Source organism: Piliocolobus tephrosceles, chromosome 6, assembly GCF_002776525.5.
Source record: "Piliocolobus tephrosceles isolate RC106 chromosome 6, ASM277652v3, whole genome shotgun sequence".
In the NCBI taxonomy this organism is placed as follows: Eukaryota; Metazoa; Chordata; class Mammalia; order Primates; family Cercopithecidae; genus Piliocolobus; species Piliocolobus tephrosceles.
This window is the reverse complement of record NC_045439.1, coordinates 9502279-9632764: the sequence shown is the minus strand read 5'-3', so window position 1 is coordinate 9632764 and position 130486 is coordinate 9502279. Positions and strand designations below refer to the sequence as shown.

The window sequence follows — 130486 nt, the reverse complement described above, 5'->3', positions numbered from 1 at the left end:
TCTCTCTCTCTCTCTCTCTCTCTCTCTCTCTCTCTCTCTCTCTCTCTCGGTTCACGCTCTGGCCTCTTAGAAGTTTCCCTCTAATCTGAGTGACAGAAGAAGAAAGGACTCCTGATGGGGCTCACACATAGGTGCTGCAAGATGCTGGTGCAAGATGGAAACGGAGCACTGAGCCCGGAGCCACAGCCCAGACTTCAGGAGGGGCAGGGGGAGCCAACCTCTGGGGTGTGGGGATTGGCCCAGATCAGAGCCGCGCAGCTCTGCAGCTCTATGGTCATGTGTTAGTATACTAGGGCAGTCATAGCAAAATACCAGACAATGAGTGACTTGAACAAGAGAAGCTTATTTTCTCACAGTTTACTCCTGTTCTCACAGTCCAACATCAAGGTGTTAGTAGAATTGGTTTCTCCTGAGGCCTCTCACAGAGTGTGGATGGCCGTCTTCTCCTTGCATCTTCAGAGTCTTCCCTCTGCATGTCTCTGGGTCTGAATTTCCTCTTTGTGTAAGGACACCAGTGAGACTGGATGAAGGCCCACCCCTATGACCTCATTTTTAAGTGATCACCTCTTTATAGGCCCTGTCTCCAAATACAGTCACATTCTGATGTTTTAGGGGTTAGGACTTCAGCACAGGAATGAGAGGGGATGGAGTTTAGCCTGTAACACCACCAAACCAGTGCCTGAGGGAGACAGTCCAGGACACAGGTGAGACCTGATGCTCTGAGACCCATCAAATGCATCCCATGTGAGATTCTATCTCCTCCACTGTCTGGGATTTGGTCTTGGGGCAAGCTACAGAGAGGGCCCTTCTCAAAGACACCTTGGCAATGACACCCTTTCTCCCTTCCTTCTTCTCTCTGTTCCTCATTTTAGGAAACATATCCACTGTTGCACTGGAAAAAGGTTTTCTGAAACTTCTGCTGTGCTCTGGCCTTTCCTCCAAGGCCTTGACATTTGATACTCCAAAGCACACATTTCTGAAACTCTGAAAATCTTCTCTGAAATACACTGCTTCTACCATGAGTTTCAAGATTGTATTTTAAAATTCGGAAGCCAAGAATTGCCATCATCTTTGTTCCCTTTCTTGTGGCATTCCTTGAGGCATGGGGCTGGAAAGCCCTTGTTGCCTGAGCAAGGAGGAAACCATGAGGTCAGAGAAATTGGTCGGGGAGCAGAGAAGGGGACATGGTAATTCATATAAATAGACTATAGCCTCTGAATTTTGTCTTCTCGAAGAACCCTGGCTCACTAAGGTTTCTGTGACACCTCAACTGATGGGACAGCTGCTAGTGTGCCAGTCACTTGACATTTATCTTGATAATCAGATTACAGATTTCTGAGGATCAGGGACATGCACCCATCTTTGCTGTGCAATCCCATATTCCCTTTGACATAGAGGAGGAACATAATCATTGACATCATACAGCTGCATTCAAATCCTGACTCTACCTCTTTTTAGCTATGTGACTTTGAGCAAGTTGCCTAAGTTCTCCGAGGCTTAATTTCCTCACCTGTCAAATGTGCTAATAATGATACCTATTTCTGGGAAGAGCTGCTGAGAAGACTGAATGAGATATGAGATATAAAATGCTTAGGACCATGGTTGGCACATGGTAACTGCCAAAATATGTTAGTCATTATTATTTAAAATATTTGTAGATAGATGAATGGATAGGGTGTGGGTTTAGCTGCAGCACAGTGGTGGCAATGGTGATGATGTGGGGAAAAAGGGGAAAAATGCATTTTCCATGCAGTAACTATATTTGGCAACAAGTCTTTCCAATTCTCTGTAATAAAAGGATTTTGTTTTGCTCAGAGCCCCCTTTGAGTCTCATAATAATGCTTATATATAGTGCCTTTTGTCCCAGAATCTTGGAGCAGCCCTGAAATCAAAACACGACAGGAGTTGGATGGTTGCAAAAATAAAAGCAACAATTTGCTTTTGTTTTTGACAAAACTCTCCTTCCTTTCCCAGTTTGCAAGTTGGCGACTGGATATGAACATGTATGTATATTTGACTTGAGTCTATGTCTAGCCACGGACAATAAATGATAACAGCTGCTTGTAGCTTGGCTCTGGCACATGGAGTGATATGAGAGGCAGACCTCATGATGTTCAGAAGGAGAGCAATAAGAGAAGGATGAGCAGAAGGAGGAGGGAAAGCCCTTACTAAGTGCCTACTAGGGCCAAGAATTGTATAGAGGCTATCTCATTTAATCCCAACAGCCACTGTCATTCATAGATGAAAAGGAGGCTCAGCAAGATTAATAATTTATACAAGGTCACACAGCAATTAAGTGGTAGAGGAAAGTTTCAGATTCAGGCCTCTCTCAATCACGAAACCCACGTCCTATTGCATTAACACATTGCTTCTCTTTCTCCAACGGTATTTGTCTTCACTTTCAAAGAGTGTGAAGTGAAAGAAAGGAGGAAACCCTCACCCTTGGGTTTGGGGGCATTGGATGCAGTGTGCAATGTGAGAAGTAAAATGAAGAGGAGAAATGATCTGGAGAGACTTTCTGATGAAGCAAACACCAAGTATCCTAGAATTTCAACAAATCTAAGACTCCGTCAAGTGTTAGATACCCCATTATTTTATGTATTATTAATGAGGAAAAAAACACTGCCAATTATAATTGGCATTGATTGAAACATACATCCAGATTTCAGAGGTATTCAAATAGGAAAAGCATTCATCATAGAATTGATGATAGATTGCACTTATTGGTGTCTCTTTTCTCTCCTGTATTAGTCAATGTTTAACATGGGACATAGTTAACTGTATCCTGTTAACCTGTTAACCTGCTAGATGTTTAAAGCACAAAGGGACTTAATATAGGGATTAAAATATTGAAGGGCCAGGCTGGTAGGCACTAGCTCAAGCACTGCAGAACTGCCTTGTCAGGGGAGCCACCAGCTCTGCAACAATCTAAAGGGGAAGAATGAGGAGGCTGCCACTGGCGCTAGAGAGTTTTAAGAACTCTGCAGGAGTTTTAGCCAACTGTACTGTTGGAGCTAATATAACCCATAAGACTTTCCTCACTTCTGAAATTAATTGCAAAATTTGAGGGGCTCCCTAAACCTTCTTCAGTTTGGATAATTTGCTAGAAAGATTCCTAGAACTCATTAAAAGCTGTTATACTCATGGGTATGGTTTATTACAGGGAAAGGTTACAGGTTAAAATCAGCCAGGAGAAGCAGCAGAGGCTAGAGAGGGTTCCAAATTCACAGTTGTGTGGTCTTCTTTTCACGGAGTTAGGATGGCGTTTCTTCCCAGTATCACTTTGTGAAAATACACATGGAGTGCTGTGGACCAGGGAGGCACATCCAAGTCTTGGTGTCCAGAGTTTTTACTGGGGCTCTGTCACGAAGGTATGGTTGTCCATATGACTGATCTCAGTCTCTGGTCCCTGTTGACCACACTGACACAGTGTGACCCAAAGCACTCACCCTAAATTGCCTTGCTGGTGTTTCTGGCATGAGCAAGCAGCATCCTAAGACCATCTGGTGTGACCAGCCTCCACCCTAAATTATATTCAGACTATTTGATGACCCAAGGCCCCCAGGCAAACTAAGACACTTCTATCTAGCATGATATTCTAAGGGCTTTCAATTGCGGAGAATGAAGGCCAGACCTCTCTTTGGGCAAGGTCCATATCTTTACTACATAAACTCACAACTATATCGGGAGGCTGATACTGCTTCCAACCCAACATGTGAGCGTCTTCTGAGTCATTACATTAGGGACAAGGCAGTGGAACACGGCTGTGGAAAAATCCCAAGACAACACCATGACCATGTTGCCACCTCACCCTGCCCTCCAAATCTTTGAGGACTTTAACTGATGGAACTTTTTGCATCCAGAGCCCTAAGTACTAGGGTTTCTGGGAATTGCAATTTTAGTTTTGCAGCCTGTACAGTAGGAAAGTACAGAAGAAGGCAGTAGAAATGGATGCTGAGTGTTGACAGATCATATCGAGCACACCTCCAAACAAGGCGGCAGAAACCAACCCACCTGCAGGCAGCTTACATCATCCTCAGCTCAGAGAATTTCACCAGGGTACTGTGAAACAATTCAGTCATTCTTGGAGGCCCATACATTATATTTCCCTCTATTATTAATTGCTCAAGATTTCAGGGAGATAAAATAGCCGTGGCATTTTGAAAACCATCTCAGAAGATATAAGCATATCAAATGGTGAGTGTTTGGTGAACCCCACGGTAGAATGGTTAAGCATTTGGTCTTCTGAGTCAGTAGAAACTTTGGCTTAAAGCCCAACTGCATCATTTACTAACTGTGTGAACTTCAGCAAGTGACTTGCCTTCTCTGAGCTCCGATATCCTTATCTCTACACTGGGAGTAAAGTTACCAACCTCCTAAAATATTGTAAAGATTTCTGGAAATGGTGTTTATAAAGTATTAGTGCGGTTCCTAGCGAATGCTTCAAACTCAATAAATGGAAGCTGCCATCGTCAGTGTCATCATCATTATCGTTACCATCATCACCACCACTGATGTCATTATCAGGAGGAAGAAAAGAAGAAGGAAACATTTTGTAGGCTTTTAAAACTTCTTTCATCCACTTCTGACCTCAGAATAATTACTATAATCTATTATTTTGTCATACTATCTAAAAGAACCTATCTGTACCATTGTGGGAGGAACCATATTAATTCAGCAGAGTAACTGGGTTCATGCTGCCTTCTCTACCTTCTCAGGCTTCTCTGTGAGGCCTAGGAGAACACTTCGCTCTTCTTGCTGCATTCTCACTGTGTGGAGTCTGTGTACCTCCAGTTAGCTCTTTCCTCATTACCCTTTCCTGTGTCAACAGCTGTGATTGATATCAGGATGGATTCAAAGTCAGGCGGCTTTATTGGCCACCAGCAGTGTGACCTTGAGCAAATCAGTTAATTTCACTGGGGCTTTGTCTCTTCATCTGGACACTGGAGTCATATTACCCACCTCACAAGGTTACATGAGATGGTTTTCCCAGCATGTAATAGGTTCGCATAAACATCATAGTTACTAGAATTCATGGACATGTCTGGTTCTCCCACTGTATTATAAATGTGTTAAGGACTATATTAGTCTGTTCTTACGCTGCTAATAAAGACGTACCTGAGACTGGGTAATTTATAAAGGAAGGAAGTTTAATTGACTCACAATTCAGAATGGCTGGGGAGGCCTCAGGAAACGTACAGTCATGGCAGAAGGGGAAGCAAACATGTCCTTCTTCACAGGGCGACAACAAGGAGAAGTATGAGTGAGAGGGGGAAAAGCCCCTTATAAAACCATCAGATCTCATGAGAACTCACTCCTCCCCATGACTATGGGAACTATAATTCAAGATGAGATTTGGGTGGGGACACAGCCAATCCATATCAGACACGCTGCCTGACACATGGTAGATCCTCAAAAGTCCTTGCTCAAAGGGAAATAAGGGTTCTGGGCACTTGTGATGAGATAAAGCATCAAGAGCGGGTGGGGGAGTACAAACCAGGGTCAGGGTACTCAGCAGACCCTGATCACATTCTGCCCCTCACTCCTCTCTCCTTCCCTTTCTCCCAGGAAGTGATATTTCCTTGGGCTTTTCCTAGGCCATTTACACTGAGTAAGGACACCCTAGTGACTTTGTTCTGGATAGATCAAAGCCCTTTTCAAACATTACCTCATCTGCCTCCCATCAGCCTGGGGTGGCAGAGAGCTGGTTGGCCCAGAATGATTGTTCCCATTCTACAGGTGAAAACAACAAGGACAAGGATGCATAAACTGACTCACAAGTTGAATCAGTGCCTGCTGGGCAGCCCGCCAGGACAGTGTTGCTTCCTAATGACTATGGCGTTTGTTTGAAGTTTATAGATTGAGTTTCTGCCACGGTGGAGCCAAGACCAACCTCCTCACATTTTCCCAAAGTGCCTGGATTATTTTTATTTCTCTATTCCTTTGTGTTAGGGCTCCCGTAGATGAAAAAAAAAAAAAAAAAAAGGAACTCTGGGGTCTGACTATGCAGCAAATCAATACAGATCCCATGTATAAATTTTTAGTTGGTTTGCCTTTACTGGGAAGCTGGAAAATTTTTATTAATGAAGTCACCCTGCTTCATCCATGATGACCCCTTAACCAGGAATCTCAGTACTAGCCTATGACAGCATTCTGTACAAGGCTCCACCACTGTGCTAAAATTATTTCTTTATAAGAATTGTCCTCATGTATTGATGCTGGGCATAAAGGGGGCGGTAAAAAGAACATTTGGAAGTAGATTCAGGGGACCAAGAATCATCATCTAAATTCTTTGAGAAAAAAAAAAAATAAATAAATAAATAAATAAATTCTTTGAGATCTTTTCCCCTCTAAGAATTGGGGAAGTAATGTGTGTGAAAAATCACAGTGCCTGACAAATAGTAGGGACTCCTTAAACATTAGTTAAACCAGAATCCCTGGAATTTGGTTCAATCCCTGGCTCACAGTAAGTGCTCTGTAAACATTTGTTTGGACTGTATAGGTATTTTGAATATATGGCAGGATTATTTTTATGAGCATTTTCTGCCTAGTTTAATTCTTAATTTTTTTTTTTTTTTTTATTTGAGACAGAGTCTCACTCTGTCACCAGGCTGGAGTGCAGTGGCACGATCGTGGCTCACTGCAACCTCTGCCTTCTGGGTTCAAGCGATTCTCCTGCCTCAGTCTCCTAAGTAGCTGGGATTACAGGTGCCACCACGCCTAGCTAATTTTTTGTGTCTTTAGTAGAGACAGGGTTTCACTATGTTGGCCAGGTTGATCTCAAACTCCTGATCTCATGATCTGCCAGCCTTGGCCTCCCCAAATGCTGGGATTACAGGCATGAGCCATCAATTCTTAATTTCTAAAGCCCACCAACGGCAAGTCCTCACTGGTCAATCTTATGTATGACCCTGATCTTGATACCAAGCTATCAACTCATAAAAACGTATCGAGGGTCTCCTAGCTTCGAGAGTTGTATCCCCATCTACAGCATTTCAGATGTGTTGTTTCTGTGACAGCAGCTTGGACTGGTGTCCTGCCATGCTCTGCACTGGGAAGACATCTCAGCATGTGTGGATGATGTTGTAGGTGCTGGCAACTGCCTTGGAACATGGTTGCACGTAAGGAGTGTTTAACAGTGAGCCATCAGATGAAGGGTGCCAGGGCCAAGAGCTCCAGAATAAATACATTCCATTCTCACCTTGCACTGTTGCTGATTTAACTGTGCTTTAAGGCCAGCCAATTGTCAACCCAGCATGGAAGCAGGGACATTTCTTCACATGTCTATTGTGAGGTTAGGGGAATACGGTCACACTGTGACAAATAAGTCCTGTTTCAAGTTTTCTTAGCATGTGTGTGTTTGTATGTGTGTGGGTGTGAGTATGTGTGTCTTTCTCTCAGTGGATCCTGGCCACAGAGTCTTGCTGGGGGATTCCACACCCATGAGATGTGCAAATCTTGAGACTTTTTTGCTGACAAATTTTATCAAGTGTTCACCTTGCCCATGTGTTTCTGTTAGGGTCTCAACAGGAAGCGGATGACATAATTCAAAATAGGATAATTTGAGGAAGGTTATTTGCAATGAGACTATTTACAGTGGTGTTGGGGGTAGGAACCACGACAGAGGGAGCAGTAACTTGTGGGTCAGCAGCAGCCGTGATGTTATCACTTCCAGACCTGAGGCACAAAGGAAGGGCTATTACCGCAAACTGGAGGGAGGGCCAGGGAGCAGTGACCTTCAGCTGAGGGATCTGCCAACTGGAGGTGACCTTGCCAGTAAGGATCCAGGGGCCTAATCTACTCTAACCGACCTTTCTTTTTCCTCCAATCATCTGTGGGGTTCTCCACTGAGCACACCCTAAAGCCAGGGAGCCCAGGGAGTGCGAAGCAATTTGTAGAGGTCAGCCTCCTGGGGCAGAGGGCAGGCAGGAGAAGTATTTGGAGCATACGCAGACGAGGGTATCTGGAGGGGAAAATGTAAGACATCAGGCACTATACTGAACTGTCTAATGGACAGAGTGATTCCAGGTTTTGTGGGGACTGAAGTTCACATAATTTTGGAGGATCTACTTTAAGAAAAATCAGCTGGGTGTGGCGGCTCACGCCTGTAATTATAGCACTTCGGGAGGCCGAGGCGGGGTGGATTGCTTGAGCTCAGGAGGGCAAGACCAGCCTGGGCAACATGGTCAAACCCTGTGTCTACAAAGAATACAAAAATTAGCCAGGAGTGGTGGCCTGTGCCTGTAATCCCAGCTACTTGGGGGGTTGAGGTGGGAGGATTGCTTGAGCCCAGGGGGTCGAGGCTGCAGTGAACCGAGATTGCGCCAAAGCACTGCAGCCTGGGTGACAAAGTGAGATTCTATCTTAAAAAAAAAAAAAAAAGAAAAGAAAAGTAAAATTGACAAATAAAAAACCAAAAAGCTATGTAAACTCATTGAGGGACTTGCGCAAGTGAGGTCCTGAAGCTTATGCCTCATTGGCTTCATTGTTAATTTCCCTCTGCCTGTGACTTCAGTGATTTTGACCTAGAACAGTGACCCAGTGCCCAATAAGCTTTCAGTCTCATGGGTGATGGAGACTTAGCTGATTATAATAAGCACAACGCAAACTGTGGCATATGTTGATTACAGATGAAACACTGCAGATGGTTAGGTAGACATTGAGATAGGCTTTGCAATAGGCTTCGAAAAACAGTAGGATTTAGACACATGTCAATGATTGGGCAGAATAATACTAATACTATCTGCTATTTATTGAGCACCAACTAAGTTTAAAGTACTGTCTATAGATTATTTCATTTAATCCTAACAGAAACAGGAAACTTATTTTGCATCCAACTCTCTGCCAACACAATAAATCAAGCTACTAAGAACAAGGCTGTAAACCGTATTTCCTAGAAGGCTAGGGAGCAGAAGGACGGGGATCTCCCTTTGCAGCGAAGAGACTCCAACTCCCAGGATGCCTTGGGAGCGCTGGACCACAGCTCCCGGCATTCCCGGGGAGGCGCGGGGCTAGCGTAGCCTCCGTCCCGCCCCGCCGCATTCCCGCTCGTCCCGCCCCTCCCCGTCGCCTCCGAGCCAATGGGAAGGCTCCATACTGCAGGGTGCGAAGGGGCCGGTGCCGCTGCTGGGTTGCGAGTCGGCGAAAGCGGCGGGAAGTTCGTACTGGGCAGAAGGTGACGGATCTGCGGCTTAGGGTAGGGAGGCCGCAGGCGACACTGCTCGAGGACTCGCGCGCCGAGCTGGGGGCGCGGAGGAGGGCGGCCGGGGGCTGGGCCGGCACTGGGCCTTCCTGGCAGTCTGTGGGTCCGCCGGGGTGCGGGAGGCGCCGTCAGCCCCGGCCGCCCCGCCGGACCGCGCTCCGCCGAGTGGCTTCCGCCTGCGCGGGCGTTCACTCTTTGCTTGTCTCGCTCGGGCCCCGCCGGCGGTCCCGGGGATGCCTGGCTGGCCAGGCCGGCCCCCATCTGAGCTCCACGTTCTGGACGCGCGTGGTGTCGCGGCCGAGCTCGCAAACGCCGCCTCGGGCCTCGCCGGGAAGCCGGGTCTGTCAGGCGGGGCTCCGGGTGAACACCGCAGGCGAGGCCCCTGCCCCGCGGAGCTCTCTGTCTAGAAGGGAAACAACACACGTAGCTGCGATGCTTTGCGGATACGGACATGCTTTCTTAGAAACGGGACAGGCAATTGCGGGCTAGAGGAATGGGCGCGAGGCTCTTTAGGTTAGGTGATCCGGGAGGGCATCTCAGAGGATGTGACCTTTGACTTGAGATCTGAGAGGGAAGAGGGAGGCTGACCCCTGAGGATAGCAGCCAGGCCTGGGGACCGCGAGGCCGCCCGTTATTTCCCTGTCACGTCGCGGGGAGGCCCCGTGGTCTTGTACTTGAGGGTCTGTCTGGTGCAAGGCAGTTAGAGCCGCTTGTGGGTTTTGCAAAGGAGTTTCGTATCCTGTTCGACAGTTCCTCCTCTGTTCTGCCCCTACCTGGCAGGGTGACATCCTTTACTGATGCAGCTCCATTCAAGGGCAACGCATAGTTTTTCCTACCACTGAAATCGTATTTTGGTTCTCGTGTCGAAACTCTTAGGTGATTGAATTAAAATTCGACAGACAGCAGCAGAGTCAGACACTGTAGGTTCCTGTTAAGGCCACCCATTTTTCTGATGTCCTTTCTTTCAAGTCACCCGTTTTTGTTTTCCTTTGTATAGGCTCTTGCCTTCCCTCTCCTGTGTCCCTTTCTTGGAACAACTTGGAAACACCAGTTTTGCTATTGGGAGGATGTTTTAGGGAAGTGTTGAAGAACCTCATTAATTATTGTGTGTGTGTTTTTCTTTTCTTTTCTTTCTTTTTTTTTTTTTTACACTGGAATTGCCCATCTGTTGAATCTGAAATTCAAAAGAGTAAAAAAAATGTAGGGCAGCATTTGTTTTCAAGAGTTCGCAATAAAGGAACCTTTCTTTATGACATGCTGAGCATGATACTTTGGGGGAGAATTTAATCTAGAATTTTGAAGAGTTTTCAGAAGGAAGCAAGGGTTCTTTATATAGTCATTTTATGTAGGTTACGTTTATGTTCTTCAAAATGGCATGTAGTGATTGGAATTAAATTTCTGGGTGGATATTATTATGTTCATCTGTTACCTATAGAAGGGAATGTAACTTAGTCACTTAATAATAGCTTTCTCTGTTGATGCTACCACAGATGGTATTCTCTACATCTCAACATTGCTGATCAGATTCTGTGTTAATACAGTAACACAACTTGAATTTAATAACAATAAACTTGTGTTAGGCGTTACTGTCAACTTAGTTCTGGTATGTAGTACAAATACCAGCTTTATAGTGCAGTGGCTTCTTGTTATGCTCAGTGCTGCAAAAATTATGAGAGGATATTTGTTAAACAAATGAGATAATGGAGTAATGTGTTAAGCATAGAGCCTGGCATATAGTAAGTTAGTAAGTGCCCAGGAAATGGTTATATGGAAAGCTTATGCTAAGTTTTATTCCAGTATGCAAGTGTATATTTTAAAAATAACAGTAATGCATTCAAAATGTTGACAGACCCTAAAATTAAATTTCTTAAAGGAAATAGGCCAGCTTTTTTTTTTAACCTTGAGAACTAATGTGAAATAATAATAAATATATAAGTGAAATGTCCCAGATGTCTAGAGATGAAAAAAACAAGATTTTAATTTTGACAGCTATAGTTTTTTTCTTAAAAGCATCCCTAATAAGATATAATGTACTATGATTAGGATTGTGATTTGAAAAATAAAACTTTAAAAATATTTTTGATTTGGAAAATAAAACTTATTTGGAAATGAAGCGAAGCTTTAAGATTTACCTTATATCAAATGAAGGATGTCTCCTGAATTTATGCAAATGTGCAAATGCTTATATCTCCATAGATCAGGCAGTGAGCCTAATGGGAATTAAATGCTGCCTCTTTGTGCGTGTGAGTGAGGCTTTCATGAAAATTGCTCTTGATGGGTTCTGAGAATGGATTGGTAACTGAATAGGACTGGAGAATATTTTTCAGACTGGTTGGATATTTTACATGCTTGCCAGGGTTATTTTTCGGAGAAGAAATGGACTCATTTATTCACCAGAGATCACATGCCCCCTATTTGCAAGGAATTGTGCTAGGTGCAAAGTCTATTCTTGCTATTGTAGTGTTTTGCTGAAGCAAGTTTTCTTTATTTTAAATTAATGTGCGTCTGTTTTGTTTTTTTTTTAAACGTTATCTAGCATCCAGCACAGAATAATCCAATGAATGTGTAGGGCACATTTGAAAAACTGTACTATTAATGTTAAAATGTAGAAAATGTTTAATAAAGGTGCAAGATTAATTTAAAAGGGTGATAGAACCCTAATAAAACATTTAGGTAGGTGTTGTAACCAAGATGTAATTTTACCCTAGGATAAGTTTGGCTCCTTTGATCAAAATTCCTGTGAATCTATTTCTCATTGCCATTATAAAGATGCAGAGGGCTGTGTCCTTTCAATTTTTTTCCCTTTGGTGCTTGAATGATATTTAAGCACCCAGCATTCCAAAGTTGCTATTTTGAAGTAATTTCATGCACTTTCCCAATTACTCCTGCTCCATCTCTCCCAATGTTGTCTTAAATCTTTGCACTCAAATTCAAGCACATCCTACTACTCTTGTTCTGAGTGACATATGGGCAACACTTTGAAAAAGAAAAGCTCTCTAGAAAATCTAGAGAGGTATGAGCGATGGCCCTTCTCCCATATTAGGAGTTACATTTTTAGTATTCATCAATAAATACTAATGAGAAGAAACTGCTCTACTTTTACCAACATTCTTCAGGAAATTTATTAAGAATTTTATTAGCCACAGCATCTTTGTCAGCTTGGAAAAATATATGTTTGTGAATCATATTTATTTAGTCTTTAGGTAAGTACATGGATTTTGATGATTCTTTGCAGTTACTCCTATCTCTCTATGGGTCTCTTGCCCATAGGATGGGAACCAGTGCTCTAGGATTTGAAAATTAAGGTAGATATTGTTCACACTGACAAATATTGAAGATGAATATTAAACGTGTATACTAAAATGTTTATTGGTAAGTCTTATTCATTAAATGGGAAGATACACTAGATGAAGTAATAATTAAATTGCAAGGTAATTTGAGATTTGGGAATGTTCTGTCATACACTTTTAAAGCAAATATTATACTGATAATGGAAGGACACGTGTCTTGTGGAGCTCAGTATCAGGAACAATATAGTTGGTCCTCTAGGGGACTAAACATGAGAACTGAAAGTCATTAGGAACACCAGCAGCCCCATTCTACTGTTTCGAGGACCTTATAATTTCTTTCTGTGTATTTTCTTTTCTTTTTGAGGACTGTCTGTCTGGGTGTTTGTATGTTGGCAGATATGTCTGCTCTAGACTTAGATACTTGCTTTAAGAATCCAAAAGAGATTGCCTTATCTAATTGTCATTTATATCTAAAATTAAACCATGACTTTAGACATAGGTAAGATAACCATAGCTTTATTTCAGGTTAATTGCTTTTCTTAAACTCTGTTTATCAAGTAACAGCTAAAGAAAAGTCATCATTTGATGACACTAAGTATTAATGCATTGTGATTGCATTTCACAGTATTAAGTGTTAGAACTGTTAGACCTTAAGTCTTTATAGATTGTGTCTAGAAAACATAGGGAAAGAAACGTTTACCGTTTCTACTGTAGTCTTTAGAGTTGCTTTTTTCACACTTTATTGCAGTTTACTATATAATTTGGCAACAGCTATCAACATAGAGATTATATGTAATTACAGTGTACCCTGGAACAACTCAGGGGTTGGGAGTGCTGACCCCCACGCAGTTGAAAATCCATGTATAAGCTTTGACTCCTCAAAAGCATAACCACTCAGCCTTTTGACCAGAAGCTCTACCAATAGCATAAACAATTAACGCATATTTGTATGTTATATGTACTATATGCTATATTCTTACAGTACAATAAGCTAGAGAAAATAAAATGTTATTAAGAAAACCCTAAGAAAGAGAAAATATATTTCTTGTTCATGAAGCGAAAGTGGGCCATCTTAAAGGTCTTCATCGTCATTGTCTTGGTGCTGAGTAGGTTCAGGAGGAAGAACAAGAGGAGAGGTTGGTTTTGCTGTCTTGGAGTGGCAGAGGCAGAAGAAAATCTGTGTATAAGTGGACCTGCACAGTTCACACTCAAGTTGTTCAAGGGTCAGCTGTATACATTTTTTTCTTAGAGGTAGTAAAACAAATCTGTTATTTGGGAATCAGGACAAAAGTTCTAAGATTCATTTTTTAATAATAAGTTCAGATTATAACATTTAAGAAGTTTAATCTTGTTTTTTCAGACTTGCAGAAAATACTTTAGAAATACTGATTGTAAAATTTATCTTTCATATGTTGCTGGTAGGAATCTAAAATGATTGCTGGAAATTAGTTTGGCAATTTCTCGAAAAGTTAAACATACACTTGACACACAATCCAGCAGTTGCACTCCTGAGCCTTTATCCTAGAGAAATGAAAACTTACGTTCACAAAAAAACCTGTACATGAATGCTCGTAGCAGCCTTGTTTATAGTAGCTAAAAATCAGAAACAACTCACATGTCCTTCAATGGGTGAATGGTTAAGTAAAATGTGATAGTCTTGCAGTAGAACACCACCATCAAAAAAAGAAACAAACTTGGTACATGCAACAACTTGGATGGAGTTTAAGGGCATTGTATTGAGTGAAAAAAGCCAGTCTCAGTCAGAGGTTGTATGATTCCGTTTATATAGCATACTCAAAATGACAGAATTATAGAAATGGAGAACAGACCGGTTTTGCTGGGGTTAGGGCTGACTTTCTTTGAGATGATACAACAGTTCAGTGTCTTGTCTGTGGTGATGGTTACATGAATCTGTACACATGACACAATGTCCTAGAATTAGACACACAAAAGAATGTAAAAGCTGACATTTCAGTAAGTAGTTCAATGATGAATATTGTATTAGTGTCACTTTCCTGCTTTTGATAATTGTACAGTGCTTGTCCATTTTTTGACTGTATCACGTTTAACCATTTACCCATGGAAGGCCATGTGGGTTGTTTCTGGTTTTTGGTGATTGCAGATAAAGCTGCTATGAACATTAATGTACAGGTTGGTGTGTGACTGTAAGTTTTAATTGTTCTAGAATAAATGCCGAGAAGTGCAACTGTTGGGTCATATAATGATGAAATCTTGAGCCCTCTTATTCTTTCCCAGGTGGGATGTGAATCATCCCTTTGTCCACCGTATCCACACTGTATACACCACCCACCAGCTAGTTAGTCACTCTTGGTTATCAGATTGACTGTCTGGTATCTTGGTGCTTATGTTCAAGAATCCCTTATTTTACTTAGTAATGACCCGAAGTGCAAGACTAGTGATGCTGGCATTTTTTTTTTTTTTTTGAGATAAGTCTCGATCTTGTCCCCCAGGCTGGAGTGCAATGGTGTGATCTCAGCTCACTGCAGCCTCCACCTCCCAGGCTCAAGCGATTCTCTTGCCTCAGCCTTCCTAGTAACTGGGATCACAGGCGCCTGCCGCCATACCTGGCTAATTTTTGTGTTTTTAGGAGAGACAGGGTTTCACCATGTTGGCCATGCTAGTCTCGAACTCCTGACCTCAGGTGATCTGCCTGCCTCAGCCTCCCAAAGTGCTAGGATTGCAGGAGTGAGCCACCGTGCCCAGCTGCTGGCCTATTGTTATAATTAAGTATTGTTGTTAATCTCTTAACTGCCTCTAATTTATAAATTAAGCTTTATCGTATGTATATCTAATGTATATATAGGAAAAAGCATATTTATGTAGGGTTTGATACTCTCCATACTCTCCATCATTTAAGGTATCCACTGAGGGCTTTGGAATGTATCCCTCACAGATGAAGCGGGGGCTACTGTATTTGAGAGAGAGTTTCTCCACATCCTTACTACCATTTGGTATCAGTGATATTTTTTTGTGTGTACTAGTATCTCCTCATGGCTTTAATTTTCATCCTAATGGCTGATGATTTCATGTGCTTATTTACCATTCATGTTTTTTTTTTTTTTGGTGATTTGTCTGTTCAAACCTTTCACCTGTTTTGTGATTGGTTTGTTTTCTTATTGATTTTAGAGCATTCTTTACATGTTGTGTATACAAATCCTTTGCCAAATATATGATTTGTAAATATATTCTCTCGGTCTCTGGCTTCTCTTTTCATTCTCTTCTAGTGTCTTTAGCATCTAAAAAGTTTTAAATTTTGATAAAGTCCAACTTCTCAATATATGGATCGTGTTTTTAGTGCCTTTCTTAGAACTCTCTGCCTAACTCTAGGTCAGGAGGATGTTTTCATTTTTTCTTCTAAGTGTTTTACCCGTATATGTCTTACATTTAGATCCTTTTTGGTTTCATTTTTGCACAGGATGTGAGATTTAGATCTTGGTACATTTTTCTTTTCCTTTTGTCTATGGATGTCCAGTTGTTCCAAAACCATTTGTTGAAAAGCCTACCCTTTCTCCATTGAATAAGTTTTAAAAATCAAAAATCACTTGACCATATACTGTAAATTAGATATCAAAACAAAGACTGGAAGAAGTGAATGAGCAATTAAGTATGAATAAATACAGGTTTATTGAAGGTATAACATGGCTGGAGTCTGGAAAAAGTGGGCAAACATTTTAGAGAATAACATGGGCAAAGATCTGTTCTAGAGAAAATAAGTAAGAACTGGCCGTTTTGGGGAGTTATGCAAGTGAAGGGAAGTAGAGAAGTAAAGGAAGAATCATTGGTTCATGAAAAAGAAAGAGTATATAAACTTCTGGCTAGATTGAAGCATTTGTAGTCAGTTTCATTGGCCCTTAGGAAGGTGCTGTATATTCTTAAGCAGGAAAATGGTATGATAGAAACGGTATTAAAGAGAAGTTGTTTTAGGACAATTTTTGGCAGTGATACGTTGGTAGGAAGAATGGGATATAATCATGACCCTTGACTTACTACTTTGTATTACAAATATCTGCCAGAAAGCTAAAAAAGTGGTGTTATTTCAGAATGTTATAAATTCCTAGTATTTTCTAGAAGGCAGTGGTAGATTTCAAAGTTTGCTACTGTCCTCAGTGATGGATATTGAGAAGTCTGCAGGACTTCCAAACTGTTTCATATTTATGCTACTGTTATTAAGTTATACATGTAGGAAAAAGAGTAGTTTCCATTGGCTTATTGTTGATGTGGGTGACATTTCTTACCAGGCCTGAAAAGAGTCCAAGAGTTGAGCAACTGAAATGATAAAAACATAAAGAGTTCATAAATCGGTCCAATGAGGAAAAGTTAATGGGATCAGATTTATTTATCATGGCAAAGAGGAGACTCAGGGGTTTTTAGATCAGTATGTCCTGATACTTGTATGTGAAGAACTATACAGAAAATGATGATGACCAGCTGTTCTTCAAAATCCTGAGGACTGCATAAGAACAAATGGCTCAAATTGCACCTTTAAGGTTTTGGTCTTAGGGAAGAATTTCCAGACAGTAAGGACATTATGTATTTCATGTGAGATATCAAAGGATACACTAGAAACCTAGATGTAGTATAGGAACATTTTGCTTGTAGTCAGGGGGATGTGAAAAGATAACAGATCTGTGTTTTTGCCCTTGAGTCCTGTTAAATTCATGAGCGAAAGTACTCACTTTCCATTTTGTTAGTGCCCACTTCACTTGGTTTCTTTCTCCCGGCAAATTATACCCTTCCCCTCCCCCACCATTTATCTGTGGGGATCTCATTTGGTTTCTGCTTTCTTTTGTGCATTTAAAAGATTATCATGGCTGTAGATTGGACTTAAGTCATTTTAAAAATAATCAGTCAACAAATAGAACCTGTATAGTGTCGAACTACTAGAAATCAATGCATTTCTGTTCCTATTTAGAACATGGAAAAATGTATCATCCCATTAAGAAAAAAATCATTGCTGACTTGTTGGGCCAAGGATTTTACAGTGTAAGAGGTTACCGTTGACACGTGTTAATGAAAGAAGGGCAGTGTTAAAAGCTTTCATGCAACAACTCAGATGTTTTTAAAGTACCTTTTCTGTTTGATTTAACTTCCTTAGTCTGATTCTTTTCTGCTTGTCTAGATCTTTTTTCCACTGAAATGTTGAGATTGACCAAGAATATTTCACTTGTGATTGCAGCCCTTCAGTATTATCACAGAGATTTTTTTTTTTTTTCTGCAGAAGAGCAAGCTCTTATAGTGCTGTGCAAGCTGCCCATTTAAAACTATCATTGCTTGGCACCTATGCCCTAGTGACAGTTTGACCAACATGTGAGCAGGCATACTGCCATCCTGACAGATGGGCGTGAGTATAGGCAGCCAAGAAACCATGTATCTGCATCTAGTGTATTTGTTAAGGGCAGGATTCCCAGTCGGGGATGTTCAAACGTCTGTCCATCCTGAGCTTTCACGCCTATGGATAAAGGGATGTCATCATTAATCCCAGCTTCCATGGGTATATAAGAGCTTCTTGGCTCTTACAGAAGCAGGCAATTGGGGACAATCAGGATAATTGTTCTCTTCTTCATCACAGGACTACTTCAAATAATCCTTTCCTCTTTTTCCTAGCCAGCTAGGTTTACAGTGAGTACAAACCTGTTCAGACATTGTCCTGATACTTGTGGAATATGTGCTTCCTCATTTCTTTTCCAGAGTTTGAAAGCTTTGAAAGTCATTTGATGTTTATGCTTTGGACAGTGACATATAAAATTGGATCAGGTAGATCTAGTTCAAATATTGACTGCTGTGTGACATTAGAACAATTCAATTTAGCATCAAATCAAGGTAAAGTAATACCTATCTTAGAGTTGTTGAGAGAATTAACTGCAAAATGTATACATGAGTCATTTGGTGTAATGTCTGGCCCACAGTAAGTGTTCAGTAAATGTTTGTCGTCATCATCATTTTCACTTTGGTATACCTGAAGATATTTTTCTCTGGAGAGGTATCTGAAACAGAAAACTTTTTTCAATTCACTCTCACTTCCCATCATTCTCCTTCCTTCCCTCCCTCCCTCCCTCCCTCCCTTCCTTCCTTCCTTCCTTCCGTCCTTCCTTCCTTCCTTCTCGCTCTGTCAACCAGGCTGGAGTGCAGTGGTGTGATCATAGCTCACTGCCACCTTGATTTCCTGGGCGCAAATGATCCTTCTCCTGAGTAGCTGGAATGACAAGCCACCATTCCTGGCCCACCATTCTTGTGACATCATCACATGGTCTGGTCTATAATGAAATGCCTCCAATGACAGAGAACTCACTACCTCTAGGGCAGAATTTCTCAACCATGGGATTATTGACATTTTACATGGGTCATTGTTTGTTCTCTGCACTGTGGGATGTTTAGTAGCATCTCTGGCTACAGAGACAAAATCATCTCTGGTTGAGAACCATTGCTCTAGAGACAGCATATCCTATTTTTATTAAAGTTTTGACCGTTAGAAGGTTCTTTCTTACACTGAGTGGAAGTCTACTTGTTTCTTCTACTCACTTCTGCCTTTTGGAGAAATGTAGAACAGGCTGAATCCCTCTTCCACGTAACATCCTTTCAAATATGTGAAAATAGTCATCAAGTATTCTCAGTCTTTTTGGTTTGAAACATCTCCAGTTCATTAGCTGTTCCTTACATGGCATGGTTTCATGTCAGTTTACCACATTGGTGGCTTTCCTCTTTTTAAAGAAATTTCATTTTAAACTGTAGTGCTTTGAATTGAATTCTGTGCTCCAGACATGGCTTGATACGTGAGAAACAGAGTTGTATCTCTTGTTCTAGATACAACACTTTTCTTCTGTGAGTTAAGGGAAGATATCACCTTCCTTCTTCTACATACTATATTTTTATTAATATTGGCTATATCATTTTGTGACCACATCATACATTGAACATAAAGCTGAATAAAATCCCTGCATCTATCTAAGCTATGTCTTTTCATCCTGTTTGTATGCATTAGTTTTGGGGTCCAACCATGGGAGCTTATGTTTGTCTTGTTAATTTTCTTTTTATTGAATTTAGCTAACTGCAACTTTTAAAGATATTTTGCAATCCTAATTATTGGTTTAATTGGAAGCTTCTAGCCTAAAAGAACATGTATGTGATGATGCTATACACTAAGACTGGAAATACAAGAGAAAGAAGTCATTCTGTCTCTCTCTCTCTCTCTCTCTCCCCCTCCCCCTCCTTCCCCCTTCCCTCCCTCCCGCTGTCTCTCTCCCCCTCCATCCATCTCTCTCTCTCTCTCTCTCTCTCTCTGTGTGTGTGTGTGAGATTAAAAAGATTGAGTATGGAAGCCTGGGTAATACCAATATTAAGAGGCAGCTGGGCAGAAAGGAAGTAAGAAAGGAGACCAAGAAGTGGTGGTCAAAAAGTTAGGATGAAAATAATAGGAGTGTCTTGTAATGCTGGAGTGACTGTGTGTTAGGTACTGTGGTAGATACTTGAATAAAAAATGAATAAGACATGGTCCCTGCTTTCTGCCCCGTTTTTGTTTAATTGTTCAGTTTGTGTAACTGCCTGGTCAGTCATTCCTCGAGACTTGGAAGTCATCCTTTATTTCTCCCTCATACCCTTGCCTCTTTGGGTTACTAAGTTCCACTGATTAAAAAAATTGTTTTGAAGTGTAACAAAAAGGTGCACAAGCATCAAGCTCAATGATTTTTAAAGTTTTACAAAGTGAACACCCTGTAATCACCACTACCCAGATCAAGGTATTCATTTTCTAGCACCCCAGAAGCCCAGATTATGTGGGGATATCTTGCAGACAGTAGTTACTCCCACCCAAGGTAACCATGATTCTGACTTACATAACTATAGTTTTACCTGGTTTTGAACTCATATGTAAATGGAATAATGCCCTCTGTACTTTTTTTTTTTTTTTTGCCTGACTTCTTTTACTCAATGTTGTATCTGAGATTCATTCATGTTGTTGCATGTAGTTTGTTATATTTAAAAATAGCTCTATAGTTGTGGTTATCTATCCCTACATAATACACTAGTTTTGATTATTGGTTATTACATAACACACCACTCCAAACTTAGTGGTATAAAATAACAGCCATTTTATTATGCTCATGGATTCTGTGGATTGGGAATTTGGTGGTTATGGCTTATCACTGCCCTACAATGGTTGGAGTCTAGAATCATTTAGAGGCTTCTCCACTCACGTGTATGGTACCTTGATTGGAAAGTCTAGAAGGCTAGGATCATCTGATACTATTGACCAAACCTACATGTGGGGTCAGGAGGTTTTGGATTTTCACAGCATGTTGGCTGCGTGTCCAGAGGAAGCTTCCTGAGAGTAGCTTATCTTCAGAAGTCATATAATCTCACCTCCACCATATTCTTTTGCTTGACAAAGACACAGCCTGCCTGGATTGAAGGGGAGGGGACATAGACCTCATATCTTTATGAGAGGTGTGTCAAAGAATTTGTGGTCATTTTTTAAAACTACCACAAATTACATAGCAAAATTCATTTATTCATTCTATTTTAGGTATTTGAATAGTTTCTGTTTTGAGGCAATTATGAACAATGTTGCTATAATCATATACATATGTATATTGATGTATCCTTTGGCATACTTATATATTCATTTTGGTTGGGTATATATGTAGGAGTAGAATTCCTGGTCAAAATGTATATACATCTAGCTTTATTTCTTTTTCTTTTTCTGAAACGAAGTCTCACGTTGTCACCCAGGCTGGAGTGCAGTGGTGTGATCTTAGCTCACTGCAGCCTCTGCCTCCCAGGTTCCAGTGGTTCTCCTGCCTCAGTCTCACGAATAGCTGGGATTACAGGTGCCTGCCACCAGGCCTGGCTCATTTTTGTACTTTTAGTAGAGATGGGGTTTCTCCATGTTGCCCAGACTGGTCTCCAACTCCTGACCTCAAGTGATCCACTTACTTTGGCCTCCCTAAGTGCTGGGGTTACAGGCGTAAACCACTGCACCCGGCCACGTGTCTGATTTTAATAGACACTGCCAAACTGTTTTTCATCCTTGTTGTACCTATTTATACTTTTACCAACATATGAAAGTTCCAGTTACTCTGCAGCCTTGCTTCCCTTGATATTGTCAGTTAAATACTACAAAAAATTAATCACTAGTGGCTGCATAGAACTCAGTGTGGTTTTCATGGGCATTTCTCTAATGACTGATAATTTGAGTACTTCTTTATATGCTTGTTGGCCATTTGGATACCCTCTGTTATAAAGTTCCTCTTCAAGTCTTTTGTCCATTTTAAACAGATTGGATTGTCTTTTTTCTTATTGAAATGTGGAGTTTATAAGGTATCTGGATTTGAGTCCTTTGTTGAATATGTGAACTATAAAAATATCTTCCTGTCTTACGGCTTGTCATTTCACTCGTAATGTGTTTTTGATGAACTGGAATTCTAAATTTTAATCAATTCCAATGTATCCATCTTTTCCTTTATGGGTAGTGTTTTTTTGTGTTTAAGAAGTTTTTGCTACTCCAGGGCGATGAAGCTATTTTCTTATGTTATCTTCTGGAAGCTTTAGTATTTTGCCTTTCAGATTTAGGTCAAAGTCCCCAGGAATTTGTGTGTTGTGAGGTAGGGATCAAGGCTTCTTTTTCTTTTTTCATATGGTAATCTATACAAGTAGTAGCAGGTGGCATTGGGTCTGGTGCGCACAAGCCTGGGAGTTAGGATTCCAGTATTCTCCTCCTTAGGTTATCTTTAATGAGCCTTCTGCACTTGGGCATATTCTTAAATCCCTCTTGACTCAGCTTCATTTGTGAAATGAAGGATTTGAATGGAATGTTTTCTGATTTTCATTCTGACTGTGGTTTGCTAGATCTCTACCTACTTTTGTAGTTGTATTGAGGCTTGTTAGAATCTTTTTATATCTGGATTCTGTTATCTAAAATATTCATAACATCTCCCAGCTTTATGTTGTCCCCAGTTCGAATATGCCGTCTAGAACTTAGCTGCTGAGGAAAGATAGTTTTGTGGATCACGTAGGCAAGTCCAAGATCACCTGTTCTTCTGATTTTTATTTTTTATTTTTTATTTTTTTTGAGATGGAGTCTCACTCTGTTGCCCGGGCTGGAGTGCAGTGGCGCTATCTCAGCTCACTGCAACCTCTGCCTCCTGGGTTCAAGCAGTTCTCCCACCTCAGCCTCCCAAGTAGCTGGGATTACAGGTGCATGCCACCATGCCCAGCTAATTTTTTGTATTTTTAGTAGAGACGGGGTCTCACTGTGTTGGCCAGGCTGGTCTTGAACTCCTGACCTCAAGTGATCCACCCACCTTGGCCTCCCAAAGTGCTGGGATTACAGGCGTGAGCCACTGCGCCCAGCCTCTGATCTTACTAGTATAGTATACTCTGTCCCTTGCCAGGAGTTCATCATGCTTTCTTTAGTAAGTCATGGTACAGGACACCAATTCCATTTAAAAAAAAAATTAGCTATCTCCTACAGAAAGGAGCAAATTCCATTTTTGAAAGTCATCTGCACATACTATTCATCTTACTTGTCCCTTCAGTTTCGTACTTGAACTTTTAAGAATCACATACACAGCGTAGAGTTTCATGAATCAGCAGAAGTCATTCAAGATCAGTGAGTTGTAGTCTCAGCAAATTCTGTCTTCCATCTTGGAAAGTGGCATACATTCCAAATTACTGTATCAGGTTTGTGTAATATGTTTGTGTCTCTAAGAAGAGTGAGTCAGGAACAACCCTGGATGACAGAACAGAAAAACTATCATTTGCTGGTTTCTTTGTGTTCTTAGTGGCCTGCTTTGAGGTGCTTTTAACCCTTCTTTGGAAAGATCTAGTTTGGTTTCCACAGAATGCTATAATCAATTGTAGCTATTCTTTGTTATCGTTATTATCACATTGTTCCTCTCATTAACCCCCCTTTTTAAAATCAAACAGCTTTAGTGAGAGATAATTTACGTACCATACAATTCATTCATTAAAAGGTATAATTCAGTAGTTTTTAGTGTATGCACAGGACTGTAACCATCACCATAATCTAATTTTAGAATGCTTTCATCAGTGCTAAAAGAAACCCCCTACTCATTAACAGTCATTCTCCATTCCCTACCCGATCCCTTAGAAACCACAAATTGTTTTGTCTATAAATTTATCAATTCTGGAAAATTTACATAATTGGAATCATATAATATATAGTCTTTTGTGACTGGTTTCTTAACATATATTCAGGGTTCATCCCTGTTGTACATGTGTTAATACTTTATTTCTTTTTATTGCTGAATAATATTCCATTGTGTAGATGTACCATATTTGATTTATCCATTCATCAGTTGAAGGACTTTGGGGTTGCTTTTATTCTTTGACTATTATGAATAGTGCTGCTATGGACATTTATGTACAAGTTGTGTGGATATGTGTTTTCATTTCTCTTGAGTTTGCCTAGGTAATTCTTTAAGTTTTTTAGGGACTACCAAACTTTCCCAAAGTGGCCATACTGTTTTATGTTCTTACTAACAATATGTAAGGATTCATATCTCTCTAGATCCTACCAAAACTTGTTACTGTCTTTTTGTTTATATACGTCCTAGTGGGTAGGAAGTGGTATCTTGTTGTGGTCTTGACTTTCATTTCCCTAACAGCTAATGGTGTTGCACATCTTTTTGTTTGCTTGTTGGCCATTTGTTTATCTGTCTTGGAGAAATGTCTGACCAAATCCTTTACCCATTTTTAAATTGGCATAGTTGTCTTTTTGAGTTCATTAACCTTTTAATGTTCACTCTGATTTATTTTTAACTCAGAATGTTTTTTCTTTTTCTTCCATTTTGTTCAGAGACTCTTCCTTCTGTATTAAGCAGGATGCTTAAGAGGGTTTTCAAGCCCTTTTACATTTTCTTTTCTTTCTTTTTTTTTTTTTGAGACGGAGTCTCGCTCTGTCGCCCAGGCTGGAGTGCAGTGGCCGGATCTCAGCTCGCTGCAAGCTCCGCCTCCCGGGTTTAAGCCATTCTCCTGCCTCAGCCTCCCAAGTAGCTGGGACTACAGGCGCCCGCCACCTCGCCCGGCTCGTTTTTTGTATTTTTTAGTAGAGACGGGATTTCACCGTGTTAGCCAGGATGGTCTCGATCTGCTGACGTCGTGATCCGCCCGTCTCGGCCTCCCACCCTTTTACATTTTCTTGGCAACAGGTTCCATTAGCAGCATACATACATGTGAATTACCTTAGACTGGAAAATGTATATCTACTGGTTATTGGAATAGATCATTTGTGGTTCATACTGGTTATATTAATAAACTGAACTCTGCTCCTTTCCCTACAAACCAGGGGGTAAAATGCCTGGCTTTGACTTTAATCCAAGCCTTTCATTTTACAGGTAAGGAAAAAAAAAACCTGGAGAAGTTGGGTCTCAAGGTCTTAAGTTCCCAACAGGTAGACCTGGACCATGACTTTAATTCAGCCCATTCTTAAGAACTATCAGTTGGTTTCACATCATGTGGCAGATACGTCAGAATGAAGGGATACCATGGTAAGACAGGGTCCCTGATTTGGAGATCCTCACAAACTGTGTCACAAGAGATTGACATATACACAACTAATGGTTATACAGTATCACAATTGCTGTGAGTTATGTACAAGGATGTGTAGTCAGTCCAGTGCTCTTAACACTGCTCAGTGCTGACTGGGATTTTTGCCTTACTTTCTTTTGCATATAGGCAGAATTAGATTCTTGAGTAGTTGATTTTGTTTGGGTCAATTAGTAAGAAATGATAACACAAATGCCATCATTCAAGCCCTGAGATTACAGAAGAAACAGACTTTAGAATCTTCAGGGTTTTGGACTAGAATCTAGAAGATAGTCTCATTAAGTGCACCATTATTATATATGTATTATTTTCTTAGCTTTTTTCATATATTCTTCAGTGGCTTATACATCAAGTTTTTTCCAACTGAATTTGTGTTAGTATATTAAAAAAAACTAAAAACTTTTCTGAAGACGTTTTATTTACATCAGTGATTTATTTCATTACTTTTGTCCTTTGGGTTTTTGGAAGTCATGTTTCTTTTCACTTGACAGAGTTAGGCCATGGGATATGTATTTATAGTAAGATGTAAGTATGTTTCGGTTTGATCTTTTATACTATTTTTATGGCATTTATATTTATGGCTATGTTATTAGTCACTAAAGCAAATGTTTTTCCACCTTAAGACTTCTTGTTTTGCACATGATTTATTCTGCAGTATGTGCTCTCTTTTAATTAGCAAAAGGCATTTTTACAAAAATTACACTTTCCTTGCAACTTACTGGTTGTAAGGCCATGGACAGATTATTTAATTTCCCTTATCCTTGGTTTCCTTATATAATGATACAGTCAGTATCATTACACCTTTGTTTTATGGTTATCGTAAGAATTAGAGATGATGTGTTTAAATTACCCAGCAGATAGCTTGCCACATAGATGCTTGAATATTGATGGTATTAATTGTAATATATTAGTTCATTTATACATAAGAGCTATAAATTCTAGTTAATGGTTAATTGATTCTTCGTGGTATGGATTACTCATTTAGGATTAATTGAGCAAAAATAAGTGATCATATTAATGTAAGAACTTGATGTCAATATTCATTTTCAGTTACTTGTCTTTTAGAGACTGTAGTACGTTAAAGACTAGAGACTATTGCTGTTTAAAGACTGACCTCATCTTTATCTTTAAAACTTGAAGGTATGATCCTGTCTGCAGATTGAGGTATTGAGAGTTATTTTTCTATGTAGTCAATTGCAGTGTTTTATCTTGTGGCAGTTAATAGGGCTGACTGTGTTGATTCTGATGCTTTAGAAGCACTGGTAAATTCCAGACTAATATTGGAAAGAATTACTTGGCATTTTATTTACTAAAGTTCTTTTTGTTATTCATGAAGAATTCTTAAAAAGTACTTCAATTGAAAAATTAATACATGCACACAACAATAAATTTAAACAGTATAAAAGAGCCAAGAATGAAAATTAAGCTTCACACCCTTAAGGCATCCTCTGCTACTAATTGATTATATAGCCTCCTAGTAATGTGCCGTATGTACATGCTTGGGGATACATTGTTGCACAGCTCCCAAGGGCGTGGTCATACATATTCAAGCATATATGCAGCGTATATATAATGGTCCTTTTATATAAATAGGAATGTTCTAATACAAGGTTCTTTCCTTGTATTTTTCACTTAATGATATGTCTTGGTGAATATTCCATGCCAATGTATGTAGATCTACCTTATTTTTAAAACTGCATAATATTCTATTCTGTGGATATGCCATGCTTCATTTAATATTATGTTGGTGCAAAAGTAATTGCGGTCCAACCTAAAAGTCCCCTCTTGATGGTAATTAAGGATCTTTCTAGTCTTTTATTGTATATAATGCTGCAGTAACTGTCCATGTATATTTGACAGTATGTGAGTATACCTACATGATAAATTACTGAAAGTGCACTTTGTGAGCAAAAGGGAGTATGCATTTAAAATTTTGATAATGCCAAATTGTTATGCCTTTTTCCTCGTACTCTTACCAACCCAGTGCATTTTCTTATTTTTTGAATTTGACTAATGTGATAACTAAACAATGTCATTTTAGTTGTAGATTAAGTCTCATTGTAATTTTAATTTGCATTTTATTAATGAATGAAGCTGAGTCTGTTTGTTATTGATTTCCAGGATATATTGTTAGTGAAAGAAATCATGGTGAAGAACAAGCTGTATAATATTCTATCTCTCATCTAAGAAATGAGGGATACAGATAAATATATTTTATTTGTTATTTAAAAGGAGAAAACAGGAAGGATAACCCCAAAACGAATGAAACCAGTTATTTGAGGGGAAAAATAATAAAGAGGGAGGGATAGAATCTAGGATTCTCTGAAAATACCTTATATTGTTTGGGCTTTGGAAATGTAAATGTTTTATACATTTAAAAAAAAAGAGGAAAATATATCAGTTAAATATTGAAGTTGACATTGTTAGGAACCAAGGTTTTTAACAAGTGAGAAAAAAAGCCGGGTGCCGTGGTTCGTGCCTGTAATCCCAACACTTTGGGAGGCTGAGGTGGGAGGATCACTTGAGCTCAGGAGTTTGAGACCAACCTGGGCAACATAGCCAGACCTCGCTGTACTAAAAAAAGGAACAGAATAAAACAAATTAGTGGGCATGGTGGCACTGGTCTGTAGTCCCAGCTGCTTGGAAGGTTGAGGTGGGAGGATCGCTTAGGGCCGAGGCTGCAGTGAGCGGTGATTCTGCTATTGCACTCAGCCTGGGTGACAGAGTGAGACCCTGTCTGAAAAGAAAGAAAAAAAAAATCTTGTTGCTCTGTCCGCTCAAAAAACCTAGAAATAATATCTTAGAGCCCAGATTTTGGTCTCTGAATACCATTTTCAACTAAAAGGGAATAATAGGGCCCCTTGTAGAAGTGGCTGATTCTAGGCTTGGGACAGGAAAATGTACAGAAGGAACCTGGAACATTTTGTACTAGGAAAGCAAGGAAAAGCTCCACGACTAGTAGGGTTGTATCAGGAAACAGTGGCCAAATTGAAGGGGCGCCCATTGTCCAGTGGGAAAGAAAAAAATGAGCAGCCCCTGACATTCAGAAGCCTCACGGCTAGGCCATGTTGTCCTACTAAACATGAGCAGTCTCACAGAATACTTTCAACAAAGTTTCTCCGAGATTATGGTAAAATGAGGCAAAGCATAGACAAAAACCAAGGCCACTGTGCCACCTGTAAAATACTTAGCCAAAATGAATGACTGCTGCTTCTTTACCCATTACAGTTTTATCTTCATTCTCAGCTCCCCTCCCTTAGGTAAGATTTATTGAGATATATAACCACAGAATTACCTACTTCCTCACAGCATCCAATGTAGAGAAACCCCTCCTTTCTCTACATTGGATGTAGAGGGGAATTTGGGGGAAGACTCTCCCCCAAATTACCAAACTGAGGGCCAAAGTGTGTAATAGATTTTAACATCTTCTAACTGAGATGCCCCATGGTGCCCTGTGGTATGTGTTCTCACTCACTGCAATGAGTAATACGCCTGTCTTGTTTAATTATAGGTATATTCCTGGTGGTCTTGGCTGAAGGGCATTGATAATAGGTAGAGTAATTTGAACAACAATATCAGTAACAAAAAATACAAGGGAACAGATTAAGTGACAGTATAGGGTCACAATCAGCAAAATTCAAAATGGGAAATTTTACAGGACAGATGACAAGAGGAAGGACAAAAAAGAGGACAGTGGCACTCAAAGAGACTCAAAGACACATCAGCCAGATGCATTGACTAGTATTTGGGTCCTGAGTCAAAGTCAACTGTAAGAAGACATCCTTTGAGACTATTGGATAAATTTGAACACTTCTTATTAGATGACATTAAGGAATTACTGTTAATTTTGTTAGGTGTGGAAATAATGTATGGTGGCTTTATTTTTAAAAAGTACCTGTTAAAAGTATTTACATATGAAATGATGTGTTGTCTGAGGCTTGCTTTAAAATAATCTTGAAACGGGTTAGTAGAAACAAACAAATTGGCCATGTGTTGTTGATAGTTGTTGAAAATAGCTGATGTTTCGGTGGGTACTCATTATATCGCTTCTCTACTTTGTATGTATTTGAAAATTCTTCTAAGGAGAAGTTTTTTTCTTTAAAGTCATATTTATTTCTTTTTCTGTGAGTGTGCCTCTTCCTTTTCTTCCATTTTTCTGTTGGGCTTCAGTCTTATAATTTAAAGGGTTCTTTAAAGACTAAGAAGATTTGCCTTTAGTCATATGTTTTGCAGATAATTTTAATTTGTCTTTTGAACTTGTGTTTGGTATTTTTTTAGCCTGTGGAGTATATCTATTTTTATTTTGTTAAATTTATCGGTTTTCTTTATGGCTTGAGTGTTTTGTGTGTTGTTTAGAAAAATCTTCTTGCCTCTGAGTTTCTGAAAAGTTCTTTCGTGTTTTCATGAATTTTTTAAATGACCACAGTACATTTCTGTTATACTTTATTTAGTCACCTTAATTTCCTCTTAGAGTATTTGGAAATGTTCTTCCATAGAGCCCTGCCCTAAGACTTTATAGGGAAAAATGTTGTTCAGTAGCTGTTCTATCAGATCTATTGATAGATTATTTATATAGTGAACATCCAGAGAATTAATTGTAAAAGTTTGCTCATTAATTTTGTTCCCTAAATAGAATGAATGAGAAATCTATTTACCAAATTTTGAAAATATGCTAAGTGTTATGTAAAAGTATTAGCTATATAGTTCACAGTTTCTAATTTTAGAAAAGTTTCAGTGTTTGCTTTATATAAAGAAGCATTCCTTTGAGCTCTTCTCATAGGCCATAGGGTCAAGAAGCCAGGTGTCACCCCTCTTTGAAGTTGACATCTTTTGGCTTTCTCCTCTCCTAGGTCTGACTGTTGGATAGGCAGAACAGTGATTCTGTTTTCTAATCTCTGTAGGAATGGATGTTACTGTAGTGTCTTCATCACTTTTGGTTCTGGGAGACCTGTTGAGACCCAGGAATGGATCCTTCTACCTACTGTCTCAAAAGTCAGAAACAGAAATACAGCTAAGGCTTCATGGAATCCTTCCCTGGTAGGGGAAAGTGGTAGCAGTGAGGTGTCTTGGGCTTGTGTTTGCAAATGTACCACACTGTGCATTCTCAGTTGAAAACTAACTCTGCAGTTAGTGTTTCTCTTTTTTTAAGGAATAAAAGTTGAGAAAGTGCATTTGATACTATATTTTAAGCATTTTACTCACTATACCAAAACGTTTTATAACCTAACATTAATCACTTTTCTAATACAAGTAAAAAAATTTCTGACTAGGAAGAAATTTTTTCTTCTCTGAAGATAGCCACTTTCTTTTTCAGAGTTAGAAACGTGAGTCTTCACCTAGTTCTTTCCAGCTTAGGTGTGAAAACATGACTAGTGTGACAATTGCTGCTAAAGATTGTATCACAGTTTGAGTTTAGCTTAACGTTTTTCAGGGATAAATCTATGAATTTATGGGATCATTATCTCTGGAGGTTCACTTCTATATTCTCATGGTTTGTTGTGTTATATTTTGACACTTTTTTTTTTTAATGTTATAAAGGCAACATATAGCCATGAATTTTTTTTTATACTTTTATTGATATGCATAATTCTCCTCTGAGTGAAACCTGGAGACTGATTGGGTGTTCCTAACAGGAACCCAGGGACAGTTTCCTTAGGTTTTTTATGTTTAGTGGTTTTGGTCATAAGTGAATTTTAATATCTAATGAATATCCTTACAGTTCTGTCTCAATCATAGGATTTGTGGGATCAGAATGAAGAAAATGTATGAGGACCCTCCGTGTCACTGGGAAGCGGCTTTATAAACTCAAGATTCTGTATTTTATTTTTCAGATGATTTCTTAGCACTAATCAAATGCATTAATCAACTTCTGATTAGCTGGCTCATTTATAAGAGGATTGTCTTTAGATGTATTGCTTTCAAATTGTTCCTGATGTAATTTAGCAAAGGAGGTGATGGAGTTCTTTGTTGACCGATTATCTTTCGTTTGATTTTACTCTGACTTACTGTAGTTTGGCAGGAGGCCAGTTACACCAAAATATATAATTACTTCTTAATTCCAAATAAGTTTGAAATATAAATGAGTCATTTTGTCTTAGGGATATGATGGGATGGGAAAAAAGTGGTGTTTTTGGCTCCTCCTGAGTCACTCATGAATTTATTTTTTACCCAACTTCTAAAATGAACTGGAAAGGTCTTTTATGAAAATCCTCAAATATAATAGACTTGTATGTAATAGAGCAATTAAAGTGAAAATGAATGACTTAATGAAGAAGGTAAGATGCACCAGAATATCTAGGTCAGTGGGTCAGTCTGTGCATCACAGTACCCCGTGTAGCATGAAAATATAAAGATGCTGGGGCTGTTGCGGAGTAGGGCCTTTATTGTTCCAAAGTTCCACTGATAATTAGGTTGGTGCAGAAATAATTGCAGTTTTGGACTATGAATTTTAAATCATTATACCTAGGCTGAAACACATCTTTATTTATCAAAAATAGGAACCATTACAATCAACACATTTTGCCAGTGAGAAATAAGTTAGTTTATTCCTGTAGTGTAAAAATCTGTGTTTTGGGATTTGATGAACTCTTGGAAAGCATTTTCTGCATCCTGCTGGTTGTGCAAGTGTTTTCCCTGCAAAAAGTTGTTGATATGCTTGAAGAAGTGGTAGCTGGCTGGTGAGAGGTCAGGTAAATATAGTGGATGAGACAAAACTTTGTAGCCCAATTCATTCAACTTTTGGAGTGTTGGTTGTGTGACGTGCAGTCAGGTGTTGTCCTGGAGAAGAATTGGGCCCTTTCTGTTGACAGATGCTGGCTGTAGGTGTTGCAGTGTTTGGTGCATCTCATTGATTTGCTGAGCATACTTCTCCGATGTAATGGTTTCACCAGCATTCACAAAGCTGTACCAGATTAGACTGGCAGCAGACCATCAAACAGTGACCATGACCTTTTTTTGGTGCAAGTTTGGCTTTGGGAAGTGCTTTGGAGCATCTTCTCAGTCCATCCACTAAGCTTGTTGTCACTGATTGTTGTATAAAATTCAGTCTTCATCACCTTCTGATCGAGAAATGGTTCATTGTTTGTAGAATAAGACAGCATGGCACTTCAAAATGATGATTTTTTTTTTTGATTTTTGCTCAGCTCATGAGGCATCTACTTTTGGAGCTTTTTCATCTTTCCAATTTGCTTCAAATGCTGAATGACTGTGCAATGGTCAACGTTGAGTTCTTCGGCAACTTCTCATGTAGTTGTAAGAGGATCAGCTTCGATGACTGCTCTCAATTGATCATTGTCAACTTCCAATGGCCAGCCACTACACTCCTCATCTTCATGCCTCTCATTTCCTTTGAAAAACTTCTTGAACCACACTGCATTGTATGTTCATTAAAATGGCGTTGTTGATGTTGTGAGTTGCCTCAGCTGCTTTACAACCCATTTTGGACTCGAATAAGAAAATCGCTTAAATTTGCTTTTTGTCTAACATCATTTCCATAGTCTAAAATAAACAAAATAAACAGCAAGCAATAAGTCATTAGCCAAAAAACATAAAGCGAGAAATGCCCATTAAAAGGATGTATAACATAACCACGTTTGTGTAAGAATGTATTCCAATATCAAACAGCAAATTCCAACAATGCAAAAACCACAATTATTTTTTGCACTAACCTAATAATTTTAATGTATAGTTAAGATAGATGTTACTGCCTTAGATGATGGATCGTTACGCATTTGGCTTTATAATTTTGTTCTGAACTTCCTGGCATTCATTGCAAAAGAGGTAACGGGAGTTTCATAGCTCTTGATATCTTAAACACTTGCATCGTTGGAAGAGACTTTTTTCCATACCATGAACCTGAGAGGGTTTGATTTTGTAGATGTCTACAACTGTTCACTATCTTTAATAAATACTTTTATTAAAGGCTTCAGAAACATTCTTTCTCTGGGAAGTTTTTTATTGATCCTTGTTTGAAGCTGATACATCATGACTGTGTGATGCTGTTTCTGCATATAGGTGAATGCAGCTTTTTGAGACTAAAGGTTGCGTTTCATTCATCTTTGAATTTCCAGCCCCTAGCACAGTTCCTGGCACATATTTTGGAGGTATTTTACAAATGTCTTTGGAAAAAAGGAGTTCAAGTGTTTAATTTCCTAGCGAGCTAAATTGCTATAAAGAGAAAGCTTAGAAAGTCTAGAGTAAGAGATGATTAGCATGCTTCCTAGACCATCTGTCACTAATACCAATTGTTTCTACTTGGCACTGCAGACGTGTTTTTTGAGGGGGAGGGCAGCTTGTGTAAAGTTAAAAAAAAAAAACAAAACAAAGTACCAGTACCCTTAGGTTATTCTGTACCCCTCTGTTTAGTGGCTAAAAAGTCATTGCTGTCTTCTAAAACACATTGACATTCTTATTATTCAGTAAAGATAAATGCAATTATTGCTTTTTCCAATAACAATACAATTGTAGTAACTGGTAGCTGTTTCTGCCTTGCCCCCTTACAATCTATTCTTGATGCATCAACCGGAGTGATCCATTCAAAGTGCAAGTCAGAATATGTCACTCCTCTGCTCAAGACCTTCCAAGATTTCCCCACTCAGAGTTCAAGTCGAAGTCCTTACAGTAGCCTGAGTGTTGGACATGTCCTTCACCTCTGTGCTCCTGTACATCTGACCCCAGCCATTGCTCTCCCCTGGCTAATTCTTCCTTAGCTGCACCAGTCCCCTTGCTGTTTCTAGAACAAGCTGGGCATGTTCTTGCCTTAACACCTTTGTAGTCGCTCCTCCCTCTGTGTGGGATGCTCTTCCTCTAGAGGATGTGTGTGTCTAGATTCTCTCACTTTTTTTTTTTTTTTTAACAAGTTTTTGCTTAAATGTCACTTTCTTGTGAGGCTTTACCAGACCATCTTTTTAAATTTCATTCCCTCTGCCCCCAACTCCCTGTCCCTGCTTTTTTTTTTGGTCCTTAGCCCTTATACCATTGGGCATATGACATGTTTTAATTATTTAAAAATCATTTTTCTCTACTGAATAAAATATAAGCTCCATGAAGGCAGGGATTTTTGTCTGCTTTGTTCATTCTTTATTCTTGTCTTGTAGAACAGTTCCTGCACAGAGTATGCTGTCAATAAATATTTGTTGAGTAAACAAATTAAGCAGGCAGTATATGTTGTAATAATGTAGAATTCCAATGGGACTCAGTATTGTTTTTATTTTAAACTTTAAGAAGGATGTAGCATGGTAAAAGTTTTTATATTTCTTGTCAAAAAGTTGCAAACCATTCACTCTAATAGCACTACTAAATTACTGATATTTACATTAAAGGGAGAGTAGGGTCTAGTCCTCTTCTCTACTTTTTAGAAACAGAATTTGATTCATTGCAAAACCATTCCTATCTTGAGGTGACTTGTGACAGAGGCACTGTAGAAGCACTTAACATTTTGGGTTTGTATCAAACTTACATAGTTTATAGATGGACTGTATTTTAAGAATGGACTTAGCAAAAGTATATTAGCCAAAAATATAACAAATGTAAAATCTTTGGTGAGAATTAAGTCAGCAGGAGAATTTTTCTTGACTCAGGTGTTCAGCGTATGATTTTTAATTTGATTGAAGTGTTGTGAATTACAATGCAAATATACAGCAAGTTCCAAACGTTGTAGAAATACATTTACCCTGTGGTGAAATTCAGAGTCCTGACAGTGGCCTTCAGGACCCTACTTGATCTCTTGCTCCTGTACTAACCTTTGGGACTTGATCTCCTGCTTCCCCCTTGCTCACGCCACACCAGCCACACTGGCATTCTTACTCTTTGGTTGCCAGGTATGCTGCTACCTTAGGGTCTTTGCACAACTCATCCCTCTGCTTATACTCTCTGCCCAGATACTCACATGGTCCTCTCCCTCAACTCCTTCAAGTCCTTGTTCCGATGAGCAAAGTCCTTTCAGAGGAGGCTGAACGTGACCACTCTGTTTAACACTGCAAGCTTTCCCCTTTCACCTTCTACTCGCTATCCTCTGTCTCCCTTTACCTGCTTTATGTTTTTAAAACATGACTGCATTTTCTGAAATATTAGGTAACATGCATTATTTGTTCTTTTTATCTGTCTCTTCCTGAAATAATGTGTCAAAAGAGCAGGACTTTTGTTCCTTAAGGTATAGCAAGTGCCTAGAACAGTGCTTGGCACATTGTAGATTATCAGTGACTATTTGTAGAGTGAGTGAATGAACAGACTATGTCATTACCCTTCTTCATGAATTTACATGATCCACAGTTAACATTTATTGCTGTGATAACTAGTAGATTTATGTAATAAGCATCTATAAGAATAACCTCTGGAAAAAATACCAATTGTAATGCTTTTCCAATTGTGTATGTATGGGAGGAGGAATGACTCTGTAGTCACTAGGAACATGTTGGTATTATCTTGATTCAACTTAATTTCTGCCTTTTTTATCTGCTGCATCTAGAAACTTTTTTAAAAAATTGTGATAAGAAACAGAAGATTTCCCATCTTAACCATTTTTGAGTAAGTGTATACAGTTCAGTAGCGTTAAGTGTATTCATATTGTTGTGAAGCAGATCTCCAGAACTTAATTTTGCAAATTCGAAACTCTATATACCACTAAAGAACAACTCTCATTTCTCCCTCCCTCCAGCCTCTGGCACCCATTCTACCTTCTGTTTTTTATGAATTACACTACTTTAGCTACCTCGTATAAATGGAATCATACAGTATTTCTCTTTTTGTGACTGGCTTATTTCACTTAGCGTAACTGTCCACAAGATTCATCTGTGGTGTAGTGTGTGTCAGAATTTACTTCTGTTTTTCAAGGCTGAATAATGTTCCATTGTATATACATGTCACATTAATTCCTTCATCTGTTAATGGACACTCAGGTTGCTTCCACCTCTTGCTATTATTGTGAATAGTGCTGCTGTGCACATGGGTGTACAGATACCTCTTTGAGACTACAGACATTTTCCTAGAGATCTGTTAACTTAAAGGAATAAACGTCAATTATTTTTTCAAATAAATGTCCTGAATTTCCAGAGATCTTAATTTTATTTAGTAGCACATTTTTAAATATATAATTTATTTTCACATAATAAAATTTGTATTTTGGTGTAACCTGTGGAAATGTAGGTGGTCTGCTTTTTTAACACGATAAAACCCTGGAAAACTGTGTATGATAAAGTGGAACAAGCTGCCTGAACGAAAAAGCTCATTTCATCTTGAAAGAAGAATTTAATATATTCCTCAAATTGCCTAGGACTGTGAGTAGCCTAAATGGTAGGCTGGAATCCAGGATACTACTGTATTTTGAAAGCAAAGGGAAGAGAATGTTTCAAGAAAGAAAGAATGAACAGTGTTGAGTACTTCTGGGCAGGCAAATGAGATGATTCAGTGTCAGCTAGATTTCATAACATGGAGGTCACTGGTGACCTTAGCAAGGGTTAGAGAGGAATCATGAAGGCGGATCTCAGATGGAGTGAGTTGGATGAGTGGGAGAAGGGAGGTATTGGCACATACAGACGATTATTGAAACATTTGGCATTGAAAGGGAAAAGAAAGGATGATAGCAGAGGGGGATTAAAAACATTAATTTTTTAAAATGACAGAGCCATAAGCATTTTTAAAAGCTGATGGGAAGGATCTAGTTGATGGAGACATTGAATATATGAGAGAAGGGTTAATGAATAGCGTAAGTCTTGACAAGGTTTTAGGGGATGGGATCCAAAGCAAAGGTGAAGGACTTGATGTTTGATGGGAGGAGGATAATTTCTTTCAATGTGATAGGAGATAAGGAAGCTAGGATTGGCTTGAAGTGGGTGCAGGTGGTTTGTAGGAGTGACTCTTAGAAAGATAGGGAATTCCCATATTGAAGTTTCTGTTTTCTGTCTAAACTGGAGTAGGTCATCTGTTGATAATTATGGCTGAGGAAGGGGAATTAGAGTTTTGAGGAAGAATGGAGTTCGACACAGTCATTGTAGAGGGTGGTTGCTGGACTTTTGAGGAATGACATTGTCCTTTGCAGTTGGGTGATACGTATTAAGCATAAAGTTAGACATCCGGTAGTAGGGGAAAAATACTAACTTAACTTTTTTGCTGTTTAATTTTATGAATTTAGTGAATTTCTACTAACTACGGTGTATTGTGACTAAGACATTTCTCATATACCAGGAGCTTATAAGCTTATAGGGAACAGTTATTTATCACATTCAATAAGAGGTACAAACAGTACTGAAACTTCAGAGGTCATATTTGACTTCAGAAGAGATAGGTCTTTAGGTATGGGAAAAATGTCAATCAATGTATAAGGAGAGGTTATATGAGAGAAGAGGCTTTGTGCTGGGAAGAATGGAGATAAAAATATGTTGGTTCCATATTAATGGAATGGTGGGGTCCAGTTTGTCCAGAATTATCCTTGAATCAGAGTGTCTCTATATAATATAAAACATATCAAAGAAGTTTATGACTTTAAAGAAAATTTTCATAAAAACATATGACCCCTTAAAGGAGTTTATATGCATAACTATTTTAGGGAAAATTTATGAGTAGTCATTCAGTGTATAACGAGCTTTATTCAGCATTGTAATTTTCCAGTTTGGGTATGATAAATTCATAGAGCTCATTAAGTGTAAGTGTCATTGTTGTGATTCATTCAAGCCTTTTTCCTCTCTTCAGCAGAAGGTTAAAAAAAAATTCCAAATTTGAATCCAGGACTTGAAGAATGCCAGTTGTCTAAATACAGTACCATATTGTGATAAATATAGCTATTGAAATTTTAAAAAATCTATTCACAAAACTTTGTTTTAATATTCATAGCAGAACTTTTTTTGGAATGTTATCTGAAAAACAGAGGACCATTTTATCATCAGAGCTGACTATTAATTAGGGTATTGTTGCAGATATAAAAGTTGATCTGCCACTGAAATTCTATTTGAATATGTATAGTTCCAAGCTTGCTTTGTGTATTTAATAACTTTAGTACCATAATTACTCTGTTTACAATTAAATTTTGGTGAATATGCTAATATGGAATATACCAATGAGTGATTTCAGCAAAGGGCAGTATTGATTTGCATCTTGATGTGCTTTTCAGTTGCATCTGCATTTCATTTAATATCAGAGGAAAAGAAGTGGTCAGATTATGTAATGCTAAACTTTTTTTTTTCTTTGAAACCTCTCTGTCGCATTGGCTACTATAAAAGTAGATTTGCATAGAGTCAGAGGGGCTGAAATTATGTGGAAAGATTTAATTTTGTTAAAGTTTGTGCCTTTCAGTGTATTGATTAATAGAAACGTTAATGCAAGCATTGATTTCATTATTAGAAGAAACCTATAATGTACTAAAGCAATTGTTTAATTCGAATTAGTATTTTAAATTCTTCAGAAAACTCACTAACTTACTGAAGCAAATACTTGTGATTATGTTATTTCTTTGAGCAGGGACTTCTGGTTTTAAATAATTCCTCTTCTTTTAAGAAATTGCCCGAAAGCAACAAGGAGATTGGAACACAGTGATTTCATATTCTCAGAAACTGAGAAGCTTCTGTAGCCCTGAACCAGAAAATAAGGAGCTGCCAAATGCAGTGAAGGTCAAATAGGGTATAGGAGGATGCTGAAAGGGGACCTGAGACACAGATGTCAGAAAAGCTGGCAGAATTGTATTCTCGAAAGAAAGTGGCACACCCTGAGAGGCACGTTAATAAGCCTTTGTCTGGGAGAACAGGAATAGGTGTTGGCAGGCAGGGGCACTAGGGAACTTTATGGTGTGATGAAAATGTTCTCTGTCTGGTGGTCGCATATGTGTATGTACATTTGTAAAATTTTATCGTTTTACACTTGTGCAAGTTAGTAATTTATTGCCTCTCACCTCCAAATTCACCCCTTTTTTTCTCTCTTTATATACTTGAGCTAGATCTTTTAAATATTTTTTCTTTTCCTGGACAGTGTTAGATTTTGTCAGTAGAAGGTGAGGAAGGGATACTGCAACACTTAGCAGAGGAAGGGCTTCTCTTGTTGAAGTGTGCTTGTTTTTTTGTTCATTTGTTTGTTTTTCTTACTCTCTCAAGGTGTGGCTGTCAGCTCTGCTTACTCTCCTGTAAGCTTCATTAGCACCCTGGTAGGCAGCTTGTTGCTCCTACCAGTATCTCGTGGGCAGCAGATTCCTGTGGATCAGCTCGAGCCCACTGGCCCTGCACTACCCTACCACCCAGTGGGTCACTGCCACGGTGTGTCCGGTGAAGTTTTCCTTTCTTGGGCACTCTCCCTTAACCTTGGAGACAGTAACTGCTCCCTGCATTTGCTAATTCCATATTCCTTCAAGTTTTCTTTTACATCTGTTAGCACTTGACAACTTTTTACAGATTAATAATTTTTTATGTTACATTTTCTTGTTTTAATTGATGGTGTGTTTTCTAGCTCCTGAATGGACACTGTTATAAGACACTTGTGATTTGTGTACCTTACTTACTATGTTAATTTTACATAAATAAACAGGATGAAATAATAAGTATACTTGATTACTTTCTGTAACATGAACCATTTGTTTAAAACACCAAGATTGGGATACAGAATGCTACCAGATCCCTAGGAACCTTCCACCTCTAGCCATTTCTTCCGACTCTTAGTCCCCAAAGTGATATCTGCTGTTTGACTTGTATCACTATTTATTTGTTTTATTATTGAAATTCATATAAATGGAATATAATATGTACTATTCTGTCTGGTGCTGCTTTTTCTTAACACAGTGTTTGGTATGTTCATCCGTCTTACTATATTCATTTTTCTGTTGATGGACATACAGGTTTCCAGTTTGTGGCTGTTGTGAATAAAGCTGTTACTATCATTCTTGTACCTGTCTTTGGGTGGACATGTACATACATAGAAGTTGAATTGCTGGGTCAGTTAGCAGGTACTGCCAAACGAATTTTCAAAATGATTGAAACAGTATACAGTGTAGAATTCTGCTTATTCCGCCTCCTTACCAACACTTTGTAGTGTCAGACTTTCACAGTTGAAGTCTTCAAAACCTTAAGGAATAGATCAAATGCTGGTTAAACTCCTTAGATTGTGGTAAAGGAAGAAAAGCTTCCAAAATCTTGTTATGAAGTGAGCATAATATTGATACTAAAACAGATAAATGTAGCAGAAAAAGTAACCTACAGACCAGTCTTACGAAGATCAGTCTTGTCTACAGCTATACCACCCTGAATGCGCCCGATCTCATCTGAATATCAGTCTTGTTCTTAAATAAAATATCAAATAGAATTCAGCAGCACACTAAAAAAATTATAACTGCCACCAAGTACAATTTTTTTTTTTCTAGGAAGGTTGTGTTAAATAGCTCTATATGAGTATGTGGTATACCAGCTGTATTTAAGTCTTTTGTGTTTCTCAAGATGTTAAAAGATAAGTATTGAACAAATATTTGTTAATACACTACCATTGGCCCTGCTTATACCTGACTGAAGCAGCCTCCGAGGACTGACAGGGCCATTGGTTGCCTGAGGCCACCTGAGATTATAGGTGCCAGCAAGAGCAAGAGGGAATCCTTCACATCTTTTTCCATTGGAAGCCACGGGAGGGAGTTTCATTTAGATACATTTTGAAGAAGTATTTCTGTCATAGTGGCCTCGTGCAGAGCAACTGAATATATTTCAGTGACTTCTTAACGTTTATGCGGAGATTTAGATGTGAGGGAAGTTTTAACCTAAGCACAAAGTTAGTTTCAAATGCTAGTTCATAAATCTGATTTTTTTTCTATTTTTCTTTTTTGCAAAGAAACTGGTAATCTAGAATGTACGTGTAAACAACTTTATATGAATATTTTTTGTACTTGGTTTAGTTGGGTTGGTATGATGTGTTATATTTAAGTTCTTTAAACACTGGATTTCTTTAATGTATATTGACTGAGGAAAAGAAAGAGAAAACAAAGCTGGATATCCCATTTGGAAAAAGCTGGACTTCTCCTTCATATCTTATACCAAAATAGGTGTAAACAGATCAAAATGTTAACCAGCAAAATATGAACCATAAAATAACCCAAAGAAAACATGGGATATTAAAAAAATATAATTTGACTGGAGGAGGCCTTTGTAAGGGTAACATGAAATCCAAAGCAAAAAATAAACAGTGCCCCAAAATAAATAGTTACTAATATATATATTGGGAAGACTCTTTGCAAGACACAGAGGTACTCTATTTAATATGCAACATATAAGATGTGCCTGGAAATAAAAAGCAAGACTAATAATTCGAAAGAAAAATGGGCAGAGGTTACTAATAGTTTACAGGAGATGAAATACAGATTTTACTTAGGAGTGTTTTCTTTTAATATTTTTTGAGAGGGAGGTGGGAATGCACTAGGCAGGCTCGTTGAGTATGAGAAAATTTCCAGTCTTGATCCCTTGGTGATTATTAATTATAGGAGCAATAATCATTTTGTTAAGGTACCTGGTTTCTTTTCATGGGAAGTGGTATTTCAAGAATACAGTATGTGTGCTAGGGATGCTCTTTGCTGCTGGGTTGATTATTGTTTCTAAGCTTTTTAGTGAATGGGGCTAGGAAATACAAAGATGTGTTTCTGTGTATGTGATTATTTTAAAGATACTTTCTGAACTAAAAATATTTCCAAGTACAGCATTTTGAACTTTACCTCTCCTGTCTTGTCTCTGTCTTTTTCTTCCATATCTGAATCCTGATTTTTAGGTACACAAGGGAATGATAGAATAATAATATCACATACTTACTCATTTGCATCATTCCACTTGTATGCACACAGCAGTCTTAGTTAACAAAACCAAGTATCACAATATGAGTTCTGTAAAGTTGCCTTTTTTGCATATGTTATCCCATTTTTTGATAGTTGTACTATATCTACAGTGTCAGTACATTTGCCCATTATATACTCTTTTCTCTCTTTTATAACCCTCGTTGAGTTTCAGTTCTACAAGTATATATTTTCTGCTCACTGTTACTGACATTTCTTTAGTCATTTTGGATATTGCTGTGGGAGTGGCCGACCTCTTCTACTGGACTTCTTCTCTAGTAGATTCTTATTGCTGTTTTCTGTATTGATAACACTTAGCAGTCTTTATACTTGAAACTTAGCTGGGTATAAAATCTTTGGTTCATGTTTTCTTTCCTTGAGTCTTAAATATGTTATTTTTTCCCCCCCGGTATAAAATGTTGCTGTTAAAGTGATGACAGTTTGATTTTATTTTCCTTATAAAATATCTGTGGATGCTCAAAAAATATTTTCATTTGCTGTTAACTAAATTGTATCTTGGTGATGGTCATTCTGGGTCGATTTTTCAAATGTATGTGATATGACCTTTCAAAGTGTAGCTTTACGTTTTTTTAAATTAAATTCAGGAAAGTTTTCTTGAATTAAAGGATTTTTAATATTCTGTTCCCTTGCTTTGATTTTCTTTGTTGTATGTATGTTGGTTTTTTTGTGTATGTTTTCTTACATTTTTTTTTGTCCTTCTTGATTTTTTGTTTCTTTCCTTTTCACTATTTCTCTTGTCGTTATAAAGTTTTATATACTCTTTTGTTCCTTCTAATTTAGTTTTTATTTCTGATTTTTGTCTTTCATTTTCAATTGTTCTGTCATCTGATTTCTGAATTTTTCTGATTCTGATTGATGTTAGTCTGTATGTAAAGTGTTTTTTAGCTTGTTTTGAAATACTAATTTATAGCTATCCACCTTTTGGGAGGCATGTTTTCTTATGTACTTTTCTAAAGGGATTTTTTTTCTCTTTAAAAATACGAACTCGGTGTGGGACTAGGCTTTGATCCCTTTTTGTTGCTGAGTTTTGTATGCAGCCAGTTTTCCGTTATTTGCAATTAGTTTTAGATGGTATGGTTCAGGGAGAGTGTATGTCATTCTCTAGATCCCACTCTTCACTTGTTTTTGTGTAGTATTCCAAAATACTGAGGCTAACTTATAGATCCACTTTCATTTGAGCTTTCTTTTTCCTTTCTTTGTGTTATCCTTGTGATGCTCACTTTGGCTTCATCCCTAGCAGCTTCTCCTTAGCCTGAGGCTCTGACCTAGAAGGGGCCTTGACTGGTTAGTTTTGAGAGTTTGTAGAGGCAACAGGCTTCAGCCTCTTGAGACCTCACCAAGGACCACTTGCACTTCCTGGCTGTGGGAGTGGCAGAGCCCTTCTTGTTTCAGTTGCTTTTCTCACAGGGTCTTGTGTGCTTCTAAAACAAGTGGCTCCTGATAGATAATTTTGGAATTCTCAGATTTATCAGAGGCACCACACTTTCTTCTGCTTCCTTCTTTACAGTTGCTGATACCACACACAACTTGTTGCTGTTTGTCATGGTCTGTCTTCACCTGCTCAAATTTTGGGATTTGTAGAGATAAGGGGATACTGTTCCCTGGTTGGTTGGAGAGGTTATCCATGGGTTTTGAGTTTCGCTCTCCAGTTGTCCTGTCCAGGTTTATGGGGGAATTCAGGGAGATGAAACAGCTGTGCTGCTGCCTCCACCATGTGCAGCATTAACCTTCAGGAGCTGTGATTTAGAAGCGTATTGAAGAGACTGACAGTGATGACGCTGTTCTGTGGGACTATTTTTAGGAAAGAAAGTCATTCCAAGCCTTAATTAATTATTACAATTAGTTTCAATTAGTTGGCCACAGAAATAAAACTAAAAATAAAAGCAAACAGCTTTATTTGCAGGAAAATCACTTTTTATTGACCACAATTTACATTGAGTAGATGCTGAGCCAGAATATTTCATTTAAAATATGATATTTTTGTCACTTCTGGAAAGGAATTTCAGAAAAACACAAAAGATTGTGCAGTCACTATTTTGAGATATATAAAGATAAAAAACATATTGTCCACTCATTTTAAACTATTTTGATTACTATAGGGAACCAGTCAAATAAGAGATTACTCTGATGATTTGATAAAGTTGGTTAAAATTCAGAAGGGCATCTGTTTTAATATTTGGAAGTACTATGTGTTTTAGTTGTTTCTCTTATTTGGTTTACTACCATAGGTGTAAAAATAACCTTTTTTTGTGTTTGAGTCTAGGCTAGCTTGGTTGGCACTGAAATTCCATTTTGTAAGATTTTACCATGACTGAAAACATTCATTGAGAGAACTAATTGATACGAAGAAATAACAGAGATACATTTATTTATTTTGAAGATGTTTTTGTTAACTTAGAGAAGATTTAGACAGCAAAGATGCATTAGTATTCTATAGGAAAAATTCAATTTAAAAATCCCCAGTAAATTAATAAGGAACATTTGCAGATAAGGAGTTTGTATATTTGAAGAGATACTGGGTGAGTTGCTGAAAAATTCCAGTTGAATGTAGTGTGTATGTCTGTAGCATATCTAGGCTCAAAACTGAGCTACAGACTTCTTTCATGTGAATAGCCATTTCAAGTATTGCATACTGTCTTAATGATTCTTATTAACCTTCTTTCTTTTCTGTATCTCCAGTATGTTTTTAGGGAACTATGGAACCTAACAAATACTTGTCTTAAATCTTTTTTGATTAATATTTGTAGAACCAAGAGTTTGAAATCACACAACACGCACATGTACACATGCATACTAGTACAAATTGAGTTCCTTCAATCAACGAAGTGAGTTACACCTGAGGGCACTTGAAGCCCAGCGTGAAGTGACTTGATCAAGATTACCCAACCAGCCGGTGTCTTACCTGCAATCCAGGCCTTTTGATTTCAGTCAGTGCTCTTTTCACAATAAAACACTGCTTTCTCTGAATGTTATGATAAGCTTACGTGTTACTGAGAAAAGTGAGTCAAGATCCATCTCCTAAAGAACGGTTAATGAGAAAGGAAACTTAGGAATGCTGGGTGTCACCAGCTTTGCCCAGATGACTAAGCCACAGTTTCTCCTGTCAGTCTTGAAAGTTGTGCTCCTTCGTTACAGTGACTTCCATAATTGTGGAGCATGTTGGTGAGGTCTTGGAGCCAGGTAGTCATCAGTGCAAATTTCTGTTATTCCACCACTTACCAGCTTGCTGAGCCTTAATTTCCTCGAAATGGGGATGATGATGTAATCTTCACAGAGTCATGAGGATGGATGGGAACCTGTGTAAAGCATTTACTAGCATGTTTCAGGAACCTTTGCCCTTTCCCCTTGTGCTCAGTTGCCTTATGTTTTCAATCTCTGAACTGTGTTCTGTCATATCGGTATTGACCTTAATAAACTCTTCATTTTGTTCCTATAAAATGTGCATTCTGATTGGATGCACCTTTCCCTCTCAACTTCATAGAGCAATTCTTTGTTGTTAAATAGCATTAAAGTTGTAGTTGATCATTATGCCATTGGAACTTAAACCTAATTATTTCCTTGAAAATAATTGCATATATGATTTTATTGTCTCTTCTCCAAAGTTAAGAGATAATCAAATAGGATTTGAGCCATTATAAGTCAGAATTAACAGATATCCTTTAAGTTTTGGAGTAAGTAGGAATTTGAACAGCATCTCCGTATAGAAGTTTTCCTTAGGGAAAAATGTTTTGAACACTTCTAAGATTATAATTCCGACCGTGTCCTTGTTTTATGTTATAGTGAAAATGCCTCGTGTAAAAGCAGCTCAAGCTGGAAGACAGGGCCCTGCAAAGAGACATCTTGCAGAACAATTTGCAGTCGGGGAGATAATAACTGACATGGCAAAAAAGGAATGGAAAGTAGGATTACCCATTGGCCAAGGAGGCTTTGGCTGTATATATCTTGGTAAGTGTGAGAGTGCTTCTAATGGTCAATCCAAAGATGTATATGCTTTCTTATGAAAATGGTTTCTCAATTATGAGCTGTTATAGGATGTTCTTAATAATCTGCAGTCAACTTAATAGTTTCTGATTAAGCAAAAATGCATCTCTGAACTAGGAGTGGAAATTGCTAATGCAGTCACAACAGAAAAAGAGGGTAAAATAGCTGTAGTACTGTCGTTAGTGAGCACTAGGACTTTAGATTTTTAAGATACTTTATGTAATCTTAATCTCTTTTGAGACCCAAAGAAACCGATGTACATATCTTTCCCCTCCCACCTCCACCTATGTGGGATTTATTCCCTCTGTGTTTGTCTAATTTGGAGATTTGCAGATCTTTTACAAGCGTGGGTTTCTTGTTTCTTTCTGTGCAACCCTCTTAGCCATCATACTGGAACTAGGAGAATTACCTAGAAACTGCGTATTAGGCCTGATTAAATGTGCAGATAACTAACATACTTATTCTGAAATTTTTGGGGACCCCTTGTGGAATCCTGAAATTCTGTTATATTAACTAAATTATGGACTTAAAAATATTTTACCTGATTGCTTCTACAGCCGTTTCACCAATAAATGTTAGTAGTGATGCAATGCAATTCATATTTGCTTCTGATTTTTCTAATTTTTCCATTCTGTATTCTCACTCTACTTCTAATCTCAGATTAATTAATTTCTGCCATGGAGGTTTATAAAATTTTATTTTTAGCAATATCTTACTCAGAATACTAATAATATGACAGATTAGTGTCACCTGGGAACTTGTTAGCCCTGCAGATTTTTGAGCCTTACCTCAGACTACCAATCAGAAACCGCAGGGGGAGGGCCCAGCAGTGTTTGATCAAGGTGATTCTGATGCGTGCTAAAGTGTGAGAACCACTGAGGCAGGTGAAAGACCACTGCCCTTACTCAAGAGGAGTAAACACTTCACCTGCTCCAGGACCAGTGGGCTGCCATTGGTCAGTTGCAGTTTCTGTAGCTATCTTTATGAAACACAGCTTGAAATCTAGTGCTTTATCATATTTTATACATATGATTCCTGTCGGTCAGTGGCACCCTTTTTGTGAAATATGTGTTGATTCTCTGGTTTTGTTGAGAGCCAAACCCATTCCAGTGAACTAGGCTGTATCTCTGATTTATGGCAAAAATCCTTATAAATCATGAAAGAGTAGTGGCTATATTAGCCAGGTATTTATTTTTGATCTTGTGATTTAGGGGAGATGGTAGATTATATAAGCTGTCTTTGCTACAGGATATGTGGACTTATGCCATCATGTAATAATAGAAACCTGTCTCTAAAAAAATAGGTTCTTCATTTTATATTAATTTACTTTTATAACCTTTTGCAAATTTAAAACTTACCTTGTGTGTGTCTCTGTTTTATCTGTATTTATCATCAAAAGATGCCATCCAATAGTATTTTTAATAGGTAATGATTTGATCTCTGTAATAAAACTTAACTTTTATACGTTTGGGATGACTAATCGGTAAAAAGAGGCACTTGCTTGAGTATTGTCGCCTCCAGTCTGTCTCTCTGTGATACACTGAAACAGCCAGATTCAAGATCATCAGCAGTTTCTGTTAATGAATTAAAAAGATTGCTTTTGAATTTTCTTTGCATTTTTTTCTGTAGCATTTGATACTGTTTATCTTTGTTTCTCATAACAGTTGCTTCCATTATCGTTTATGATAACATACCTTTCCCCTAGTTTTCTTTCTGCTTTTCTGGCTGTGCTTCATCATCTTTATAGGCACTTCTGTGTGTTCCAGCTTTTCTTCTTCTGTTCACTTTTTATTCTGTATATTCTGTCTGAGTGATGTCAAGCTTCTCCTACTCTCTTTACTGTTGATTTCCCTATGTTTTTTCTGTAGCCTAGGACATGATTTCCTGAGTCCAGGTCCGTAGCCACTGGCCTGTAAGGAATCTCTACTTAGATGTTCCACAGGCATTTCTAAAACTTGTATCATCATCTTTTATCTCCTGATCCTGTCATGAGGATTGTCTCAATGAATGACAGCCTTGAAGCCAGAAACTGGGAAGGCATTCTTGAGCATTCCTTCACTAATATCCTAGTTCCTTTTCTAGTCTTATTGCTTTACCTGGGTGACTTCTCAGATCCATTCATTTCTCTTCACCTTTGCAGCCACCGTCCTGGTCAGGTCATTAGCATGTCTTGTCTGGACTCTGACTGTAGCGCCGAATCTTCTCTGTCCCAGTCTTGCTGCCTTGCACACCATTGTTATCAGTATGGCTTTTATGACCAAGTACACTGATCAGATAATGTGGTCATCTTGTTTAAACCTCTCTGATGGCTCCCCAGTGCCCTTCAAATAAGGTGCCAGACTTTTAAAGAGTGACCTACAAGACCCTTCATATACAACATTTATCTTCATCCCTTTTATCTCCTCAAAGTCTGTGCTTCAGCCGTCTTGCTGCCCTTTGACTCTTAATCTTTATATGTGATGCTTTAAAATTTTTAAAATATATTTTATTTTACATTGTTTTTGTACCAAACCTTTGAAAAATTTCTAGTAGCTTTCCTGAGGTATAATCCATATACTTAGACTATTGGGTTAGCCTCTTCACTGATCTACCTGCTTCTGCCCCTTGCCCCTATACTCCATTCTCCACAAAGCAGCCCAAAGAAGTCTTTGTTACCACAGTCTGATTTTGCTGATCCTCTGCCAGTGGCTCCCCATCTCATTCATAGTGACAGCCAAAACCTGTATGTTACCTGTTAACCCATCGTGTTTGTTCCCTGCTGCTTTCGCTTTCTGATCTCTCTTCTTCTGCCTCACTTAGTTTTCCCCAGCTACTTTTGTCTGCTTGTTTTCCAAACATGTCAAACATACTCCTGTATCAGGGTCCTATTTATTTATTTGTTTATTTAGAGATGGAGTCTCACTCTTTTGCCCAGACTGGAGTGCAGTGGCATGATCTTGGCTCACTGTAACCTCTGCCTTTCAGGTTCAAGTGATTCTCCCACCTTACCCTCCCAAGTAGCTGGGATTACAGGTGCGTGCCACCACCATGCCCAGCTAAGTTTTGTATTTTTAGTAGAGACAGGGTTTTGCCATGTTGGCCAGGCTGCTCTCGAACTCTTTACCTTGGTAATCCACCTACCTTGGCCTCCCAAAGTGCTGGGATTACAGGTGTGAGCCACTACGCCCGGCCCACATCAGGGTCTTGGTGCTGCTTTCCCTGGGGTGCTCTTCACTCAGATGCGTACATGGCTTATTCCCTCCCTGCTCTCAGGCCACTGCTCAGGTAACACCAGGTCAGTGTTACTTGTGGCCACACTGCTTACCTTTCTTTCCTGCTTAATTTGTTCTCTACAGCACTTCACACTGTCAGATGTACTTCATATTGTATTTCTGGTCTGCATCCTACCACTGAAATGATGGCTTTGTAAGAGTAAGGATTTTCTTTTTTTTTTTGTAAGTGAGGATTTTTTCCTGTTCATTGCTAAATCTCTATTTCCTAGAAACTGACATTTAGTATGTACTTGGTAAATATTTGTTTAATGAATATGGGCAACCTTATTTTTCTAACTCAGTATTCTGGGGCAACTGTACTTCTTTATTTGCTTGAAATAAAATGACAGCCACATTAAAATTATTCTGATGGCAGTTGAAAGTTCTAGTGCCAACATCCTGAACTATTGGTCCAGATAAGTTTTTCCTAAACTAGTGCTTTTTAGAAACTTTAGCTTCCTCATTTTTTACTCTTCAGATGCTCCTCTTAAAAGAATTTCATAGTTTATTAAATTTAAGAAATGTATCACTTATCCTCTGAGGAATTCACAATATCCATTAGCATATCAAAGGCCATTAGTACTTTTGAATTAAAGAAATCTTTATTTAACTCAGTTTCCCATACGTAATTGATAATCATATGGAAGAAACCAGAAATTGTAAGATGTATTCTAAATTCACATATGTTAAAACATGAACAAAAGTCTTAAAATATATGAAATGTACTGTAATATTCTGAGAAACATACTGTAATATTCTGAGAAACATATATGGGAACTGAAGTGTATTCTATCAAGGGTTACAGATACACAAACCTAAATATTAATATATTTATAACATTACTTGTTCTGATGTTAAATATTTTACTTTTTTAAACAGCTGATAAGAATTCTTCAGAGTCAGTTGGCAGTGATGCACCTTGTGTTGTAAAAGTGGTAAGAAATATTTTAGCTAATTTGTTTCTTTTCTGTTGATTTGGTGTCGTATTTGTTTTGTAAAATGCCTTTTTTGATGAACTAGAATTAATTAAACCATAAGATACCAAATTTTTAATAATTTTAAAAATATGTAATAAGACACAAAAGTAGCTTTATAGTTTTAAATCACTTGAGTGTGAAAATTTCCTCTCTTGAAATAAAGTGGTTCTGGTATTTGGGGGTAAATGAATGAAAGCATAGAGGCATGCAGATGTGGAATAAAAATATTCAGCTCATTTAAGAAATTTCAGCTACTTTTACAGATACTTTTTATATTTATATCCTATAAGACTATACTAATGTAACATAATTTTATTGTATTTTAGTTTGCATTTGCTTCTGGACTTCCACTTCGTCAGTTTTTTTCTGTTTATTCCCAGTTTTCTTCCCCTTCCATTTTTGTAAATTAAATTATTTATTTAATTGTGATTGTTGGGCCTTTTTTGCTATAATAATGTTGAAATTAGTTTGTTATGAGTAAAGATTGGCGACATCCTGTCTGACATAAGCATACTTCTAACAGCCAGATCAATTTATATGTTGGCAAACTAGAAGACATTTTTAACTATTTTTTAAGTCAATTATGTACCTTTTTGCTTACCAACATTTGTTACTCCCCTTCTTCAAAGTTATTTGATACGTATGAAGAATATGTTTCGGTTAAATAGAAGAACCAATAGGATGTATTATCTGGGCAAATTAACATATAACTCTTCCCTTACTTTTTCTCCTACAGGATACATGTATTAGGGTTCTCTGGGGGACAGAACTAATGGAATAGATGTACATATGAAGGGGACACCCCCACGATTTAATTACCTCCCACCAGGTCCCTCCCACAACCTCGTGGGGATTATGGGAGCTACAATCCAAGATGAGATTTGGGTGGGGACACAGCCAAACCGTATCAGCCAGAACTCAGGAATTAGGATTACTCTGAAGGTTTTCATTTTGTTTCCTTTTACTCCCTTTTATATTTTATCTCTTAGGAGTTAGGAGTCAGCTTTTTTGGACCTTTTTAGAGATTTTAAAACTTTTTTAAAAAAATTGAGGCGTAATTTTTACAGGGAAGTACGTAGATATAAAATGAACAATTTGAAGACTTTTGACAAGCACATATACCTGTGTATCCCTCACCTCTTAAAATGTAGAACGTTTCCATCACACTAAAAAGATTCCTTATGTTCTTTATCAGTCAAAACCCTACTCCCTTGCACCGTTGGAGGCAACCACATGTCTTGAGTTTTTCTTTTTTTTTCTTTTTTTGCCATGAATGAGTTATTCCTGTTCCAGAAGATTATGTAAATGGTATTAAACAGTATATATTGTTTTGTAACTTCTTATGCTCAGCATAATGTTTTAATGGTTCATCCATATTGTTGGTGTATCAATCATTTGTTTCATTTTATTGCTGTCTTGATAGACATTGGGGTTGTTTCCAGTTTTTGGTATTATGAGTAAAGCTTCTATAAACATTCTTGTACAAGTGTTTTTATGGACACATGTTTTTATTTTTCTTGGATAAATACTTAGAGTTGCTGGTTAATAGGGAAGATGTCTATTTAAACTTATAAGAAAGTACTAGGCAGATTTCCAAAATGGTTGTGCTCTTTTACACATTGGCCAATAATATATGACAGTTCTGTTTGTTTCCTCTTCAACATTTGGCATTGTCAGGTGTGTGTATTTGTTTTTTAGCCATTACAGTTGGCGTGTAGATGTGAGTTATAGTTTCAGTTTGCATTTACTGGATGTCTAATGATTTTGGGCAATTTTTTGTTGTGCTTATTGGCCATTCGTGTATTTTCCTTTGTGGAGTGCCTCTTCCATCGTTTTTGCCCCTTTCCTCTGATTTTTATCTTTTAAAAATAACTGGGTTGTTTCGCTTTTTATAATTGAGTAGTAAGAGAGTTTTTTTCTGGATGCAGTTCCTTTTTCAGATATGTGTTTTAAACATTTTCTACTGTGGTTTGCCTATTCATTTTTTGAATGCTTTTTCTACATCCGAGATGAATCACAGGATTTTTCTCCTTTATTCTGTTAATGTGGCAATTACATTGATTGATATTTGAGTATTAACCAAACTTTGTATTCTTAACATACACCCCACTTAGTCATGGTGTATTACACTTTTTACATAACTACTAGAACTGATTGGTAAATACTTCGTTAAGGATTCTTCTGTCTTTGTTCATGAAGGATATTGGTCTTTCATTTTTTTCCCAACTGTTTCTTAATTTGAAGTTTCCAATCTCATTGTTGATTTTGGTAGCAGAGTTCCCTACCTGGCACTCTGTTTGGTCTTCCCCTTTTTGCCCTGTAGGTCTCTTAAGTCTCCTCCTTTTTACTCCTAGGGCCTCTAGGGGAAAAAACCAGAGCTGCCGTGGACTCACTTTGTTTTCTGTCTTTTAGGGGTCACAGTCCTCCTGTCCTGCCCATTATCTAATTTCTGAAAACAGAAATTTTCTTTTTTTTAAGTCCGTTTTTATCTTTGTTTGCAGCGGAAGGGGTGGGTCCCAGTTATTCCCTCGTGCAGGGAAGCGGAAGCAAAGTGATGCCTTTCAAGTTGTGTCAGTGCTTTTTTCTCCTGCCCCTTTTCATGATGGCCTTTCATTGTGGATTTTTCTTCTTTTTCATTTATGAAATAACATTCTTTTTGGAATATTCAGCCTGCTGCTAAATCAGAGGAACTAAGTTCTTACTGTTAAATTGGGTCATTTGTATTTAATTGCAGAATATTGTGTGCATTTGTTTTTGATAATACAAATTAAAATATTAAAATCTATGGGTAAGATGAGTTTCTTCTTAGGTTCATTAATAGTTCTGTTGTGAGAAGAAAGCAAGTCTCCTTATGACGTCTCATAATGTTGAGGTTCAAATGATGTGGTTCCCTCTGACCCCTTGCAGTTAGTTGGCATAGCCGTTTCTGTGTCTTGGAAGGAAAGTGTGCCAGTGTCATATCTTGTAGGTGGAATGGTGTATAATCATGTCTTTTTTGTTCTGTATAGCCTGAACCTTTTTTTTTTTTGTTTTTTGAGAAAGGGTCTCACCCTGTTGCCTGCGCTGAAGTGCATTGGTGCAATTATAGCTCATTGCAGCCTTGATCTCTTGGTTTCAAGTGATCCTCTTGCCTCAGCCTGTCTAGTAGCTGGGACTACCGGCATTCACCACCATGCCTGGCTAATCTTTTTGATTTTTTAGTGGAGATGAGATCTTGCTTTGTTGCCCAGGCTGGTGTCAAACTCAAGCTCCAGTGATCCTTCCCTCTCAGCCTCCTAGAGTGCTGGGGTTACAGGCGTGAGCTATGGCACATGGCCTCTGAACTTAAGTTGTATTTTATCTTAGAATGATGTGCTTTCTTATTGTACTTAGAAATATTTCTGTTGTTCTTTATTGTGAGTAATTAGAAGTATTTCTGTTGTTAGTCAGTGTAACTTGACTTTTACTGCTTTTTTAACTTACACGGTTAAGAAAAAACATGGCCAGGAACAGGTATTTTCTATATGCTTAAGGTAATAAATTATATATTTAAGTTTAAGACCAAGTACCTAGTTTAGGACTGTGTATCTCCTGTCTCCTAATTTAGTTCTGTTTCCATTATCCTTTATTATTTATTATTTCTTCTCTTTATAATTAGGACAGTGATAAATACAGTTGATTTTTCTTTTGCATTTAATATTTTAGTAACTTTTTCGATATTGTAGTTATCCTAGAAGAATGTCATACACAAAACAATATTACAGACCAGGCGCAGTGGCTCACGCTTGTAAACCCAACACTTTGAGAGGCTGAGGCAGGTGAATCACTTGAGGTCAGGAGTTCAAGACCAGCCTGGCCAACACGGTGAAACCCCATCTCTACTAAAAATACAAAAATTAGCCGGATGTGATGGTGCATGCCTGTAATCCCAACTACTCGGGAGGCTGAGGCAGGAGAATTACTGGAAACTTGGGAGGTGGAGGTTGCAGTCAGCTGAGATGGCACTGCTGCACTCCAGCCTGGGCAACAGAGTGAGACTCTTATCTCAAAAACAAAACAAAACAAACAAACAAACAAAAAAAAAAAACCCAAAACTAAAACAAAAAATAATATTATTGACTTTCCTTCCTTTGAAGGGGAAATTTGTAACTTCTATTTGCTTCTTTTCCCCTAGCACTCTCTCCTGAATAAACACCTACAGCACTCATTGTATTAACATTTATTTTAGAATTTTATTCTTCTTATGCCACTAATTGTTTTTAGTTTTTTTGAATGTGTTTATTCTGTCTCTCTAACTAAATTTTAAATTATCTGATAAGGACCTTGTCAATGAAGTTTGTTTTCCCTATGCAGTCTTCAGATGCTTGTTTTATTTATTCTTTTGAATACTTTTTAGCCATTAATTGCCCATTGCCTTTTTACTACTCTCTTCATTTACTCTCAACTTCCTGATGTCATTCACTTTCCTGTCTTATCTTTGCCGTAGAGAGTAGGCCCACTCATAATTTGCCTTCTCACAACTTTATAATATTAATAGTTGAAATGTTTCACCAAATAACAAACATGTAAAATGAGTATCAGTTCTTCCTGGTATTAAAATCAGAACTGTTTATGAACATTTGTCATTTAAAACATTATGGGCTATTAAAGATCATGTTTTCAAAGAACATGTACTACTGTTTGGGGAAGTTTTACAGTTATTTCTAAAAAAGCAGGATACAAAGTTCTGTATGTAGTATGAAGGTTGTTTTATAAAATGGCTATTTATGAAGAAAATATATCAGAATTTCCATATTTTCTAAAATGAGCATGTATTTTATCATTATAAAAAAAACTTGCAAATGTTACTTAAGAAATAAAGGCAAATTGATTTTCTAATGTGAAATTTTACTTAATAATGGACTAGCATATCAAACAGTGATTCTCAATCCTGGTTGTAGAGTATAATCAGAATCTCTGGGTGCAGGGCCTGGTTATTGGTATTTTTAGTAAAGCTTCCCAGGTGATTCGTTTGTGCATCAAGATTGAGAGCCACTGGTAGAATGTGGCACACAGAGCACCTTAATTATTTTAAATGGAATCATGTGTGCAGGCACATTTTTATCCTTGTTTTCAGTAGGGGTTTGCAGGTACCCTGTGCTGCTGGTAAGGGTTTCTAACTTAATGTGGACACTTTGTCAAGGAATTGGTTATTGCTGATAATACATGTATCTGCCTTAGAAACAGCTCCAGATAGTTAACCCACATATTTCTTATTTGGCATTGGAGTGAAGTTAAGACACACCCATTCAAGGTAGATGTTAGGCACATATTAAAAATGTTTTCCCATGTACCAAATGATGGTCTCTGGTTTTGTTTGGGGGCCTTAATTCTTGACCTACAGGAGAAACACTGTATTTTATTTCTGTAAGTAACTGTGCAGAGAGAAAAGTTAAATTGATAATAAGTTGGATAATGCAAGGAGAAAGAAATTTTCTTTTGTGTTCTCTTGCTGACAGGCTTAATATGAAATTAGTAGTTCTTTGAATTGCACTTACCCTTAGTCATTTCAGTAGCAGAACTAGAGGCAGAGGTCAGGCTTTTGGATGGTATCCTAACAAGTCATTGTATCGTGGTCCTTTTCTGATGTGAACTGATACGAATCTATATTTCACAGGTCCTTGGAAAGAAGTTTGCAGACTGATGTTTCATTTTCCTCACTGATATTATGAGAAGTGACCTGAATTTTTAATTCATATATCATAATTTTTTGGTAGGAAGGAGAAATTTTGTACAGCTTCATTTTTAAATGGCAGCCAGTTGCTTTTAGCTGGTGCCATTGAAATGTATCACATTTTAATTTTTTTTCTGTTGTCATCTTCATTTTGACACTTAGAAGTCTTAAAGAAACGTTTAGTGATATTCTAGTTAAAATGTCAGTCCCAATTTCTTTTCTAAATCTTGGCTATTATAGAGTTGGCAGAGTATTTTAGATTTGAAATATGTTAATAAAATTTTAGTTATGAGTTAAGGTATTTTCTTCAACGGGAATAGCTAGCTTTGGCTAGAGTGCAATGCCAAGGAAGTAGCTCCTTTATTTTGTGATAATGGAAGTTTATTGGATTAGAAGAAGTATGAAATGAGCCCGGAGAGCCTTCTTGTAGTGGGCTTTCATTATAATAGCCTGATTTATATGGTTGATTCTCATTATTATAAGTTTAATAAATTATTGCCTGAAGGAAAACTTGAAAGTTAAACTTGATATGACATAGGCTGAAACTGAATAAATCAGAATTTTATACTGATTTGTCTTAGGAAAACCTCTTTCAAACCTGAATTATATAAATGAACTATTCCAAAGGTAAGCTTTGGAGAGGAACTTTACCAGAATTCCTCTTTTTGAATTTCTGTTTCTTACACTGATTCTGTGATTCCTACCGAAGACCTATTCTTAGCCATTGGCTGGAAACATTGCAAGTTTCGCTTGCAGATGCTTGCAAGTGTCAAGCTATTGTTGCTGCTAGGAAAGGAGCCACAGGTTATAGAGAAACTTGGGTGCTGAGTCCATAAATTAAGGAATCGGCACTCATACTTTCAGTATGTTGGTTAGTTCCTACTTCTTAAGGAGTTGATGCATGCCAAGTCGTGATACTACTGTCTTCCAAGGTTAGGGTGAAAAGTATTACTTACCTGCAACAAATAAGGCAAGCTTATTTTCAGGTTGTGATCCAAGTATTAACGTGTGTTGCCCATTTGCTGTTAAATGCTCATTCATAACTGCCTGACTCTGCAGATTGGCTCATCAGTTTTCCTCTAAGTACTTTCTTTTTGAGACGGAGTCTTGCTTTGTCTCCTAGGGTGGAGTGCAGTGGCACAATCTCAGCTTACTGCAACCTCCACCTCTTGGGTTCAAGTGATTCTCCTCCCTCAGCCTCCAAAGTAGCTGGGATTACAGGTGCCTGCCACCACAGCCAGCTAATTTTTGTATTTTTAGTAGAGATGGGATTTCAGCATGTTGGCGAGGCTTGTCTTGAACTCCTGACCTCAAGTAATTCACCCGCCTTGGCCTCCCAAACTGCTGGGATGACAGACATGAGCCACCATGCCCAGCCTTCCTCTAAGTACTTTAATTGGGGATTCCTGTTTTCTGAATTATAAGAAATCTGAGATAATTAGAGCAGAGAGTATGGAGTAGTTTTCTACAGTTGAGGATGTCTTCAGTGAAGAAAAGGTGAACATATTTTAAGTGCTTGCAAAAGTCATCTCTAGTAACCCAAAACTATAAATTATCTCTCATTTAAGATAGTAGGCCTCATTACTCACTTCCCCCGATGCTCTATTTAACTTTGAACTCCAGCTACGCAAGATATTCTGCCCAAAATAATTTTTTTCTCATACCTCCTAAAAAGAAAAGCAACCCCAAAATTAGTTTTAAAATGTTAGTTTCCTCATTTGAAGTTTTCACTGCTTTAAATACTTTTTTCTGATTCCCAATAAATAATGACCAACACAAAATACCAAACATTAAATAAATACTAATTTTAATCAGATGAAATTTACTATTTAAAAAGTCCACAGAATTATAAGATCTTTTCCACTCTTATATATTTACTTAACAAGACAAAACTGCTGACAGGCTGTCATTTCTTGTTTGTGCAAATACCTTTTTGTGAATGTGTGTTTCTTTAGTAATAATTTTAATTGTTAATATCTCTAAAACTATAAAATGAATGTAGTCCATAACGTTGGTAGAAAACAATTGTTAATGAGCCCCATGTTTTTCTTGACTTTAAATCATGTGGGAAATAAGTTGAATGGCTCTTTGGTTTGACAAACGTAGAAATCCCTGCCAGAAAGGAAGGATGCAGGTTAGTGGACAGTGCATGCTTGTTAAGGAGATGCAGAATATGCACTCTTCTTTGTGGTAAGGTCCGTTTTTGCCAGTCCTGATAAAGTAGATATAACTGTAATGAAAACAGGAAAGGAATGGGATTTTGGCATTAATTGGTTAAATCAGATATTGAAATTTTATTAAATCTGAGAAATATCTTGTAGCCCCTTGGTGATACAGTTAAGATGGTGGCTCATCTTTGCTTAAGGGAAAGCTTAATAAAGATGAAAATTAGTTTAAACATTTTTCTTAAACTTCTGCAGGCTGAGCTATATATCTGATTTTGTATAATTTATCACTTATAGAAATGGAACTTGAGCAATATAAGAAATATAGACTAATATTTCTCTGAACATTTCTAAGGAGTTTGACTTAACACAGTTATAAACTTAAGTATCAAAATTACATTGGACAGAAAAATAGATTTGTTGGTCTTCTTTGAAGGTTCATTGAAAATATGTCAGTAATTTTAACTACTGCTAGTACTAATTAACTCTTATATTTTAAGGAACCCAGTGACAATGGACCTCTTTTTACTGAATTAAAGTTCTACCAACGAGCTGCAAAACCGGAGCAAAGTAAGAAATACAGTACACATACGTTTACACTTTTAAAATGACCAGTTTTTTTTTAAGCCAAGACCTACAGCATTATCTCTGATTTTTTATGACTCTTTGTTATTTTTTTGCTTTACAAATTCCGCTTACATGAGATTTGTATGAAAGAATTCTGGTCTTTTAATGGGTTTGTTGCAGCAAGATTTTATCTGTATTGATATATAGAATAAAGTTAATAATAAATGACGTATGGTTTAGGAAATATTGTTAAACATTGAGAATTATTGATGAACTCTAGAACAGGATATCAAGGTAGAGAGCCAGAACCTCTCGTAGTTACTTTAGTCCCTTCTGTCCTTTTTCCATCTCTCCTAGATCTTGATTTCCTGGTTGAGGACTTTTACATTGAGGAAGAAAAACCTCTTAGATTGGTATGAAAAATAGGTCTTCCTATAGAAGCAAGTAAACATTATGTAATTAGAGAGATAAACTGCAACTTCAGGGTAGTCCACCCCTGTATTCTCAGATTCCACATCCTCAGACTCAACCAACCAGGGATCAAAAATATTCCAGAAAAAAACAAAACACTACAATAAAAAATAACAATAGTAAAAAATGATACAAATAAAAAACTAGTACAGTATAACAACTATTGATACAACATTTTCGTTGTATTACGTATTATAAGTAACCTAGAGATGAGATAAAGTGTATAGGAGGAAGTGTGGAGGTTATATGCAGCTATTACACTATTTTATGTGAGGGACTTGAGCATCTGGATTTTGGTATCTTGAGGGGTGGCAGCTCCTGGAACCAAGCCCCTAGAACAAAGGAATGACTGTACTTTAGTTGTGATTTAAAAAACAAAATGCTTTTTTGTAGATTTTTCATTTTAAAGACAATTTTAAGGGCAGGATAACAGTTTTGTAGGTTAATAAAAATGTTTTCATTGTAAAATGCTTTTCATTACTGTATTCTTCATTTTCTTTTTATGAATACAGGTGAATTCTTATTGCATGTTTAAATACATTTTGCTCTTAATGATTTTTTTAAAAATTATTATTTATGTGTAACAATTGAAATCACGAAGATCTGTTTGAATTTGTAGTTCAGAAATGGATTCGTACCCGTAAGCTGAAGTACCTGGGTGTTCCTAAGTATTGGGGGTCTGGTCTACATGACAAAAATGGAAAAAGGTAAAAATACGTGTGATTTGTCTTTCTCCTTCCCTTTTGCAACATTCGCTATTTAGTTGGTTTAGTCAGTAATTATTTGCTGATCACTTACAATGTTCCTAGGCCTCTCTCTGGACTATGTGGAGTGTATGTGACAGAGAGGAATAAGATGGTATCTCTGTCCGCTGCTTTCCATAGCAGCAGGCTGTAATGCCCTATTAGAATAGGGGTGCCTCTCTAGTAAGGGGACTTCTACAGAGCAATATCAACTGACTGGAACCCAACTGACAAGGAGGAACCAAGCCAAACAGACCCTGCATTTTTTTCCTTTGCTCTTAAAAATAAACAAACTATGTTCTTTATGCAAAAGGGAACCCCTTCAGGATTCCATTTGGTATTTCATGTTGGATACGTAATCTGCCCACACCAGACCAGGCTCACCCTTTATGAGGGATTTAGTGTAGCTGGTGACTGAAAGCAAATATGTATGAAACAATTAGAGAACAATTAAGTGCAAAATTGTATGATACTGACTTGGGTGTCTTAGGAGTTCAGAGAATGGAGAGAACGAATTATTTGGGATAGTTTATTTGGAGAAAACCTCTAATACTTTGGTGCATAAGCAGCACTTGATACATATTTGAATGAATCAATGGAACTTCATGCAGTAAGGCTTTGGTAGCTGAGACGTGAAGGGTAGATTTAGTTTGGAACTGGGGATACATTGCTTAGGATGATTTCAGCTGCAAGTAAAGGAAAACTTTGACTCAGGCAGTCATCAAGGGCCCAGGTTCCTTATCTTGCACCTTTGCCCTCCTCATCTTAGTTTTGTTCTCTGTTAGTTCTCCATTGTGTGGTCGCCAGGTGGCTGCTCTATTTCTAGGCTTCACATGCAGGCACAGTACCCAAGGGCAGAAAATGATATCTATCGTGTGTTGTGAGTTTCACTTTCCTGGCAAAGAAAGCTTTCCCAGGAGCCCTGTGGCAGACTTCTTCTCATGTTTTCTTGGTCAGAATTTTATCAATACTTATTCTTAAACCATTCGCTGGCAGGGACCAAGTGATCACAGTGATGCATGTGGAAAAGGATGGAATGCCGGAACCAAATTGGTGCTCTGTTAGAAAGGATTGAGAGGAGGAGTAGTAGTTGGGTAGGCAGCCAGTGTTGTTTACTTGGGAACCATGCCTCTCTTAGGGAGTGTGGGATTCCTGAAGTCACGTTGAATGTTTTATTTTATATGGTTTTTCTGGGATAGCAAAATATGTTATAGTTTTTATAATATTTTCTTGAGAAATACTATAGAGCAAGGATTAATTAAGAGCAAGGATTCTAGAGCTAGACTGCCTAGTTTTAAAACCTTGTTTTGCCCTTTAAAATGTGTGTGACTTTGGGCAATTTTTTGCTTTAATTTCCTCATCTGTGAAACGGAGTAACAGCTAACCACTTAATGATGATTAAGTATAATGCTACAAGAGTATATGTAGAACATAGATGTTAGCTTTTGCTCTCAAAGGGGTCTTTAATTGCTTAAATGTTAAAACCTACTGGTTTAGAAAATCATTGAGGAGGCGGAATAGCATCTTAAGCGGGAGATTAATGTGAGCACAAGGATAGATTTCTGTTCTACTGTAACTCAATGGCTGTCTTCCTCTAGCAGAGGAAGAGGGCATGCATGTAAGAGAGAAGGAAGTAAACTTGGAGAAAAAGTCGGTGGCAGATAATGAAGACCCATAGAGGAAGGGACAGTTTGGAACCAATGTCTAGTAGGTAGTCAGAAGCTATCACTTGCTCTTGAGCAAGGGATGAGGTGACACGGTAGTGAAGGTGGCATTTGGGAAATGGCTTACATGGTGAATTAAAGGCTGTCTAAAGGGGAATAAGACAAGAAAAACCCTTAGTGATGACTTGCTGGGAAGCAAATCTGTTTGACTCTGTGCTCCAGTATACAATAGTTATATTCCTAAGGAACAGTACATTATGGAAACTACATTTCATAGAGATGATTGGAAGAAAAGTGTGCCTGGGGCTAGAGCATTTTTACACTTGGAATAACAGCCTTTTCCTCTTTCCGTAATTTCAATATAAACATCTTAAAAAAAAAAAAAGAACCAAGTACGGTATATTGCAGCAAAACGTAAACACCAAACAAATCTAGCACTAGATTGATTGTACTTGACTGCATCAGGTGTGGTCATGGGCTAGTTAACTTTCAGTCTCTCTCGTTTCCCTGTCTGTGATTTGAGGATAATAGTACTTTATGAATTACTGTGAAGATGAAATGAAAACATGTAAATCGTAAGGGGCACATAGTAAGTGCCCAGGAAATATTTCTTGCAGTCATCATCACCGTGATTATCATAATTGGTTTCATTTGTTTGTCTATGATTTTTGTTTGTCAGTGGTGATATTTTGCTTAAGAATGATGGTCTTTTTAAAAGTAGCCCACACTGTTGTATCACATTTTACCATATACATTCTTATCACCCATTTTATGATAAAGTTTGGAAACAGTTAAACAGGGCTTTTGTTTGTATAACTCCTGTGAGGTGACCGGGGGCTAATTGGGTCCAAGGTTGACACTGTAAGCTGACTGACGAGGGTACTGCTGGAAAGAACTTCTCTGGTGTGGATCAGAAGTGCCTTAGAATGTGGTGACAAACGAGAACACAGTCTAAGTCTTAACTCACCATGTATTAGTGATGACTTTACCTCCTAGCCCGTTTCTTCTATAAAATGAGGTTGCTAGAAATGTCTCCTTTAAAAGGTAGCATCAGTCATATATCAGGCATTGATTTGCTTTTTAGGTTGAAGCTCTTAAAAAGAATCATCGTAGGTCTTAGAAAGTAAAGAAATAGAAAGTAGATTATTCTTCCAGCCCCCTCCCGTACCAGACATCCTTAGTTTTTCTTGTAACTCATTTGAATTAATATGTATGTAGGGCTTAGAACAATGTTAGCTGCTACCATTATTAAATTATTTATACTGATATATATTTTTCTTTTACTTGCACATTTTTATCCAAGTCTCCAGAAAAGTATACATCAAAGGTTTTACTTTAGAGGAGTTACTTAGAAATAACTTCCATTTTACTACTCAATGGTAGCGCTGTCTTTCCAGAATAATGGGTAATGGTTTCTATGAAATTTGTGGAATCATGTTTCAGTTGATGTTTATGATTTCAGTATGGTGACAAGATTAAGGGCTTAATAAGAATGATGGTAGGGTGATTTGTGAATAAAAACAAAGACCTATGTAATAGAATTTTTTTTTTTTTTTTTTTTTTGAGACGGAGTCTTGCTCTGTCACCCAGGCTGGAGTGCAGTGGCCGGATCTCAGCTCATTGCAAGCTCCTCCTCTCGGGTTCACGCCATTCTCCTGCCTCAGCCTCCCGAGTAGCTGGGACTACAGGCACCCGCCACCTCGCCCCGCTAGGTTTTTGTATTTTTTTAGTAGAGACGGGGTTTCACTGTGTTAGCCAGGATGGTCTCGATCTCCTGACCTTGTGATCCGCCCGTCTTGGCCTCCCCAAGTGCTGGGATTACAGGCTTGATGTAATAGAATTTATTAATAGACCCCATGTTGAATTAAGCAGTTGTGTTTTAGTCATCTTTCAGGCTGTTACAGAGGTTGTATTTTTGTTACCTGTGTATTACAGGCCTTAAGTATCCCTTATCTGAAATGTTGGCACCAGAAGTATTTTAGATTTGGGATTTCTTAAGGATTTTGGAATATTTGCATTAATACCTACTGGTTGAGCATCCCAAATCCGAAAATGGGAAATCCAAAATGCTCCAATGTGCATTTCCTTTGAGCATCATGTTGGCACTAAAAAAAACTTTCTAATTTTGGAGCAATTCTGATTGCAGATTTTCAGATTTGAGATGCTCATCCTATTTTATAATCATTACACACATCACCTATTTAGTAAAAGCCAGCATGTATATGTGCTCTGGTTTCATCTCTCAACCTTTCAAAACCTGTTATACAAAGGAAACCAGGAAGTCAAAGTTACCATTTTCACTTTATTATCTTACAAGCCAAGGTGCTAGGAAATCCTACATGAATGAATACATTTTGTCACTTTTTTTTTTTTCCCAAGATGGAGTTTTACTCTTGTTGCCCAGCTGGAGTGCAGTGGCTCAGTCTTGGCTCACTGCAATCTCTGCCTCCCAGGTTCAAGCAATTCTCCTGCCTTAGCCTCCTGAGTTGCTGGGATTACAGGTACCTGCCACCGTGCCCAGCTAATTTTTGTATTTTTAGTAGAGACAGGGTTTCACCATGTTGGCCAGGCTGGTCTTGAATTGCTGACCTCAGGTGATCCACCAGCCTTGGCCTCCCACAGTGCTAGGAATACAGGCGTGAACTACTGCGCCCGACCACCACTGACTAATTTTATAACCTTGGACAAATCACTTTACCTCTGAAGACCTTAGTTATTTTATTTATTAGAAGATGTTTAGACAAGATGATTTTCTAATTTTCTTCTAGTTCAAAAATGAATAGAATTCTGAGTTACTTGTTCAACATCTTGTCTTTGAGTGTTAGTCAACTCTTCCTTCCCTATTGAACTTGTCATATTGTTATCATAGAAGCCTACAACATATAAATGGGGTTTTTGTATCCTACTGACATTTATTTCAGTATATGTAGTGCAGTGGTTAAAAGCATGATTTTGCCACATACTAGAGGACAAATTATCAGTTTTCTTCTGCTGTAAAATGGGGATAGTAGGAATTACCTACCTTGTAGAGTGATGTGAGGTTTAAATGCATTAATAACATTTTAAGTACTTGCAGTAGTGCTGTGCTTATACCAGGTGTTCAGTAAATGCTAGATGTTAGGGTGTTGATGATTCATAATCTTCCTCGTTGGAGATGTCCTGATACATTCTGAGTGTGGTTTTGGTTTTTATTGATTTACTGAATGATTTCACCAGACAAATTAGAATCTGGAAAACTGTTGAAGGTAAAAGTGGTCCTCAGAGCAGGAGCTGAGCAATGTTATTGCAAATAGGTGATGCTTTTCTGTACATACTGAAATACAACATGATTATCGAATCTGAGTTTTGGGTGCTGAAAGTGACCTTAGAAAGGGTGAGTCCCTACTCTGTCGTTTTATTTCTGTGGAAATTGAGGCCCAAGGAAGTAATGTGACTCAGCCAAGGTGACATAGCTGCTTTATGGCAAAACCAATTATCTTCACGTTTTTCCGGGATATTTGTTTTTCCCCAAATCTTGGCCATTGAGTGTTTAATGTACAATGCTTCTGCGCCATTTAAACAATGGTATTGAATCTGGCTCTTGTTAAAGCATCTGACGAGAATCTTGATTTTAGCAGAATCTTGTTACTGCTGAATATACCTTAAAAATACAGAGAAACAGTCCCAGGAAGGAAGCTGATATCCAGAAACATTAATTAATTTTAACTATGAGAAAAATCAGTGCTGTCATTTTTATTTAGCTTGTTTTATTTTTACTGTGAATAAACCTGTTGGGTTCTCTTTGTGAGCATTATCTTAAATTGAATAATCTCCTAAAACTAGCTGAGACCAGGAAGAGGCCCTCCAGGTAAAAAGCAGGACCTGAAAGCACTCTGAACTCTTGAGATTTCTAGTTGGGAGAAATTGTTGCAAATGTTTGTATTTCTTTTTTTTTTAAAAGTATTTACTAAACATTGTCTTGAAATGTTTGAGAGTACTTTGAGAGTACTCATTGCAAAGTTGGTTTTCTTGAATTGTATTTTGTTCATTGGCTTTTCATATTTGTCTTCAGTTATAGGTTTATGATAATGGATCGCTTTGGGAGTGACCTTCAGAAAATATATGAAGCAAATGCCAAAAGGTTTTCTCGGAAAACTGTCTTGCAGCTAAGCTTAAGAATTGTATGTGTGCTATATTCTTCTTGTTTTTAAAAAATTGTTTTTAGTACAGTAAAGGCTAGTTTATGTTGAAGCTTGGTCCTCTGCTGGCTGGTGTTAGGTACTGCATTAACTTATTCTGTATGTACTTTCATAGCTGGATATTCTGGAATATATTCACGAGCATGAGTATGTGCATGGAGATATCAAGGCCTCAAATCTTCTTCTGAACTACAAGAATCCTGACCAGGTAGTTTTATAACTTTAATTTCTACTATTTAAAACGTGTTGTTTGAAAATAAATATGGTTGCTTTGAACTTTTGAACCTATGTAGAAGTTTTACTTTTTGAAGTAGATTTGGTAATAATATTTCTTCTTGACACTTTGATCTAGTTAACATTCTACATTTTTGATGTGATTTGTTGGCACTTTATCAAGTTGGCTATTTTGCCCTAAATAAGATTCAGAAGAAGTGCTTGTGATACAAAATGAATTTCAAATAGCTATTTGGGGGTGGAAGCTTAAAATTATATAGTACACCAATGAATTATGTTTGCCTGTCTGCTTTGTCACTTTTTTTATTCCTTTGTTCAAGAAATCCATCAAATGTAAGTGTTCTATTACTTGGAAAATTTGGTCTTTAACATGTTGATTATTCAAATCAATTGGTTTACAGAAATATCTTAGCTGTCTAAATTTGTATACCCTTAGTGTTTGGAATTCAAATGTGCATTTTTTTTTTTAGCTTATTACATTCCCTTGTAATTTTTACTTTCTAATGAAAGGAGAAAAGCTAATGTTATTATACCTTTATTTAGGTGAGTTTAGTTGAAGTAGAGGGATCTATACTATTTTCCTGTATAGCTGTTTCTGTGATTTCGGTGAAAGTAAGGTTTAGTTGACATTCATACTTAAATGTATGTTCTCACTTCTTTCTTGATCTTAAATAAAAAGGAAGATTTAAACATTTTAAGTGTGTTTGGGTGCTTTGATTATTACAATTATTTGTCAGTACTCTGTACTTCATTCTTTCTCTCAAATGTACCTTTAACTACCTTTGCTTAGTTTTTCCTTTTTCCTTTGGGTCCCTTTGCTTTTTCTGTCGTCTCATGTTCGCTTCCCTTCCTCCAATGTCAGTTATGGTGGATATAAGGGAATCTATATAAGTATAAAAGAAGAAAGTTACTATGCTATTAATACAGTGTGCTAATGGAGAAATCTTAAAAAGGCAGTCATCAAATTCATCTCTGCTGTTTCTAGCCATTTCTTTTTAGATGTTTCTAGGCCAAGAACAAAGAAAATGCAGCTTAACAACCTGAACAGTAAGGGTTCCATTAATTGAAATAGGCTGGACTTGTACAGTATAATAAAATACAACTTATATCACTTTGCAGGTGACTAAAACATGCTGCCTTTGTTTATATGGAAATATTTTTGCAGCTCTGTTATCCTTCAGACATATGCTTTGGATGGGATTATTTTTCCAGTGTTAGATGTATGTGCTAGATCTAGCTACATATTTTTGCTTCAGTTTCCTCTTGTGCCCAGATGCATGCATTTGTGACATTTACTCAGAATTAGAGATGTAATGTGTGGCTATGGAATATAAGAAAGCCAAGTTTATTAGCTTTGTATGCTAATCAGACCCACATGTATATGCCCATGAATAAGTATGTATATAATATTAAAATTTACTTTTAATTATGAAGACTTGGCTTTAGAATATAGTATTTAAATATAGATAAAAGCCTGATCTAAAGTTCTTTAGATCATTATTATGATGTATGAAATATTTTTATAAAGTAAATTGAGATTTGATTATTTTACAAGTGAAGAAACAGAGGAATGGAAGGTAACTAACATATCCTGTGTCAACATCATTAGCAGTCTTCTACTGGGTGTGCTTTTCTGTGTGGGAAGTAGCAGTTGTATCGCAACAAGTATTGATGGTTTGCTCTGTGCTCAATTTTAGAGTCTGTAAGATAAAGTATAAAATGTATAATTATCGTTCAAATTGAAGAGACGAGATTAATTACAAGTATAACATATACTTATCTTAAAAAAGTATATAAAGTCAAGTGATTACACTATAGCTGTGTGGTCATTTAACATTTTTATTAAAAATAAAAGCCTTTCAGAATTAAGTATTTGCTGTTGTTTGCATTTTGGATCTAAATTGTTTGGAGTGTTATGGAACGACCTTGTAGATGAACCCACCTTCAGATGACAGTATTTTGTTTCTATGCTTTAAAGGGGTATATGTGCAGTGATTTTGACTTTAGTTTGTATCGGTGCTTGGAAATTTATAGGTGTACTTGGTAGATTATGGCCTTGCTTATCGGTACTGCCCAGAAGGAGTTCATAAAGAATACAGAGAAGACCCCAAAAGATGTCATGATGGCACTATTGAATTCACGAGCATCGATGCACACAATGGCGTGGGTATGTCAGTAGTACTTGAGTGAGAAATAGACTGCTAATGTTTTCACCCAGATTCCTACATAGTTCTTAATTATGCATAAATAAATAAATAGATACATAAATAAGAATTGAAGAGGCACAGGGGCATGAGGAAAGAAGGCAGAGGTGAGACTCCTACAATTGTATTCCAGGGCCATTTGTGTTCTTCTCTCCTGCCTTTTCCTTGCAACCTTCAAAGATAACCAAGAAGGTGGTAGTGGTTCATTCAACTGCAATGAGGATTTCTTTTTGGTTTTATTTAGTTTAATTGGAATGTTTGTTTGTTTTTGTATTTTTTCTCAAGTTTCTTATGTATCTACAACTTTATAACAGCTCACTTTTATTTTACTACCTGTTAAGTTAGTTTATTTCCTCAGCAGTCATTTCTTCTGTGCCCAAAGCTGTGGAAGAACTCAAACACCCAGTTCTCTGGGCCTCTTAATGGCATATAAAAATTTTAAGAGTATCTTCAAGTTTTCCAAAGGCAGTATTGAGTCTATCATTGTTTTATTTCTAGAGTAACAGTCTCCGCTTGAAACCCTAAAATTTACGAGTTTGGGTTTTAAAGTAGAAATTACTAATTGAAAGTAAATTGGGAGGTAAGCTATTTCTTTTATACTGTCCAATACCTAGGTGAAGTGCAGTCAGAATTTTATGATGAAAAACACTGTGGAGTTGACTTGTTTTACCTTATTACTTTATATATACTTTAAATTATGTATTAAAAATTATTTCAGTCTACCTAATGTTCTTCTCTTGCATTTGTAGCCCCATCAAGACGTGGTGATTTGGAAATACTTGGTTATTGCATGATCCAATGGCTTACTGGCCATCTTCCTTGGGAGGATAATTTGAAAGATCCTAAATATGTTAGAGATTCCAAAATTAGGTAAAGGAAAACTTAAGTTATTTCTAGCAAAATCATAATAAGCCAAATGTTTTTAGTCACAGTTTCTTGACAGGAACTATAGTTTCAACTGATACTGATACAGAAATAAGAAAGTACTTGTTAAACAGTAAGGTTCCTTGGTCTTTTGTTTAATTTAGAAAAATGTCTGAAAGCATATTTAGGATGTAGCACATATTGCTTAATGTGCTATGTATTTTTATTTCATGTTAATAACATGACATCAAGCTTCAAACAGTGACTCATCCTTTAATTTTTAACAGATATAGAGAAAATATTGCAAGTTTGATGGACAAATGTTTTCCTGAGAAAAACAAACCAGGTAGGAAAACACTTCTTCAGTGTTAATAGGGATTTTGTTTTCTGGGGATAAAAAGGCATGGTATCCATGGAATAGCCCTTAATGTAAAATGTTAGGTGGTGGCCAGGCATGGTGGCTTACTCCTGTAATCCCAGCACTTTGGGATGCTGAGGCGGGTGGATCATGAGGCCAGGAGATCGAGACCATCCTGGCTAACAGGTGAAACCTCATCTCTGCTAAAAATACAAAAGTTAGCCAGGCGTGGTGGCATGCACCTGTAGTCCCAGCTGCTCAGGAGGCTGAGGCAGGAGAATCGCTTGAACCCAGGAGGCAGAGGTTGCAGTGAGCTGAGATCGCACCATTGCACTCCAGCCTGGGTGACAGAGTGAGACTCTGTCTCAAAAAAAAAAAAAAGGATATTAGATGGTTTGTTAAATGAATACTTGAGCCTTATTCATTTATTATTCAGTGCTTTTAGCAAAGGAAGCAAATTTCATTCATCCATTAAGCTAGTAAGTATTGAGGCTTTATTGTGCGCCAGGGACTGGGGGTACATCAGTGAACAAAACAAATATCCCTGCCCTCATGAAGCTAACATTCTAGTTGGAGGAGTTAGATAGTAAACATATGAGCAAAATTTGTATGTTTCCCTGGTTAGTACTGTGGAACTAGAAGAAAACAGGGTATAGAATTAGGGGGATGGAGATGGGGTGGGTAGTAAAGTAGTGAGGAGGACTGTAATTTTAAGTAGGCTGTCCAGGGACAGCCTCACTTAGGAGGTGATATTTGAGCAGTTGTAGGAAGGAGGTGAGGGAGGAAGTGAGCTGTGTTGAAGTCTGGGGAAGAGAGTTCTAGGCAGAAGGGACACTAGTGCCCAGGAGATGCGAAGACTGTGTCTTTATAGGTAATCATGAGGGCTTTGGCTTTTACTTCAAGGAAGAGTGTGAGGTTTGGATTAGAAGAGTGATATGAACTGTTTATCCTGAGGGGAAAGGTCTCCTGCTTCTGGTGTAGGGATGGACTGCCGAAGGAGCAAGGATGGGCCTAGGCAGAAAGCAGGTTAAGAGACCACTGCAATAACCCATGCAAGAGAAGTAGCAGCCAAAGAATGAGAATTGGTCAGTTTGCATATATTCAGAAGTCTTTCTAAGCCTTTGCTCAGTTGTCTCCTTTTCAGGAAGGTCTATCTACCCTGACCTTATGCTATTTAAAATTGCAACCTACTCCCCATATCAATAAATACAATGTGGATTTCTCAGAATTATGCCTTGGACCTCATAGCGATCGGTAGCCTCTCCCTCGTGGCCGAATGAGTCACTTACCTTAATTTCCAGTACCAAATATTTGTGTTTAAAATTTATAGAAATGGAATAATACAGTGAATGAAATAGGTAAAAATCCCTGTCCTCATGAAATTATTGTTTACTTCTGTTAGTGTCCTTTTCTTTCATTCAGTAATGTATTTGTGAAATTCATCCCCATTATCACATGGTTTTTTTTGTTATTGTTGTTGTTTTGTTTTTTTGAGATAGGGGTCTCACTCTGTTGCCCAGGCTAGAGCGCAGTGGCACAGTCACAGCTCACTGCAGCCTTGACCTCCTGAGCTTAAGAGATCTTCCCACCTCAGTCTCTGAAGTAGCTGGGACTACAGGCACACGCCACCACACCTGGCTAATTAAAAAAAATTTTTTTGTAGATATGTGATCTCACTATGTTGCCCAGGCTAGTCTTGAATTCCTGGGCTCAAGCAGGCCTCCTATCTCAGCCTCCCAGTATTGGAATTGTAGGCATGAGCCACTGCACTTGGCCCTAGTATTGTATGTTTAACAGTAGTTTCTTCATTATCATTTCTATAAGGTATTCTACTGTAGTTACATACCATTATTTATTCTGCTCTTAGTTCATCTCTAGTTTTTGGCAGTTGCAGCTTGCCAATTATACATACAGATGTATAGTCTATGTGCAGTTGATTTTTGGGTATTATTTGAGGAGGGGTCATGTATCTTTCCTATCCCCATATTTATATCTAGTCGACCCAGCAGCCTTCCTTGAAAAGACCATTCTTTTCCTTTGTTGTCATGTTTGTCATCAATCAAGTGTGGATTTGTGGATCTGTGCATCTGTTTCTGGACTCTCTTTTTTCGATTGTTCTTTTTGCCTATTCTTGGACCACACTGTCTTAGTTACTGTAGCTTTATTTTAAGCTTGGTATCTGGTAGTTGAAATTCTTTAGCACAGCTTTTCTTTAACTAGACTTTGCTACTTTGCTATTCTTTGCCCTTTGCATTTCTATTTAAATTTTAGAATCACCTTGTCAGTTACACACACACTCACCCACCCCCAAGTTTGCTGGAACCTTGGGATTGAATTTGACTCTGTAGACCAATTTGGGGAGCACTGACATCTTTATACTGTTGAGTCTTCCAGTCCACTTGTATGGTATATCTTTTATTAAATTTGGTCTGTCTCAATTTCTCTCAACTGTGTTTTATAGTCTTTAGGAAAATTTGCTCATCTTTCATTGTATTTGTTGCGAAGTATTTGATGCTATTTTAAGTATTTTCTAAATAGTTTATTTTCCAATTGCTTTTTGCTAGTATATAGAAATAGGATAGATTTTTATATATTTGCCTTGCATCTTATGACCTTGCTACATTTATCTACTAGTTCTAGTAGTTATTTGTAGATTCTGTAGGATTTTCCACATGTAGTATTATGTTGTTTGTGACTAAAGTCTGGTTTACATCTTTTGTTCCACTCTATGCCTTCTATTTATTTTCTTATTGTACTAGCTAAAAGTACACATAACTATTCTATTATACTGAAGGGACATGGCAAAAATGGACATTGTTCTCTCCCAGGGGGAGCATTTTCAATGTTTTATCATACATGGTGATAATTGTTTTAGTTTTTTTTGTACATCTCCTTTATCAGATGAAGAAATTGGAAGTTAGGTACTGTTGTCTGTTTTTTTCTCAGTATATTCCAAGTATTTAGGAATAGTGCCTGGCACATAGGAAGTGCTTAATAAATATTTGAGTTAATGTGTGTGTGCACGTGCGTGCGTGTGTGTGTGTAGAACTGATAAGATGTCTTGAAAGACTGGTGTGAGAGGAAATGATTCAAGGATGGCTAACTCAGATTTTGGCTTGAGGAGCTAGAAGGATGAAATTCTCAGTAACTGAGACAGAGAAAACCTCAAGTTTTAGGGATAGGTCAAGAGTTTAGATGTGAGTTTGTTGGAATTAATGGTGATATTTACACATCCAAGGACTGATATATGAATGGTAGATATACAAGTCTGGAGGTCGGGGGAAAGGTCTGTTGTGTGTCATTAGCTCAAAAATGGATTTTTAATGTTGAGAAGTGTTAATCTTGACTAGTAGGATTTCTTTTTTATGGTGTGGTTCTGTCTAAGTGTACGGTAAACCTTTATCATTTGGAAGCTGATTTTTCTCTTTTATAGGAAAGCCAGACCTTATTTCTTTCTTCTTTCTTTGACCTCTTTTTGGTGTGTTTTATTTCTCTATCTGCTATAGAGCTAATGGCTTTGATGGCAAAAACAAATTGGCTATGATATTCATTGTATTTAAGGACATTTTACTTTCATAATCTTTAGATCCCTTTGTATATTTTTATAACTTTAATACTAAAATAGTTATTTTTATGAATATTTAAATTTTAAGTTCTGTCTTGTTTCTTACAATTACAAAAGTGTGTTTTATATTATAGCTCAAAATACTTTTTTAATTTCAGTTATCTGACAATTCCTGAGTTCAAAAGCATACTTTTTATTGAAGTGATTGAAAAAAATAGGTATCTTAACAAGATGTGTGTTTGCATTCTAACTTTACTATAACCATGAATTGTTTTTTTAGAAGTAAGGGAGAAATATATTAGATTTGTGATTGAAAGTTATAAAATGATTGTGTTATTCTTTTAGGTGAAATTGCCAAATACATGGAAACAGTGAAATTACTAGACTACACTGAAAAACCTCTTTATCAAAATTTACGTGATATTCTTTTGCAAGGACTAAAAGCTATAGGAAGTAAGGATGATGGAAAATTGGACCTCAGTGTTGTGGAGAATGGAGGTTTGAAAGCAAAAACAATAACAAAGGTGAATTTTGTTATCAAATTATTCTTTGGTCTTGTGTTTATAATTGCAACAAATACTATAAGAAAGTACAGCAGTAGTTCAATGAAGAAAAAGAACAGATTGCATGGCAATTAAGGCAAACTTTTTATAATACAGAACAATGTGTAGAGGGTTGTAGAAAAATAGTTATTTATATATTATGTTTGGTAGCAAGTTACTAAATTTCTGAAATGATTTTAACTTGGAATACTGATACCTGAAAGAGAAATTTTGATGGTGCACTGAATTCATAATTTATATATTCTTTTTTCCCAAGTCACCCCTTAGGGTTCATATTGTCTCGGTTGTTTCTTATTTGTGGATATAGTCATAGTTTTACCAGTTGAAAACGGGTATTTGAAAAATTATCATTCGAAAATTTCCTTGTTTGTTGGTGTGGTGCATTTTACCATTTGAACATTATTTTGCTCTGTGAAGAAATATCATTATATAAAGCTTATATCAGCATATAAGGGCATTAATTGGAGAGAAATGTTAAATAATGAACTTTATGATAGAAGTATTACACAAGCATGTAAAGAACTTCCGGCATCACTTTAGATTTTACAGGTATGTATTAACTTGCTGATTTGCTATTGGTTATTTTTGATAATTAACTTATTGATAAACTTACTGGTTTCCCTTATAATCTGAAATTATTTAATACAATGTGTTAGCTATTTTTATATGAGGAAGGAAAACTTTTAGAAGAAAATTTTTTTTTACATTATTAAGCATTTTTACTGTCATTAACTTTACAAATTCTAGTAGATTTCTTTGCAAATCTCATATTCCAAACTGAGAAAACGAGTTAAAACAGAATTTTCTCTCTTTAAAATCTGAAGCAGCATGTTTAAAAGTTTTTGTCTTTTCAATTAACAAAGGAGATAGGAATTTTGAAATTGTACCCAAAATTTGACTTTCTGTGCCAAATAGCAGGTCTCTGTAATTTCATCATAGAATCTGAAATTATATACATGCATCTAAATACACTTTTTTTCTTTGATAAGTTTTGTCTTAATTGCATCTGCTCCAGTTTTGTGGTCAACAAGTATGCTGAACGCTGTATCCATGTTTGAAATGAAGAGGGTAAAATGGAAGCCTGAGTGGAATTTTTTAGTAAGGTGTTGTAGTAAACTTACTTTTTGCATACATGCATAAACAAGCAGAGTGTTTCTTATTGCTCAGGATAGATTTCTCTGCGTTAATATTTATAGCGAGCTTGTATAGTGTTTTTCTCTAAAATTTTGTTTTGTTGATTGAGAAGTAAAGATCTCTGCTGTTATGTGAGAACTTGTCCAGAGCAACCACCTCCCTCCTCCCAACCCCTGTCCCCTTGCCCCCGCCCCTACCTTCCTTTGCAAATCCCTGTTGTTTGGACCTACATGCTGGAGAAAATTTAGTTTCTGCAGGTTGGCTGACTTTACAGCTGAGTAGGTCAGTCTGCTGCAGAGCTAACATCTGTGACCTTATAATTCTGTTGTGTCCTTGGATAGTTCAGAAGGCTGGAAATTTCCTGTTGGATCATCCCTGACATGTATAAAGCTTCATTTAGGGGAAAAAAATGAATACTAAGTTGAACAAGTTGAACTATTAGGAGGTTTACTTCATTAGTTTGCTGCTTTTTGTACACTCATTGCTGACACAGGATTATTGTTTGTATTAAAAGGAAATTAGTAAAAGTTAAGATAAAGTTAGGTAAGATCATGAGCTGCTCGATAGCCTTGTTTTAACTGAAGTGAGTTATTAATTTTGTTGGCTCTTTTTTTTTTTTTTTTTTTAAAGTGAAAGGATTGGACCAGACCAGTTTTTTTCAAGCTTTGCTTTTCTTTTAAACTGCAGAACATTTTCTTCATATAAATTGTAAATGCTCTCATTGAAAACAGATAAAAGCAGAGCTCTGCTGGATGAGAAGTTGGGGGCTCCCTACAATGAAAAGCTTTCTCCTTTGAGAAACTAGCTTGCTGCCTCTGTTTTGCAGCAAGATCTATAACCCAGATGTCTTTTTGCTCTGAATGTCAGGAGGCTCAAAAGTAAACATAATGCCTAATTCTACTACTTTGTTAATTTTTATAATTAGTACATTTGTTCCCTCTCTTTTCCTTTGTCATAATTTTTTAAAGTGTAAAGTATATTTTCTGTGTAGGTATCAGACTCAGGTCTCTTTTGGAAAGGGGTAGGTTTAGTTAGTTTAATGTATGTTTGTCTTTAGGTTCCTAAGGGATACTCTTTTTGGTAAAAACCTACAGGAATTGATGAACAGTGGAATGAAGCAAGGTTTCTTGTCTTTTTTTTTTTTTTTTTGCAGCCATGCTTGATTATGGTGCAGTATATTTGGAAACTAGAGTGAAACATGAATTTACCCACTTGGAAATGTTTTCTGCTTAATAATCAAGGAGCTTTATTTAAAGCGTAGAATTTTGGGATGACATAATCCTGAAGGAGAACAGAGAGATTAAGTATATATCTGCCCTTAAAAAGTACAAAGTCAAATATTTTTATTGTTGATTAGAACTAAACATTTTCAGTTTTTAGAATCTGGCAGTACAGTGCAACAGTTACTGGATTCAGTGTATACTCATAAATTAACATTCAACAATTATGTAAAAGGTCTAATTTATGTACCTGATCTAGGCTAGGTCTCTAGGGCTACAAAGATCAATGACATGTCATCCCATCCTTAAAGAATTCCTTCCTGTTCCATCTGGGTTAAGAACAGCTTAATTTACTGGAAAGAGCTCAGCAAGTTAAAAGGACATTAACACCTCCATGAACTATTTTAGAGTTTTAAGTTGCCTGCCTAAGTCAACAAAAAGGGTTGTTGACTGGAATCTCATCCCTGGAAAGTCGTTGAGTAAGGTCTAGATCATGGCCTTGCAATTTGTATTTTATTTTTTCATTTTCAGACAGCCTATATTGTTGCTCCCTGTGAATGATAATTCACATACCTTTCTTTCCTTCTCTATTTTACCTCCTAATTTTTTAATTTTATTTTTCTGGCTGCATTATGCTAATTGGTCTTTCTAGAGTTTCTCTTATTTAACCATTGTTAAATAAACCCTTGCTGGCATTTAGCCTGGAACAGGGTACAAAGAGTTGAATAAGAGCAAAGCGCTTCCATTGCAAATCAGTAGCCTGCAGCTGCTCTGGTGGACAGCTTTCTTCCTTTCTTTCCGAGGGGATTGACCTCATACAGCCTTTATACCACGTAGTCTGTAGTTTCAGTCAGGTTGCCCTGAACGTACTCTCTAAATTTGGTGAAAATCTATCTAGCTGTTTTAGCCTGATACAGTAATAAAGATAAACTGTATTGTAATTATATAAATTTAGATTGTTGAAGTTGGTACATTCCTGTTTTCTAATGGTTTGATCATAGTACTGTAGTTAAGTAGAGTCAGCATTTGCTAACAATTTTTTTCTTTAGGTCTGTTACTGAGTTCTTTATTTTCAACTTCTCATTTGGCTGAATTTTGTCAAGTGGACTTTTCCGCCCTAAATTGTTAAGTGAAGTTGTTACATATGTATAGAAAAGTGCATGAATAAGTACACTTTTACACAATATTCACTTAAACATCACCCAGATCAAGATATGGATCATTGCCAGAATTAGTTTTGCCATATTTGGGGAAATTATAGTAATGGTATCATATATTACATACTCTTTTATTTCTTTCATTTAGTTGTATCTCTGAATTTCCATGCTGTTGCATGTAACAAAAATTTGTTGTTGTTCTTTGCTATGTAGTATCCCATATGACTAATTTATAATTTATTGACGGACATTCTGATTGTTCCAGTTTTTGGCAGTTGTGATAATGCTGTTAAGAACGTTATTTTAATTTTTGGGGGGAAACATACACATTTATTTCAGATTGGGTCTGTACATACTGGGGTTGCTGCAGCATAAGGGTTACTTACGTTGAGGGTTTGTAGATATGGCCAGTCAGTTTTCCAAAGCTGCTCTCTCAGTTTAATTCCTATCAGTAGCATAGGGAAGTTCCAGTTGCTCACTGATACTAGCTGTTGCATTATATTTAATTTCACCTATTTTGGTGGATGTGCACTGATTTGTTTATGGTTTTAACTTAATCTCCTTGAAAAAGACTGATTTGAAACATTTTTGTATGCCTGCCAGCCTTGATAATCCTGTTTTTGGTGAAGTATATTTCAAATCTTTTGCCTATTTAAAAAAAAAAAAAAAAAGTTGGGGTTGTCAGCTTTCTTTTGATTTGCCAGAGTTGAATATTTTGTATGTATGCAATGTATGTGTTACACATATTATCTTCCAGTTGGTGGTTTAATCTTTTTACTCTTAATATGGTATCTTTTGATGAATGGAATCTCTTCATTTTAATGAAGCTCAGTTTATCAGTCTTTTTGTTTATGGTTAGTGCTTTTTATATTCTATTAAGGAATATTTTGTCTACTTAGGATCATGAAGATACGTTATTTTCAATAAATTTTATCTTATCCATCACATTTAAGTCTGCAGTTTAACAGAAATTGATTTTGTGCATGGTGTGAGTCAGTATTTGTTTTCCTTCTTTTGGATATCTAGTTGATGTAAACCATTTGTTGAAAAGATGATCCTGTCCTTACAGCATTGCAGTGGTAACCATAGGTGTTTGAGTTTTTTTCTAGAGGCCCTATTCTGTACCGTTGGCCTGCTTGTCCATCTTTGTGCCAGTGCCACACTGTTTGAACTATTGGCTTCATAGTGCTATCTGATAGCATACATTCTCCAACTTCTATTTATTTAGCATTGTCTTTGCTGTTCTTGGCTCCTTGAATTTACATATAAATTTTAGAATTGGCTTATTAGTTTCCTTAAAAATACTTCTGGGATTTTGACTAAAATTGCGTTTACTCTATAGAGCAATTCGGAAGGAACTGACATCTTCTCTTCCGTAGACATAGTAGGCCCCTATAGTTACTTAGATGTTCTTCCATTTATCTCAGTCGTGTTTGTAGTTTTCTGTGTCTGTAGAGATAATACACAACATCCATGTCTGTTTTCTTCTAACTGCTTAATTCTTATTCTGTTTTTTTTTATTGGATTATCTGTGATTATACAAAGTCCTTCCTTTATGTCATCTGGTTGTCAGCAATGTCTGCTCTGTTTTTTACTATTCCTAATATATATACGTTCTATAATGATTGTTTTGTTTAGCTGTGCGGTTTCCTTGCTATCTTTTTGTCTTTTAAAAAATCATTTCCTCTATTTTTTTAAAAAAGTAAGTATTTTTTAATCTATTTTTTAAGCCTTATTTTTAAAGCCTCTGATGCATTTTATAAAATTTTCTTCCTTGGGGGAGGACTGTTTTCTTTCAGAGGTGGAGTCTTCAGCTATCTTTTGCATGTTATGAGCTTCTTTTTCAGTTTCTTTTCTTGTCTCCTGATATTCTTTGTTGGCATGCTTATTCTGTCTTATTCATATTGGATAAGGATAGCTTTATTTGAATTTACTAGATTATTGTATTTGTGAATCTTTGACTTTCCCATCTTTGAGAATGTTATTCTTTATAGTTTGGATTTTAGGGCTTGATATATTGTCAATTCATTTTCTTTGCCTATGAATACATATTTGGGGGTGGGGTCTGGTGAGCCATAGGCCAAATTTATCAGTCATTTTCCAGTATTTGCTTCCGTTCTCTGCCTACCCAGAAGAAGCAAAAATGTGAGTTTATTAATTTGGGATGTTCTTAGTGAATCCACAGTGAAAGAAAGACTGTATTGGCAATCTCTTCTCCATGGCTTTAGTTCTTTATGTTTCTTATTTATGTCCTCTTTTCTCACTGGTTGTGGTAGTTCCCTGTTTACTGTTGAAGATAATTAGTGATTTTTATTATTCTGCCCTCTTTCTCCAGGTTTCTTCCCAGCCAGGGAAGAAACAAAATTACAGGTCCTGCTTTTGGGGAGTCACTGGGAGTAGGGAGGGTTTCCTCTTTTCAACGGGCTGAAGTCTTTTCTCCCCCAAGCTGCCTGACTTACATCTTCTCAATTGGGGACTACTGGTGAAAATTTTCAGAATGATGTTTGCTCACATTCTTGAAGTGTCTGACAGACTTCACGGTCGTCACTTTTCAAAGGCTATGCTGCGAAGCTAAGCTACTTCTGTTTGCTGCTGAAATACTTCTTAATTGTTATTTTGGGTTCATTACTTCAGATTTTAGGTGGAGGGAAGTTGTGAAATCTTAACCTCCAAAATGTCTCCACTCATTTTTTAACACATTTTAATTTGTTTATGTGTGTGAACATTTAGAGTTAATTAGAATTTATATCCTTTTCTCACAAGAGTAAACAGAGCTTGTTTTTACTTTTACCCTCTGAGCCCTCCACAAACCATCTCTCACACTACAATCATCTGGAATTTTTAGTTCTAGTTTTTTGTGTCATTTATATAGTATGTATTGTTATTTAGAGTTCATCATGAGTCTAACATATTTTGTGTTTTTTGTTTGTTTGTTATCCATGTTCTTTCTCTTGGCTTTGTTTCAGAGTATATGCTAAATTTTTTTTTAAAGAAAGCTTCTGAATGATAAACTTGTAAACCTTGAGAAGTCCAAAAATATCTGTCTTTCCCTAGTTGAAAACAAATGTGGCTATATAGTTTTTAATCGAAGACATTGCTTTTTTGCCTTCTAACATCTGATTTTCCTGATGTTTGTTTTTTACTAGATTTCTATTTTTTCCGCTCTTGCTTTGAAGCTTCTTGCCTTTCTCTTTGTCCTGGCATTCTCCAGGTATCTGTGCACAAGTGTGTGTGTGTTCTGGTTTGTTCTTTACACTTTGTTTAGTTTTCTTTCTTGGTATTTAGTGGACCTTTTTCATCTAAAGGCTTAATGCCTGTATTAAACACTTGAAAAATTTATTTTCTGTGTATGTGAGGATTTCCTTTTCTTTCCTTCTCTATTCTGTCCCTCCGGAACTCCTACCACATGAATCTGGGAACTCTGGAAGCTGGCTTCTTTTCTCCATGTCTCCTAACTCTTCGATCACATGTTCATTTTCTGTCCTTAACACTGTTCTGTATAGATCTGTGGGCTTCTGGTTGCTCATTTGTTACATCTGTTTTGTTTTTTGGTCATATTTTAAGGATACTAGTTCTTTTTTTAATATGCCAGCATATTCTTGTTTTATCGGTAAGATAGCCTCTTAAATCCTTTGAGAATAGTAATTATGAGACTTTTTTATATTAACTGTTTTGGCAGAGGGATTGTTCTTTTTGAGTTTAATTTCTTTCTGTTTTGGTTCTGTGATATTGCTTAGATTTTTTTCAATGTTTATTATCTAGTTATTTTTTTTATTGTTGTTTGACTGATTTTAATAGTGTATACCTCAGTCCAAGTTGTAATACCTGTTTTCCTGTTAGTTTAATAGAATTTTCATTACAGACATCTACTTCCAGTGATTTCAGAAATGAGTGAAATTTGTGACCAGATAGCTTGTTTTTTGGGTGCCAGGAGTCCCTGCTTCTCCAGTTTCTTTTTCTGGTCTGGGAGGATCCGTTAACACACAAGTACCTCAGATCATTTTAATGGAGGTGCTTGTGAGGCTGTGGGTGGCATCCTTAGTTGCATATTATAATAGATTCACCTGGGAGCTTTTAAGTATCCCACTATCTGGGCTGTACCCTAGACCAAGTAAATCAAAAGCTATAAGGGTGGGACCGTCAGGATTTTAAAAAAATTTCTTAGGTGATTTCATTTTGCAGACATAGTTAAGAACCACTGCATATTAAAATTTGTGTGTCTGAATAGCCTCTATGCAGAAAACAGCCCTTTTGCAAATAGGCATAGCAAATATCGGGCATTTTAGACTTTGCATTGTAGCATCTATCAACCCCATGACCAACTTTTGCATGTGGGCAGTGATGCACACTTACTATTTTTTGATCTCTGTATATGTAAGTACCTTACTATAAGTGATACAGAAGGAAATTTGGTATCATATAAATGTCTTGAATGGTGCCCAGAAGAATTTCTTGAAGTAATGAAAGGACATGCTTATAAGAAGTACTCAAAATTGAGATCTCAAAGGATACTATTAGATTTATTTTTCTGATATAATGACCAGTTCTTTGGAAATGTTAAACATTTCTGTGCATGTTTTTTTGTTTTGTTTTGTTTGTTTGTTTTTGAGAGACACAGTTTTGCTCTTATTGCCCAGGCTGGAGTGCAATGGGACGATCTTGACTCACTGCAACCTCCGGGTTCAAGCGATTCTCCAGCCTCAGCCTCCCAAGTAGCTGGGATTACAGGCATGCACCACAGCGCCTGGCTAATTTTGTATTTTTAGTAGAGACAGGGTTTCTCCGTGTTGGTCAGGCTGATCTCAAACTCCTGACCTCAGGTGATCCGTCTGCCTCAGCCTCCCTAAGTGCTGGGATACAGGCATGAACCACCATGCCTGGCCTCTGTGCATTTCTTTTTAATAATGAATGAAGTTTTTTAAAAAGTTCTTTATATTGAAATAAGAATGTTATCGGCCTTGCTTATAAGATTGTTGTGAGAATTAAAAGATATAAAGTGCTTAGAACAGTGGCAGGCACATAGCAAGTGACCAGTAAATGTTAACTGCAGTATTATTGTTAATGCTGTTATTTCATCCACTATTTAACTTTTCCCATCTTTCCAGTTTATTGATGATAAGAAGATAACATGGAACATTTTCATTTGAATCTGTTTTCATTTGAACCTTCTAATAAACTAAGATCTTATATCTTTGAAAGTTCAGTTTATTAAACAGGTTACTAGGCACATGTGAATGAAGACTCGGTTATATTTCACTTAGTATGTGTGTTAAAATAGATTGTTTGGAATAGTAAATGATTATGAATTGGTAAAAGTTGATTTTGCAGTGAAAGACAAGATGTTAATTACTGTGAAATGAAGACTAAAATGTAACTCCATCTTGTTAAGACAGAATATAAACAAATTTTTAAAATAAGTAAAATGTAGCTCTATAACTTGTATTAAGAACATATAAGTCAAATTAATCAGTTTGTAGTTAACCTTTTTTTTCTTAAGCTAAATAATTGATACTAAGGGATAATAGGTAGTTGACATAAAGCAGAGGATTCCTGACCACCAGAGAATTCTGTGTCTGCTATTTTCTGCCTGTGTGTTTAGGAATTAGGTGTTTTGGGACATAAGTTTATTGAGGGAAGATCAGGTAGTATGTTTTTAATAGTAACTCTAATGTAGCCCAGTTTGTTCTGTAATACACTTGTTCGTGTGTTGCCTTGAGATTAGTTAACTCCCCACCAGTATATATATATATAGGTTTTGGTTTTCATTGATGTATTTATAAAGATTAGCCTCCTTAGTTTATAGTATTATATTAAATAGTTTTTAAAATCTTACGTTTTTAATTATTGAGAATTCCTCAGAAGACTTGATTGTGCTCAGTACAGGTAATAGGATATTGACCCTTTAAACTTTAGGTTATCACTGAGCATTTATGTAGTTTCTATATTCTTTCAGGACCTTTAAATTATTTTTTATAACTTTTGCAGCATGCCTGTGAAATTCATTTGTTCATAGATGATGGGACTAAAACTCAGAAGAGGCTAGGTGACTTTTTCAGGGCCACGAAATCATTATTATTATGCATTTATACAGAAAGTTCAAGGCATCCTAGTGATTTTAGGCATAAAATGTTAAAGACAAAGCATGACCTGGCCACTTATTTGCCTTTACCCATAAATTGTACTTTTGAAACATCTTAACTTTGCCAAAAGTTTTCGACCTTAATGGTGCATGTCATGGAACCGTCAAAGGAAAACATGAGTGAAGTGGTGTCACGTTGACTTTAATCCAGAATAGAATACACTGACATTAGTCTTCTAGACCGTAGTTCATTGAATCTCTGAAAACAGCTTTCATCTTGTTAAGTGACTATACATTTGATCATATTGAAGTTTCATGATCTCCTTGTAATATGAATGATGTTAGAATCATGAAAAGCCATTGCTGCCAACAAGTTGGAAGTTGAATTTACTGTTTCAAAAGCGTCATTGGGAGATTTTTCTAGGTTGTGCTTGCTGTTATTGTGCGACATTTTGATGAAGGTTCTGAAGCATGTAGTACTTCTGTAGATCATGTAATCAAGGGTTAGCTTGTTCCACAGCTTGTCTGCTCGTTAGCTGAGTGTTTTTTCTAGGAGAAAGGATGACAGTAGAGCTTGAAGGCAGCTTTCCCTAGTTCCGTAGTAAGCCAAGCTGAAGGGACATCCATGTGCTCTAAAATAAGTGAATAGACAAATTAGCAGTGCTTTTGCTGAAAAAAATGTGTTGCGCACGGAGCCCTGATAGCCAACCAGATAGTTTTTTCCCCCATTTATTCTGACAAAGTCTACCATTGTATCAGTATTTTCTGGCACATTCATATAAATTACCTGCAATTTTTGTAACTATATTTGGATAGTTACAGTAAATCCTTAATTTTTCATGGTTTTGTAAGTAAGGGTGGGATAGCTTGAACTAGTGAAGAACATAGATATTCCAAACTTCGTGTGCCATATATTTAATCATATTATTTTGCTAACCTCGTTCCTTCAGACCTGTTAATAATAATTAGCAAAAGTGCTTGAGTTGTACTTCCTATCTCCAGAGTAGATGACTAAAAATGTTGACAGAAGAGATCTAAATTTAAACAAGTAGACAACAACAACAAAATCCAGGGTGGACTGTGAGGTAATGTGTGTGTTACATTTGCATATGGATTGATATTTCATAGAATGAATTTCCATGTTAGTGGGATTACACTGGACACTTATGTAAGAACACTCATTTATGGAACCCTAAAAGGATTTCTTACAGTGCTTACATCAAAACAAATAGTTGCAGAAATTAAACATGTGTGTATTTAATGTTTTTATAAAAGATGATGGTTCTCTTTTGCTTTAACTATTTTATAGTGTCTGTTTTTCAGCTTGAAAATGACAGTGCGAGGCACATAGTAGATGCTTAGTAAGTATGTGGTGGTGATCTTCACCTCTTTTCAGATGGAGGTCAATGCTGTTGTGGAAGGAAATTGCAATAGTCATTATTTTTACTACAGTCTTCATCTCTGAAACTCATTGAAAATAGTAAATCACTTTAATAAATTCTAGCAAATTTTTATTTTTATTTTAGTTTATTTTTTTGAGATGGAGTCTCGCTCTGTCCCCCAGGCTGGAGTGCATTGGTGTGATCTTGGCTCACTGCAACCTCCACCTCCTGGGTTCAAGCAATTCTTCTGCCTCAGCTGGGACTGGTGCCTGCCACCACACCTGGCTAATTTTTGTATTTTTAGTAGAGACGGGGTTTCACCATGTGGCCAACCTGGTCTCAAACTCCTGACCTCAAGTGATCTGCCCACCTAGGCCTCCCAAAGTGCTGGGATTATAGGCGTGAGCTACTGCGCCAGGCCTCTAGCAGGATATTTTTAGATTATCCCTCAAATTTGTCTGTCTCTTTTCAAGTCATTTGTTCATTTCCTAACTCTCCATCTTTTTATTTCTTCTCCCTGTAATTATGTTTGACCTTTTTCTGCATTTTCTTGAAACATATCTGTAATTAATGTCCATTCAAATATTACAGTTCTTGAGAGACTTAGAGGAAGATATGAAATTATCTCTTTATTACAAGAATGGTTTAATAGTTCCTCTACAGGTGCACATCTGTATATGTGCAAAACACTATGCCAAGCTCATTAAGGGTTAGAAAAATGAGGAAAACCATAGTCCTTGCCCTCAGGGAGCATACATAGTAGGAGAGAAATAGAGAAGGTTATGGAAATAGTTTACATGAAGTACACAAATTTGTGTACTATAATATAACTCTAGAAAAAATACATTAAGAACACAGCAACTAGAAACTGCTTCCTACTGAAAGCTCACATAGGGAGACAGCGTAGTGCTGTGGAAAGGAAATTGCAATAAGAATAAAGAACTCTGAATTCTAGTCTTTTCATCACCATCAGCTGAGAAATACTGAGCACATTCTCTGGCTGTTTTCCGTCCCTAGCGTCAGTTTTTTCTGTTTATGTAGTAGATTTTAACTAACTATTAGTTTCATAAATATTGTGGTATAGTAACATGTTTGCTTTACTTTCATAGAAGATATGTCATATCTTTTTAGTTACTACTAATATTCTGTTTTCAACCACTTAAGTTAGGGAATGTAATAATTTAATCAAATAAATAAAATAAGATTAACTGATTAGTGCAGTCACATGGACTGATTCATGCAGTGTTTAAAGTTCTTTGTTCTATGACATATGTGCTGTATGAAGCATTTTAAAACTTTTAGGCTGTATATTTTAAGTTTCTAAAGTAAACATGTAGACTTCTGTCATAAGGGATGGGCAAAACCCAAATAACACTGCCTGAGTACTCATCTCTTGGAGATAGCCATGAATCTGATTGGCTTTTCTTAGAAGCGATTGAAAGCATCTAGAGGTGACCTTTTGATGCTTGACTTGGGAAGCAAAGAATTGGTCTTTGGTTTTTGCTTCTGAAGATTTTTTTTCTCTTTTCTATTAAAACAACTTTAAGTCAATAGCGGGTCTCCAGTTGGTGTTTAGACTATTAGTAAAGTATCAGTGCAAATGCATTTAGCCTATTTGTCTTCCTGTTTCTAAATTGGAAGTGAGAAGCTGCTAATTAACTAAACTTTAGCATATCTGAACACTTTAAAAATATAATATGTAATATATATTCTAGTGCCCTTTGAAATCTAATTTCTGAAGATATTTTAGCTGTGCTGAATTAAAAGAATACTCAAGTTTATTTTATAAGTTAGTATATCATACAATATTTTGGTTTCATATTAAACACAAAGGCACCTGTGAGACCTCATACAGAATGTGACAAAAATCAGAGATTACCATAGTCACTTTGTGAAGCCATTTTTCTCTTCAAAAGGAACCAAAATATACACTATCTGAAGCCTTAAGGATGTTGACAAATAACAAAATGAAGCATTTGGAAATATTCAGAAGGAAGAAGCTGGCAGCAGATTGCTTAGAATTTTACTCATTGCCTTATAAAATTGATAACATACTTAGATACTACTAAACTTGAAGGGTTTTATTTTGGTTTTTAAATTCATCTGTAGACCACTGGCCCTTTGTATCCAGACTATGTACATTGTTAGAAAAGTTGGGCAGGAGTTACCTGGCTGAAGTGTGGATTAATGCAGTAGAGTGCTTTACCTAATGCATACTGCTTAAAGCACAGGTGTTGTTTTTGTTGGTTGAATACTGTCTGATTTTCCTTCCTATGTAATTTACCTTCATGGAGATTAAGAAAGCCCCCTTTTATTAAATAAGCTTGAAAACTAGACGAATGCACTTAGGTTCTTGGGTAAAATGTATTGGAAAGCTAGCTCCCTTTATAATGAGCATTTAAAAATCTACTCTCCAAAAACTGGAAAATGTATTCTCTGCTGTATGGAAAGCAATATAGTACTGAAATATTCCTCCTTAATTTTGGTCTGAACGAACAAAAGTGTCTGTGTTTATTCCTGCCTAATGCATCACAAATCTGCTGACATGCTAACCTTGGAGTCTTGGCTGGCGTTAATCAGGCCTGTGCACAGGCAGGAAAGATGTACCTAATGCACTCCATCAGTGCAGTTTGCATATGGAAGTTCTCACAGGGGAGCTGCCCTGTGCCAGCTGAGGGTTACCTGCCCACTGCAGTTATTGTATGTAATTATCGAACCAATCTGTTCAGCCCAGCAGGGTTTAGATGGTAATCATGAAGCAACACTTTGGAAAAGAAAGATGTAAGGCATTCTCCCCTTTTCTCATCAGTTATATGAAGTTATAGCCACTCTTACAGCTATTTTTGAGAGGCAATACCTCCATATACAAATCTGCTAAATGAATGCCTTTGAAAGTTTCTCAAGGTTCAGTCAAGTTGTTACTTTTGTATATGTGAAGCATTTTCTTTAGGAACATGGTGGGTATCTCTGAGTTCTAATTTTCCACAGCCACCTTCAGAATGTTTTGAAACAGTGGGATTAATTGTAATACATAGATAATAACAGTTCTGACCATTTGGAGGTTTTAAGATAATGTGGCTTGAATAGAGTTCAGCTTTCCCATGTAGTTCTCTTTGGAACAGAACCCATGGTTGCCATTAGGAAAAGGAACAATGTGCTGTCAGCAGGCATTATCCTCTTTTCTAGCTGTACACAAAATGGCCTGCAGCAAGGAACATTCTCAGATGAAGTTTAACTTATTGTTAATTGTTAGAAAATATAAATGAGGACATTCTGTTGCATTGTGAACCTGTGAGATTTGGGGCGTATCAGATGGTTTTCTAAATGATACAGACTTATTTTAGGCAACCAAAAGAAACTTTGGATTAAAATTTGGATTTTAACCAGTTTAAATTTGAAACTACACAAGATAAAGTTATATACAAAATTCAAAGTTTCATATTTATTACTAATGTTCCTCTATAATTTTACCTATGTATAGAGATGTTAGAGAATTTAGAAACTTAATGCGGGACTGGACCTGTTAAAAAATGTTGTAGTGGTAGAAAGTAATAAAATTAAATCGAAGGAACATTTGGGAAGAATGGATAGTGACAGAATATAAGCACTGACTCCTAAATAACACTTCACTAGAAAAATAGGACAGGCCCAAAAGAATGTGGGAAATCCAGATGGTTTTTGAGATTTTAGGAGAGCTTTGTACTTTTAAGACTATTCATTTACAGTAAGGTTTATGGCCCTCTTAAACTTTTAATAAAAAGTATGCTAAAAGAGAAACATTTATTACAAGTTTTCCATTATTGATTCATAAATAGAATTTTACCACCAGTGTTATATGGTACAAACACTGTTGTAATATGTGGGACAAGACATACATTTTTTCCATGTATCAAATAGATTATCCTCTTTCCATCCCACCTGCATTGTACTATGTGGAGAGTATCACTGGCCTGAGTGGTGATCGTGAGTTTGTAAAACATTTTGTTTTAAAAGAGTTTCTGTATGATCAATCCTGATGGTTAAACCATAGCTTTCAATAATGAAGTATATAAAGCATGAAAAGTTAGAGGTGGACATAACAAATATACCTACCATCTGGGTTAACTGTCTAGTTGAAAGTTCTCGTACTCCCCCTTTCTTCCATCCTTCATCCATTCCTTTAGGTAACCACTATCCTGAAGTTGAGAATATTTTACCTGTGTGTTTTGACACACCCACACCTATATACAGTTACACACAGACACACACACAAAAATACGTGATGAGTTTGTAGTTTACTTGACTGTCAGACATATCTCTTTCTCTCTCTCTCTTTAATTTTTATATGTAAGAAGCGAAAGAAAGAAATTGAAGAAAGCCAGCAATCTGGTGTTGAAGATATGGAATGGTCAGACACACAGACAGAAGAGGCCATACAGACCCGTAAGTTGAACAGTTTTACCTAACTGCTTCCATACGTAAACACAAATTTCATTTCCTCCCATTAGATGAGGGGTCAACTATTTGGGTCATGACCTTTTGATTTTATAATAAAATGCCACAAGATTTTTATATATTATGTATTGCAGTGTCTTTTGTACATATGTTAGATTATTTACTCTCCACAATAATTATAAAGTTGAGACTGGGAAGCTTCCTTCATTTTGCAGATTTGGAGCCCGAGACACTGAATGATTAAATGGCAGAGCTGCCAGGCGTGGTGACTTACGTGTGCCTGTAGTCTCAGTTACTCAGGAGGCTGAGGCAGGAGGATCACTTGAGCCCAGGAGTTTGAGTCCAGTCTGGGCAACATAGAAACCCCATCTCTAAAATAAATAAAATAAATGACTGAGCTATTGTGAAAGGGTGATAGAGACCGGAACTCTTAACTGTCAGGCCAATATCTTTCCACTTCCTCACACTGATCCCACATAACTCTGGGTATGATAGTGAGTGTCAGGGGTCAGACATGGGTCTGTTGTAACTGAGCTGCCTAATTGTTTCTTATAAAGTTTGTCAACCTCTTCTTTTTTTCTGAACAAGTTAAAAGGAAAAGAATTAAAACTTTATGGCTGATAACTTTTCACAGTTCTTGAAGCAAAAAAAAAAAAAAAAAAAAAAAAGATATGAAGTCATTTCTGAGATGGCTTATAAACTGGCACTGAAGGCACTTCCAATAGTTGCAGAAATGACATGAGCAAAGGCAGCATCTGCAAATGGCAGAACTAGGTTGGACTTTGGTCTGATATGTTTAATAAACTGCCAGCCAATATGTTCCAGGATTCATATGATATGATGATGCGCTTGACTTAATAAAGAGAGCTATTCAGTATGGCCCCCAATACATTTTTTTAAAAAGATTTTTCCTGTCTGCCTTTTTTTTTTTTTTAATTTTAATTATTTTGTTTGTCCTGAAATATTTCTTGGTTTCGAACAAAAAAGGCTTATTTTTGGTTAAAAAAATTTTTTTTAAAGCATAGGTACCATACTGAGTAATGCCACCAATTTATTTTACCTTCCTTTTGCTAGTGGCATCAGTGCATGTTTGTGGAAAGCAAAGTATTCAACTTTCAAAGAGAATCATTTTTGCCCTGATTTTATTACTGTGTTCTTCATTATGTATTATGGTTAGAACATCCTTTGGTTTAATCTGCTTTAACCCAAAGAATACTTGAGATACCTGAAGAGGGAACATATAACTTCACACTGAAGGTGAAAGGTTTTGAAGTAGTCCCTCTCTTTTTTCCGCTGCTGTCTTGCACTCGCTACTGTCTTTTTTTCGCTTTTCCCCTGTCTTGTTCGTTTTGTTATTAGGAAGTGAGGAGTCCCAAGGAGCAATACATCGAAGCATGTCTCAGCCAGAGGCTAGCAGCAGCAGCTATGACAGTGAGTGGGAAAAAAATTAAGGAGTATTTATAAAGATACAGCAGTATTCTTAAAAAACAATCTCTTAAATTTTAAAACTGGCAATTTTAGTTTCAGAAAGATCCCGCATTGTTCTAGTGAGATTGACACTCATTAAGTCTAAGGCAGAGTCTCAGCTGTGCATCAGGAAGACTCATCCTTCTCTTGACTGCCTGGACATCATTTGTTACCTGAACTTTGCTTAATGAGCATCAAGGGTTTTTGTTTTGATAGATAAATGTCTTTAAATTCTAGTATAATTATGAAATTTTTTTAACCTAAATTTGTAGTGTGAGGTCTTCTACTGATGGTTTTTCCCATGAGAAAATATATTAGTATTTTTTTTTATTTTATTAATGACAAAAGAGTATAGTAAAGTCATAAATAATTTAAGGAGAACAATTCAGTTTTTTTGACATAACTTTTTAAGAAGATAGAGAATAATCAGATTCACCCATATTCATATAAACTCAGAATTGCTTTTCTTAAAATGCTGTTTATTTCCCCCATTACAGTTCACTTTTTCCCCCTGAAGTACAAGGCGAGTTAAGGTATTTTACTATCAAAATGATCATAAGTGAGAGAAATACTATCTGATGGTAAAATGTTATTGCTTCCAGCAAAAAGAAAAAGCCAAGAGTTTGTGTAAATGTATATTTTTAAATTTATCAGTGTAAAAGTAACTTGAAGGAAAAGACACATTATTACATTTGTTTTTTTGATTTTTAAGATATATAGTGCAATTCAGTGAATACTGTGTTTTAAGGCTTTAAGATTTTGTGTCATAAACATGTTTCAAGAATGGTTACCTCTAACAGCAGCTTTAGAAATGTCAGTTTCTTCATTAACAATTTTATTTTCAAACACAATTTATGATTTACAATATGGTAAGAGATTTTTCTCACTGTGTGATCTTTCAGAATGCAGTGCCTAGCAAAATGGGAGCAACTCTCCTTTAATATCTATTTAGACCATTTTAAAAACATGTATAATTTTCTTGATACACCTAAACTCATTTTGAATAGTTGGGGGTCTATTGTGTAAGAACACATTCTGAAAGCTTTCAAAATGTGTATTGTGTAGGTTTTCTCAAATAAAGAGAGGAGGTGATGGGATGGTTTTCAAGAAGAACAGAAGCCTCTAATCCTTTCACTTTTATGCAAGGCATAATTTTTACCAGTTGAGAAAATTTGGTTATTTGCTGCAAGTAATTTTTCCCCTCACAAAATAAGCCTTTAAAAATCATGCATATTCTGGCATTTCAAAATTATGCCAGTATTTCAGAATTGTGCTAAAAATTAGCTCATATAGTCATGATATTTATGGCTGGTGTACTTTCCCCCCTCCTTTTCATAAAATGGAGGCTACTTTTGTTGGTATTATTTTTAAGAACCTTGGATTTTGGACCATTCCTGAGGAATCTTTGGAGAAAGCATGACTAGTCAAAAAGTAGATATTTTTAAGGGAACCCTACAAAGAAATGTCTTACTTTTTTTCCTACTATGTTATAAAATCATAGAAAAGCATCCCAAACTCGTATGCTATTTTCCAAATATCAAATTACATACATTAGTCTTATGATTGGACCCTTTGCCAGTAGTGTATATTATGAAAATGGTTATATTTTAAATTAAAGAGATAAGAAGATAGATTTTTTTTTGTAACAATTAGAATTGATTATTAGGGAAAATATTGAATTGATTTATGCAGCAAAGTCAATAAGGTGCGTAGGACTGATTATATAATAATTTCCAGGCAGTAGTATCCCTTTTAGTTGCAGTGAGAAACTTTGGATTGAAGGAGATAAGCAGCAATGATATTTAATTTCAGAGTAAAATGGCAAATTAAGACATTAATGAGAAGAATGCTATTTGAATATAGCTTTATAGTTGTTAGTTTAGTGTTCTTTGTAGTGTGGTTAAAGATTTAAAATGTATTGAAAGGGAGATACAGTATTGATTATTGACCTTGATTTTGTAATACCCTTTATGCCAATCTCACTATCACAACATTTTCAGTTTTCTGTGCAGAATTAATTTCAAATTTCTTGAAATAGGCTGGGCGCAGTGACTCATGCCTGTAATCCCAGCAGTTTGGGAGGCCGAGGCGGGTGCATCATTTGAGGTCAGGAGTTCGACACCAGTCTGACCAACATGGTGAAAGTCTAAGTCCTACTAAAATACAAAAATTAGCCAGGCGTGGTGACAGGCACCTGTAATCTCATCTACTCTGGAGGCTGAGGCAGGAGAATCACTCGAACCCAGGAGGCAGAGGTTGCAGTGAGCCAAGATCGTGTCACTGCACTCTAGCCTGGCAACAAAGTGATACTCCCTCTCAAAAAATAATAAAAATAAAGTTTCTTGAAATAAAAACCTAAAAATCTACTGTGGGATATTTTTAATAGATGGCCATGTTACAGAAATTTAAGAAAAAACTCAAATTTTAGAATCAGTCACAGTACAGTATATAGGGTATATATTATGAGTGGCAGAAAAAAGGATATTCATGTGAGCTTGAAATTTGCTTTCATTGAACTGTATCGTGATTGAACAGAAACTATAACTTGGTAACATTAAAAATGCTAGTTTTGAAACTGACCTTCATGTCAAGTACCTAAATAAACCCATGATGAGAAAACCTTTAGATACATATGGTAGAATTTTGTTCCACATTCAAAGAATATTTTGTACTTTTCAGAAAAGAAGTATTGATCTGTTGTGTTTTTTTGGTGCAGTCATTGATTAATTATGAGCACCATGCTGTCCCTCACTCTGGTGCCCTTGCTCTTTCCTGGCAAAGCATAGCATGCGGCAGTGGGAAAGAAATGGCCCTGCTTCTTTCGCCAGCCCTAGGCAGCCGTAATGAGGCTGGCTGCTGCGCCCAGAGGTGAAGTAGGAGTAGTAGGTGGGGTGAAATGTCTCCTTGGTGAGGCAGAATTCCCACGCCCCCAGTAGAGAGTCACTGATTTATTCCAAACCAAGAATAGTTAGACAGGAGCTGTCATAAGGGACTAAGACCAGTATCACATATGATCGTTTTCTAGGAGGCTACTCATTTGGGACCTGTATAATTCCTAGCAGAAAAGACTTTCCATTTCAGTATATCCCAGTGCTCTCCTGCCTAAAGGGTGTAGGTAATAGGCTTTAAAAAGCAACTCATTCCTTTGCTTTTCATAACATGCATGACCTCATCTCTTCCCCCTAAGGAATGAATGCTTATCTGTATTGCTAAGGTTTATATTTGGAGATAATGTTTTAAATTTTACAATAAATTTAAATTTTGGAGAGAAATATTTCAGTATTAGTAAAAATTAGATACGTTTTATCAGTCAAAGCATTTTTATATGGCTTAAGATTAGAAGGTAGGTGCCGGGCGCGGTGGCTCAAGCCTGTAATCCCAGCACTTTGGGAGGCCGAGACGGGTAGATCACGAGGTCAGGAGATCGAGACCATCCTGGCTAACACGGTGAAACTCCGTCTCTACTAAAAAATACAAAAAACTAGCCGGGCGAGGTGGCGGGCGCCTGTAGTCCCAGCTACTCGGGAGGCTGAGGCAGGAGAATGGCGTGAACCCGGGAGGCGGAGCTTGTAGTGAGCTGAGATCCGGCCACTGCACTCCAGCCCGGGCGACAGAGCAAGACTCCGTCTCAAAAAAAAAAAAAAAAAAAAAAAAAAAAGATTAGACGGTAGGTTTTGTCAGCATATTTTTTGACATATTAAAAAATGACCCAATTTTCTAAGATTTTCAGAGTTTTAGCAGTCATACCTTTGTATGTCAATTTTATCTTTGCAAATCACCAGAGTCAATTCGATTTTAAAATGTGCTATCTTTAGAGATATTTATATTTCTGTTCTTTTGCTTTTGTCAATTATTGATTAATGATTTCAGTTTCTTTGATTTATCTTCAAGGTTCAAGAACCAGAAGGAGAGTCCAGAAGTAATTCGGATGCTGTGAACCAGCTTTCCTTCTCTTTGTTTTCTTTTGACTTTTTTCTCCTTTTCTATTTGAAGTGTTTTATTTTCATGTGAGTCTTGTGAGGTGGAGGTAATAATTAAATACTCATGTGTTCAGAAAACAAACTTTTTTAATAAAAATAAATATTTTGTACAATTCATTAAAGGCTAATTTATGAAATTTCAAAATCTTCAGATTATACTCCTTAAGTTATTCCGAAGCCATGTGTTTATGATGTTTTGGAGTACATATATATGAAAATTATTATGACATGCACTTTTCTAATCATTGTACATTTCTCAGAGTGGATAAAAATGTTTGACAGAGTCCTCACTTTTTAGGAAATGCAAAGCTTAAAATAAAAATCTCTTTTGTTAGATACAAATGCACAGTATGTTGTGGCTGTAAGGTTTGGTTTGGTTTGGTTTGTATTGATTTTGTTCTGTTCCAAAATCTTTTATTAAGCACCTGCTGTATGAGACAGGAGGTACAAAGATGGAAAAGGAATATGAAATAAAAAGTGGAGGAAGTGTATCCATGAGAGAGAAAATCTACATAAACGAAAGATTACATAAGAATTATGTCAGTGTACAAGCTGTATAACAAGAAAACAAGTGACAAATGATGAAGTGGTGGTGTAATTAAAGATTGTGTAAAGACTGGCTTTGTCTACGGAAGACCTATGAACTAGATATTAATAGATAGAGCCTATTCATTCAGTTTATTTTTCTTAAAAGTTTCACTTTCATAGTATGTAATATTTATACAGTAAACTAAGCACTTCAGTTACAGTAATCAGAAAGTTTAAGATGTGGAATTTTTTTAGTTGCCTTGGGAACAAAAGCTTGTAATTTTAATACATTTATGAACAATTTCGTGATTCATTTCTCAAAGTTTTCTTGGTCAGAGAAATCGGGATTGGACTCTATTTTCTGATGGGTGGTGTGCCTTACCGCTTAATAACATGCACAGTGTGTTTAGAAGGTATATGGACATAGTTTCACTTAAATATTTAAGTATTTTAATATGTATTCAAAATACAGCTATCACATTAAACTGGTGATTTGTCTACTACTTACGACAAACCTAAAGTAGGTATTTCAATTTTTAAAAGCAAGTCAATTTGAGGAAAGAAGTAAATGTACAGGTGGGATATGGACATACCAGAAATTGTCAAGGTTGTACCAAGTTTGAGAACCTATGAACCGGTACAAAGACTATAACTTTTGGCTTTCTTATGTGGATATTTAGTGATCATGTGAAGCATTTATCACTGCAATGGTTAGATACTGAAAAATGCAAAACATCTACAGACTTTCCTTTGAAGATTAACCTTTTAATGCCTCCTGAAGTTCTAGAGCAACATATCTTTACAGATTAGAAAATTTGACTTTGGGCAGAGGCTCTTCCTGCTTTCTGTAGAATGTTAGGTTTTAGTACTTATCTGTGTTAATGCCCCCAAGTTTATTTGTAACACCTAAATCAACTCTCAAGTTCTGTTTTAAACACATTAATGCTTAAAATAGAGTAAACTGTGTGTGATGTGTTTTTCTGTGTATGCCTTAGCCTCCTTATTTTTCACAATATAAAAACATGGAAAACTTGGTTAAATATTAAGAAAACAGATATTTCCTCCCATATTGTTTTAAGTAAGTACTGGCATTTTCTTGAATGTTACTGTATTGGCAAGGCTACAGAAATTAATGAAAAACTACTGGCCATAGAATCCAGTTTGATTCGTTTGCTGCATCCCTCGTTCTGTTTTATTCCCTATCTCGTACTGTTTTTTTTTACTCTCCTTTTAAGAAATGATTAAGCAACCTCGTCATTCAGAGTATTTTTTTTTTCTTGTCCTTTTCAGTTCTATATTTAGTATTTTTATCTTGCATTGTTTTTATTTTCTTTCCAATCCCTGAATGGAGTGGATTTGCCATTTTTGGTTCTCCTTTCACAATCCAGCTTCCATATTTTAGCATGTTCTTGATTCCATTTTCTCTTGCCTTCTCTGCCATTTTCCTTAGGTCCTCATTGAGCTGAGGTTTTCTAATCTGTTGAGGATAAACACCACTGCCAGGCTCTTGTCCTTCACACAAGAGGATGTATATGCGTTCTACATTTTCTAGAAAGCAACCGATAAGTCTTTGGTAACTAAGCCCTGAAGTTAAATAGCTTCTAGGTGTTCTTCAGTAGTGATCTAAGACAAATCAAACACTAATAAGCCAGTTATAAAACCCTGATTATTGCTTTGAATTACTAAATTAAGTATGCATATAAAGACCCAAGTTGCATAGCAATAAAGTAGTGGTGGAAATATAAACAATTTATTTGTATTTGTGTGGGGAGATATATATGTCCACAGTTGAACATTATATTTTTGTTAATTCTTTAAAATTCTGTTTTAATATGCTCTATATTCTTTGGATTATAAGGGTGTATTAATAATACATGGCCATTTTATGTAATTTAGAACATACAGAAAAGTGTCAACAGACAAACCAGCCATAATACTACTACCCACAGGCAACCACTATTAATGTTTTGACACATTTTCTTCAGTCATTTCTATGCGCTTTTATTTTTAAACAGTTACACTTCATATACAGCTTTACATTCTTCTTTTTAAAGTTAACATTAAATACTTTTTACATTATTATAAATACTTCATGAATATAACATGTTTTCTTAACTTTTTAAAATGAATTTATGATACTTTCATGACCATTTTTGTATTATTGGGCATTTAAGTTGTTTTCAGTATTGGGATATTATAAACAATGTTTTTGAACAAAATTGGGCAGTAATCTTCGTTGACGTGAATATTCTTAGATTTTCAAACGGGAGCCACTGGGTCAAAGACTATGAAATGAAAAGTTGTGGATACTTATTAAATTGCTTTGCAAAAATCTATCAGTTAACACTTTGCACAGAAGATCTGAGTGCCCAACCTGCGTTTTTGTCATCCTTGAGGGTTATAGACTGAAAGTTGGTGTGGCCCGCATTGTTCCTGTGTTTAACCCCTAAGATGATGGTCTCTGGAGGTGGACCTTTGGGAGGTGATTAGGTCATGAGGGTGAAGCTTCATGAATGGGATTAATGCCTTTGTAAGAGATGGGGGAGCGATGATGTCTATCTCTGTCATGTGACCATCTGCAAACCAGCCTCCAGAACTGTGGGAAATAAATGTTTGCTATTTAAGCCACCCAGACTAACACATTAAATTTTATTTTTGTAATTTGATAAGGTATTTTTTTTTAATCGCTAGTGCACCCAAACCTTGATTTGTAAACTAATCACTCTTTTCTTTTTGGTGTGTTGGTAAGTACTGTTTATACAGTAATGACCTTAACTCTTTGCCATTTTTGTTGCTGACTTTTTCCTGTTTATTTTTTGTGTATGATATGTTTTTAATTTTTATGAAGTTTAGCTTTTATCGCTTTAATCTATTGATCTTTCATTGTAATTTCTGTCACTGTTTTAAAATGTTTTTCATCCAGAAATTAGAAATATTTACCATGACTTTTTCTAGGCTTTTTTGTTTTAATGCTTCTAAATTTTCAATCCCTATGGGATTTATTTTGGTAAATATATGCCATGAGGTGAGGATCACAAAGATTGTTTTCCTAAACAACTAGCCAGTAACTTCAGTACCATTTGTTAAATAAATGATCTCCCCCACCTTTCCTCCACCCTGGTTTGGGATGCTTGCTTGATTACGTGCTCTTGTTTCTAGACTATGTTCGATTTCATTGATCTGTCTGTTCTTATGCCAGCACCACACTGACTTAATTAATGCCATTTTACTTATTAATTCTAATTTAGTGCCCAAACCACGTTAACAGAAATCAAAATTCACTTATGATCCCACCACCACTACAGAAATCTAACTCTTGTCCTTTGGCTGTGTTATTCTTAGTCCTATTTCATGCCTGCTTAATTTTTTAGTTATAACAGTTGCATGGATAAAATTTTTTAGTTTTTTCAAAAGTTGCACAGGTTATTCTGTAATCTTGTAACTTATTAAGTTCTACAGATAGAGAAAGTACAAGTCACATTAAAGGATAATATTATAAAAGGGTCTTGACATGCAGATAGCCTTATACACTATATTGTATGCACTCTACTGCTGACCAGATAATTTAGACAACTCTTTTTTTTTTTTTTTTTTTTTGTGATGGAGTCTCACTCTGACCCCCAGGCTGGAGTGCAGTGGGCAGATCTCAGCTCACTGCAAGCTCCGCCTCCCGGGTTTACGCCATTCTCCTGCCTCAGCCTCCCCAGTAGCTGGGACTACAGGCGCCCGCCACCTCGCCCGGCTAGTTTTTTGTATTTTTTAGTAGAGACGGAGTTTCACCATGTTAGCCAGGATGGTCTCGATCTCCTGACCTCGTGATCCGCCCGTCTCGGCCTCCCAAAGTGCTGGGATTACAGGCTTGAGCCACCGTGCCTGGCCTTAGATGACTCTTTATCATTTGTGTATTACACAAATAAAATGCTTACCATTTCCACTGTATTGAGGATGTGTTTGTACATGCAATGGTGAGTTTATGATGGCATAGCATTTTGCAACTTATGAATAGCATTCTTGAATTTTTGTAGTTTGGCTTGTCATGAAGTTCCCTGTAAAACTTCTGCATTGAGAAAATTCAGTTTCATTTGTAAACCACTGCAGATGATCTTCAAAAAACCGTGTTCTTACACTAAGTGAAGTCCAATGTTAGAATGTTGTTCTGAGATGGCAGCCATGTGAGTGGGGATGATAATATAATCTTTGTGCCTGGGATGCAGCAGGGAGGAGTGAATCCAGAGTTTGGGGAGAGGGTGGAACAGTCGTCTGAATGCTATTTCCACTTTTCTGTGTGTTGGTTTTCTGCTTCTGATATCCTATAGAAACCAGTGAAAACCCATCACAGTTATTTAAAATGAACACTGTATAATACCTGGACAACAGTTTCTTTAAAAATGGAAAAATTGCTGTATTCAATATTCTCTGGCCTTGACACAAAAATCATAGTTCATGGTGGTGGTCCTTGGTAAAATTCTCAGATGTGAGAAGGGTCCCTACACACTTGTAGACTTTCCCCATAAGAGACCAATATGTGTTAGTACTTAAAGTAGAGCCACTGAAGGGTCTGTTAAACCTGAAGACTGGAAAGTTCTAGGACAGTGTATTGCAGGGAAAGTTACAATTGGGAAGTGATTCTATTAGATTGCCTGGTGAAGAGGGAAAAGAGCACATTTCTTGAACTTTTCTAGGTTGAGAAATGTGCCTTCAGGTTTCTTAGGAAGACCTTTGATGTGGATATTTTAGTTCTTCCCTGCTCCTTCCCCGCCCCAACACAGACATCCTAACTTTGTTCTCACGTCTTCATTTATTTAATTAACTGTTATAGAACATTTTGGTGCAAACATGTGAGTCAGTTTAACTGAAGAAGTAATATGTACATTCCAATCTGCTTGACATTGTAATTGCAGAAGTATATGATCTAGTCCCTGTGTACCTCCCCACCCCAAGTTTCTAGTCCAGAAATCCTTGACAGATAATTAAACAGTTATGGCAAAGTATTAGGTTGGTGCAAAAGTAGTTGCAGTTTTTGCCGTTTTTTGTTTTTTTAATACAGTGTGTCCTAGCATTCATAATTTTAAGTAGGATTATTTAGACATTTCTTAAGATCTGCATACAGTTGCAATGGGGTTTTTTCCTCTTTTTGTTTCTAACTAGACCTTTGAAAGAGAAGCCGTCTGTATTCCAGGTGCTGCAGCTCCAAAATAAGTCTTTGATATGTCCTGCAAAGTGTTCAGAAAGCAAAGGTGGTTGAAATGACATCAGAATGGTTTCCAAGGCCCTGTCTGTTCCTGTAGAGGTCAGAGAAACCACAGCCTGCAAAAACACAACTTGAGGTCAAGAATCTAAAACACCTGCTGTTCCCAATGAACTGTGTGATGCACACAGAAAGTGTTTGGAAGGGAGGGTCAAGCTAAGTGAACAGTCATGATAATACCTGGTTGGTCTTGTAGCAACAAAATTGAGGGGAAATATGAAAGTTAAAAAAAAAATTTTTTTTTGATGTTATTGTTGATATCCCTATTTGAATGTAAAGTCCCTAACACAAAGAAGCAAGCTTCCTTTAGACTGCATTTACTGCTCTTGATGACTCCAGTTGTGTGTAAATATTAGAAAACAGCAGGGTCCTGCATTCCAAGAATCACTTGAGCAGTACCACGAAGACAAGTGTCCTTACTGGTATTGTAGTCATACTCCCAAGCTCTCCTGCTGTTTCTAATCTGTGCGCACAGCCGTGAAAAAACTGGACTGACATTTACAGGCACAGCAGGGAGACACTTGACTAGGGAATGTTAAAGACTACAGTACCTCCAATTCAAAGTGGCCACCACACATGATAAATCTTCACAGGAGAGCCGGTCTGCACTTCAGCTGATGCCATAATGAGGGTATCTGTAATGAAGCAAAAAGCAGAACATTTTTCTCCTCTACATCAACTTTTTAGCAGTCGGATATTTATTGTTGCCTTTTTAAAGACCTAAATATCTAAAGGAAAAGTCTAATTCTGCATAGGTGACGGGTCTTTTTCTTTGAAACTGTGTTTTTTGGAAGGTCTGTTTCCTTACTGCTCAGTCCTCACTAGGGTTTTACAGAAATGTTCCTTAGTAAAAGAGCATTTACTCATCAACTCTGAATAGAAATAACATTTCCTGGAATCTTCTCTAACTGGCATGTAAAAGAGGGTCAGTCGCTTTCTGCCTCGAGTTCGGCAGATTTTATTCCCTGTTTTGTCCCAGGGAGCTGCCAGATTCGTATGCCATAATACCAGGAATGCAATTAGGTTTGCTGCACATTGTCTGGTTGACTTCTCAGTTAAGAGTTTCTTTCCCTATGGGAATAAGACTAGACAGACTGTCATTTGCTATTACTAATTCTGCTTAGCATTATCACTGGAGCTTTTTTGTAATTAGCTATCTTAGTTGGCTCTTAAATTTTAATAGCCAATTGAAGCTACGTTTTAGCCAAGTTCCATATCTAAATTGCATTCAGTCCATTAACAAAGTTGGTTAAAAGGCTATTAAAACAAAAGCCAATATATGGTGGTTCGCACTTACATCTTCGCGGCAGTAGCAATGCTGGCTTCCCCCGAGTTCTCTAAAGGAACTTACTCTCCTCGAACAAAGTTACACGTAAACTGGACACAAGTTCTGAATGGCAAGAAATTAATGACAGGATTTTTAGCATGCTAACATATTCATAAATGTCACTACCTACCCCCTTTAACTTTTGGTGAGGGTTTTTCCAGGGTTTGGTTTCATTTGGTTGATGGCGATGAAGAGAGGAAGAAAGAGACATTTAATATTGTAACTTAAAATTGATGGTTTTTGAAAAGTGAATAATTGAATGATGTTTTTCTCCATTTTAGCTTATCAAAATTATTAGCAAAACCATCTGAGGCACCTTCTGGTAGAATTGTAGTCTCGCTGGGTTTAGTTTGTAAAACATGCTGCCAGACATTAAAAAAAAAAATTGTAGTGGAGCCAGCACATAGGCTCAGAGCACTCTTTGCCTAATTGATAGTCCTTGTTGTTATGGTTAAAGTCAGAAGACCATTTCTAACACTCCCCCACCCTTGGCAAATTAGTTTACCATGATTTTAATTTCTACATTGAGTCCCCCTTCCTCCAAATTGGAACGTTAGTTCAGTTTTCCATTTTCAAAGATACGTAATTTAAAAAAATTTTATAATTTGTAATGCAGGCTGTCAAAAGAAATTAGACTGGTACAGGGTGCATTCAGTATACACTCATCTCTGAATCGTCAGTACCCTGGGAATGAAGACATGGAGAGAAACTAGTGGGCAAATACATCCTGTCACCTTTACTCAGTCGAGTGCAACTGAAACAGCTCCCCACCCCCACCCTGCCCCATTTTGCCAATGTCCTATTTTGAAAAGAATAGTTTTTCTGTTTCAAAAATCTACAGATTTTTTAAGACACCAAATGATGGCTTTTTCTATCGCCCCATCAGAAGCTATTAGAAATTGTATTTAATCTTACATTTTTTAAAGTCACGAGAGGGGTCAAATACTTTCCATCTCCCTCTATTTGACCGTTCTTCCACAGATAGCTTTCTCTATCACCCCCAGAACTGTGATCAAGCTTTGTCTTTGATGATGCTATCTTCCTTACTGAAAGCCACGTGGCAGACAAAATCTGAGTAGAGGTAATTCTACTAAAATTACATTTCCATTTTAGTAGCCCACATTCACGTGGGATTTTTCAACCAGTTTACTTTTTCAGTCTCTGGCTAGATGGCTGAGGCAACGTCAGTGAAAGTATGGCCTCACTGACTAGGTGAAAGTTTCACATGTCTTAGCAAAGCAACAGCAATGCTGGATGGTCTCTAGTGATTTTTGTTCTATACCAGAAGCTGATAGAAAAGGACAAGAGAGGTCATTTTATCCATGTTAAGATTATAATGCAGTAAAATTAATATGCTATTGTATATGTAACTAATTGAGCTTTAATAAAAATAAGACTGGCTTTGAAAATCGTGTCAGAAACTCTCTAAGAAATGAGTTTGGGCCGGGCGCGGTGGCTCAAGCCTGTAATCCCAGCACTTTGGGAGGCCGAGACGGGCGGATCACGAGGTCAGGAGATCGAGACCATCCTGGCTAACACGGTGAAACCCCGTCTCTACTAAAAATACAAAAACTAGCTGGGCGAGGTGGCGGGCGCCTGTAGTCCCAGCTACTCGGGAGGCTGAGGCAGGAGAATGGCGTGAACCCGGGAGGCGGAGCTTGCAGTGAGCTGAGATCAGGCCACTGCACTCCAGTCCGCCACAGAGAGAGACGCCGCCACAAAAAAAAAAAAAAAAAAAAAAAAGAAATGAGTTTGATGGCTTCTCCTATGAAAGACAAAGCAGGAACAGCCCTGCTGTGATTTTATTTTATTTTTATTTTTTATTTTTTTTGAGATGGAGTCTCTGTCGCCCAGGCTGGAGTGCAGTGGTGCCATCTCAGCTCACTGCAACCTCTGCCTCCTGTGTGATTTTTAAGAGGATCCTTTAGCTGTCTGTATATGAGTCAGCCATTAAACAGGTGTTTGGGAGTTGCAAGAGTGTGCACATGTGGTGGAGTGGGGCTTTGGAGCTTTTTTTTTTTTTTTTTAACTTCTCAGGTGGGCCATTTTTAGAAGGACTTCTCTTTTCACCTGGGATCTTCAGAGAGCTGAGCCTGAGACAAAGGCTTACGTGCAGTTAGTTTATTTGTGAATGTGATCCTGGGGAGGAGAAATGAAGGACAAAGGAGTAAGAAGGGAGAGCCTGCATGGGGAGGCATCATTAAGTCAGCTGAACGACTGAAATCCTGCAGGACCTTCCAAGGAGCCCATGAAATGCGTCTCACAACCTGCTTTTGGATGCTGACTTCCCATGCTCCTGAATTGCACATGTGGAATGCAATGTTCCTGGCAGGCATCACATACAAGCCCTAGAGAAGGAAAGGAGAGGGTCCTTCAGGAACCTGGTAGAAGCCTGGGCAGAGTTGGCTGACGTCACTTGGTCTGGAATGAGTGAGGATTTGACACCGCACACAGTACAGGAGGCACCTCTTGTGCTGCCATATGATTCCCTTAAGGTCTTTTCTCTCGGACTGGTCTATTTCCCTAGAGAAGGTCCTGTCTGTTGCCCAGAAGGCTGAATTTTGAAGACCATAGTTAAGAGAGCACCATCCAGTTCATCAGCTTTGCCTTTTTGGGATTATGCTTTTGGTGTCTGGTCTAAGAACTTGGCCTAGCCCTAGATTCTGAAGATTTTTCAATTTTCCCTAAAAGTTCTATACTTTTATGTTCTACATCTAAGGCTTTGATCTATTTTGAGGGTACTTTTGTTTTTTTATAAGTTGTGAGTTTTGAGTCAAGATTCTGCTTTTTGCCTATGGATATCCAATTGTTTCAGAACAATTATTATTATTTTTTCTGAGACCACGTCTCTGTCACCCAGGCTGGAGTGCAATGGCGCGATCTCAGCTCACTGCAACCTCTGCCTTCCGGATTCAAGCAATTCTGCCTCAGCCTCCCAAGTAGCTAGGATTACAGGCGTGCGCCACTAGACCCAGCTAATTTTTGTATTTTTAGTAGAGATGGGGTTTCACCATATTGGCCAGGCTGGTCTCAAACTCCTGACCTCGTGATCTACCCACCTTAGCCTCCCAAAGTGCTGGGATTACCTGTGTGAGCCACCGAGCCTGGCAGGTATTGCTTTTAATTTCAGTTTCCACAGATTCATTGTTAGTGTAAAGAAATACAATTTTTGAGTTTTGTGTTTTTGAACTTGCACGCTGTCACACTGATGAATTTACTATTTATCAATTTTAAAACTTAAATATTGAGTTTTTATTATGGTAGATGAGATCTTGGCTCTCTTGTACTCTTGCCCCTCCCTATCCTTTCGTACAATTAGGTATTTTTAGATAAATTGGTAGTCAGTGTTTACATTGTTTCGATTAGGTAGATATTACTTACTTCAGTGTATTGTGATATTGTTTCCTTTTTTGGTCAAACTTTTTGCTTCTCTTGGAATTAAAAATTGCCTCATTAATTTTTTTCTAAGTTTTCTACATATTTTTGATTATTTACAGTTACTCCATCAGATCTATTATAATACCCGCCAGTAGCTTTTTTATTTCACACATTCAGTCATATCAGAACATTTATCAATTTCTTTTTAAATTGGATGCCTCCCTTCTGGAGTGTTTCCTTTTGCTCCACGTGATACCAAGTTGTCTTGGGGATCCTGTGCAGAGCTTCACCTAAAGCTTCTCCTCACCATCATTTTGGACTTCTCTTTACCACTTTGCTGTATCGTATCTCCCGTTCCTGATTTCTGTAGCTTCTTTCCTGATTTTGTCTCTTGCTTTGCACTACTACATCCTGCAGAAGCCTCTTTAAAAAGATATATGGGAGGCTATTATTTTTAATCTATGCATGTCGGAAAATATCTGAGTTACCTTCACATCTGTTAGATAGTTTGGCTAGGTATAGCAACCTGGTTTAAAAATTGTTTTCCTTCAGATTTTTGAAAGATGGTGCACTACTCATTGTGTTTTAGCATTTGATGTTGCCTAGGGGGAAACTTAGTGCATTCTGATGCCTTTTCCACTTTGAAACTCTTAAGATCTTCTCTTTGTCCTTCTGTTGTGACATTTCATGGCCATGCACCTTCATGAGGCTTCCTGTCATTTGTTGTGTTGGTAACTCAATTATTTGTCAAATATTGAATGCTTACTTTGGCACTATTCTGAACTCCAGAGATATTGCAGCGAATAAGACAAGGTTTTCACCTTATGGAGCTTATAATCTGGTAGGGAAAAAAAGAAATATATAAATACAATAATTTCAGTCAGTGACAAATACGATGAATATAAAACAGAAAAGGGAAGTTGAGGAATGTTTTTTGGACTGTAGGTGCTATGTTAGGGGGACCAGGGAAGATCTCTCTGAAGAGGCGATGTGAGTGCTGAGGCCTAGAGGCGAGAAAGAAGAAGCTCCTGGGGAAGACAGAGGATGGAGGCAGAAGCAGGTGGAAAGGACCTGTGGTTGGTGTGCAGGAGAAACAGGGAGCACCGTGTGCCTGGAGTGGGTAAGGAAGGAGTGCCAGGCAGGAAACCTGAGATTCCAGCAGAAGCTGTATCACACAGGGCTACTGCAAGGAGTTTGGATTTTATCCTGTTTGAAATGAAAAGCCCTTGGAAAGTGACACTCACAGGGGCGAGAGGCTCTGCTTGACACGGCTCTGGGAGAGACAGACTGGAGAGGAATATGAGTTGTAGGAGGGTGACCACAGAGGAGGCTGTTCCAGACTTTCCTATGGTGGGTTTTGACTCAGTGACCCTTTCAGACCAGCGTACTGTGCTTTTCAGTTCTGGGAAGTATTCTTGTATTACTTCTTTGATGATTTCCTTCCCTCCAGCTTCTCTGTTCTATGTTCCTAGAACTCTCAGCAATTATTTGTTTCACTTCTCTCCTGTTTTTTTCTCTTTATTTTTTCATTCTATTTTTTTGAGACATTTTCGTTTTATCCTTCGACATTTTTAGAGATGTTTTAATAAGATTTTGGAGGGTTAGGTCTTGCTGAGTGGGGGAGGAAGGCTAAGGTCCAAGTGAGCCCCCTTATTTTCAACTCTGTGCCCTGTCTCCAGCTCCCAGAGGAACCTGGAGGGCCGTGTCACTCAGGAGAGCCCTCCAAGGGCTGCTTCTGCTGTGTTAGGTCCGTTACTCCTCTTCCATCCTCTCCTCAAAAATGTATTTATTTAACGTATTTACTTATTGATCACAATGCACTTATCTAACATTTACTGGGTTTTCACACTCTGCCAGGCACTGTGTTAACGTTAATAGATGAACAGACCAGCAGAACTATTTGCCTGCTAATTTGTTTCCTTTTCCTTAAAAGGAAAATGCTTCCTTAAGGGATGCTAAAAGCTCAAGAGAAGTATGATGTCAGGAGGATAGTTACGCAGTTGAAAAGAACCCAAGTGTCCAAGCATTGGCCTGTTGCACACCAGGGACGGCTAGAGTGTGCTGGTGTGTGATGGCCAAAACACTGTTAGGGATTTCTGAGTAATCACAGAAAATGTAAACGATGTCAGAGACCTGAAATGGGAAAATATTCTACTTGTTTCCAAGCGTCAATGCCCTATAATATTCTGGGTTTGCATGTTTAAATATATGATGGTAACCTAAATCTTTCCTTCTTCTCTGTTCTTTTAAGTTTTCTTTCTTTCTTCCTCCTTCCTTCTCTCCCTTAGGAGAGAATAAAAAGAGTGAAAGTTTATTTACTTTGCTAGTACTTAGGAGGAATAAAAGGAGTGAAAGTTTATTTTTAACGAGACCAAGGGGCCTGGAAAAAGTGCAAAATCTTGGCATGGTAGCCTCAGGCGGAGTTGTAGCTAGGACACAGTCATCCAGAGGAGTCGCTGTTCCGCTGTGGGCCTTATTTTCACACTTTCATCACATTTCTATGTGAAGACACCTGCATTAGTCTGTTCTCACGCTGCTGATAAAGACATACCCAAGACTAGACTGGGTAATTTATACAGAAGAAGAGATTTAATGGACTCACAGTTCCACGTGGCTGGGGAGGCCTCACAATCATGGAGGAAGGCAAAAGACACATCTTACATGGCTCGGAAAACAGGGAATGAGAAAGTGAAAGGGGTTTCCCCTTATAAAACCATCAGATCTCATGGGACTTATTCACTACCACAAGAGCAGTACTGGGGAAACCATCGCCGTGATTCAATTATCTCCCACTGGGTCCCTCCCACAACACGTGGGGATTATGGGAGCTACAATTCCAGATGAGATTTGGGTGGGGACACAGCCAAACCATATCAACATTGAAGTCAGGCTCATGCTTGCCGATGAAACGGTTTGTACTTTGCATGATATCAAGAGTCAGAAGATTCTGGAGGATGTTTCTGTTTCCAAATCCGTTTCCCTCAGCAACCTGTGAACCTCTTGTTTCTTGATCTTTTTAGCCTCTGTACCAAGCACAGTGTCTGGCTCCTACACGTGACTGTGCAGGAGAAATATTTGTTGAATAAATGAATGGTTGGGAGATGAGGAAAACTAGAAAGTGAAATCAATCTGCCAAACATTTATATTAAGAAAAAAGAATAGCAATTACCCAAGAATAGGCTGAAGGAGGCGTGGCCTAGCAGCAGATGGCATGGGAAAGAGCAGGAGGTTTGTGTCGATTGTGGCCTCCTAGGCTGGGTGGAGGCTGCTTAGCCCACGTGATCGTGCCCTCCTAGGCTGGGTGGAGGCTGCTTAGCCCACGTACTCTCTCTGTACCCAGTGGACCGCATCTTGGTGCCCTGATTCGCATGGACCTGGAAGAATTGAGGTGGCTCCAAATGAGGGCAGGCAGCATGGAGAATGGTTAAGAAACCCGTTACACAAGGAAATGGAAAAACTGGGACCTCAAGAGAGGCACACAGAGGTGGTCATGGGGAATGTGGTGGAGAAGGCCAGTGTCTACAGATATTCAAAAGTCTGTTACGGGAGAGAAGAGTACAACTCTTCAGAGTCACTGGAGAAGGCAGAACTAGGCCCAGTGAGGTGCAAGGTAAAGGGAGATGTCTCAGTACAGAGGTGTCACTGATAGGTAGTTAAGTTCAAGTGGAACCAGAAGACCTAAGATGCTGTGAACTCACCTTTGGAAACTTCAAGCAGACATTGCTGTATGTATTGCTGTGGGGGTTATTATATTAGAACCTCCATCTTTTATAATCAAATTATGAAGCATTAATATTAACTAACTTTTATGGGGACCTTGCTATGTTCCAGGCCCTGTGCTATGTTATACACATTATGTCATTTAATCTCCATTAGCAACCCTGTGACAGGAGTGCTAAGATTTTCTAGGAATCTGATGCTTAAAGAGGTCAAGTGACTTGCCTGAAGTCATAGCTAATAAGTTGTACAGTAGCATAAGGCTCAAGAGCCAAACTCATAAGGCTCCAGAGCCACCCTCTTCACAGCTCTCCCTGTGGCCATAATCTCCGACTTGATACCATGTACAGCCATTGCAGTGTGGCTCTTGTAACCCCCAAATATTTTTGACCCTGATTGTATTAGTCAGTGTGAGCTAAGTCCTACTGCAATAACAAACAATTCCAAAACCTGTGGCTTAAAAATCACAAGGCTGGCCAGGCGCGGTGGCTAACACCTATAATCCCAGCACTTTGGGAGGCCGAGGTGGGTGGATCATGAGGTCAGGATATTGAGACCATCCTGGCAAACATGTTGAAACCCCATCTCTACTAAAAAATACAAAAAATTAGCCAGGTGTGGTGGCGGGCACCTATAGTCCCAGCTACTTGGGAGGCTGAGGCAGGAGAATGGTGTGAACCTGGGAGGCGGAGCTTGCAGTGAGTGGAGATCGCGCCACCGCTCTCCAGCCTGGGCGACAGAGTGAGACTCTGTCTCAAAAAAAAAAAAAAACCCACACAAGACTGATACTATAATGAACAATACATGTCATTATACACTTGTCCAAACCCATCAAAATATACAATGCTGACAGTGAACCCTAATGTATGCTGTGGACCTCGAGTGATAATGATGTATCAGTGAGATTCATCAGTTGTAACAAATGCACCACTCTGATGGCGAAGTGGATAACAGCGGGGGAGGGGGAGGCTAGCACATGTGGGGGCAGGAGGTGAGGGGCAGGCACCTCTCTCTTAATTTTGCTGTGAACCTAAAACTACCCTAAAAGGAAAAATAACATCTTTGGGGGAAAAAGTCACAAAGATTTGTCTCTTTTCCATGTCCCATGACCTAGGCTGCTCTGTTCCCAGAGCAGATATACGTGATGACCAACGAGTGGCTTTCACACCTATGAAATAGGAAGGTAAAGTAATAAATTATTGGTGTCAGATCATGGCCTAAATGGCATGCATGTTAAGTAATAAGATTTGAATTCCCTTGTGGCTTATGGAATGATATCTTCTTGTTTTATAATTACCCATGGACTTTCTCATTTTGTAGCTCCCTTGGGTATAATAAGCCTTGGTGGTAGAAGGGTGGGCTATGCTGTCACTGCTGCCATAGTCAACTGAGATATAGGAACTTTGGGGTCCTCTCCATGCCTCTCTTCTGGCGTCTGGCATTTGGTATGGGAACATAGGCGGGCATCCATCAAGCAGTTTCTGTCTATAGCAGAGGGGATAAGTCCTGTGTCTACACACTTTCAGATTCTCTCTCTCCCTTCCTCCACTCTTACTCATAAAATCATTCTCCATCCTTGTTTGGAAAGTTAGGCACCAACTCCAGAAATAAACCAATGTGTAAAAGGGCAGAGGTTCTTACCTTGACTGATAGATCCCTGCCGTTTTCAGAACATAGATATGGTGGATAAAGTGGCAGGAACTACTGATGGGGCAGTAATTGAGGTCAGTTAGAAGACATTCCAGATGGCAGAAGTTGTGTTCTATGTATGTGAAGCTTAGGGGGACTTTTTTCTCCATTTTTTTTTCCTACTACAGGATACAGGAATACCTCTAAAATTCATGATGTTTCAAAGGTAAGATGTTGTAATTTCAAGTCATTAAAATGTTGCCATTGTTCATCTCCTCTTGTATATGCCCCTTCCCACCAACCAGAAGGGTTGGCAAGGGTGCATGATTGACAGTGATGCCCATCCCTCTGAACCCACAATAAGGAACATGGCCAGAGCTGCTTCAAGTGGAACCTCACACATTTCTCTTACTCTTTTTGATTTCTCGAATTTTGCTACAGTTAGGGTTGCCAGATAAAATACAGAGCACTGTCTTAGTTGATTTCTGCTGCAAAATACCTCACACTGGGTAGTTTATAAATAATAGAAATTTATTTCTCACAATGATGGAGACTGGGAAGCTCAAGACCAAGGTGCCAGCAGATTTGGTGTCTGCTGAGGACTCATCCTCTGCTTCTAAGATGGTGCCTCCTCCCTGGTGTGCTCATATGGCAGGGGGCAACTGTGTTGTCCTCACGTGGCAGAAGGGCAAAAGGGCCAGAGAGCTTTCTAAAGCCTCTTTATAAGGGCATGTAATTCCATTCACAAGAGCTCTGCCCTCTTGTCTCAATCACTTCCTAAAAGGCCCCTCCTCTTAATACCGCCACAATGGGGGTTAAGTTTCAACATGAATTTTGGAGGGGACACAAACAGTCAAACCATAGCAGATGCCTGGCTAAATCTGAATTTCAGATAAACAACGAAGAATTTTTTAGTATAAATATGTCCCCAATATTGCCTAGGACATCCTTATACTAAAACCAGTGTTCATTATTCATCCGAAATTCAGATTTAACCGGGTGTCCTATATTTCTGCTTGCCAAGCCCCACCTAAAATGCAACTGCTTCTAATTTTCAAATGATAGGAGACAGAGCTCAGGAAAGTGCACGCCAAACAGCTACACGGTTGCAATGTCTCAGATTGTATTCCCGAACACGTAATTTGGGAATCAGTAAGGTGCACAACAGAATACTAAAGACCAATGCCTTTCATCTGCTTCCAAGAAAGGCATGATTCTGCGTCTTGGGTTACTAGAAATCCTCTTCATTACCCTCCACAAGGAGAGAACCGCAGCAGCAAACACACTCCAAGGTAACAATTAGCCCTCAACTGTAGCTGGACGGAGGTAGATAGGGGTAAGACTAATCTGCTCCATGAAGCGAGCGAGTGATGCCAAACCCAAGGCAGAGCCTTTTCTGTACACGAGCCAGTAACCTAACGGTGGGGAGGCAAAACAGGATGCTTCTAAAGAGGTGGTTTCATTCAACTCTTTGGCCATTAAAACCTGTCCTTGTGTTTCTGGGGACAACAGATTAAAAATGGGAGTGAAAAATCCTACGTTTGAATTGGTTGGTCATCGTTTCTCTCCGCGCTGTGTTCTGCTATGCAAAGAGACAGACCTGAGCTGTTTCATCGAATCATTTGACACATTTTTGAGCCATTAGGTTCTGGGTGAGTAATGAATCCTCCCCTCTTGGGACCACAGTCCAGGAGCATTTGATGTATCACAGTATTTTGCATTCATTTGTAGGGAGGGTTTACTGGGCTAGCACTGAAGTAGGAGCTTTCTGTTCCCGGGTCTCATTTACTCCTCAGAACTACCTGAGAGGTTTATCCCTGTTTGATAGATGTGGCCTCTAATGCTTTCTTCTCAGGCCACATGGAGATTCGTTATCTTTTCCACGAACTTCGAGATGCCCTGGGCACTCAACATCCACTTAGCATAGCCCCTAAACACATAGATCCAGGCCCCATCTCTCACTTTGAGATGAGAAAACTGAGGCTCATCGAGATGAGGTAAAATGTCCAAAGTCACAGTGGTTGTGACGATACTGATTTGCAGATACATCTCATCTAAGGTCATCTGGTGTCTTAAGTTGGGTCTCCAAGAAATAGACCCTGAGATGGGAAGGAGTCTTGCATTGGAGTTTGCTGAGGAGCCTTGGAATTCACAGTGTGGACAGCCGTGTGCTGCTGAATGATTAACAATCCTCTGGCATGGGGGTGGGGGTCTTGATTTGTGGAGTTCATCAATTTTAGTGTAAATTCTCCCACCATGGCCTATTTCTAAGCTACCAACTCGATGTCACTGAATGGGTGTTGGGAAGAGGTGCATGGAATTGGCTCTCACCAGCTGGTGCCATCAGTACCAGCACACCACTGCCTGTGGGGTGGGTGAGGGAAGCCGGGCTGTGCAGAGGGAGAAATTAAATCATAGGGCAGTCACAAGAAAGGCCTTGGCCAATCCCAGGAAGCTTGAACTGGGATGGTCCTTTGGCGAAGTCCCAAATTGAGGCAAAGGGTAGAACCTTTATGCCCCCTTTCCCCATATGGACTGTTTTTAAGATATGGGCTGCCCCAAAGTAAAGCAGCTCTCTTCCACCAAGGGCAGTTCTTGAGCAACTCTCAGCAGTCAGTGCCCATATTCCCAAAAGCTGGAGGAAGACACGTCAGTCCTGCAGGGGCATTGGGGTGATACATCACTGCATCTTGGCCTCCTGACAAGCCAGCAGTAGTAGGTCTGGAATCCAACCAGGTCCTTCTGAGCAAGTCCAAGACTGCTCTTCTCACTACACACACAGATCCCGTAGATGTTCGAGTCATTGCCAAGCATGTCATGGACGTCTCCAGTGTGAAGCTTCCATAGGACCATGTATGCCTAGATTGGGGACTGATAAGATTCCAGGATTTGTCCTGAGAATCAGGGGTCTCTGCAGTTCCTCCCTATCCTTCAAGGTCTGGAAGGAATAATTCACCCACATAACATCTACCCTGTTTAAGGTGAGGGTGGATGGTGCTCTCCTTCCTCTAAATTCCCATAGCACCATACGTGCAGCCCTCTGAAGTGCCACTCTAACATTGCAGTCATGTCTCCACTTGTTGCTCTTCCTAAGCAAGAAACACTTTGCTTCTGTTTCACCTTTGTATTCCCCATGTTTTTTGGAACCTTGAAGGCACTTGGTAAACACTGGAAGGGAGAGAGATGAATGAACCAGTGATTAAATAAATGGTCAATAAAGATCTGGTGACTAGATCTCAATTCATACATTTCAGGCTTTTGGCTATATTCTGTTGTGTGCTCTTATTTCCTTTGTGAAATCTCATTTTCCCACTGGGACCAAGAGTTCATTTGCATAGGGCCCATGCCTTCCATTTCTTCTGTGATCACAAAGCAGCTAGCCTGGCTCACTCATTTTTAAGAGAGACTGGTTGAGTGTGAAGCTAGTGCATTGGCATAATCAATAAATTTGACAAGGAATTTCCTTGGGTAATTGACTTTTTGGAAGAGTTTGGAAGCGTTCCAGTTGTTGTATTTCCCTTTTCTTTGGGGAATTGGAAATACTGGAAATCAAGAAATCAAGAAAACAATGCAGTGACTACAGATTTAGAAATTCCAGGGCCAGGCATGGTGGTTCACGCCTGTAATCCCAGCACACTGGGAGGCCAAGGCAGGTGGATTGCCTGTGCTCAGGAGTTCGAGACCATCCTGGGCAACATGGTAAAACCCCGTCTCCACTAAAATACAACAAATTAGCTGGGCGTGGTGGCATGCGTCTGTAGTCCCAGCTACTCAGGATGCTGAAGCAGGAGAATTGCTTGAACCCTGGAGGTGGAGGTTGCAGTGAGCCAAGATTGTGCCACTGTGCTCCAGTCTGGGCAACAGAGTGAGACTCTGTCTCAAAAACAAAAAAAGGAAAAGAAAAATTCCAGTGAATGGAAAGTGCTAGATGATAGTTGCATTACACATTATGTGGGTGGGCACCACAAAGAAGCAACACTTCTGGAAGACCTCAAGAGGGCAAAGTCACGCCCCTCCCCCATAGTTACAGACACTTCCTCTCCTGAGGGGGCAGGTGGAATCGTGGGGATGCCCTTGCTTCTGTGACCAGCATCCTGGCAATGCTTGTGATGTAGACAACTCAGCCTCCAGTCTGCAATTACTTGTTTTTGATGAAGTGGCCCTTATTCCTGGGCTTTCTTCCCAGGCCATGCAACAACTATCACTGGTCTAGTGAGCCCTCTGCCTGCGTAAATGACCCAAGAGCCTCCCCCAGTGTCCCCTAGTTGTGTGTGTTTGCACACACACAAACACGTGTTCAGGGAGATGGGACTGTAGAATTCAAGCCCTCTGATGGATTTTGCATCTACTGAAAATCTCTGTGATAGTCACAGTCACTTCCTAAGGCCTTTGATCCTTCTTTTGCCAGGTTCTTCCAGGAGCTTCTCTGCTCCCATAAGTCCTTTAACTCCCATTCATCTCTCTAGAAGCCTCTGTTACCCTGGCATATGTGTTCTTTCTAATATTGCCTATCTTCCAAAACAAAGATACAATAAACTTAGGAACATTTATTCACACACATAACTTAAGGGGAAAAAGGAGGAAGATTTCAAGGAGGTCCTCTATTTATTGCACAGAAAACCAACTAGAAATAAGGGACTTGCCACTCATAGTACATATCGATGTGATGCATCTTAAAGATACGAATTGCGGTTTTCAAATGAGCTGCTCTCTCTGTCAAGCCTCTGAGTCCTTGCACATGGCACAATCTTTGTCCCCAAATCCCTTTCTCCTCTTTTCCATTTAACTAATTCCTACTAATTCCTTAAGAGTCTGGTATCACTTCCTCTGGGAAGCCTTACCCAATCCTATCACTCTGGGTAAGGAGTCTCTCCTACCCGCTCCCTCTTTTACAACTGTTTTTATAATGATATATGTTATTTTGCCCCAACAAACTCATGGAAATACTGGAACAATAATTGTCTGCTGACTCCGTCTTCGATGCTCAGTGGCTAGAACATAGTGGACACTCAACAAATGATTTTTTTTTTTGGAGGGCGGTACAAATGAATAACAAAATGATTTTAAAAGAACTGTATCACTTCAAAATGGATTTGATCTTTGAATGATAAAGCACCCATATTTGCAGAGTCAGGGCGGGGGCATAGATTAGATACCAAGCAAAAGAACAAGAACAAGAGACGATGGAGGAAGTGATTTTCACTCACCTTATTTCAAAATCTGACTGAACAGACAGAAGTCAACAAAATTTAATTCATTCAAATAGCATGCTATGTATGCTTCCAAACCTAATGGTTGAAATTTATATCTTTTCAATCTTCGTAATGAAAATTCAAAGACAAAGGGTAAAAAAACAATGATTAGTCACATTATTTAAGTATGAAACGAATACAAAGATTCAAGTTTATGTGATGTTTTCATGCTGTTTTCACAGATTGCTTCATATGTAGTCATGTGGCAGGGGTGGGGGCATAAAAAATTTTGGTATTTTCTCTGTGACTAGAGGAGGCCCGAGGTCTGATGTATTTGAGCTGCTCTGAGAGGTGCCCCGCTTCCTATTCCTTCCCCGAGGGTTAGCCGCTCTGAGGAGTAATATATGCTTTTTCATATCTCCCCAGTAATTAGGCAATTTTTATGTACGAGATGGTTTATAGCACGCACACCTACATCATTCTGACCTTTCTTTCGTTTACCTGCAGCGTGTGGTATTTTGGGAAGTGACTTTTCTTGGTGACTGACAGTGTCACACTGCTTGCTGGCTCCTGTGGAAAGCAGGGCAGCCAGCCGCCCTGGTTGCCCTCGGGAGCAGGAACTGTAGACCTCACCAAGGCGCCTCAATCTACAGTCCCCAGCTTGGAAATGCCAGTCTTTTTCTGTGATGCCCTGTGTGATTCTGGGGTTTTGTTTTCAATAGTTCACAGCATGTAATTTTGAGAGCCGAAGTGGACATTGTAGAACCATCGTTTCCTCCTTGAGGTGAGGGTTCTGGACTGGGGCTTACAGACCGGTATCAGAGAGGTAGCATGGGGGTAGGGGAGGCTCCTCTGTACATGAAGGCAGGTGCTCAATGCATTGAAGGAGGAGAAGCTTGTGACTAGTATGCTGGTTTAGAAATGGGCTCTTGGTCCCCATTGTCTATCTGGGTTCAGAATCTTGCTCCCTTCTTAAAAAGGATTTTGCACACATTTTTAATGGAAAGTGCTTTGTTCCTCTCCCTGGCACTGACCATATACAAGGTGTGGCTTTTAATGAATGATCAGACTTTTCAAAACAAACATTCCCCGTTGCTTGCATCTTAATCAGTATGTGGTCTGTCAAAGTAAACAGAGCTTCTATTGCTCCCTAACTCCCAATCCAAACTGTGGGATTTTAGGCTGCTCTGGCAGGCCTTATGCTACAAGAATCTGAAGTGAAAATAAGCATGTTGAGATGAGAGTGAATAAATTGGCTGAGTCCTCAAGGCAGAGGTGGTGACAGGATCAGCTTAATAATCCCACTGAATGGAGGTCAAGTGCTACCAGGCACCCTGCCCAGAGTAGCTGAAGATGGAGATTCCTTTCCCCTGGGCAGGGGTGAGAAAGATGGCAGACTGAGATGTACTGTCTTCCTACAAGAGCACATTTCTTTGAACACGCTCAGTGCAGTGGCCATCATCAACCTTTGAGGGTACATTTAATGTTTGGAAATGGTTCCAAATTCTTTAGAGCCAAATTTAGCAACAAAATGGATAGTCGTGCCAAGGAATATAGCACCCGGGATCAAAAACAATGTATTGCTGTAAAAACAAAAGCATTATATGGCTTACAAATGGACTCCAGTGGCAATTCTAAAATAAGAATCCAAGTGAGGCTGGAGTAATGACAGCCCCAGTGAAATGAGTATGTGGTTTCCCAAGAAGATATCATGAAAGCTTCCATGGAAGCACGGAAGTGGACATATTTGCCAAACAACTGGACAGCACACAAGCATGAAAACTATGGATGCTGAGTCAAGGCTGGGAACTTGAGGCTAGGCCACACTCTGCTATATACCCTTGGCACATGGGTCCTGGAAAACCTCTTCCTTTCCTGCAATAGGCAGCATTTGTTTACTGCTCTAACTGGGATGTCTTAGCCTCCTCCTCACCAGGTTGACTTCTAGGCATCCTTCAGGACTCAACTTGGCTTTCAGTTTCTCAATCCTCAGAGAGTTACTGTCCTCTGTGCTCCATCTTGCATATGTATACATCTCTGTAATGTTAACTTTCCTGCTCCATTATTATAATTTGTTTGCTTTTTGGTTTTCCCCATCCATACCCCCATGTTATGAACATCTTGAAGGCAGGTGTTGCCATATTCATGTCTGCATTTCCAATGCTTGGCATATAGTAGATGTGTAGTAACATGCTTCGTGATCCAATTTTGATGAACCTCAGTGTCCTCATTTGTTCCTTGTTCTTTTAAACTCACAGGGTCTTGAAAAATGAGAGAAAAGATGTGAGAATTCTGTGATCATCTGTGTGGTTGCTGCATGCACACTCAAATTGTGCCGCGATTTCTGTACACTGATAACTGCGTGGACGTATCTCATGGACCATGTTTCTTGAACATTAGTGTGTGGCTGGCACTGTGGGAGTGCCTCAGATCTGTAGAGCTGGTTCCCTTAATGAAATCCACTTCTAGATCCATTGTATAGCTCAACCCTGCCAGAAATACTCCTGTTTAAGTGTGATATGTAACAAGTATTATTTGAAAGTCAATTACCAAAAGGATACCACTGCAGAATAAAAAGGAACTAACTGTGGAAAATTAGACAGCTACTCAGAGCAGTCTTTAGTCTCAATTAGCCACATTTTCCTGTCTTCTAGCAGCTGAACTCAGAGTGTCATTTGAGTAGGAGCTTGGGCCTGGCAGCTCACGGCACTCTGTTGCTTCCGAGGTCCCCAATTATGCAATAATGGTAATCACTGATGGAGGGCTTGGTTGAGAAATGCCTGTTTCCTCATGTCTAGAGCTCAGTAATCATAGGGGAGGAGTATGTCAGCACAGGATTCGTTGATTTCAAATTATTGTTTGAGAAGGAGCTAAGTGAGATCAGGCTTTTACAGACTGGATTGCAGAGGCTGAGGCTTGGGGATGCCACCCTCAGAGGGTGCTACAGGCGGACAGCTCTGACCACTCTCTGAAAGAAGATCTGCCCTAAGCCTGCACTCCATCTTTCATCCCCAAGAGTTCAAGGGCCATTTGAGACAGAGCAGAAACTACTTCTGGCATAGTCCACTTGCCACTCAAAATAATTGGTTCTTATCACAGAGGGCTGGCAAGTAGGGATATGGGATGGGACAGGCTGGTTTCCCATTTCTCACACCCAGTAGGGCTTCCAGTCTTTTGTCAAATCTGGTCTTTAGCAGAGGCCTCCTGAGTTCTCTTTAGATGCCTTTGCCATTTCTGAAATAGCAAGGGCAGTCATAGATTGCAAAAATGGTCACAAATTCTTCCCCTCCTATTAAGGGGTGGAGCCTGTTTCTCTACTCCTTGAAGTTGGGTTGGCCATGTGATGTTTTGGCCAATGTGACATATTTGCAAAATGATATAAGCAGAAGCTTGTATAGTGCTTGTACACTGGGGTTTGCTTTCTCTTTTTGCACTTGGAAACACTGCAACTGCCACCACATGAACAAGCTTGAAATGGTCTGCTGGACATTGAGAGAGACACATGGCCCAGATACCCTGTAACTCCAGCTACAGCCAGATAACCATACAATATGCCAGTGAGGTCACTGATTGCCAACTTGAGCAGGAGTGAGCCCAGCCAAGACCAGCAGAAGAACCTCATAGTTGATCAAGATGAACCCAAATTGCCAGACTACTGAGTCATGAGTTAAATAAACATTTGCTGTTTTAAGTCACTAATTTTAGTGGGCTTGTTATGCAGCAAAAACTGATACATGACTGTTATGTTACTATCGTACCATGTACTGCCCTAAACACCACACGCATGAACTCATTTCATCTTCTCAAAACCTTATGAAGGAGGTACTATTTTCATCCTCATTTTGCAGATGAGGAAGCTGAGATTGAGTGACTTGCAAAAGGTCACAAGGCTTGTGTGGGGACAGGGGTCATACCTGGCAGCCTGGCTATGAAGTCTACACTCCTAACCATTGCACCCACTGCTGCTGTCAGGCAGGTCTGAGAATGTCACAGCTCTGTCCAGACCCTCCAGTGGCCACCCAGTGCCTCAGGAAGCAAGCTTGGCATGGGATATATCCTTGGCATGGGATATAAGGCCTTTCATGATTTCATTCGTTCAACAAAGCTTTTACTGAGGTCTACTATGTGCAGGCACCGGGAACGTGGCAAAGGAGAAAGCACACAAAAATCCCTGCCCTCATAGATTCTACAGTCTTTGGTGGCAGAAAGAGACAACAAGTAAATAAGCAAAATAATCAGTTTGTTAGGAGAGTGACTGGAAGGAAGGGCAGATGGACAGTGGCTCGGGGACAGAAGCTCTGTGCCTTACCTAGAGGTCAGACAGAATGAGGGTGTGGCAGAGATGCCTTTGATGGTCTTCGCAGCAAGCCTGCCCCTATGCTGAGCTCTCCTCAGCCATGCCTGCTCATCCACACATTTACCCCCAGCCAGTGAGGCCACCTGACTGCCATGTAGCTTCACGGCATGAGATGGGATTTCCCCTGTCCCCACTGGTTGGTGCACCCCCTCCCATGTTCTCCCAATATACAGAGCCTCTCTACTTCTTGCAGGCATGGCCTTGGGTTCCAGTTCCTTGGTATTTCTTCTGCTGCCCTTTTCTGGCCTGAACCTTTGATAGGTACTTGGAGAAAAAGGCTCATCGTGGAAAGACCGTAAGTTTTGTAGCCTCACACCTGGGCTCACAGTTCAGCTGGTTCTTATGAGCTCTGGGTCCCCAGGCAAGAGAGTTCCCCTTTCTGAACCTTAGTGTCTGCCCTTGTAAAGTGAGGGCAATCTCTCTGCCTTGGCAGAATGTCATTAGGCTAAGCGTATCATGAGGTTAATCCCATACACAGTAGGTGCTCATAAATGGGAGGTCTCCCTCTCCTGGACTCGGTTCCTTATTCCACTCTCTCAGATCCTTGGTTTCCTCATCTTTGCACTGCAGATGTAGGAGTTGTGAGTATTAAAAGAGTATAACATGTGATCTCTCAACTTTTGCAAGACCCCTTTCTTCTTTTTGTCATTGTCGTTCTTGTTAATTACTTATGTAGTTACTCCACTTTCTCTCCACTCTCTTCTCCTTTTATCATCCCTCCCTATAAGCAACTGGTCCAGTAAGTTTTCTGGAAATTACTGTTTTGATTTACATGAATAGTTGTGTGTATGTGCCCTCTGTCCAGTGCTTCTAGCTGCTACACAGAGCTCCATGGCGTGTCTCCACTTCATTTTCCTCATCTATATTAGTCTGTTCTCACCCTGCTGTAAAGAAATACCTGAGGCCGGGTAATTTATAAATAAAAGGGGTTTAATTTCTTTCACAGTTCTGCAGGCTGTACAGGAATCATGGGGGCTGGGGAAGCCTCAGGAAACTTACAATCATGGTGGGAGGTAAAGGGGAAGGAGGCATATCTTCACATGGCTGGAGCAGGAGGAAGACAAAGAGCAATGGGGAGGTGCCACACACTTTTAAACAACCAAATCTCATGAGAACTCTATCACCAGAACAACACAAAAGGGAGAAAACCACCCCTGTATTAGTCCGTTCTCACACTGTTATAAGGTCATACCTGAGACTGAGTAATTTATAAAGGAAAGAGTTTCAATTGACTCACAGTTCCACAGGGCTGGGGAGGCCTCAGGAAACTTACAATTATGGCATGAGGGGAAGCAAATATGTCCTTCATCACATGGCATCAGGCAAGAGAACGCATGCAGGGGAACTGCCCTTTATAAAACAATCAGATCTCGTGAGACTTATTCACTCTCATGAGAACAGCTTGGGAAAACCTGCCCACATGATTCAATTACTTCCTACCAAGTACCTCCAATGACACGTGGATATTATGGCAGCTACAATTCAAGATGAGATTTGGGTAGGGACACAGCCAAACCATATCAGCCCTCATGATCCAGTCATCCCCCACAAGGCCCCACTTCCGACATTGCATTACAATTCAACTTGAGATTTGGGTGGGAACACAAATCAAAACTATATCACTGTCATTCCCAGATGGCTGCCAAATCCACAAACACCATGTCTTAGAGATTCGAAGATGCACATTGTTGGTTATTTTAACATCTCATGCTGGGTGGCTTCTTGTGCTTGCTGTCTTCAGTTGTGACAGTTGCCATTGTCTGCCCTGCACAAACATTATCAGTAGTAATGTTGGAACTGGCTTAAGGGGCAACTGTAACCTGGAAGCATATCAGGAGGTGATAGTGCAGCATGCTGAAGAAATGCTTCATGATCACACTCTTGAAGGCAGCACTGTGTGGGTAAAGATGGACACTGACAACTCTGGGTCAGAAGGTGGTTTAGAGAGCTGGGCTTGGGATGTGAGGGAGAGCTAAGAAGACTCAATTTGTTTTACTTTTTTTTTTTTTTTTTTGAGACGGAGTCTTGCTCTGTCGCCCAGGCTGGAGTGCAGTGGCCGGATCTCAGCTCACTGCAAGCTCTGCCTCCCGGGTTTACGCCATTCTCCTGCCTCAGCCTCCCGAGTAGCTGGGACTACAGGCGCCTGCCACCTCACCCGGCTAGTTTTTTGTATTTTTTAGTAGAGACGGGGTTTCACCATGTTAGCCAGGATGGTCTCAATCTCCTGACCTCGTGATCCGCCCGTCTCGGCCTCCCAAAGTGCTGGGATTACAGGCTTGAGCCACCGCGCCCGGCCAATTTGTTTTACTTCTATTTTTCTTTCTATATATGCCTAAGGGTGATAAATGATTTGAAAAAAAGATCAGTAAGGTTAAAAGTTTCAAAATAAGCATTTTTGAATTCCAATTGTGTAAAAAGTCTCTGACAAGAGAGTATTTTTTCATTGTTTTTCCTTTCTTAGTGTTACATAAAATACTGGTGTGTCTCACAATGGAATGAGCCTTGGTTTGAAGGGAATGCAGTCATCCTGCAGAATGGCCTTCTAAGTCACATGTAGGCCACTGTGGGAATTCCTGTGGACTGTAAACCTGGACGTGGAATTGTTTGTGGCACAGGGTATCTGGTTTGGCTAAGTTGTGCCAGGGTGTATCTTCACCAGCACTTGGCACAACTCATCTTTCTAATTTTTGTGAGTCTAATATGTGTACAGTGATCTTTGTTTTAAATAGCATTTCTCTAATTGCTAATACATTTGAGTGTCTCTTCATGTATTTTCTGGTTCTTTTGTTTTCTTCCTCTGTAAGTTGCCTGTTCTTTTCTTTTGCCCATTTTCCCATTAGGCCTGCTTTTTCTTATCTATTTGCAAGAGTTTCTTGCACATTCTAGATCTATTCTATTGCTGACTTAGATGTTTCAAATATGTTTTTCTTTTCTATCCCCCAGAGCTCTTTGTAAACCGCCATGTGCCTTCTGGGCACTGGTTAATTACAGGTTCTCAGTGTGATGTGGATATGGGAAGATTTAGCTTTGCCAAAAGAGCACCCTGCCATGACCTGGCCCCTCAGTGTGCTGTGCCTTCCCCTAAAGCAGTTCCTGAAGGAGCTGCATTTTGAAAGAGTGCTCATGCCACTCAGGAGACCCACTTTCAGCTCTGCAGTTGCCATGCACCAGGCTGGCATGTTTAACTTTGCATTCTTGTTTAGTAACAGCTCCCTGTGTCTGTGCCCCAGGTGTCTCCATCAAGCCAGCTAGTATTTTCTGAGCACAGAGTTGCTTTTAGGCTCCGGGCTTCCAGAGACGATTGGGGGAAGCTCAGACATAGCAGAGGCACTCAGACTAGCACCAAGTATAATGTGAAAGGGGCAACAGGGAGCAGCTTGCCAGGTGCTGCCCAGGCACAGAACAGGTATGGAGGGACAAAGAAGGCTTCCTGGAGGAGGCAGCATGAGACCCAGGTGCTGCCTGAGTACAGAGCAGGTATGGAGGGACAAGGAAGGCTTCGTGGAGGAAACAGCATGAGACCAGGGCCTTGTGGATGAGAAGGATTTCTGGCTCTCCTTCCCAAACTGTAAGGTCCTGAGAGCAGTGATCAAGTTCGGGGACTCTGCTTCTGTTGAAGAACAACCACAGTTCCCATGTAGAGAGTCCTTCAGAGTTGGGTAAGCACACTGAAAAGGAGAGACTGCAGCTCTCACCCAAGCCTGCAGGGTGATTTCACTCTGCAGAGATAGGCACTAGGACTCACCCAGGATCTCTGAGGCTCTGTGACTTTTCCAAGGTCACCCATTTTAAAAATGTAAGCCTGCATCTAGAGCCTGACCCCATGTGTTCCTCATGCTTGTAACCAGTCTCATGGCAGGAGCAGGGGTGATACTTGGTGCTGTTGTCCAGAGTTACAGACTCTTCTCCATCCCAGACCCCAGCCACCCAAAGCTGGGGATGCCCACAAAGATCCACCCTGTCCTGTGGAGCCTGTGGTATTTCATTCTCATTAGGCAGATGAGGGTGGGAAAGAGTGGAGAAGGTCAGGCTTCTGCAAGTCCTAGGGATAGGCCTAGGGAAAAGAGAGTTAATTCAATTATCTTTTGCTTTTTCTTTCCCAAGAAGTCAAAGACACTCGAGTTTAGCATGCCTGTTGTCTACTCACATAATATTGTGGTAGAGAGAAGTTCATTCATGTTAAAAAAAAAAAGAGTTATCAAAGATACACATTGATAGAAAACATATTGCTGGAAATAAAAAAAAAGTAATGAATAACATTCCACATAATAGTGACTAAAAGCAAAATAGTCTTCGGCTGTGGTTACAAGTTGAGTTCAAATTGAAGGTGCTTTGTAATACTGATAAAACAGCTGTCTTTTCCAGGAAAAAATATTGTACTATATTTTATCATGTGGCAAAAGGAGGGGAAATGAACTAGGGAGAAAATTGCTCCGGGTGGATATTGTGGGTGGGTGATTGGCACCGCAGCCTTCCTGCCTCAGTCAATGTGCTGCTGACTTCAGAGAGGACCACAAGCATTGCAAAAAATGCAGGGCTTGATCAAAGGCGCGATTGTTATTCACAGCCAAGTGTTCTATCTCTGTCTTTGCACTTCTGTTGCACTTCTGTTGAAGGAGGAGCAGCTGTGACCTATGATGTTTGCCTCATGGCCTGTTTCCAGAACTTCCCCACTTACTTCTCATGGAGTAGGACTTATGGGAACTGGATTGAGGTTGCTAGACTGGGCCATGAGAGACTTTAGTACAGGCTGTCTCTCCCCTAGTTAATTAGGGAAACTTGGGCAGACCATGCCAACTCTGGCCTTGCCTGGCCCCTCTCACAGGCTGGCCTGGATGCCTCCACTGTGCAGGCTCTGCAGTGCTCTACTTCTGAGACAGTTTAAGCAAGGCTGTTGGCAAATCTTACTAGTTGCCTAGGTAGCATCCCTTCAAAACTCACCTCAACCTCACCTATCTTCTACTCTAGAGGCCCAAAGACCCTAACATGCCCTTTCCCAGGCTCCCTTGAGACTAAGGGTGGTCGTGTGTGCTGTGTTTGGATGATGAAACTCATAGAAAAGCTTCTGGGAAGGATTTCCTTCTCTGATGAGAAGAGAGAGGTGGATATGGGGAGTGCTCCTTCTTGCCTCTTGCTTTGGGGGCTGTAGTGTTATGTTATTCTTGGGGTCATGGCAGCCATCTTGCAACCATGGGGAGAATCATGAAAACAAGAGCAACCTCACTGAGGATGGTGGTTTTTAGTTTTGTGGTAGACATGCTTCCCAAATGGGCCCAGATTCAAGAGCTGGAAAAGGAGGGTCTATATTTCATGGCCAAAGAAATATTTCTAAAAACCCCCTGATATGGTTTGGCTGTGTCCCCACCAAAATCTCGTCTTGAATTTCCACATGTTGTGGGAGGGACCCAGTGGGAGGTATTTGAATCATGAGGGCAGGTCTTTCCCATGTCGTTCTCATGATAGTGAATATGTCTCATGAGACCTGATGGTTTTCCAAGGAGTTACCCCACACAAGCTCTCTCTTTGCCTGCCGCCATCTATGTAAGATGTTACTTTGCTCCTCCTTGCCTTCCGCCATGATTGTGAGGCCTCCCCAGCCACGTGGAACTGTAAGTCCGTTAAACCTCTTTCTTTCGTAAATTGCCCACTCTCAGGTATGTCTTTATGAGAAGCATGAAAATGGACTAATACACCCCCTCTCCCTGCCCTGTGGGCATGAGTCAGAAGGCATACAGCCTCAATTGCCTTTGCAGCCTTTTTGTTCCTTCATCCAACCACGGCTTCACTGAGAGTCCACGATGTTTGTGACATTGGCAATACATCAAGGAAGAAAATAGACAGAACTTTCTGCCCTTACGAGTTTACATTCTTGTAGGGGAAGCAGAAAGTAAGTGAGATTGTAGTTTGCTGGCTGGTGATAAGTGTCGAGGAGAAAAGTTAAATCAGTGAAGGGACACTGAAGTTTCAGATGGGGTTGCTAGGATGGGCCTTGCTGAGGAAATGACTGTTGAAGGAAATGAGAGGGATGTAGCTGTGTGCTGGAGGGAGAGGGAACAGCTCATGGAAAGGCTGAGGCAGGACTGCGCCTGTCATGCTGGAGGGATGGTGAAGGGGCCGGTGGGGCTGGGGCAGAGTGAATGGGGAAGGGGGATGGAGAGGAGATGAGGTCTAAGAGAACTTGGGTTGTGCAGGGACCCCTAGGTCACTTCAAAGACGCTGGCCTGAATGAGATGTGTTGCTAATGGGCGGTTTTGGTGTAGGCCAGATCTCCAATTTTGTTTTGAAAGGATTATTCAAGCTGCTGTGATGAGAAAGGGCTGGAGGAGGAGCAAGCCCAGTGAGGAGGCAACTGGGATTACACAGGTAAGAGATGATGGTGACATGGACCAGAGTGATGGAGAGGAGGCCAGGGTCTGGAGATGCCAAGGCAGAGCTAGAGGGATTTGCTAATGGATTTGCTATAGCGTATAAAGCTTGAAGGGTTCAGGGTGAGTCCAGGGGTGGACTGGACCACTGGCAGAGTGGTCTCTGTGGGCAGATGGGGGGAAAGGGAGAGATCCCAGGCACTTGAAGACATGATGAGCCACTGAGCCTCTGACATTCCTTCCTGTGGGCAGATACTGGCTAGCTCCTCACCAAGCCCCTTTCCCTTTCTCCTGGGCGTGCCATCAGACTGCTTTCCAGCCTCTTTTTGTGGTTAGGTGCAGACCTGTGAATGGGTTCTAGACAATAAATTGTAGGTGGAGGTGATGGACACTTTTTCCCCATCCGCAGCCCCCAGCCCATCCTCTGTGCTTTTTCCCTTTCTGCATATTTGATGCAGTTTCCATGGCGACATTGGGAGCCACATGTTGAAGATAGGGGAGCCACAAGATGGAAGCAGTCTAGACCTCTCAATCACCCCTTGGAGAAGGGACACCTGCTAATCAGAACCCTGCATTAGGCTTCACATGAGTGAGAAATAAATCTCGGTTGTGTTTGGAGCTCAGTATTTAATCATCTGTGAGTTTGCTTTTGCTTGCTGCTAGGGATCCTCGAACTAATACAATGTGCCTGGAGTTTACCCCAATTCTAGTCTTGCATTTTTAGCAAGGAAAACATTTCCTTTGAGAGAAAGGCAGCTTAAGCCAGAGCTTTGGTTTATGGAAGCCCTGCTATGGGCTCAATGTTTGTGCCCCACCACGTTAGCATGTGAAATCTAATCCCCCTTGTAATGACAATTGGAGGTGGGGCCTTTGGGAGATGATTGGGTCATGATGGTGATTAGGTGCCATGAGGCCTCATGAATGAGATTAATGCCCTTATAAAAGAGTTCCAAGGGAGCTTGTTTGTCCCATCCGTCGTGTGAGGTTACAGTAAAAAGACGGCTGTGGACGAACAAGGAAGCAGGCCCTCACCAGGCACCAAATCTGCTGGCACCCTTATCCTGGACTTCCCAGCCTCCAGAATTGTGAGAGATAAATTTCTGTTGTTTATAAGCCACCAAGTTTATGGTATTTTGTCATAACAGGCTGAAAAGACTAAGACAGCAAGAGTGGGCTTTGGCTTGGCAGCCTGGAACAGCTGTCCCTGGTGGGCAGAGCACATCTAGAATCAGGGGACAAATAGCAGGTCCCCTCCCTTGAAGCCCCAGCCACACTGGAGAGATGAGACTTCCTTAATGTGCGGACAGATTCCTAGAATTACCTGGTAAATATCCCTGTTAAGGCTTCAAGGGCAGTGGTTGTGGGTTTGCTTCGTGCTGGTTTAGGAGTCCTGCCCCATGGCCGGGGTGAGCCAGGAGCCATACCCATTCCTCCAGCTTCTCTGGCCACACAATCCAGCTTCTATTCCTTTCCCAGGTCCAGCCACATCAGAAATCCTTTAGGAGCTTTCTAGGTTGGGGATGGTCAACCTCAGAAAGTTTAGATTGTCTTGGAAGGACCTGGAGGCCTGTGATTTACATGAGTGAGAAATAAACCTCTGTTGTGCTTGGAGCCCTAAACATACAGTCAACACTTCTGCCCCACTCTTCGTATACACTCCAGAGTTTGTGGCAGATTGTGCTTTGCCAAGATGGGTGGCACAGTAGCTCCTGTCCCATGTGCTCTGCTGGAACCCTGCCACTTTCCATCAAGAGGTGGAAATTCCCTTCCCCTTGAATGTGGGTGGGCTTGTACATTAGTTTCCTAGGGCTCTGTAACAAATTAGCACAAACTGGGTGACAAAACAACAAAACTGTATTCTCTCACAGTTCTGGAGGCAGACATCCAAACTCAAGGTGTTGGTCGGGCCAAACTCCCTTTGAAGGCCCTAGGGGAGAGTCCTATCTAGCCTCTTCCTAGTTCCTGGTGCCTGGCAGCCATCCCTGGCGTTCCTTGTAGCTGCATCGATTCAATCTGTCTTCCTCTTTACATGGCCTTTGATATGGTTTGGCTCTGTGTCCCCGCCCAAATCCCCAGTGTTGGAAGAGGGGCCAGTGGGAGGCCACTGGATCCTGGAAGGGCATTTCCCACTTGGTGCCATTCTTGTGACACTGAGTGAGGTCTCGTGAGATCTGGTTGTTTTAAAAGTGTGCAGCACCTCCCCCGTCTCTCTCTCGGTCCTGCTCCAGCCATGAAGACTCCTGCTTCTGCTTTGCCTTCTGCCAGGAACAAAAGCTCCCTGAGGTCTCCCCAAAAGCAGATGCTGCCATGCTTCCTGTACAGCCTGCAGAACCACGAGCCAGTTAAACCTTTCTTTATAAATTACCCAGTCTCAGGTATTTTTTTTTATAGCAATGCAAGAATGTAGGAATGCAACCTTTGTTCCTGCCTCCTCTGTGATGCCTTTGTGTCTGAACCTCCCTCTCCTTATAAGGACACCAGCCATATTGGATTTAGGGTCCACCCTTGATATGGTTTGTCTCTGTGTCCTCACCCAAATCTCATCTCGAATGGTAATCCCCACGTGTCAGGGGTGGGGCCTGGTGGGAGGTGATTGGATCATGGGGACGGTTTCCCTCATGCTGTTCTTGTGATAGTGAGTGAGTTCTCATGGGAGCTGATGGTTTAAAAGTGTTTGGCAGTTCCTCCATTGCTCACACTCTCTCTCCTGCTGCCATGTAAGATGTGTCTTCCTTCCCCTTTGCCTTCTGCCATGATTGTAAGTTTCCTGAGTCTTCCCCAGCCATGTGGAACTGTGAGTCAATGAAATCTCTTTTGTTTATAAATTACCCAGTTTCAGGTAGCATCTTTATAGCAGTGCGAGAATGGACTAATACAGCCCTTCTCCAGTAAGACCTCACCTTAACTAAGCACGTCTATAATGGTGCTGTTTCCAAATAAGGTGGCATTCTGAGGTTCTGGGTGGACATGAATTTTGGGGGCAGTACTCAGCCGAGCATGGTGTGACTGTAACCAGTTGAGGAGGTGGAGGTGGTGCCACAGCATGGCTCTGTACACCTGCCATCTTGCTCGCTGGACCCCTTGGGTCACACCCTGTACTGCTGTACAAGCAGACTGACTGCCTGAGGGCCACCATGCCATGAGGAAGCCCACACTAAACCACATGGAGAGACCACCTGGAGAAACCTTAAGACTATGTGAAGAGAGAAATGCTGGGCCAGTCTCTGGGTGCTCCAGCCCCCACCGTTCAATCTCCATTCCCCCAGCTGAAAAACCAATGGCATGAAAGAGATACTGAGCTTGAACTGTCCAGCTAAGTCTTCTGGAATTCCTGACCCACAGAAACAGTGAGAGGTCATGCTATGGACTGAATTGTGTCTCCCTCCACAACCAACCCACCGCCCAAATTCACATGTTGAGGTTCTAAACCCAGTGCCTTAGAATATGGGTGTATTTGGAAACAGGGCCTTTAAGGAGGTAATTAAGGTCAAATGGGGCCATAAGTGTGGGTCCTAATCCAACAGGATTGATTTCCTTACAAGAAGAGGAAGAGACACTAGGAGTGTGCATGAGCAGGGAAGAAGCCACCAAGGACACAGCAAGAAGTCAGCGTCTGCAGCCAAGGAGAGAGGCCTCAGGAAAAACCAACCTGCTGGCACCTTGGTTGTGGACCTTCAGCCTCCAGAACCATAAGAAGATAAATGGCTGCCTTAACAAACTAATACCGATAATAGAATGACTGTTACTATTTTAAGCCATTATGTTTTGGAGATATTTGCTATGCAGCAATAGTAATGGATGCAAATGAACAGAGAGAGGGGGGTTATGAGGGGAAGCTTAGGGGTCTGGGCTTCACCTCCTCGCTCTGCCACTGACTTGCTGGGTGGCCTTGGCCTACTCATCTCCCTTTCTCTGGGCCTTGTTGTCCTCATCTGTAAAATGAACAGATCAAATGACTCCCAACAACCCTCATAGCTCCATGTTGTGCTAATTTTCTCTATGAGTTTTGAGAAGAGGTTAGTTCAACAACAGTAATTTCAGCCATGTTCCTGGAGACTTCTTGGATTTAAGAGATGTTTGCTGAGAATCTATGTAATCTAATAATAATAACACCTGCTGCTTAAGAAGCTCGTTCCCAATGTCAGATTCAAAGTGATTTACATACATTAAATTAAATTAAATTAAATTAAGTCTTCACAAGAACTCCACAGGGAAGGAGTTATTTTTATAGCTGAGACGCTGAGCAGAGAAAGTACAATGACTGGCTCAAGGTCACGGAGCTAGTGATGAGAGAGCCAGGATCCAAAACACAAGGCAATTGACTCCCAAGTCCACAGCCTTTCCACGTGGCCCTGTAAGACAACACTTAGAGCAAAGCGGGGTGGGTTACACCTGTCCCACCCCAATTGAAATACTCTGCCCACGAGGGCTTGTATCAGCTCCATCCTCACTGTAAAGTGCCCGCCCCTTCCCCTAACTCTCTCAGGTGGTGTGGTAGATAAGGCAACAGGCCACTGTCCAGCCATCTGTGAGAGGAGCCAGAGAA

The 130486-nt window shown here is 38.8% G+C and overlaps 1 protein-coding gene and 1 long non-coding RNA gene across 4 annotated transcripts; both read left to right on the top strand.

Moving 5' to 3' along the window:
• The first annotated feature begins 9052 nt into the window (after positions 1–9052).
• Positions 9053–94547, top strand: VRK1 (VRK serine/threonine kinase 1). Of its 3 annotated transcripts, none has more exons than XM_023205592.1 (13): positions 9053–9196; positions 45650–45814; positions 49981–50036; positions 58436–58505; positions 59593–59680; positions 65432–65540; positions 65674–65766; positions 67827–67959; positions 68746–68866; positions 69148–69206; positions 73129–73307; positions 88653–88740; positions 94111–94547. In XM_023205592.1, exons 2-13 carry the CDS (start codon positions 45655–45657, stop codon positions 94140–94142), a joined length of 1188 nt encoding a protein of 395 aa, XP_023061360.1. In that variant the 5' UTR covers positions 9053–9196; positions 45650–45654; the 3' UTR covers positions 94143–94547. The 3 variants fall into 3 exon arrangements, with proteins under 3 accessions (XP_023061360.1, XP_023061358.1, XP_023061359.1); XM_023205590.2 differs by having other exon boundaries at positions 88650–88740; positions 94111–94546; XM_023205591.1 differs by having other exon boundaries at positions 9100–9175; positions 88650–88740; positions 94111–94546.
• Positions 94548–125669: 31122 nt separating this feature from the next.
• On the top strand, positions 125670–127251 carry LOC111538280. Its single transcript, XR_002730286.2, has 3 exons — positions 125670–125938; positions 126399–126577; positions 127086–127251. It is a non-coding gene; the product is annotated as an uncharacterized LOC111538280 (long non-coding RNA).
• Positions 127252–130486: the final 3235 nt, after the last annotated feature.

What these genes read in the sequence shown, in the direction of transcription:
- VRK1 (XM_023205590.2), top strand. Translation starts at nt 45,655, where the DNA reads ATGCCTCGTGTAAAAGCAGCTCAAGCTGGAAGACAGGGCCCTGCAAAG. An exon ending in TGCAGCTAAGCTTAAGAATT is followed by an intron (nt 65,541 to 65,673) that starts GTATGTGTGCTA and finishes GTACTTTCATAG; the next exon opens with CTGGATATTCTGGAATATAT. An exon ending in AAGCAAAAACAATAACAAAG is followed by an intron (nt 73,308 to 88,649) that starts GTGAATTTTGTT and finishes TTTATATGTAAG; the next exon opens with AAGCGAAAGAAAGAAATTGA.